Source organism: Gymnogyps californianus, chromosome 1, assembly GCF_018139145.2.
Source record: "Gymnogyps californianus isolate 813 chromosome 1, ASM1813914v2, whole genome shotgun sequence".
Classification (NCBI taxonomy): Eukaryota; Metazoa; Chordata; class Aves; order Accipitriformes; family Cathartidae; genus Gymnogyps; species Gymnogyps californianus.
In genome coordinates, this window is record NC_059471.1 from 14,661,535 (window position 1) to 14,805,713 (window position 144,179).

The following is a 144,179-nucleotide window of genomic DNA, read 5'->3' on the forward strand; positions in this document are numbered from 1 at the left end:
CGGATTTACCCTCTTGCAGGTTGTGTCCATTGCCCCTTATTCTCCTCGTGTGATTGAGAGGCATAATCTTAAGTCTGAAACGTTTTCCACAGCATTTGCTGTAGCCTTTGAGTGGTTTCACTGCAGTCGTGGTTTCACTTGACAGTCTGCTTTATAGGAAACGTTGTATGGGAATGCCCAAGGCACCATAAGAATCAAATTAGAAAGTTTGGTGTAGGTATGTGTGTGTATGTATAATATATACATAAATATAGTATACACATACGTATATATGAGTATGTATGTAACGTGTAAATTCGTATGTACATACGTGTATATGTATAAAACAAAGTGTGTTTTCCCAGCACTGCTCAGTGAGATGAGATGGGAGGATTCGGGAGGGCTGTGCACAGTCAGTCCATCACCTGCTTGTTAAGCAAAACCAGGGAACGACTGCCCCAGCGTGGTGGATTGTGCTCTTGCATGTGCCTTTAAAATTGCAGGTCTTGCGTTCACTGGACTTTTTCTCGCTTTCATCCTTACAGCTTTGCCACATTGATACAGATTCGAACAGAGTTTTGGTTCACTTTGTACTTCAGTTTGCCTGAACCTCAAATAATAGGTTTGCTTTTTAATTAGGCAGCTCCAACAGTGCCATACTTTGCTTTTTGTTTAAGAAGTCATACACAAAAAAATATACTGCAAATGAACATAAACAGTTCAACACAGATTGTTTAGAACATTTGTTGGAAGCGATGTCTCTGCTTGTGATTTCCTATGGTTTGGTCAGTCAGCCACCTTGTGCCTGAGAGACCTCACAGAGCCACTAGTTCTAGTCACACTGCATTTTCCCATTTTTTTTTACTCTTGGGTAGAAAAGTGGTGTCATAGGCCCATATCACCCATAGCATGTGCACTGATGTGCTCTGTGCATCATTGCTGCCCTTAGATGGCTGCAATTCTTGCACCTGCATAACTGATAAGGCCTTACAGTACCTGATTTATAGGATTTTAGGCCAATTTATCTGTCCTGAGTGAGCCATATGGAGTCAAATGACAGCATTGTGGGCATTACAGCAGTGACCTCAGGCCAGGCGAACATCATATTCCTATGTCAGGTCTGTACATGTTAGCTAGGAATACTCTTGAACCTACTTTGAAGGTACATGTGGGCTCAGCCTCCGTGCCTGGCTTTTTCTTAACACCTTCGTCCAAATAAACTAAGTAAGAGGCAGGTTTTAGCTTGCATTAAGGCTTGTGTTCACGCTTGGCAGGCAGGTTACATGCACACTCCCAGGAAAATCAAGCTCATGATTGTAGGAATAGAGGGGTATTGTCCCCTTCAAACCAGACCATCAGGGGCTGATGTGTTTTATTTACACTGATGCCCAGCCAGGACATCCATTGCATTCACCTGCTGCTACAGCCTGAGGGTGCAGGTAAAATATGAACCAGGCTATAAGGTTTGAATTTTATAGAGGTGCAACCTGCTGAAGGGGATTTACCTATATTACAGTTGTTTAAAGCCATTTGTAGTGCTAAGGATAACTTCTCCTAGCAGAAACTGGGCTTTTAAGGGCCTGTTTGTAATACTCAAATCCTTTTACACTGTAAACAAGAACAAATAAGAATGAGGACAGTGGTTCTGATTTCCAGAATTGAGTTTGCTCAGACAAGTGGTTTTTTTTGTTTTTTCCTCCCTTTTTTATAGCAAGATTTCTGGAAAGTTGATGCACTTAATGCAGTTAGCCATGACCTTGACAAATGTATTGCACAAAGATAAGCAGGTTATATTATAATCGTTACTGAATCAATACATCTATTTCCTAACTATACTTGTTAATTCAAACCTCTGGCCATGGTATAATGAGTTTATGTTGGCAGGGCCAAGGCACTGCTGTGGAAAATTACTGTTTTCAAGCTCTTTGTTACCTAGGAAAAGAGTAGATGAAGGAACATGGAAATACAGTTGGGAAATAAAATTGTTAAAATATTTGCTTTATTGGAAAGAGAATGATACTTCATGTATTTACATACCCAGTTAAAACATTTACAGGGATGGACTTAGCAGAAGATAGGGTTTAGTGGGACTCATGTAGACAGTGTTAGCGCAACAAGAGGGAATGTAATTCTCGTAAACTGGAGAAAATGTGACATGCTTCTAGGCTATGTCAAATCCTGTCTTTGATCCAGACAGTAATGATATTTATTTTGGATAGCACTACAGAAAAAAGTGTTGTTACGACTCAGCTAAGTTGATGATGAGTTGTCAACGGTTTCTTTGCCTGTTGTCCACATGTGGACGCCCACTACCATATGGTTTTTGGCAAAGAAGGAATTATACGTCTACACCTCCTGAGATGTCTGGTGGACTATACACCTCAGAAGTTGTTAGAAGCTATCTTTCAGTCACTACTACTTCAGTTACATTGGAACTATCCTTAGGTATTGCTTTGCACTTTTTGGGACTAGAAATTTACAATTGTTACTGAACTTTGTCATTAGAGATTCTAGAACGGTTCTTGCTGGGCTCTGGGAGCCTACCCACAGCCCTGCAGGGACTTCATTGTAACTCATCCCCCACTGTAACAGTTCCCTCTAGCTCCCTCTTACCCACCAAGTCACCTGAACTGAGAAACACCTGAGATGACTGCATTTGAAGACTAGTTTCTCCATGTTGTTTTCACCTTTGCTATTAGACTGAATTTACTTTGGACAAACAACTACAGGTTTGTATCGCACAGAGCAGCATGCATATAGGTAATTTTCAGTCCCATTATAAAGTTAATGTAAATTGTCTGGGTACACAGGAAGGCAAATTCACTCTTTGTATAATGCCACTGAAGTCACTGGGATGGATTAATTTGACTTAGTGTCTGCAAAGTCTGGAGTAGCAGCTCTGCTACAATGTGCCCTGTGAATCCAAACATAATTTACCTGCCAGAAAGTCCAGGCTGTCTTTGCTACAGCCTGTTAAATAAGATGGATATCTACCACCATCTGTTTTCTTTTGGCATGCATCCTCTGGTCTCCAGGTACACAGAGGGCTTTACCTACAGTCCTGGTTTCGGCTGGGACAGAGTTAATTTTCTTCTTAGTAGCTGGTACAGTGCTGTGTTTTGGATTTAGTGTGAGAATACTGTTGATAACACACTGATGTTTTAGTTGTTGCTAGGTAGTGTTTATACTAAGTCAAGGATTTTTCAGCTTCTCATGCCCAGCCAGCAAGAAGGCTGGAGGGGCACAAGAAGTTGGGAGGGGACACAGCCAGGACAGCTGACCCAACCTGGCCAAAGGGATATTTCATAGCATATGATGTCACGCCCAGTATATAAACTGGGGGGAGTTGGCTGTGAGGGGTGGATCGCTGCTCGGGAACTAACTGGGCATCGGTTGGTGAGTGGTGAGCAATTGCATTGGGCATCACTTGTTTTGTATATTCTAATTCTTTTAGTATTATTATTGCCATTTTATTTTTTTTTCCTTCCTTTCTGTCCTATTAAACTGTCTTTATCTCAGCCCACGAGTTTATTTTTTCTTTTTTTCGATTCTCTCCCCCATTCCACTGGGTGGGGGGAGTGAGCGAGTGGCTGTGTGGTGCTTAGCGGCTGGGGTTAAACCACGACACCTACCATTGCACGAACTGATGCATGCATTTATTGTACATGGAAGAAGCTTAGGATGACAAACTGTTGGCTAGCAGCTGCTGACTATGTTACGACAACACTGAAAAATTTATAGACATTGAAAATGATGGCTTGAAATACATTTATTTCAATCAGAGTTGAATTCCTGCCTAAACCAAGTATGTAAACCAATAAACCTAAAAATAAATGGGTGACCTTAACAATTTACTTTTCAAAGGAAGTGTTAGAATAACTGAAGGGGTAAGTTTAACAGAAACAGTTTACTGGAGAGGCATGTATATGTCAACTTTGCAGTGACCAGGACTGCTTCCAAATTTTTCAAGTCTTTTGTTTGATAAAGTAAGGGAAGAGCAGGAATTATTAGTTCCAGAGCTACTGCAGTACACTGACTGCAGTCCTGCAGCTTGAGTGCTGTTCTCTGTATAAAATAAACCAAAAGAAATACATGTGTTTGAAGGAATTTCAAGCAAGCCTGACAACAGGAGCACCTGTTAAAAACAATTCTCATTCTTTTAAATTTTCTGTAACTGTATTCTCTCCTATCGAGCTCCTGAGGAAACTCATGAGGACCACGACATGCCATCATCCTGTGAGACACTGTTGGGGCAGGGAGGTGGGGATACCTCACTGGGATCATCAACACACATCCTATCCCCAACACAATCTCCTTCATATTAAGTCTTGGATGGCGACTAGAAAATTTACCTGCATGAAATAAAAACATCTCAGTGCTTGCTTAATGCAACAATTGAATAATTTGAGGCTGAGTATTCAGCTACTAGATCAATTGGAACTGCTGGATTTTGTAGTGTAAAGCCAAGTGTAATGGGGATTGATTTATAACAGACACAAATAAATCACCTAAAATCTGAGTCTCACTGAAGTACATTGAAGCTGTGAAACCATCTGCACAGAAGAGCACTCAGCATATTTTTATGTGCAACTGCCAGCAGTTCTTGCTAGCTCACTACTTCCATGCAGACCTTACTGGTGACCCAATAAGGGATTCCCATTTTCTCAAGATCCTGAATTACAAATAGATTGGGCGAAGGCTCCGCCTCCACTCTAAGCCAAGATTTACCTCTGAAGCACCATTCAGGCAATAAAAGTCTGTGCTGAGTGAAGGCCCTGAACCAGAAGGTGCTGGTGACCTGCGCTTGTTTTCACACAGACATTCACAACTGGGATTTTGTGACAGTGGATGGGACTTACCTGAGCAGTGGAAAGAAAGGTATTTTGAAAGCATGTTTTGCTGGCGTATTTTAGACATCTAAAATTGTGCCCTAGAATTTTCTATGTGTTTTCAGAGATTAGAAGAGGAGCCTAGATGGCTTGCTGAGTTATCTGTGTTGTGGATATCTAAACCAGAACAGAGAAAATCACCAGACCTGTGGAACATTCATCAGTGGTTACAGGCAAACTTCAGACAGTAAAAGAACTGTAGGCTTTTTGGGAGTGATTTTCTCTTTATTTCCTTCCACCAAGAAATCTTTCTTGGTCCAGCCAGGGCTTGGCTTTAACACTCTTGATGGTACTACAGTCAATGGCCTCCTGTAGGGTCAGAGAGAAGTCTCTGCTGAAGGGATGTGGCTGTATCAGGCAGTTTACTTTCCTCAAATAAAGTGCAAAGCAAAGCGTAAGGTCCGCTTCAGGGGGAAGAAACTCATAGCATTCTTCGATGATGCGGACAAATTCGAGCACAAGGTCATTTCTAGGAGAAACATTTTCTTTAGAAAAACAGAACCACCATCTCAGGAGAGATCATACGTGCTGTAGCACAGCCACCCAAAGTAGTCTTGAATCTTTTACTACCAACATGACTTGATAGCAACCTGATATTGCACCTTATTTTCTGTTCGCCAGAAGGACTTGCTCATGATGTATGTTTTTTTAAACAATTTCCTGTGCCAGTCATTTTTCTCCATTGAAAAGTGAGTATGTTATGAGCCAGCTGCAGAGCCTCAGTTTACCATGAGGAGATGGGGACTGAGTAATCGGGCTACAGACAGGACAGGCTCAGCGAGTGTCTTACCTGGAATTTTTAGAACTGCAGTTCTCAAGAACAATCCCATAGCAATGCCTTTTGCTGTGAAGACATTAAACTCATGAAATCCTGTATTTTTTCCTCTATTGAAGTGGATTACATCATTGGAGTTCTGGTATAATCAAAATCTTTTCTGGAAGCAAGGAAATACTCCCTTTGAGAAAGAATTTAAGTTTTCTCTTTTATAAATTCCTCAGACTACTTATTCGAGCATGTTTACATCAGTTAGTATCATTCTCCCCTGGCATAAATGAAGAAGCTGAGGAACAGAGAGTTGAACTGGCTTGACAAAGGTCGTGGGAAAATAAATTTATTCGTAGAAATCCATTCATTAGCTGAGAGTGAGTAGGTTTTGCCTACAATCAAAAGGGTTTTGGACTGGTTGTCATTTTATTTATGCCCTTTTTGACAGACTGTGCAAACCTACCAGAATATACTCCTTGTTGTTTATAAAGCACAATGAAATCTCAAAATGATATAAAAGCGTTCATACATAAAAGTGCATTAAAATATTGCCATTAATATTGATAATGATTTATCTGCTGAGCTGTACTTTGCATACTATACAACCTGATCTTTTTCAATTACTTTGATTGGAGGTCCGTCAATTAAAGGAGCAAAGAGTAAACGTCAAAGAGCTGAATCACAGAATATTGAAAAGGTTAAAACAAAACCAGATGCTACTAAAATACAGTTGCTTGGACACAGAAAGCACTGAAGGATTGTACCTTGTGATCCCTACTGCACTGTCACATTAAGGATGGTGAGAAGAACAGAAAGAGGAACAGGACACTTGGGTTTTGCAACAATGGAAACAAGAGAACAAATGAAATATTTTGAGCTACTCAAGGTCATATACACCAGGGAAGAGCAGTGTATCGTATGGGATACCCTGGCCTTCTAAGTACATGAAGTTTAAGGTACACTCCTCAGCCTCACCTAACTTCGCTTTTGATATGAGCTCCTGAAGTACAAGTATTTTTCCAAACACAAACTTTTTAATTTATGAGTTCTATTTTCCACAGGCCAAATTAAAATTTAAGTAGGAACATAAGTGCTTAGAAATATTATTCACACCAGGCATTTTCTAACAAATTAAAAAAGCGTTAAATATTTACATGAAAAATGAGCAATTTTCAACATAAGGACGATTTCTACTGTTCTGAAAATGAGTACAGTTGCACATTATGTGGTCTATAATGTATTAATTATAATGTTCAGCTACAAATTTCAAGCTTGAGGGAAATCCCTAAGAGGCAAATGCAAGATTTCATTGGACTAAATTGCATTTTGGGACACTGCAGTCATGAGAACATGTTCTTAGTAAATTACATGATACAGCTGCTATAGCTGAAGTACTGCCAAGATCAAACGGTGTATTGTAAACTTTAAAGACATAATATTGAAAATATGTGCTCACCACAATGTACTAAAACATGGGATATGAAGTTCTCTTTATCATAAAACTCCTGGTTTCTCAACAAGAATTTAGTTGCTATGTGCACAGTAAGTTACAGTTTTTCTCACATCTGGGGTAGATGCAGCTAATGGGTATTTTCCTTTATGCATACTCACAGTTACGCTAATGAAGAAGGAAAAAATGTAATATTGCCGCAGAGTAAAGAAGAACCATACTCATCCGTCATTCCTGGAGGATGGGCTGGATTCTTCTGGAGGCAGGTTAGATCCTGCCCCTCTCAACGACTGGCCTCATTGGTTCAAGCACTTCCAAGTAGATGAGCATCTGTGACGGTTCATGGCTCTGCAGTGTACTGCAGTGCCCACTTCTGCCAAGCTGGGACTTCTCGCACTTCATTATAAACATTGCTAACAGCTACACTGGCTTCTTTAGAGTAATTGGAGAGAAATGGTCACTCCTACTGTATGACTCACCTGGGATACTTGGCTACCTTAAGATGAAACAAAATCATGCCTTTGACCGTTTCTATCCACTGAATATAAAGAAAGCCTAGATGAGCTCAGATGCAGAAGTCTTCAGGGCTGGCATCTAAAATCAGATGAACCTATAGATCCCACTTCTAAAACCAGTAGGATTCATTGGATTGGCCTGGCAGTGCTCTAAAATAGGGTGAAATACAGCAGATTGTAACCTGGAATATCTGAATCTATATGTGAAACCCTGTAGCTCTTACTCAGGACCTGTTACTGCAAATCTTGAGTACCTTAAGCTTGCATTGCAATATTGCTCTCTAATATCTGCAGTCCTCCATGATGTATAAGGCTTTTTCCCAATAGTTAGGCATGATTTGGTTTCATCCAGAATAGTGGGAGAAACCCCTGGGCAAAGCTTTGTTGATTTGGGGATTTTCTTACTGCATTTTCTTCTGTTTAGAATTTCTTAAGCCCTCCTATATCTCTTAGTGAAATATGTTTGCATGAACAGAAAGGAGAATGTCTAAGAGACGACAGATTCTACCCACCTTGTCTCATAATTCAAGGTTAAGAAATATTCAGGGAAAAAAAATTATAAAGGCAATACTTCATAGTAAGTCTGGTTTAGAAGTGGAAGCTGCTGAGCTCAAAAAATTAACAAGATTTAAAGAAACAACTAAGTAGGTAGCAAGACTATCTTGTTATCCTAATAACTCACAAAAAAATCTGGAAACACTTCCTCATCAAAGTTATGTCCATCTTGTCTTATTAGAAACCAGAAGAACTATGTAGGATGCAAATTATCTTTTACCTACTACAGATGTTCTGAAACATCTAGCATCAGTCACAGTCACAGCAGACAAAATACTTGACCTTGAGTCTAATCAAGTATGAAAAGACCTTTGTTCCTTCTGTGAAACTTTTTTTGTACTAGTGTTGCGAGCAAATTGAAGTATTTTACCATATTTGTCTTGCTGCTGTCTTCCAAGCAAGAGCAGCCAAAAGTTCCCAGTGAAGGACCAACGTGTTCATGCAATGCATCACAAAGGTATTTTGAGTCTGGTACATTTAATTTTTTTATCAGAATAATATATTTGGTATTGTGCTCATTTTAAATACTACATTGCTTGTCACACTACATTTGGCAATAGACCTCTTCAAATATATTTAACAAATTGTTCCATGAGTAATAACTACATATAAAATATCTTCATTGAATTAAAAAAATCTATATGTATTTTCTTCATGAAATACAATATATACATTACGATCTTATAGTTTTAAGGTAAGTCAAAATTTGGGCTTAAACAAATTCACATTGTCCATTTTACCTCTGTAATAAAAATCTTCACTTTAAAAGTGCCTGGATCTTAAACTGTGTTTATGTATTTCCTTATACATTGGGTTTATGGAGATCGAAGGTTTTACCATCATCTAGCACTAGACCGCAGATCCAAATTGTACATTACAATGACCAAAAATAAAGACCTTTGATTCCTGAAAGCAAACTTTGACTGTCCTTGTTACCTCAAGTTCTGACCAACAGATTTTCCGAAAGGCTTGTCAAAGGTGGAAGATCTGCTTTGAGCAGTATGGCCTCTAACGTGGTCATTCAATGGAGCTGTAGTAAGTGCTCACTGCTTCAGAAAACCAGGCCCAAAATACTCAAGCAAGAATTCAAAATCAGTGGCCAGTCCTGGCCAAGGGAGATAGGCAGGAACCATCCGGGAGCCGAAAGGCTGTGAAGTTAGTGTCACGCTGCCTTCCAGCCCGAGATCACCCCAACTGCCTTCGTTTTCCACACAATGGCTGACACAGAAACCAGAGCGTTTCTGCTGAAGACCAGCCAGTCAGGTCATCTCAGAGTCCACAGTACCCCCTGTTGATTACCGCAGGAAATACTGCAGGTTATGAGGTAATGCTTTTTCATGATCAAAGGCGAGTTATGAAATTGGCTATTCTGTAGCTCATAGTTTTTCAGGCCAGCACACTGTGGTTTTTAATACAAACTGCTGTACCTTTGAAAATCTCACTTTCCGTCTCCTCCCTCAGAGGAAGAAGCCTTAAAAGTTTCTAAACCCTGAGTTCGTTACACCTGAGGCCCACAGGACACGGATTGTCCCACACGCTCCATTTGTGGCTAAACTAATGGGCCAAGCAGAATGCTGAGCAGTTCCCCCAAACCATGACAAACATCCTTGGGGCAGGCCGACCTCCACAGCAGCTTCCATTGCTCTCCAGGCAAGACACAGCCCCTCGCCTTCACCTGTCTTCACTTGATTTCAAAACCCGTTCTAATACACTTTTTTTTTCCCTGAAAATACACAGTGAAAATACACCAACAATTTTTTTAAAAAGGACTATCAGTAAATTCAGCTAGAAACTAATCTAAACCCATTAAAAAATAACTTCCAGCCTAAAAGGGAGAGGTGAAACATTCTGATACATTCCACAATAAATAAGTTTCACAAAGCTAATTTAAAAGCAATTACTGACAAGCCATTTTCAGCCTTGTTTCCTACACATACAAGGCTTTTACAGGTGCATTATACATCTTGATGTTCCTGTTACAATTTTTCACAGCCCTTTCACTAGTTTCAACCAAGCTTAGAGAGGAGCAGAGATCCCCAATGTAATATATGCTTCTAACAGTCCCAGAATTGGTGAGTGTCAGTAGAGAGAAACCCAAATTACTGTATTAACTGAGGGAAAAATTAGATATTTGGCCTGTATCTATCTGGAGAGACAGAAACCAGCTGACTGTCCTGCATGGACGTATTAGCTGGCCAGTCACACAACTATCAGCCAGACACAGCATGGCCTACCTCTTCTCCAGTTTAACAGGAGACATAGAAGAAATATTGCAGTGGGCAGGGTGGAAGCGTTGGAGGCTTTTCCTGATGACATGGAGTGAAGATTCTTCATTGAAGGAGTCCTAGGGAACACAGCACAAGAGCTGAGCTTTCTCCAGTGGAAAAAAGGACAAGGGATGCAAATCCACAGAAGATGAGATTTCATGAATTTTTGGAACAACATGGTTTTGTTTGCTAAGGATATATCTGAACAAAATTCAATGATTTAAACAAGTTTAACTGTGGGGAAACATGGTCCGCAATGCATGATGTTCCCAGAATTCAGAGAGAGGGTTTGCACCTAACATTTTAGTATCTTCCACCTTAAATAAACGTTACTAGCTTTACATTCAAACCCCTACCCCACAGTTCGCGAGTTTTAGTTCAAGACATAAAAGCTGGAGAACTGGGGAATTCTGGAACAGATTAGAACTTCAAGGATTAATTGTTTTGGATTAAACAAGTTTTCTTCAGGCCTCAGCAACAGCTTTTCAATAAGCTTGGTGAAAAATATTTCTTTCTTAATGCACTAACTCCCATTGGAACCTAGGTATCTTTCAGGATAGTCCAGTGGTGACAGGGATAAGTAGGGAAAAGTATAACACAGTGCTCTGAGTATTCTGATATCTACCTCTTCAAGGAAACGTCCACATAAATTACTTTAATATCCTACACATTTTTAAGAAAGGCAGTTAGCTTTTTTTTTTCCTAGTTGGGAATGCTTGAAAAATTAAATAGCTTTTGATATAAATATGTAAAAGCCTGGAATTTTCCTCTTTTGCCTCACTAAAATATATGTAAGAATGTCTACAAAAGGAAATTTGCAAAAATAACCAGTTTATGTAGGAAAAGTTTAGATTTATGCTTTTAATCTTTCATGACTGGGCTTATCAAGATTCCACTGGAATTCTAAAAGAGGTAAATTGAATATTAAAATGATCTCAAACTAACTCTTCTTCAGCAGGTAAAGAATAAATAAGTATCTTTACTCAGGTGGTATCTCCTCCCTACTGTAGACCCAGAGGATTTGCCACTGTGATTTTTCAATAAAGAATTGGAATGATTTAATTTCTGAATCTGTTGTAGAAATGTGAGCTAGACTTGAGAAAAACAGAAATATGGCTTTAAGTGAATTGTTAATGTTCTGTTGCATTTCTTAAACATTTAGGTTATCTCCTGCTTTCTTCTTCCTTAGAGTCAATTGACAGTTTTTCCCCAAGTTTCCGTATAAGTTCTGCCAGATCTTCAGAATTTTGAGATTTTTCCTCAAGGAGTTCATACCGGAGACTTGAGATGTCCTGTTTAATTTCCTTCAGTTCACCTGTAACAGATGTGAGAAGATCAGACTATCAAGAAACAAAGGAAAAAAACCAGCATTTCCAAGTATCTCACAGTTATCATGGGTTTTCTCTGGATTTCTTTGTAGAAACAGAAAAAGCAGATGTTCTGCTGCCCATTGGTGAATGGTGGCTTAGGGGTAGGAATATGAAGATGCAGTTTGGGAATCAAACAAATCTGAAGGCAAAAGTGTGAGAGATCACATCAGTTCACAAAACTCAAATGATCCGTTACACGGAAGCTGCTCTTCGGCTGCAAGACAGATCATAGAATCATAGAATCATTTAGGCTGGAAAAGACCTTCAAGTCCAACCGTTAACCTAACACTGCCAAGTCCACCACTAAACCAGGTCCCTAAGCACCACATCTACATGTCTTTTAAATACCTCCAGGGATGTTGACTCCACCACTTCCCTGGGCAGCCTGTTCCAATGCTTGACAACCCTTTCAGTGAAGAAATTTTTCCTCATATGCAATCTAAACCTCCCACGGCGCAACTTGAGGCCATTTCCTCTTGTCCCATCACTTGTTACTAGGGAGAAGAGACTGACACCCACCTCACTACAACCTCCTTTCAGGTAGCTGTAGAGAGTGAGAAGGTCTCCCCTGAGCCTCCTTTTCTCCAGGCTAAATAACCCCAGTTCCCTCAGCAGCTCCTCATAACACTTGCTCTCTAGACCCTTCACCAGCTTCGTTGCCCTTCTTTGGACATGCTCCAGCGCCTCAATGTCTTTCTTGTAGTGAGGGGCCCAACACTGAACACAGTATTCGAGGTGTGGCCTCACCAGTGCTGAGTACAGGGGCACAATCACTTCCCTAGTCCTGCTGGCCACACTATTTCTGATAGAAGCCAGCATGCTATTGGCCTTCTTGGCCACCTGGGCACACTGCTGGCTCATATTCAGCCGGCTGTCGACCAACACCCCCAGGTCTTTTTCTGCAGATCATAGAGATCGGGGGTGCCTGAGTCCTCCTGGCCAGCAACAAGGCCTCTCACTGTCCAAAACAGAGCAGTCCTCTCCTTTTCCTGCTGCATGAAGTGTCTTTCCAGCATCAGAGTGGTGCAAACATAGAAGAACATTTCTGTGAAGTTCATTCACTAGCTGTTTCCAGCTAATAAATCACACCAAAAAAAGGCGGAAGCATGCATATCCCCATATATGAATCCCCAGTAAGAACACATATCCACACAAGGGAGAATTCATACGGGAATGCCCCAAACCAGCTGCTGTATTAAATGCAGCCTCACCAAGGGAAATGCATGGGCATTACTAGAAGTAGCAACACTTGTCACAAGAAGTCATCAGATCAGTGATAGTTTCTGATGGGAGAGCAGAGACAGAAAGCCACATATTTTCGTTAACTTCAATTTCATGTTAATTTTACATCTTGCACTTGTAAACATTTCAAGTGGATTAAGTATTTTGGAAACATTATTTTCAAGTGGCATATGTAACCACTTTCATTAGGTTTTTTTGATTCTCTGATTAGACATAAACATACAATTCATCAACATACCTTCATTGACTTCATCACTTTCCTTATCTATCTGAGCTTTCAGTACATATCTTTTAATGAGACGCTTCATTATTTTCTGCAGAGAAGAAAGAGTTTTCTTAGTTGGACTTTCTAGCATTGCTATGACATTTCAAAATATGAGCTCTGCTACCTTCTGTTGCGTTCAGACATTTCAGTGTAGGACTTGCCAGGTTAACGGAATATACTGTAAAAATCTGCTTTCATCTACAGTAGATATTTAAATTTTATGATTCTGCATATACATGTACATGAAAGTTAGAAAACTAAACACATCTCATGAATGTTATCATTCACAAAGCTTAACCTACTACTGGAGTCTATGAGAATGATTAATACAGTTGCAGCTTTGATCTCAATGTAGGTGAAACCATCTAGCCTTTATTGCTACCAGAAGATGATAATGACCCTGATAAGCAGTGCTAATTGCTAAACCCTTTTGCCATCAGTTTATTTTAATCTATTTTTATATTATATTTGATAAGTTGTCTTTTCCCAATGACAGAATGGGAACCACAATTCTAAGGGTCATTTAAGCATCTCAGCTAGGACTCATCTAATCAAACACAGATATTTTCTAATGTAAATATACGTATCTGTGGCAGTCACCTTTAATTCCCTCTATGGATAGAAAAAGCAAACCTGGGAGCACAGTTCATCTCAGACAACTATAACTGATCAAATAAATCACAACATTAGAATTACTACCCTTTCTGCTAATAATAAGGGGAACCTAGGCCAGCAAATTTACATGTAAATTTTACCTTTCCAGGAAAAATGAATTCTGCCCCCGATTCTCCCATTAGTTCAAATCACTTGAATACGAAGGTATCTAATTACCTTTAAGGATCTATCTTTCTATCTTTGGGTTTAATACTTTCATATGGTGTAACCCATGACAACGCAATACTTTTTGTTTTTCACTGCAAGATATAAAATATACATCGGTTTATGTGTCTGCTTTTGTCTCCACAGTAATAGACCTGACCAGAGGTGGTTGTCAGGTGAATCACCCCAGATTAGTGGTTTCAGACCATCACTACAGTCATGCTTGCAAGGTCAGCAGCTGTACTGTTTATTCTAATAATCTGAGAATGTTTCAAATACAAAGCCACACATCCTCATGTTTATGGGATATATTTGTAATGTTAGTGTCTATCACTGCATCATAATGAAATTGGCTGTGAAAAAGTCAGGGAGTTTTTGGAATAGACCTGTGCAAACACTGCATAATGTAAGAGTGGAGCAGAGCTAGCCTGCCCAAGGGGAAAAACTTTTTTCTGTCTTATGGTTAAAAAAGGTATACTTGTTTTCTATACCCTTGTGCATTCAGATGGTCTTGTTCTATTGCCCAGGCAGCTCTTGCTTCTTCATTTCCACCTGCTTTGTAGTATTACAGGAAGGAAAGGAGCAGCCTCTGGACCAGAATACCTGAGCTTCATACAGAATACCTGAGCTTTATGTGGACTGTGCTGGGTCTCTTTATACTTAACTGCACAAAGGCTCATTGCAGTTGTTTAGGAGGCAAAGAATAAACAGACTGTATTGATAGCATAAAGGCTGAAAGATATTTGCAGTGTTTGAGGTATTAGTACATAGAGGTGTGGCACAATAAGCTGAGCTGCTTCAGCAGATGGAACGGGAAGATTTTGCGGGTTTTTTTGGTTTTCTTAATTCGCACTGTGCAGTTGAGGACTCAACCTGTCTCTAAAATTAAAACCACTTTTCAAGTGCTTTAAAATATTGTACCATAAGCATTTAAGAAACAAAGAGGAGAGAAAAATACCCTCAGATTGTACTGCAAATACCTAAATCATTGCATTTATTTCTGATATATACATGGTCTGTGGATTTATTCTTGATTCATTTTGTTTAACATAAATTCAAAACTGTCCTCATGTTGTCCGTCTGCCAGTTCTACTACTTGATTTTGGTTAAAAATAATCTGGTTTTTACCTGGTATTGCCTTGGAGGATTGTTTAAACTGTTTAAGTGGATTTCATCTGAGCTTCTTATACTTGATTGCTTCCTTTGACCAAGCTGAAATGGAAACATTATTTATAGTACGAAATAAATAGAAGAACAATATGGTTAAATTACCTCATGCATATATCGTATGACAGCACATTAACTGTTAAGCTCAATTTGGGGAGTATAAATTACTGTGGTAAAGTCCTTGTACCTGTGCAGAATTTCATCAAAAGAGTTGAAACAAACTCTTTCAAACTGTGATGTAGGAAAGTGAGAACTGGGAGGTTTTCTCCCTTTACTCTGCCTCTCACCTGCTCCTAACATGTCCAAGGGACCAGAGCAGAGCAGCCACCTCCCTGTGGGCTTTCCCTTGCTCCTCAGGTGCATAGGAGGGGGATCCACGTCAGCAGGAAGGCAGCACTGGTGCGGCACAGCTTTGTAGGCAACGGATGAGGGATAGTCAGGACAAGGTGTGGGAGAAGCCAAGGAAGAAGGAGAGGTGGCAGCATTACCCCTTTCCTTTCTTTCATAGCACTTGCCTGTAAGTAATGTGACCTCCGCTACCACAAAATACAGGAGGAGTTTGCTTCTCTCCTCACTTGCACTAATGGCTGAATCTAATCAGTTATGCAGTTCATGCCAGGTACCACAAAATTACCAGCTGACATTTTTGAGTAGCATCTGCTTTACTACACGTGCTGAAAGAAAAGGGCATCACTCCCCCATGAAACACCGAGGATGCAATTTGCAGGCTTCTTTACTGATTTACGTCTTTGAGAAGGACTAAAGCATCACAAAATGGTGAATTGAGACTCAAACTGAATGACTAGGCTGCAGTAAGAGTGAATAGCAACTGTCAAAACAAAATGAATGATATTACTTTAGATTGATAATGGGGCCAGTTCAATGAGTAGTAGTGCAAGAAATAAAAAAACCCTGAAATATAAATCATGATTGATCTGAATGAGAAATATCTGGGACTGTCACTAAAAAGTCAGCTCTCTCTAATTATACATGGTCCAATAGAATTTTTACTGTTTTAAAGCATGGGGCTATCATTGCAGTGTCTCAGATCCTGTGGGATCGTGTTGTACTTCCAGTGAGGTTCTCCATGGTTATCTCTGTGTCTTGATGCATCAAGCACCTACAGATAAGCAAACTAGGGCACTTTGAAGCACAATAAGTAATATGTGGGGTACACTGGGATATAGTTTGGTGGGGAGGAAAGCAGGGGAGGGTTAGATGCTTATGCATCTGTACAGGCATATCACACATCAAGGAAGCCCAGAACACAATGCCTGACGTTAATGAAGGCTAAAGTCTTCATGTAGCCATTCCTCCTGCAACTGAAATCATTATAACCTCTTGAGGTATAATGGGAACTTCCCATGGTTGAACTTTGATAATAAATGGAAGTAGCAATATGGAATATGTGATAAATATTCTCCAGATGTCAATTAGAAAATGATAAAAACATCTCAGCAGAGGGCTTTACTGGGGCTTTGTTCTAATATACATGTACTAACACAAAGGCTAAAATAAAAAAACCTGGCAATTGTATCGGTATAAAAAGGCTGAATGAGGCATCAGATTCAGTTGTTCAACCAGCAATGAGGACATCAATTAAAATTCCCAATTCTCCCAGCTGCTGCAGAGCTTGCTCCTTAAAAGTCTTCTAGTTTTCTGGAATTCCAAATAACTTTATATTCACTTTAACAGTAAAGCAAATAAGTCTTCATGAATCTGCAAACAGGGAATAATTTAAATATTTTTATATTTTGTTTAGCCTTTCATAGAATCATAGAATGGTTTGTGTTGGAAGGGACCTTTAAAGATCATACAGTCCAAACCCCCCTGCTATGGGCAGGGACATCTTTCACTAGATTAGGTTTGTACTTTGATATTTTTTCCTGAAGAAAAGACTACACTTATTGTAAACTATATTAATTTGCAATTCATATAAATTTTACACTGAATTTGGAATTTCTTTTTGTTCTTTAGAAAGATTCACAATATCTATATACACTTACTTTTAAAAACATTATGTATCTATTCAGACTATGCTTATTTGACTAAGCAAAAATAATGATAGAAGATATATAGTAATATATAAATAGATATACAAATAATTAAAATAAATAAATAAATAAATAAATATTTATCGCTAACATTAACCCGAATTTGGATGGAAACTGAATTGAAGATGTATAAAAAGGGCAAGTTATTGTTGCTTTTTCTTGCTTGAATAAAGCTACCTTAAATGTTTTGAATATATATTAGAAAAGTTTATCTAAACTTTTTAACTTAAACTATGTATCTGATTTATAATAAAAAATAGTGGCTAGTGAGTTTACATGACTGTGTAATCACTATGTCTTTCAGGATTTTAGAACTCATAATACTCTCTTGGGCCTCACCTTTACCACTAGATTAAAAGAGAAAAACAATCTTCCTACTTTTTCAGCTCCTGGTTTCCTAATGCACAATTTTTGGAAATAATGTAGTAGAATAAAAGGAAGAGTATGCTTCCTCTGCAGTGGCAGAGGAAAGTCGCCCTGGCCAAAGCTGCTCTAGGGAGTGAGCCTGGGCTCCAGCTGTGTGGCTGGTGTCCCAGCCCTTCCGGATCTCTGACTTTTTCTGCAGCTGTGATATCATTCATGAGCCTGTTACCAGTTTACATATAATCTACCAATGCATTTAAATTTATTATGTATTTCTTAATATTTATTATGAATTTTATTATGTATTTTAAATGTAATCTGTCATGCCAGTTACCAGTTTCAAATTTATGTTACATTGGTTCACTTCAAACGTTAATCCAATGCTTAACTAAAACTTGATTTTCACTTGAAATAGCAAAATCGGTAATATGTGGTGAAATGAGTTACATGAGACACTGCAAACTTGTAAAACCAGACACACTGTAACATCTTTATCTTAACTTTGACCCTTCAGCACTCTGCATTTTTTGAACAGAATAATGTACTTTTAATTACCTACCAACTGCACCTTGAAAGTTGGCAGGTAAATCAGAAGTGTATAACTTCATTAAATCTGCTTATGGGCAACAGTAACAGGACAGAATATCTATTGTACTTTGCTGAATGACCACTTGGTGGCAGAGATTGCCAAGATTTCATTATAACTTCTTTTTTACACTAAATTTTTAAACTCTCTTTAAGCTTCACGCCTATGGCTTTTTCCTCTTCCAAAAATTACTACTAGAGTAAACTCAGCCCGTCACATTAATGACTGAACTAGAATTCATATTTTTAAGTTAATATCTATTGAACATCCGCACATGAGTAACTGGAGGGGGAAAAAATGTAATTTAAATAAAACAATGACATAAACCCTAACAAAAATAACTCTCCCCCAGGAGTGTTGTGTGAAAGAAGAAATGCAGCATACACGGATCATTGTTCTTAGAAAACACCTTCTTTAAACTTGCTTCTCATTTCGTTGTTCTCTAGTACTACTTAAAATTGAATGCAATCAAAATAGTAATGTAATTACGGTAGCTGTTTCGTGTAGCACTTTATTAACGTCTTAAATCCCAGTTTTAAGAAGCAGCAGACAACTTCGAATGCCAGTAAATTGTAGGCGCTTGGACCAGAAGGGAGGGTTCCCAGAAAATCACTCAGTTTGCGCTCCCATAAGCAGAGGTCACTTGTGAAAATTTCAGAAACACTGTTTTATACTAGGAAAGTAAAAGTAAACATATTTTTTATTGTTTGAGTGAGTGTTTAAAGCTATTTCAATAACTAGTTGTTCCTTATTTCTATTCTGAAGGGCCATGTTTTAAGAAAACGGCTTAAATACATCTGTCACTATTGGTTTTTAGCTCAGGAAGATGAACAAGTTCTGTGACTCTTAAACCATAAACTTTCTCATTCACAAGGCAATTTTTCAACTTAGAATAAAACTCAAAGTAAGTTTCTCTAAAACCCTCCTTTTTCTTCATTTCTTTCTCCCCTTTTTTGGTTTGAGTTTCTTGTTCACTTGATATTTAAAACACCAATTCTAGCCTGAAACAGAAGAAATCTGTGAGTTTTAATCACCAGCCTGAAAGAAAACATCTTCACAGCCTTTAGTATTATATGTAGATATGTCTCAAGAAATTAGTTTCTGGTGTGCTACACTTTGAACACAGCTATGTTAATCACTTGCCGTTTAGCACTGACCGCATCTGGCTTCGTTTTCTGCCAACGGTAATCAGGGCAGAGCTGGCTCTAGGGGCAGAATTTCCCCCCTTCCCATCCTAATTCTTGTCTTTACACTCACCCTGGTGCTGCTGCCGCTTTTACACTGAGAAGATGCAGGCTCTGCAGGAGAAAGACCCACAGGCTGGGTGTGAATCAGTAAACTCAAGCGTGTGTTAACATTTCTGGGTACTGCAATGCAATGTCTTCTATCAGTAAACTTTCAGTGTCCTCCCAAGTAGGACTTGCACCAGAGCAACTGTCTCTCTCCCTAGGCACAGTTTGGCAACTGGAATGGTCTGGGGACAATCGCTTGCAGCAACCCTGCTTCGGGAGGAAAACTATTTGAATATGGGCAAGCCATTCCTGCACTGGCCTCAGTGCCCAGATAAGCTCCCTGTCACATTTAATTTACTACGACAGACACAGCCACCAAGTCTTGGGTCTGGTCTTGCCAAATCTTTTATCTTTGCATAGCTCATTGCGTTTATAGTAGCTCCTTGCACAAGTAGCTCAGCAGTCACAGAAGCACCAACCTGCTCAGCACAGGATAAGTCCAAAGTCAAAACTGAAAAAGCCTGAGAAGGCCTCTGAGAAGATGCCATAAAACAGCCTCAACAACAATGAATCATCAACAGTGGGTCAAAATGCGACACAAAAACATTTTAGTTACGTTTTAGAAGTGCGAAGGATGGCAGCATCTGATAGATTCAGATAAAGTCAGCTCCACAGTATGTGGTGGTCCAAAAGGTAAGTAAAAATGTAATCATATAGCAGTATCAGTCACTCTGCTGGAAAAGCTGAGGAATGAATAGATGCGACTCAGCTGCTTTATGTTTTTCAACGTAAAAGCTTTTTTTTTTTAATTTGATTTGCAGTTTTATAGCTTCTTTGGCTGGGGAGTAAGCACATTTCATTTAGTATTAGTTATACTACAATTTGCAGTGAGTGGAAAGCATTAATATTTGAAGACTAAAAATTAATTCAGGGTTAGGAAAGAATCTGATAAACGATGGGTGCATCCTTACAGCTCTCTTTCAGAGGGACTGCTGTAAAAGCAGACACTACTATTACTGTTTTATCTAGAATTGGTAACTATTACACTTTGCACCTTTCTAGCCATCTGAATTGCTAGGTTTGAATATAATTTTGGAAAGGAATGATAAAAATCCAGCTTCTTTCCTTAGGGTGTAAGAATGGGATTTTTAAGAGTACCTGTTTTATGGGAACATAAATTTCATTTTAGAAAGTCATTAAAAATAAGCTTCTAACTTATTTATGTGCTTTTCAAAGTCACAAATTAAGTGAATTAGAAAAAAAAAATCCTTTGATTTGTTGTTTCTCACCATCACGCAATTTGAAGCTTATATGCATCTCCTTAAAGTCATGATTTTTCAGTGATGACTTTACCACTCACAGAAGCTGTGAAATCGATTTGCATCAAGCAGCTTGATGAAAAGTTTTGCAAATGTTGGAGTCATTAAAAACTTGAGCAAATGCACAATCACCTCTGTCGGGTCTTAAATACATTAGGATTAAATTTCCCAAATAAAATGAAGTGAGAGCTGTGAAATGCTAGAAAAATTACCGGTAGCACACACGACACATCTGAAGTTAATAACAATCTTGACTTTGGTGACAGTGTTTGTAATATCTGTGTTTGTTTTTATAGACTATTATGAACTTAACCAGAGGCAGAGGCTTGTCAGAGGCACAGTATTTTTCCCTGTAGCTCCACTTTTTCCTTCTAGGATTGCAACCAGTTTCTTTTCTCTTTTACTCTTCCAACTGATAACTGTGATGGAAAAAGTGCTTGTCACATTTGTGACACGAGAGCTGACAGATGCATGTAAATTCTTTACTGGCCCCCGGTCTAATGACTCTTGACTCTTGACTACAGACTCAAGAACTCCTAACCTTGAACAGGCCTCTGCTCAGACTATTGCCTATTTTAACAAAGATCCTTCCACATTGAAATTTCCATAAATCACACCTTTGTTTCTGCCACCATGACAAACCTGTAATTTCTTTTTTTGTGTGAATGCTACCATATGCTCACCTTTCTACTCACAACATCTGATCAGTTGTCTTGCAAAGCTCTTCTTCCCTAACATGTTAAAATAGTGCTAGTCTTTACACTTCCAGTGCCACCTAACACCATGTGCTATGCCCCATGTTCTCCAGAAGCAATTAATTTGATTTATACCAAGACACTGCAGGAAAAACAGACTGAATACAAACTCTTTACATAAGCCCATGAGATACAGCAATGAATCAACTCAAGTGCTTTTTAGTGCACTTGTGTAAATAAAACAGATAACAGAATGCTTTACAATAAAAGCAGGCTGCATTCTCAGTGGAAGCAGAGACAGGCTACAAAGGGGGAATTTAGAAACTCTGCCCAGGCATGTGAGGGTGGTGTTAGGAAAGACAAAGCTCACCTTAAGCTGACATTTGCAAGGGCAGTAAGAAGAGCTTCTACTGCTACAACAGCAGTATAAGGCTGAACAAGGAAAATGTGGGCCTGTTGCTCAGTAGGGCAGGGGATTTAGTGACAGCGGGCTCAGGTAAGGCTGAGGACTTGATGCCTTCTTTGCCTCAGGCTTCACCGACAGTCTCTCAGGCCTTTGTGCTTAGTGAAGGGATTCAAGGAGGAGAACGACCGGCTGTGGAGGAGGGTCAAGTCAGGGGTTACTTGAGAGAACTTGACCCAGGCAAGTCCATTGGACCCAATAGGCTGCATCCACAGGTGCTGAGAAAGCAGATGAAGTCCCTGCAAATATGCTATCTTCTTTGAAAGATCATGGAGATTGGGAGAGGTCCCCAAAGGCTGGAGAAAGACAAATGTCAAACTCATCTTCAAAAAAGGTCAAAATGATGATCTGGGCAACCACAGGCCACTCAACCTCCCTTCAGTAACTGGCAGAATAATGGATTGAGTCCTCTTGGTGCACATTTCTGGGCACATGGAAGAGCAGATGGTGATTGGGAAAAGTAAGTGTTGATTTATGAAAAGTAAAACCTGTCTGACCATCTGGATGGCCTTCTGAGATAAAATGACTGGATTTGCAGATGAGGGGAGAGCTGGAGATGTCATCTACCTTGACTTTAGCAAGGGTTTTAACACTGTATCCTAGAATATTTTTGTACCCGCATTCAGATGTTACTGTCTGGATGGGTGGACAACCAGATGGTCAAAATCCTGGCTGGATGGTTGTTCTTAGAAGGTAGTATAGGTGTCTTGTCCTGAGACTTGCTCTTTTAAACATCTTTATCAAAGACCAGGTGTCAGAGGAGGTGTTGGAGAACACTCCTGTCAAGTCTGCAGACCAAGCCAAATTTGAGGGGGACAGCTGATAGACTTGAGGGCAGGGATGCCATCCAGGAGGACAGGGCTGACAGGAACCCTGTGAATTTCAATAAGGACAAATGGGAAGGAATAACTCTTTCAACACCACAGACTGGGGACTGGCTGGCTGGGGAGTAGCTCTGCAGAAAACGACCTGGGGGACTTAGGGGACAGTGAGAAAGATATTAAAAAACTGCAGCAAGTTCAGCAGAGGGTCACCAAGATGTTTGGGGCTGGAGCACTTGTCCTGTGAAGAGACACTGGGGAATCTGGGTTTGTTCAGCCTGAAGCAGAGATGGCTTCAGGCATACCTAACAGCAGCCCCCACTACGTACGGGGAGGTCATTGAGGAGATGGAGCTGGGCTCTTCACAGTGCTGCAGGACAGGAGGATGAGAGACAATGGACAAAATCAAACGAGAGGTAGAAGAACCAACTTTTTCCCCATGAGGGACAGTCAGGTGGTGGCACATGCTGCCCAGAGAGGTTGTGCTGCCTCCATCCTTGGAGGTTTTCAAGACCTGACTGGATGAAGCCCTGAGCAACCTGGCCTGACCTCTAGAGTTGACCCTGCTGTGAGCAGGCGGCTGGACCAGAGACCTCCTCAAGTCCCTCCTGGCCTGAATTATTCTCTGATTCTGTGACAAGAAGCAGGAAGAACTGTTGGACTTAACTGACTACAGATGTAGACAAATATTTACATTAAAAAACAAAGTAAGAATTTCAGCCTGTACGTAGTGACTGACTTCAGTATGGACTAAGTATGTCAGGAAATTAATGAGAAAAACAGGTCAACAACAACAAAAATGAAGTTAAAATTGTTTTTATCTTTTTAAAATTAGGAGTTGGTATACACATTATACAATTACCTTGTTCATCTCTGCATCTTCCTGAAAGCTCTTCTTTTGGCACAGAAATGGTTTAGAAATACATTTTTTGATTCTGAGTAGGAGATACAGCAAAGATTTCGGGCTTGGCACTAAGTTGAAGGGTACTGGAAGAGTTCTCCCTTCTTCAAAGTAAGAAAACCAAAGTTTAGCTCTTGCAAATTTCCATTCTACATCAGCATCATCCTGTAAAACAAAAACACGACTGTTAATACACTGTTAATACCACCTTGACTATTGAAGATGCTCTAGCTAAACTTTATGTGTGTTTTGAATGTAACTGGCTGAAGTTAATCTCAAACAGATCAAGAACTTGTTTATGATCTGTGAAAACCAGATTTCAATGAATGGAACTGTTCTTATTAATTCATTTAAAATAATGCAATTACAGAAGAACAAAGTGGATTTGATTCAAACATTGGTTACTCCAGAGTGAGTGCTAATAGTCTGCAATACAGGATCACAAAGACAGACCTCTTTGTTTGGTGCTCTTTGTAAACACACTGATAAGAACGAAAGCTCTGACTTAAAAACACACAACACAATGCTCAAGTTAAAGCTTCATGGCAACACTCAAATTCATCTGCTAGGGCTTGACTGAGTAGCCACTTGCTTGGAACAGTCATGCTCAGTAAATAAATTGGAAAAATCCTATGTTAACATAACAAAAATGTAAATCTCTCAATAAGACTACCAGCTCTGATTTCTTATCTTATTGGCCTCTTCTGTAGCAATTAGTCTATTACCTTTTTTGTGAAGAAGACATAGTATCAGAATTTTAAATTAAAATTTTACTCTATTACTTTAAACATGAAGTTAAAAATGATTAGGTGATCCTTACCTAATTCCTTCCATGTGCTGGAATATATGATTAAATCAGGTATGCTATCATCACCACGGTTTATGTTTAACATTTACAATAGCCAAAACACTCACTTTATTCCTCCCTGTAAAGTTCAAGAGGGTTTTCTGCAGAAAGGACTGACGTCACGTTCAAGGACATGACTCAATATTGCTGTAGCTGTTTTCAGAAGCTGTTTGTATCCAGTCACCATATTTTTGGATAATAGCCTAGTTTTTATTGCTCTGAACCTGATAGTTTGTGCTGTGGCCTCCTGAGTCAGAAGAATCTGAAGCTCCCTAGAGAATGTGTGTTGCTCTTGCTCAAGCTGGACAATGCTATGGCCCCAAACCAGAGCCCAGAACCTGGGACCAGAGCCGTGTCAAACCTGAGTCTGCTGCTTTGTTGCAAGGGCATCACCTCGGAAAGGCTGATGGCCTAGCTCCTGGAGATCTGCTTCCTTTTTTTCTAAACAATGATAATGATTTAGCCCTTTGTTTTCCATGGCACGCAAAAGTTCATGCTGATTTTCAGTAGCCCTGCTGGTTACTTCGTCAAGTTTTGTTCACTGCAGAGGACTAGAGCAACAGTTGTTTAAATAAAAGAAGAAAACAGCATGTTATAGACTTGCTTGCAAGGTCAAGGTATAGGAACGAGAACATCCTCGCAGCAAGAGGGACACTACTCAAATAATAACTACAAATGAGGCAAATTAAAGATTCACAAAGTCACACAATGCAGCCCATCCTCTTCAGGAACAAAACACAGTTCAACAGCAGTTTCTTAGTCCAGTCTAGTTCTTACTATTGCAAGCACGTGCAGCTGGGTAATTTCCAGGTATTTTATAATAAAAATGTACAGTGGAACTAATATTTTCTCCTAATATATTCCAAAAGCTTATGTGTTATTTTTCTTAAATAAGATGTCAACAAGAAAATTTTCCAGGAGATTTAGACAATTAGCTATACCAGTAAATGTGGTGATATTTCATCATAAATGGAATCTTTACCTCAATTTCCTGGAATGAGCTGTTGATCATTGCGATAAGCATGTTCAGTAAGACAATGACCATGGTAACATTATAGACTCCATAAAGCACATAACCAATGTTTTCAATAAATTTGTGTTTATAATTGATGACAACTGATTTAACTTCTGAGAGTCCAAATATAGCCCAGAACAATGTCTTGAAACTTTCTTCAACACTAAAAGGAGAAATTGAACACATGCATATGTTACTGAAGAAAAGCTGTATATTCTTATTGTATAACTTGCTAGTTACCATTTTTACACAGTGTAAAAATTTTTCCATTATCGTAATGCAGAACTCCACCATAGTGATATTATGCAGAACAAGCAGACTATCTAATTTTATAGGTACAGGCTGTTTCATAATATAAGACTCCTAATATTTAGGACTGACAATAAAACCATCTGATTCAGTTTAGGAATTATGTATACAACCTCAAAAGAGTATTACAATGATTCACTTGTTAACTACTTTAATCTACATGCTACACGCTTGCTGGTAATGTGAATGTAAATAACAAAAATAATTAACCTGTAAATACTTTATTTTAATTGCACCATTAGTTCACTTAGTATGCATTATTTCACCATTAATATGGCTAACATTCTGAAACTGTGAAGAAGACAGGATGTCTGACTGCAAATCAGCATTTTTCAAAAAATGAGTCTCACAGACCATAATCCTCCAGTTGAGTTTTCACTGTTCCACAAATCCAGGGTAAAGGTAATAAGCCATGGTGTGGGGATATCGAATTTTTTTTTCAGGTTAGTTCATTTAAATACATGTACTTCCTCTTAATTAGGTTATATATATATACACATAAACATAAGTCCAAACCTCTGAGGTATCTTTTCCTATCTACCTCCACCTGTTTGAAGGCATATTTTCTCCTGCTTTGATGAAGAGATCTCAGTTCCACGTGTCCAAAAATGCAGTAGCAGCATTGCAAAGCACATTTTGGATTTTATTGTGTTATTGTGTAAGAAAAAAAAGTTAAAAGAAACCAGTAATTTTTAGTTGTTAATTTACTTCTCTGCTTATAATATTTTATCAGTATTCCATCTGTGAGTTGTAGGTTTAGGTACTTTATCTATTGTGTGAACTAATAATACTAAAAAAGTAGCAACAAATTTTCCCCTCTTGGCCAAGTTTGCTTCCTGGCTATTTCATAACACCTATAGCTTGAATATCATGACAGCCAGAAATTAAGTGGGCAAGGGCTGCAGAGCATGGAAAAGAATGAGTTTCCACTCACGTGATTTATCTTAAAATCACAGCTAGAAATGAGAGGCATGACAAATGTATTCCAAATAACTCCTGAAAGACAGAGTAAATCCAGAATTTCTGTTCTTATGGTGGGAGAAGAAAAAAAGAACAGCCAAGGAAATAGTCAAAAAAAAAAGGGAATATATTTTCTCCTCTCAGGATGGAATAGCTTATTGCCATTGGAAACTATGGAGCTTAAAAGAAGGATTAGATTTTTTTTTTTTTACTAATAAGAATATACAGTTGTCTGAATTAAATTACAAATATTTTATAACGTGTATCACACTGTGGTGATTAGCCTGCTTCAATTACAGATGACAGTGGCACTTGATGGAGGAACCAGCCTCGCTCCCACGTGCTGCAGGGAGCTGCTATGCTGCGCTCTGAAGTGCTAGTGCTGACCCGACCACCCTCACCGGCAGGATGCTGTCCTACAGGCCCAGGGTCTGACCCAGACTATGTCCTGAAATCCCTGAACAACCCCAGGAACAAGCCCTGTGCACGGAGTGCTATTACAGATTGCACTGCCAGGCCATCTGACATACGGACAGTGCTGTGTAAGGGGTCTGAGGTACTTCTGGTTTTTTATAAGCCTCCCCAGCCTAATGCAGCCCAGGAGGCTGTTGGTCTGCTTTGCCACATGGGCACATTGCTGGCTCATGGTCAACTTGGTGTCCATCAGGACCCCCAGGTCCTTTTCTGCCAAGCTGCTTTCCAGCTGGTCAGCCCCAGCCTGTCCTGGTGCCTGGACTTCTTCCTCCCCAGAGGCAGGACGTGGCATTTCCCTGTGTTGGACTTCACAAGGTTCCTGTCAGCCCGTTTCTCCAACCTGTTGAAGTCCTTCTGAGTGGCATCACAACCAGCTGGCCTATCAGTCACTCTTGTTCACCTATACAGGCCTTTGCTTGATTTCCTGCCCATGCAGATGGACCAATCTTGAGCACTGAAAAGGCAATTCTTGAAAATCAATCAGCTTCCCTGGACTGCCCTTCTCTTCAGGGCCTTATCCCATGAGATTCTTCCCTGAACAGCCAAAAGTCTGCTCTCCTGAAGTCCAGGGTTGTGGTCCTGCTATTTGCCTTGTTCTCTCTTCTCAGGAACCTGAACTGCACCATCTCATGGTCAGCCAAGGCTGCTCCTAACCTTCACATACCCAACCAGTTTTTCCTTGTTTGTAAAAGTCAGGTGTCACAAAGCTCCTCTCCGCATCAGCTCCTTGATCACCTGTGTCAGGAAGTTATTGTCAATGCCCTCCAGAAACCTCCTGGATTGCTTGTGCCCTGCTGTATTGTCCCTTCAGCAGATATCAGGGTGGTTAAAGATCCCCATGAGGATCAGTGCCTGCAAGTGTGAGGCATATTCCAGTCGTCTGAAGAAGGCCTCATCTACTTTGTCTTCCTGATCAGGCATTCCAGAGCAGACATCCACTACAACATCACCCATGTTGGTCTGCCCTCTAATCCTGACCTACAAGCTCTCGCTGGCTCATCATCTATCCCTAAGCAGAGGTACAGGCATTCCGGCTGCTCTCTCACGTAAAGGGCAACTACACCTCACCTTCCCAGCCTGTCTTTCCTGATTTATCACTGTATTGCTGGCATCGAGAGCTCATCCTCTGATTTCAAACATATCCTTTAAGCACCGGAACAAGATAGAAAATTACCACCTAATACAAGACAAAGACATTTTTAAGAGATGCAAACCTTGTAAAACAATTAGTAAACTTAATACATACAATGCAAGCAACCGACTTGCCACAAAAATAGCTCACAATCATTACAGTTTAATCAGTTGTACTTACGTTGTGAATGCTTCATTTTGTTTTGCCCCCAGATAGTAGGAATAGAGATTAAACATGCCTATCATGAAAGCCACAAACACCATGATAAATATCACCATGAACTTGAAGATGTCTTTCACAGTTCTGCCAAGTGATATCTGCAGTGGTCCAAAGCTTTCATTAGCTGGTAAGATGTAGGCTATTCTGGAGAAACTTAATACTACTGCAATTGCATACAGGCCTTCAGATATGATCTGAGGATCGGACGGATCCCAGTTTATTCTCGCTAGAAACAGAAGATGAGAATTTCTGTCAGTATTTCAAGATATCTGTACAGATCTATAGGAGGTCTTTTTGGAACAGCAGCTGGAGGTTAGGGAAGAAACCCTGGGCAACTCAAACAGCACTAGTCACTTATGTTTAGCCAATTGAATTGAGCCAGGTAGTGCTAAAACCATTTCACAGCTCCACTGACTATATTGATTAGATCTCCATTGATTATGAAGGTGGGCTCTAAGATCACTGAGGTAGCTTTTTGGGAGTTGAATCCCAGCCTATTAGAGAATTTAAGTAAAAATCATCTTACAGTGTCAGGTGATGAAAATTGAATAAATTAGATTAGAAATGTGATTTGTTTGAGCTACTCAAAATGAACTGTTTCGATGTGGGGATCTGGAATCATTAAATGCCATCCACAACTCCAAAACTGTGGGAACAATAATGTTTCTCTACTTTTTCTATTTACTCCATCTTTTTACTCATAGTGAAATGGTAATGGGCCTTCCCTGGCATACACCAAACACCCATTTCCGTCACCTCTTCTATCATCATTTCTATCAATCTCTTCTGTTGAAGCTAATCCACTTGTGTGAATTACTTGAACATCCTTTCGATCAATGAGTGAATGTGACATTGCTGTTTGATAGGGAACACATTCAACTGCAGAGGACAACATTCAGGTTCAAACCTGTACTTAAAGAAATATTTACAGAAAAGTGACAGAAGAAGAAATCCAAAGCAATACCCTTCAGAATACTTCCTTGATGGAGATTAAGGCATTCTCTGATAACGTGGGAGGCTTAAATTCAATTCACTATTGTGCTTCAGGCAAAGAGAAGAGGTTAGCCTGGGATGGGTTTCCTACATCCCAGGAGAATGTTGTTATCTGTGTTTACTCTACTGTCAAGCCAGAAAATGAAACAAATAATTTATACTGCAATAAGGCAATCGCTGGCATTTGGAAAAATACTAATTTGAGCTGTTAACTAACACATAATCATTTGATAAAAAGTCAGTTATTTGTACAGCTTTATAATCCATCCATACCCAGCGATGCTGAGCATTATTCAAAATGTCCTGACATACATCAGAAAATTATATTCTTCAAGGAACTTACTGCCATGCCAGTATTCATGTATCATGACAAAGTAATGAATGACTCTGGTTTTAGGCATAACAAGGCTCAGTTAGCACCTATTCATTGCCTTGTTAGCTGCTGTGTGTTTCTTGCAGGTATGTGCATATTCTTTTGTTTATTGAGTTCCTCACTGTAAAGCTTACTAAACACTACATTCAAATGAGAAAATGTCTGTATGGCAAAAGACTGCACATTTTCACATAAGCAGACATACCTATGTTAGCTGTACCTCAGATTTCATGGATAGCTAAAATCAAAGATGGCAGATGTTTCAGCATGGGCTAGTAGCCAGATGTCTTTTAGGTTTCCAGATGAGCTGTACTATCACAGAAAGTTTGAGGTGGGAAGGGACCTCTGGAGGTCATCTGGTCCAACACCCCTGCTCAAGCAGGGCCACCTAGAGCTGGCTGCCCAGGATCATGTCCAGATGGCATCTGAATATCTCCAAGGATGGAGACTCCATCCCCTTCCTGGGCAACCTGTGCCAGTGCTTGGTCACCCTCACAGCAAAATATTGTTTCCTGATGTTCAGAGGGAACCTTCTGTGTTTCAGTTTGGGCCCACTGCCTCTGGTCCTGTCACTGGGCACCAATGAAAAGAGCCTGGTTCTGTTCTATTTGCACCCCCTCTTCAGGTATTTCTATACATTGATGAAATCCCTTCTGAGCCTTCTCCAGGCTGAACAATCCCAGCTCTCTCAGCCTTTCCTTATAGAAGAGATGCTCCAGTCCCTTCATCATCTTTGTGGCCCTTCATAAGCCCTTCTCTCCAGTATGTCAACGTCTCTCTTGTACTGGGGAGCCCAGCACTGGACACAGCACTCCAGGTGCGGCCTCACCAGTGCTGAGTAGAGGGGAAGGATCACTTCCCTCGACCTGCTGGCAATGCTTTCCCTAATGCCACCCAGGATACCATTGGCCTTCTTTGCCGCAAGGTCCCATTGCTGGCTCATTTCAACCTGGTGTCCACCAAGTTATGTTTGCTAGCCTATGATAAAACCTGTGGCATTAAATATTCACTTAATATTATCCATGTTAGCACTACCATACATAGATTTTCTCCAAGCAGACTTTAGTATACATGCATGCACTAAAAATGGCTCAACTTTGCTTAAGTGCATTACAAAGTCACAACTCATGACTGATGTCAACGGAAACTGCCTTGCTAGATGATACAGTATTATATAACATAAATGAGTTACAAGACTTGTGCTTGTCATACCCAGAAACTGTGAACATAAACAACAGTCCCTGTTTGCAAATTCTTTAAGTGGGTGTTACTGAAAACTAAATTAATATTTAACTAGCTGCTTTTATAACTTATGTGAAATTTGTAACTTTCCAGTAAAATTTATAAGACTACAATTTAATGGATTTCAGAATATATACATTAATTGCTCTGCTTTTTCTACAGCCTGGATAATGAAGAAATGCAAACTTATCAGAAATAGTATTTGAGGCATGGAACAGAGATAGAAGCGGATGTAATTCAGTATCTAGAGAAAAATATCTAATAAAGGGAAGAGAGATGTGGTGGTGTTGAGAGTGAACACAAGTAAACAGAGCTTAATTTTTTCGCATTTGGGCAAAATAGCTTCTAGTCACTTATCATATATGCCAAGCAAGTTTATTAACATTTTTATCTCTTACTGGTAATGAGAGTGGATTGAGAAATATTAAAATAATACAACAGAGTCTCTGAGCAAAGAATATATAGAAGATATATTGCTTATGTTGGCAAAGCAGGTTTAAGAAGTTCTGGCATCTCATTGCTTAGTTCTGCCCCTGCATTACAGTACATCATGTTTGCAGTTGCGCCAACACAAGTGTTTGCAGGATAGCACTGTGTAACTGAACAGGTGAAATGACCTGGATTAAAATAATCTTGAAAAGGGGTGGGGTGACAGTGGGGTTATTTTGATCTTAGATCATTACAGTGCCTGATGTCTAGAACAGTCCCCAAAGAGTTGTATGAGCATAGCCAAGGGAACTGTGACCAAATAGTAGGGATGAGAAAGAGAAGAAGGGGTAGGGATTTCTTAAGCAGTACATGGTGGAACTGAAGTATTGGAGACTTATTAACAGAAAATCAATTCATCTTGGCCCAAGAAGTAAACCTTAATCATGTGCAATCAACTCACCCAAGGTGTAGTATTTTATGTTGGGCTCCAATGTTGGACTTGTCAGATCTTTCATATTTGCATCAACGAAGTTCTGGGCTCTGGATGCATGCCAAAATGCCATAAACCTTGCTATGAATGATGCTGCAAAAATTGCTAACATACCAAAATCAAGCATATTCCATAACTCAAAAAGGTATTCCTTTGGACCTTGAGACCAAATTTCTTTACATTCAGACCATATCATGCCTGTATAAGACAGAACAGAGAAAACAGTGTATTCTTTTATCTTCATGTTTGATTTATTTGATATTTTATTATGTGTAGGATATGCTTTTGGTTGCAGTCAAACTCAAAACAATTTTGGACAGTGGGAGTTCAAACACAAACTAAAATCCTTGAACCTGCCAATTCATATACATTCCAGTACTTCTTTCTCATGTGAGTAATAATAACAGTCTTTCATTCTCCCTTTTCCTGTGCAACTACGAAAGCTTTCAAAGAGAAGAATGGGATGTGAGTATTACCATCGGTTACAGACACAGGAAGAGATGGAAAGAGCAGAAATGCTCTGGCGTGATCATATAGCAGTGGTAGAACTAATAGCAGAACTCACATTTTCTTATTTGCAGAGTACCCTGGCTACAGTCTCTTTTACTGAAATTGCAAATATATGTGACAAATGAGCATGAAAGTCAGAATCAGACCTAATGCTTCTTCAGTAGGGCAAAGGTATCTGTTTGATTCCTAATTATTCTCTCTTAATAATAAAATATAGGAGTACAGTATTAGTTTATGGCATCCTTTTTATTGAGCAAATCCTGTTCCTTCTCAAGATAAAATTTATTTAACCATGAACTACATTTCCAGGATTCTAAAGAGAGTTAATAAAAAACTGAATTGGAATAATGTCACTATTTTTTGCACTTATTGAATTGTCTGAAGGAACTTTTCATCATTTTCAGATAAGGACAATTATAATGTTAATTACAGTAATTAAATTCAATGCTACATCTGTATGCACTGAATCAATTTTTCATAAGCTGTCTTATGCATGCCACTGAAATAAATAAAAATGGATTAAATTAGCAAACTAGAACCTCAAACTGGGAAATTATTATTTACTCCTTTATTATCAGATAAAAACATTGATATTTATAGAATATTTGGAAATCTAAGTGCCATATTATTCCTATAATACACAATTATATTTATAAACAGTTTTATGCTGAAATAAATACAGATTGTCAATGTCTTTTAAAGCTATAAGAATCAGTTGGTGTACAAATGGCTCCAATTTCAATCACAGAGAGCTCATAAAAGCAAAATATTCTAAGTGCATAAGCTCTTGAATGGAAACAGGTTTTACTCAGCTTGAATTTAACTCTCCCATATTACTGACTTAACTAACAACCAGAACCCAGATCCTTAAAATATTTGGGCATCTAACCTCCATTGGAATAAATGGTATTACATTTGTAAATAAGAATCAGACAGCTAAAATATTTTTGAGGGTCTGTGCTCAAGTTCTGATGCTGAATAGTACTGAATCACCAAACTGAATAGGTCAGCTCAGAGTACTATTCATAGTATTCATTTCATCCCTACGTTGGGATGGAAAAATCTACCGCTGAATGTTCAGGGGTCTATATTCTTCTTCTCTTTTGTCAATAATACATTCAGCTATACACTATTAATTCTGCAGGCATATTTGCAAAATAAGAATCTTAGCAGAAAGAGGCAACTGGACACAAAAAAACTTGGCCCATGATGTGGAAATCTTTCCCCTTGGGAGCTGACACAGCCTGACTCAAAAAAAAAAGCAGAAAACTGGTAGACACTTTCCTTTGATATTCATAAAAATTAATTCATTCATATTCAGATGATGTAGATTTCACCTAAGTCCATAACCTGAATGTTTGTGACTAACTAGGCACCTGTGATTCCTGCTGACATCCAATAAGAAACATGAGGCCAATGTGGGAATGCAGCCAGTTGAATAAACTCCCTTTGTTGCAGTTTTTACACATAACATTAATAGCAAAGGATTAAATTGGGTCTGGCTTCACTGAAATCATAGTTAGGCAAATTTAAGCAAAAATTAATCTTTACCTATTACCCAAGAAATAATGAGCATCTCCATCCATGAGAAACAGGATGTTTTCATCCTAAATAGCTGTTTTACATTGCCTGTTGTTTCATTGGGTCGAAGTTTGGTGCCATCAAATCTGTCAGCTGCATTCATGACAAGCAGACCAAGAAAAATGGTGAAAGAGGCTGCATGGGCTACAAACTTCATAAATGGTCCACGCATTATCCTCCCCAGCTGCAACAGAGGTTATGAAACACAAGGATATTGCATTGCCTTCTTCCAAAATAAAAATGTATAAAAAGAACAGTAACACAGAGAAATATATATTTCATTAACACACAGGAACAAATATTTGGAAAAAGTTGTATACTAGGATGCCATGCTGACAGTCACCTTTAAAAGTTTCTACTTATTTGCTATAATCTATTAGTTTCACCACATATGTATTTTTAACGCAGTGTTTGGAAATAATTCTGTAATTATTTTGGGGCATCTATGTCTATTATAGGTAATCAAGAGAAAATTTATTATAGTTGTTGAATTTCTTACATGCTAGTCATCTTTATGAGGCAACAAAGAAAATGAGGTTTTGACACTTACTAAAAGCATTAAATTATCACTAGGAGTGAATTATGACTAAAGAATTCTATTTCCTGACTGACGTGATACTCAATTTAGCACAGTTATTGTGCAGTTTTCCCAACTTACTTTCTTTTTAAAAAACAGTCATGAGGCCTCAAAAGGTTATGTCTGTAGTTCTGTAGTGTCTTAATTTCCTTCCTGACTCCTTTAATGGAAATGTCCTCAACTTTGTCATGACTAAGAACAACTTTAAAATGGTTTAGTGCAACACTTAGAAAACCTAGAAGTTCCATACAAACTCACAGAAGGCTGAACTTTTATCAATTATTTACTTTGAGAGTGCCCGTATTAAAAGTCTTAGCTTGTTCACTTAGTTGGCAGCTGCAGAAAAATACTTTTTTATTTTAGATGAAGACAGTATCTGTATCTGACAAAAATTTCTTGGAAAGAATTGAAAGCAAGTGTCACAATCTCAGCTGAAACATATAACAAACTGTAGTCTGGAAAAAGGAGGGGAAAGTAGAAAGATAAGTTATTGGTATTCATATTTTTGCTACACTTGTTTCAATATCAAAGTCAGAATTTTGCTGTCCTTATAGTCAGCTTTTACAGAAACACAGAATAAGAGGATGCAGCCAAAGATGCAATGGTAAGGTCTCAAATATAGATAACATTAAGAAAACTAGACAAATGTAAAGAGAAGATACTGTTAAAGGAACACTGTCAAGGTTAACAGGCACAAAATTTGATCTTCTTTCTCCTTTATATTATTTTGCAAAGCCATGCCATTCATTATGTTTCTCACTCAACAAAATTAATTTATCTTTTATTAAATAAAATATTCCGTCAACCTCATGAGATGAACTTCAACAACCAATTATTCTGCGTGAACTACAAAGAGAACAGGTAATCGTCATGGGGAAAGATTTTATTTCAAGCTAGGAAAGAACAGTCATAAACAACACACAATAAAGCAGAGCTGGAAAATGATAAAGTACCTTGACAGTGTCTTTTTAAATGCATTATTCTTGTGTTCACAAACGAAGATGGGTTAGGAGACAGATACCAGAAAGAGACATAACCAGAAAAGAAGAAAAAATACTGAAGGAGGTAATGTTAATATATCCCTTGATCAAAAAATATAAAATTTAAAAGACTGAACTCCTACTGCCTCCCCTCCCACCCCTTCAAAAGAAACAGAAAAGTACTTTTTACATATATATAGTACAATCTCCCTGGAAGCAGGACTGACTACGGTTGAACTGATTACACCAATGCTGGAAGTTATTATGACATTCCCATATAACAGTGATCTAATAAAATCTTGAAATGACACTTTTAAAATTCCAAATCTCTTTATGGAGAAGATATAGGTCAGAAAATATGAATCACGGAAAGAAAGAACAACATGTAAAGACAAGTCCATAATCTTGCAAGTTTGGACTTTTCTATAAGCTAGAGTCCCTCCTTAATACACTTTCAGTGTGCATTTTGACATAATAAATTCCCTAACATTGCACAGACCAAGGACATGATCTTCTAAATGCTCTGAATCTCTTTCTGTAATTTAAGTGGTTTTGGTTTGGGGTTTTGGTTTGGGTTTTTTTCTGGCTTTGATCCTCTGTGCTATGGTCTTTGGTTTGCTGTAGAGTTTTGGAGAGTGTTTTATAGGTTGGTTTTGGTTAGTACAAGATATATAATAGTTACACTGTGGATACTTCGACATGTATTTGTCTGTATATAGGGTCACCTGAAACCGCTGGGGACTGGAGTTAGTGATTCACATTATTCCCCCTTTGTGACCCTGCCGAAACAATCAGTATTGTAACATTATGGAGTATGGCATTGATAAAGAAACGATAAAATAGGACTCCAGGTAGCACATCTATCACAAAGGAGAAAAGGCCTGATAACAAAAGAGATAATGCATATACTTTTTTAGGAAGAACAATTTCCTAGCTCCTCATATACTGGACATAATGTTCAATTTCTTTTCCTCTACCTCCAAAAGAAGAATGTGTATAACCCTCAGAACATGCTTCTAGAAAGCATGTAAGGACTTACCAAGTTAATTCTTTAGAAATGTCAACCCCAGGTGGCTGGGAACAGCGAAAGAAGACCCAATTTCAAATTCAGATCCCTCATCTTGGCCAGGGGCTGACTGAATTACATATTCAGGGGCTGACAGCAATTCATAAAGCTAAAAATCTAAATTCTATTATTAATTAGAGCAGAACAGCACAGACATTAGAGATTCTTAGAGATAAGTGAAAACAGTTTTTAGTCTTCCAAAATGTCATGTAATAAAATAGTATTCTAGAAGTTTTGGGTTAATTATGTCAGTAGTTACACTGAATTACCAATTAGAAATGCAGAGCAAACAGTTCACAAAACTTTGAAGTGCCTCCATGTGGATTGCTGGCTGAAACTCAAATAAGAGGCAATCTTAATTCCTTTTGGCATCTGACACTAGTGAATTCCTGCCAAATCAACAGGACTTTGTCCAGATATTTCTATGAAATTTCTTCCAGATCTGAAACTCGCAATTCAGTATCTGTGGTCCAAGCTCAAATTAACTTTTTCCTAAAGAGGCAACTGGTCAGCTATACAGGTAACTGACTGAGATGTTGCAAATGTCATAAAGACATTTTTGCCTTTCTCAGAGCCATGGCATGAGAAGATAAAGAAATGTGTCAGAATAACTCCACTGCAAGCTGTTACTTTCACCACAAATACTGTGAGTATTTTCTCTCTCTTCTGTCACTGTGCCCTATAGTGCCAAACCTGGAAAAAGAATGGGTACTTTCCCTCAGTAGGAGAAGAGATTTATAAAATTCCATCAATTCATACACAGAATGGACTCTGTTGATACAGATCATGTTCTGTATTGGAGCCATCCTACCCTGAAATTAAACAGTGAACATTTTTGTTTTCAAAAAACAGAAGAATCAAATTTTGAAGTATGAGTGAAGCACAAGGTAAGAAATGGCAATGGTAAAAAAGGTGGATTAGATTTTACATTTGCAGAATGTAATGAAACAAAAAGCATTCAACATATAAATCACACAATGAGATGATTAAATAGCGACAGAGGAAGTGAAACCTTGAAAGATGTTGTCCCTTGAACCTTGACTTTAAAAAGCTACTCTGAAATAGCTTCTTCAGAATGTACAATGGTTCAAAATTACTTTAAGATCCAATAAATCATTGAAAAAGGAAAATGACAAATAGATAAGTCACTGCTATAGTTGAAAATCAATTACTGAAGTATGCTGAATCTCAAGGCGTGTTTTAAGACAAAAGTATTCATAAAAATCCTAGTCACTATACAGAAAAGTGAAAATGATATAACTGATTTTTACTGTCCAGACTGAAAGAAATGAAAAACATGGCAAAAGAAAAAGGGCCCACCTTTCTCCTCTCAGAGAACAATAAATAAAACCCACAAAGACCTCTGTGCTCTCTTTCAACCTTCCTCTTCCCCTGGAATCACTGTATGTGCGCAGGATTCGACCTGCTAAAACCATTGATGTTATACTGTAACCTGTTGAATAATCCTTATAGGATCCCATTTGTTCCCTCTAACGTACTCTCAAGGGAAATTTTCCATCAGTGTCCATTTAAAAGGGATAGTGACCAACTAAAACAGAGATTCAACACAAAGTTCAGAGAGGTCAAAGACTGTAACCCATCTTGAGTGGAAAGGCTTTCCATACTATATATCATCCAAAACAGATACAGTGGTAGCATCCAAATCCAGACAGTGCAGTATAAATGGATGCAGAGGAGGCTGCATGACTGCTTTAAAAATCTCATGAAATATAATGAGTATTAGCACTGTCTTGACAAGCCAACACAGTTCACTTTGACTTCTAGAAAACTGATGAGGACTGTTTTAATTTCTGGCATTCATGTTTCAGTGACTTTTATCTATTAATTTTTAATCATGAAAAAATAAAATTGCCTTTGAGGTAGGTGGAATCAACCCACAGTTTGAAGTTAGTCTAGCTCTGAATCAATGGGAAATGAGGATCCTCTGCATCTGCCTACTAAGGCAACAACTAAATGAAGAATAGTTTTACTCATTGTTTCTAACGTACAATTTCTACAAGGCAACTCTTACTCAACTATTGTAATTTAATTTAATAGACGTTGCATTTAACACAATACATTTACCTGTCTTAATTACAATTGTCAGAACATGCAATCTTGCAGCCATTCCATTCTAACTCAGCTTTAAAATAACACATTTCTGAAGTATTACTTAAGCATGTCAGTAATTTATACTCATGCTTCATCTTTGCCAGACAGGAATCTACATACGGATGATACAGGAGTTAATAAAAGGTCATTACAAGATTTCACAGACTGACCTTACTGCAAGGAGCAATCCAGTAAGCCATCGAAAGGAATGGCAGTCCTACCGCAACAGCAAGAACAACCAGAAACTTCACTGCCATGGTCTGCTGCCGTAAACCTGACAAATTCTCATACCAGATTGAGAGAAGTTGTTGCTGGCAGTTTGGATGTGCTACAAACTGTAACAAAGAAAAGGAGCACAAAAATAATATTGCTATCAGAATATCTTTCATTAAAATAACAGCTATATGAAGCGCATTAAGAATGTTGGAATAGCAACAACTCAGCTTATATTCAAAGGAGCATTAACAAGGGTATAAGAAAAAGTTTTTTGATGAGCATAATCTCCCAGCATGCAGGCATGTTGCTATCAGCAACAATAAATCCTTTAATTTAAAACACTGTTATTTTATTGATACTGTGTTCCATCACAAACTATTAATTTCCATCTAAGGGTAGTTAAACATAAACTTTATCTGGGCAAACTCTACTTGTTTCTGACATTTATAATTTTCATGTTACTTCTTCAGAAATTCCACAGTTTTAAGTATTTCTGGTCTGCAAAGGATGCTATATAGTCTTTAGTTATGAAAGAAAGAATATGCCATATTTTCACATGCTAACGTGGAAAATACCATTTTTTTCAGCTGGCATAAGAAAACAGTTGTCACTTTTGCAGGAAATCAGCTAAGGACTATTTATAACTTGGTTCTGGAATCTTTTGGACAAACTGCAAAACTAAGAAGTTTGGCCTATAACCCTCTTTTCTGTCAAAACCTCTGGAGAGTATAAGAAGCATCTTACAAAGGCAGATAATAATAAACAGTGGATTCTTGTGCACCGTAAATTTTTAAGTCTAGACTTGGAAATACAACTAAAAATTTAACTGAATCTAGTAATTTTTTTCTAGAATAGTTCTCTATATTTAAAGGATGACTGGTTGAAGGTGCAAGAAATGTCTTTTTCAGGCAAGAGAAAGTGTTGAAAGAAAGTTCACATTCAAGGAAGGATTAAGACTCAAATACTACAAAGGACAAGATCAATGTGATATGTTCTCTTCAAAAGTTGTTTCAGCTCTTCTTAGTGACCATAGCTTGCCAATTGGTTTGCAGGTTTGTGTTCATATGCTGGTAGGTGCTCTTCAGTCAAAATGGTTTTCTTCTTCTCTTCCCTTCATGAACACATAAATACTTCTCACATATAAAAGTTTTAGGTGTCTCCCAGAGATGTGAACTCAATTTTTGTAAAAAATCTGCAACTCTTCCCTGATAAATTAGATATGTATATTCAGTCCATACTGGATTTTTAAGAGTCCTGATTCCCTATCTATTTTTTTTTGTTGTTAAAATAAGATATTGTTTATTTTCACAGTGGTGACCTGATCCATTTCATTATGTAGGAAAAGTTTTATCAAAGGTCTTGCTGCTCTATCAGGAGATAGCTCTACTTTAGGGTAACCTGCTTTTGAAGTATATTCCTGAGCTGTATCTTCTTGATCTTCGGTTGTACAAACTTCATCACACAAATCATTTCTCCCCGGTTCACACACGTCACCTAGAACTTTACAACCTGTATTATCCAAGAGAAGTTTTCTGGCTAATTCAAGGGTCTTGGTGCAGCTACTAACTCAGCTGGTTTCACTGAGCGCTTTTCAGATGCCGACCAGAGTATTAAACTGACAGTAGAAATGAAAGTAAGCCAAAGAAGGGACGACAACTCCTGTATTTGACGCTGCCTGGAGCCTGCTGTTCTTCAGAAGTGAGAACCACAGTACTATTACTCCTAGATTGTGTCGCTGATCCTCTATACAGACAAATGTACATTTTCTGTGAGACATGCAATTTCACTAAGTTTTCTCAACTTTCTGAGTAAGACACAACAGCTTGACAAAAATGTGTATCAGTATTTGTTATCATGCAGTGCACACGACTGCTGTGCTATCCTCTGGTTTTAATTAAGTCTTATATTTTTCCAGGCTGCAGAAGTAGTGCAAATTTCTTCCATCTTTTTTTTTAAAAATAGATTAAAACTAAAAACAAATAAATATCTGCAAATTTTGCATATAGCTACACATTTTTTTAGCACCATTTGCTCTCATACTCACTGTGACCAGTCTTCACCCTGAATATCTGCTTCTTGTTTATATTACAAGCTATTTGGGGCAAGGATTCTTTTGTGTGTAAAATACGCTGTGCAGAAGGGCCCAAATGTTCATTTAAGTGTCACAGGCTACCAAAACATAAACATTTAATAATAGCACAATTTAATAACACTATCATGACATGTCTGTTTGATCAACATAATTGCTTACTTTTTTAACTTCATACTTAATGGCGAGTTTTAAGCGGCTAAGGCTAGGGCGACCATGTTCTCCATTATTATGGCTCATCTCTACATCACCATTCAAAATAGCTTCCACTTCTTCCGTGTTTCTGCACAAATCAAGGAGTCCAACTACAAAATCCTTGCATTGCATAGACAATTTCTTGTAATCATTCTAGAAAAGAAAAGAAGAAAGAAGATAACTTGCTGTTGAGACCTAACACGACAGAAACAGTTCTACATCCCAGCTACACATCTGTGAGCATCAGTAGTTTGTTTGCATCTTGTTACTTTTTTTTTCTGGTAGATTAACAGCACTTTGTTATCAGGCATCTACTCCCCCTGCATGTTCAAAGAGTAGTATTTGTCTCACCTTGGTTACCTTGGACATCTACATTATCAATTTTTATACCAGAGTTACTTCTCTAGACTTGCTTTAGAGCCAATTGAAAGTAAAAAAGCACTTTCAGAAATATTGCATGACATATTTTAATGACTATTTCAAGTTGAGATGAATAGCACAAGGGAAATTTTTCTATTCCCTGACTGTCACAGAAGTCTAAATAACTAGCTCAGATGTAGAAAGTTACACTGTAGAGATCTCAATTGGAGAAGATGAGTAGCCTACAGAGAACACATCTAAACAACTTCCCAGCCTTCTTCAGAATTACATAAATATATTGAATTTTCTTAGGCCTTGAATTATTCTTGTAAATCTTATCCTTCTCAGTTTCCAGCATCTCTTTTAGCTTGCAAACACAAGATTTGATTGCTGTTTTGCAGCAACAGTGTCAGCAGTGCTACTGATAGCACGGTGATACCACATCTCTAACTTCAACTCAATGCTCTCTAGCTCAAATACCTCACAAAAGACTTCACCATGTGAGCCAAAATGTTGCCCTACAACTGCAGGTTCAGTTGCTTATCGGTTTAAGTACCAAATATTCTCAGTCACTGTTTTCCAAAAGGCGTAAGTCAAAACAGAAAAAGACATTTTGATCATTGCAATCCACAGTTCGTTAACCACTCCTTACTTGCAGCTGTGTTTGGGTTATAAAAGATGAATACAGCTAGACAGATAGGGAGTTAGATGGATATAGATATAGATGTATACCTAAAGCTAAAAAATGTGTACAGATATATTACCCCTGGCCTAGATCTTACAAGAGATTTACTCATACATGTGTCATCAACTTCTGACATTTTTGTGATCTCTGCTAATTTTTATGTCTTAAAAAGATTAAATTACTGTAGAATTTTTCCCAAACAAAAGAATGAAAAAACCTCCAACCACTCCACACCATACAGGACGGCTCATGTAGTCTCTGTTTCATGTTCAAAGTAACTTTCTATGAATGCCTTCACTACAGTGACACATTTTCCCCTCTTCTGGGCTGTTCTTCATAGCATTCTCCCTTCTCCCACTCTTAGTCTCTGTTTAGTCCCTTCTTTTTAATTACTTCCTTCATACTAACTGCCATCTAATGCACACCCTGGAAGAGAAACCGTTATTGTGAGTATACAGAATATCGTAGTTTATTTGCTGAGGGTGTACTTCATGCATGTTTGTGCTTTATTACCCACAACACCACAATACCAGTTTATTACTTGGATATATTAAAGGATTGCATCCAAGTTCTACATTTCACTTTACTTAGATGGATGCAAACATTCATAGACAAATAGTTATAGACACTATTGTAAGTCTACATAAAACTGCCAGTGATTTATTTTTTTAATAATGTAATATAAGCAAGATAGCTCAGATCTGTCATAAAAGAGAAAGGAACTTTAATGTCATTTCTCTACAAAGACAACAGAAGCTAAATACTAAAACTAACCATTTCATGACACGCTGTATATTTTATTATTGTATTATTTATTTTCCCTCTCTTCAGAAGAATAACAAGAGAGATTAACCAAAAATCTTCACTTTTTAGCACTACAGAAAGACATTTTTTGAGAGTAATATATCACCTTCTGTTTGGCTTTCATTTTTGTAGCAGCAGCTAAGATAAGATTCAGTATTCAATCATTTTAATACATAAATGTCCTCTTCAAAATGAAAGGAAAAGTAGCCATTTGAGATTCACAGACAAAGGAAAAACATAGAGTCAACCTATGCACTCTTGTACAAGTAGGTACCATGAACTGTTCCAAACTGATATCTGACCCCTGAACATCAAATGAAAAAATGAATATTTTTCAATAGATTTAGGAACAAAATAATTTGGCCTTCATAAATAACTATTACAAAATATTGTAATATATTTGTAATATATTGGTATGTGCATATTTTCTGGTACGAGATACATATATACATGCACACTCACACACTCTTCATCAGTATTTTCCAGCTCTGGTGACTGAGACATGACATGGATTTTCGAAACAGTATGGGAGGAGACCATTACTCCATGGTGGAGTCCAATGCCTTTGGGTAGTCTCAAAACAAAAATCATATACAATAATTTATTCTAATGAAGAATATGATTTTTTTCTGAGTGTAGTCCTATTTACCAGGGCACTGAATGGGCACTTTTAAAAATAGCCAGATACCCCCATTCACACTTTGCAGAATTATCCCTTCTGAATTTAGGTTTGTACACGGTATCACAGTATATATTAGCACCCAGTTAATTCATCCATAAACTCCATCAGTTTCTTTTCTCATTTGCAAACGCAATAAAACAGCTTCCCCTCCTGTGAAATACTGCCACAGCTGTGATCAGTGATGGTAGCTCAGCTGAAATGTCCTCAGCGGTCAGGTTACAGCAACCGAGCTTTGGGGAATTGAGCGGTGCCCAGCATCACCACCTCCACCCCAGCCGCAGCACAGGACAGTTGTCACACAGCACAGTCAGCTGAAGGCAACGCACATCCCTGCTCCAGTTCACAGTCTGCTGTCTTGAGACGTATTCCCTTATGAAGAATTTATCCTTTCAGGGAAGGTTATGGAGGACAGATGGGATGATAATGTCTTAAACTGCTACGCGAAGATTTGTCAGGATCTGAGCACAGGGCAGGTAGCTCTAGCCAGGCAACTTTGTTTCTAAGAAATCAAGTGTGTTAACTTGCAGAGACTACTCCACAGGCCGCCTTTTGCCCCTTGTCTCCTTGGTCCACTTAAATGTGTAGTGACAGCAAAAAAGATTAATATACTCTTCTCGCCGTCTCAGTGTCTCTCTGTCGCACATGCACAGAAAGTTCCCCCTCCCCCAGAGTCTCACATGTCTTTTACCATTAATGGGAGCCAAGGGAACGTGGTAATTTGTTTGGCTTAACTTATTTTTGAAGATGGCCAAAGGCACACGGATAATTCCACGAGTTCTCCTTTACTGCAAATTGTAAACTTCATGAATTAAAAAAGCAGTTCTGGGACACTTGAGAAGGTAGTTAGCATTAAATTACAATTGGAGGCTCTAAAAAGAATCAGCCCTTAATTGCATGTGCTTTATTTTACATGCGTGAAAACATTGGTTCAGGGCTCCTCAGCAGTTTAGGAAAAAAACAATTTTGCCACACCAAGGACAAGGGGGCAGCACTGGCCGCTCCCACCCTGCAAAAGGAAGGTGATGATTTGGGGTGAGCGCTGTGGGGGATGAGGAACCAGAGGAACAAGACGCTGGTGGCAGAGGAATGACAGGAGGGGTGGGGGTGACAGTGGCTGCTGCCGAGAGGGGTCACCTGCCCTTTGTGGTAGGAGCAGCTGCAGACTGTCTTGGTGTCCCGGGTAAGGAAGCAAGCAGGCCACGGTCACTCTGAAAACCTCAGCTGACCATGATTTGCCTTACCTCTGACCACGTAAGCAGGAGAACGTGCCCAGGAGAGCAGGAGAGCATCACCACAGCCTTTTCTCCCTGAAGAAAGAGACCTTCTCCATGCAGCCTCCTGTGACCAGTCACAGGCTTCTGCTGTCCCCCAGACTGTGCCCGGGATGAAAACGCTCTCAGGACACAGGCTGACACTGAATCCCACAGATGAGATGGAGCAGTGCTCCAGACCACATCCTGGCCCTGCTTAGTGAACTGTAGAGGCCAATGCCAGAAACACGCATACTGCTATACAAGGATTTAGGATTTCAAAGTGCCTTGTGAATGTAAGTGGGACCTAAATGTTGGATTTAGGCATCATAGTAGGTAGATAAACACATTATTCCCCTTACAAAGGTGGCCCTTACTCCTTCAGTGCCTCAGTTCTTCTTCTCTAAAATGTGATGTTACCTTTTGTTTAAGGTATCTACGTTTAATTTAAACATACATTTTCCACTCCATCCCATTAAACAATAAAACAGTCTGTTGCCATTATAGCTGCAGTGGTTTTTGTACTAAATGCAAATCTTATCCATTTTGAACAGCACTGGGCCACAGCTGTCCTTCTCAAAACTCCAGGCCACATTTCTGCAGGACAACATTTGTCAGATATCATCTACATCCTTATGGACATACTAGAGATATTAGCTCTAGGGTGGGCAAACAATTTAGATGACAGAAAATACAAGCACAATCCCCCAAACCAAAAATATTCTATATATCAAACCTTGTAAAGCTGCACACTTAGCCATGTCATAAAAAGCTAAATTAAATGGTGTTCAGTAAATCCTGAAGACCTCAGAATTACTCAGGAAGCCTGAATTAGCTGTTTGCTTGGTACAGAAATATTCCTACATTGTGCCTGACACATCTGTCCAGTTAGTCTTCCTTCAGAAGCCATCTTCTACTTTTTTCTGGTTTTACTCCCAATAAAGAATGATCCTCCAAAACACTTGTAAAAACAATACCTGTAACCAAATGCAACAGGCATGTAATACTAGATGACACCGCTACAGAGGTTTGAAGCAAAGAAAGGAGTTTATTCCAGAGAATAGTGGTTTCCGCTGATTATGGCACTTCCTGTTTTGGGTGAATCACAGTTTCGTGGTCAGTGTTATCTCTAACATCAACTGATGGTGTAAGACAGGAGAGAGAAGTAATTTATAAGATAGTCATGAAACAACCAGCATCATAGTTTGAGCATTAACCCTTTCCATTGCCTCTGAGGATGACCTGGGAATTATCTGTGCCACTGGTTGCTGTAGGCACCCGCTAGGAAGCTCCCCTGCAACAATACTCCATCAACACTACAAAACAGCTGACTTTTAAAACAGTGTGTTACCAGAAAGTTCAATTTTCATTTAGGTAAGGTCTGAAATACTTTAAATGGTTCAGGGAAACCCTAGGTGGAGCTGAAGATTTGCTATGTCCAGCTAATCTATGCACTAAAAATATACTTGTTTTGATTACACTAACACGTGTAACACGTTTTTACAAAAACCACATTTTTATGCAGGGAGTACACTATCCGGATAATTGTAGCAAACTCCTGAAATAAAGTAAGGGTAACAATTTTTAGATAAATTGCTGCAAGTAGGGATATGAGCTTGCAGGAGCACAAACAAGTCCAGACTCAGTAAAAACAACAGTGTCTATTTCCTGCAACTTGTACACACAACCTTTGTACCGCCTGCACTGAACCTAAGCCAGGTATTTCTCAGTCAAGCCCCCAGCCTGCCTAGATATGGTAAATGTTACCACTTATCAATAGTGTAAATGTTAACGTTCGTCAATGCACGTATAAATGTACTCCATGGCCTTCAATATTTATCCAGAACCACCACATGATCTTAGTACCTACAAAAACATCCCCAAAGGACCTTATGTTGCCAGCCACCTGCTCCTGGTGAAACCTTAAATTAAGGGAGAGTTAAATTTCCATGTTGCCTTGAGCTCCTGCTCCTCATTGTTCCTATTCACCTTCACTCTACTCTAAAGAGCATGTACATCCTCAGCAGAGTTTGGCTGATTAACACCCAGCAACATGGAGCTTCTCTGTCTCTTGTCGACTCCTGTTTCTGCTGAGGGACAGTACCTCAAAATCTCTGTTGCAATTCTTTATACAACACTACACTAGAAGTGGAGCTCTAATTTTAGAGAAGGCAACTGAGACAAAAGAGGAACTAAAAAACCAAAAGTCACTCAGGGATGAGCCAGGTCACGCTGAGAAAGGACCTCCTCATGGCACTTCAGGGCAGGCTGCAGAAGCTTGCTCTCTGAACCAGCCCACCTTTTCTCACCCATGTGCTCCATTCCCTGCCCTGGTGGCACCAGGGGTAAATACTGCACTCCCAGTTCATCTCACCAGTTGTGTACTGCAGCATACATTTGAAGGACAATTCTTGCTGACTGTTCCAGATGATGATTTTATTCATCTTTATAATAATCTTAGCTTGTGTCGCTCCAACTGTGGTAAATGGAGCTATACAGTCCCTACAAATAAGACATGCTATTTATCTCAACATAGTTGTGAACTTAACAGGCTGCATTTATGGTGTATGAAAAATGTTTTTCTGTTCTGTTCTAAATTTACCCCCCTTTAAGTTAATCAAGTCCTTTTGTTCACATCTTCAGCAGCTGCTAAAGAGAAAAAAACAAGAGTATGTGGTTTAAATACTCTTCTCTGAACTGTACGTGAAAGCAGTGGATGAAATCTCAGTCCACTGAGGTCCTAAGGATTTCTGCCAAGGACTTCATGGGGCAGACGTTCATCCTCTGCATTAAGCTGAAATGCTCCTCCCAGCATTTCGTCTTACTGATATAAAATAAAAATTCTCCTCTGCTCCCATTCCAGCTGTTTAGCTGCTGTTTTTAAGATCCGCTTGCACATTCCTCCTCCTTCTTTTCCCTCTCCAAGAAATATTTCAGCTTCTTACAACACATTGGTGCCACAAAGATACACCTATGAGCATGAGTCAGGAGTAATTAATTCAGAACTGCAGCATCTCAGCTCAGGTTGGCTGAGCAGAGATGGGTTCACGGCCTTGCAAACTGTGCCACTGCTATGAAGATTAACATTAAATATTGATCATGGCAACTTCAAACTCTTCCTAACACAATGTTGGAAATGATTCTATTACTGCTTTGGAGGGGGTTTGATCTCCTGCTAGTGAAGTCTACGTATCTTGCTCCGTCACAGTAGTATCATATACTAGCATCTGCTTTCAATAGGGTCCCATAAGGTAAACCCAGTCCAAGGGATTTTAGCTAACCTAAGTCATAATTAACACTGCCAATGTTTGCACAAGGCCTGATTTTGCATTTACTGAGAGCAAAAAGCTTATGTTCTTACTGTCTTAACACAAATAAACTGTGGTAAATATTTTTGTAGGTTGTGCACCATTGTATCTATATAACAAAAAAAACCCCAAGGAACAGTCATGCTTCAAGGATCTAAGGGGCCTTGAATCTCTGGGTCTCAACTATTACTTTTTTTTTCAAAATCATGCATTTGTGAAACATTAAAAAATCTATATAACACTGAAACAGTCTTTAACTTCACAGAGTTCACATATAACTAAGTACAAATAAGTAAAAAAGAGGAAGAGGTGAGTAGAAATACCAGAGAAAAGCAGCACATTAAAAAAGGAAAAGGAGGACATTATTTAGAGTCGTTTTTGTGAGTAAATGTAAAACTACAAGAAAATAATGAGAATGCATGAAGGTTTAATAGAATCGTGCAATTTGTCTTGCATAAGTGACCAAACTGTACCACTTTAGTCTCCTCTTTCCTCTGTCCTAAGCCAGCTTCACCCATGGGTTTGAAGGGCCTCCTTTACTATCCTGCCTGACAGAAAGTAGAAAATGAGTTCACTGGCACATTCTACATAAGCAGCATGAATTACAATCAGCACAGAGCAGTAAAACATTCCCAAAGATTTAAATCTTCCATTCATTAAACAATTACATATTTTCCCACATATTTATGAAGATGATGCTGATCTCTTACTGTTCAAGGAATGGGAGAAAGACCTTTGATTGAACTTTGTAATTCTGTGTCTGTCAGAATCATTATCCCTCTACTCACCTTAAACTCTTTTTCAATGTTGGCAAGCACGGCCAGCTCATTGCTGAGCTCTAAGGCAGTCATTACAGGGTCTTCACTGGACAAAGACAGATAAGCAGGGCTGGCCAGACCTTTGTAGGCATTGATTCTGGATCTAGAATGGCTGAAAGAGTCATGCTTTTGTTTCTGATTGCATTCACTGCACTTGCAGAAATAGTCATGTGGCCTATCGATCCGAGCTCCTTTTCTCAGCAGAGTGTGGACGATCTCATACTCATGGCAGTGAGCAGCCAGAATGATCGGTGTAACGTCATGGGAAAACCGTGTGCCATCTTCATCGTATGCATAGAAGTCATCATGCTGGAGCTCCGACTGGCTAGGACTCAATGCAAGCCTCTTGCCTTCGGCAAACGCGGGATGGTTTAGGATGGCTTCCACTATCCGAACGTAACCTTTGCTAATAGCCAAAAGCAAGGCATCCCCAACCCGAGACAGGTTCTCCTTCTTCAGCAGAAGTTCTGTTATCTCCAGGTGCTCATTAGCAACTGCCAGCTGCAAGGCGTTCTGGCCCATATAGTCCACACAGTTCACATTGAGTGAGGGACATTCTTCCAGCATTTTGCGAATCACTGGAATATTTCCATATTCTGCTGCATCCAAAAAGCGCTCCTCCTCAAGAGAAAGACTTGTTGAGTGGTCATTAAACATATATGCTGGCCCTCGACTGGCCTGCCTCCTCCCTTTCTCCCGGAGAATGGTCTGTCGTCGTAGCGCTAGTCTATTCTCGTTGCCTCGGCTGTGTGGAAATAGAGAAATTATTAGTTCTGGTTTATGCAAGAGCATATCCATTTTAAATAATAATTAATAAAAATATTTTAATCATTTATCTGCTGCATATTTTTAATGCAGCAGGGAGACCAGAAACCCTGACTTTGATGCACTTTGTAACCACTGTCACTACACAGCTCTGGAATCAGTAGATGGCTACATTTTATTTCAACAAGAAGAAAAAGCCCTAGTCAATCATCATTTAAGACTACACTTTTTTCCCTATTTTGTCTTCCACAGCTTTTGCATAATTTTTAGTGAAGTTGAATTGTGCTTCGTGTTACATAGGTAGAATAACAGTTTTAAAGGTAAGGTTCTTTCTCCAGTTTACACAGAAATCCCTCTCTGTTTTTCCAGCACTCTTCTATCCAAACTTCTCATCGTCATTTGGTATCCCACACATCCCTCTGATATGTACGGTGCTCTGATATGAAAAAAGTGCTTCCTATTTTAATCTAGAAAAGAAGAAAGCATTATAACATTTTTACATGCTAAGATTTCACTTCCTGGTTACAAGAATATTTCCAACAGAAAACATTCAGCTAAGTTTGAGAATTGCTTCAAGAGCGAAACTACCTTTTCTCTGGATGAATGTACTACTTTCTGACACCTTTGCTAGATCTAGCAGGTATTTTGAAGGACTTCACTAGAACAGCTGGGTATCAAAAAAAAGAACATCAGATCTCAAGTTCATTGCTTAAATATATATTTTAAATACAAAGATGACCTGGAGAATAGTGATGACATGCAATGACTGCCTCAGTCCAGAGACAGCTGGTATCAACAGCACAAGGCAGTGAGAATAGCCCACATCTGCTCAGCTGGTAGGAAGAGCCCCAGTGACACCACATGAGCCTAGGTGCCCTCAGGTGGCCCCTCTGAAAGCCACCATCCCCTCAGGATGCCATTCACCCAAAGCTCTTTACTTGGTCTATGTTGGCGCTAAGTCACAGCTCAGAGTGAAGACAAGTCACAGTGTGAAAGGAGTCAGCAGTCGCGGGATGAGGGACGAGGGATTGCACAGGACAGCAGGGCACACAAACATGGAAACTCTCAATTCCCTTCTGCCACAGAAAAGCAGGCAGGCTGACTTCACTTGCTCTTATTATTCTTAGCCCCATCACTACTTCAGCAACTATCTAACTTACATTTTGGATCTGGTTTCTCCTCTTCGCCCTGCTGATGTTTTTCTGACATCTATAATTGAATGCTCAGTCATAAATTGAATCTGTACAAGATAAAAGCATATCGACTACATTGTATGACATCTGTTACTCCCCATCTTCACCATCCTTTTCATTATTACAGTTCATAACCTTGATATCCTATTTATTCCTCCACTCAGTGGCTTGCCAACAAATCCTGCCAATTCTTGCTTCATGATAGCTCTGAAATGTTGTCCATTCTTCTACTTTTACTACTGAAACCCTCAGCCATTCCTCATCTCTTATATTAATTATTAATTACTTAATTAAGAATTATTTAATTATTAAAACATAAAGTGAACCATACAGAAACTAAGTTTGTTGAGGAATGCTACAAAATATGCTACATTCCCTTTAACAAGAAGAAAATCTAATTCATGATTCTATTATTTCAGTCAACTAAGATCCCAATCCTCAATAGAAATTCAATTGCAAATAATTTTCTCTCCTAGAATTACTCTGCTAAACTACATAATATTCACTACAACTTCATCTTTTTTCTTTTTGAATGGTAGCTTAATGATTCTTTACATACATATGCTCAAATACACTTCACTATTTTCAGTATTTCCCACAAAATAATAACCACGAGCAATATTTTATTCATTAAATACTTACTAATGAATATGAATTTAAGTATTTAAATGACAGTAAAAAATCAGTCCTTTGTGACTCAAAACATCTTCACGAAAAGTGACATTACAAGATATTATTTCTTCTAGATTGTTTATATTTAACTTTAGTATAAACTTCCTTTTTGCCTCTTGCCTTCTCAGTTCCAGAGATACAGTCCTCTGCAGCACTGGAAATGGTTCACATTGCCAAAGTCTTACATCTAAAAGGACATTTTTTTTGCAAGATAATCACAGGTATGGAATGTGGAATATATCAAAACTGACAACTGTAACATTGTTCAATATGCAGACAGTACTAACACTGTGCTACAATGGGAAGTTTACAGCCTTAGTTCGGACTATATCTATCATTTCATGATATGGAATAAAGTTAGATTCCATCCTCTTCTACTCCTCAAGTTCTCTACAAAGGCTGTCTCAGTTACTGTCAGTTCAAAGCATATGAGAGAGCACGGATATATGCTAATGTCTCATAGGTGAATATGCTATATGGCTGGTTGAAATTTTTCCATGCGTATTTCCAGATACGTTAAAATTTAAAAGAAGTTTATATTTGTTGAAAAGACAGCCTTTGGAGAGGTTTCATAGAAAACATGAAAACTGAAAGAATGAAAACGTTACTGGCATTGGTGACAATATTGGTGCCAAAAACTGAAATTCACTAAACAGAAGCCAGTTTTTTGATATATCTACAAGTGTTTTACTGGAGATGTGTGTGCTAAATTGGAACATGGGTGAAATGGTAGAAAGAAGAGATCAGCAGAGAAAGCAGATGCCAGACTCCCCAGCTTTGAAAGTTATACTTTAAAGGGCTGTAATGTGGTTCTGAAAAGTTTCTTCAAAGATGGAATATGAGAGTGTATTGGTAAGGTGAAACTCAACTGAGACACAGAAAAGAGAAGGAAGTTAAAGACAAGATGGGGGGAGGGAAATGAGAAAGAAAATAATGTAAGGGGAAATTTTAAAACCTGCTGGGTTTTAAGATTTATTCACTGAATAATTCTTAAGAGATGACCATAGCAAGACCATAGGGAGACAAGTTCCCTAACTTCCACAACAGAGTTAGTTCTCAAAAAATAAAGGACTTCAATACCCCAATTAAGTTAATCCTACAGTCAAGGGTTTTAATTGCACTATATGTTTCTTGAGTTTTATAGCTTCCTGGAAAAAAGAGGCTCAGTGTAATAATCCTAAAATTTTGAGAAAAAATGTTTAGTTGATTCTGATCAACTGATCAGAACTGATTTTCATTCACCATTGCCTTTGCATACCCAAATTGTGCAATGCTTGGGGAAAAAAAACATTTTTATAGTGAAATGAACTAGAGCTAAAGTAAAAACAAACAATACATAGTGTAGTTAGGCGTCTTTGGATTGGGTCTGGCTGAGATGGAGTTAATTTTCCCCATAGCAGCCCTCATAGTGCTGTGTTCTGTATTGGCAGCTAGAAAGGTGTTGATAACACACCAGTGTTTTGGCTACTGCTGAGCAGTGCTCCCACAGCATCAAGGCTGCCTCTCCAGCATTGCCCCCCTCACCAGTAGGCTGGGGGTGGGCAAGATCTTGGGAGGGGACACAGCCAGGACAGCTGACCCAAACTGACCAAAGGGATATTCCATACCATATGACATCTGCTCAGCAATAAAAGCTAGGAGAAGGAGGAGGAAGGGGGGGCATTCATTATTTATGTTTGTCTTCCGGAGCAACCGCTACACGTACTGAAGCCCTGCTTCCCGGGAGTGGCTGGACATCGCCTGCTCATGGGAAGCAGAGAATAAAATCTTTTGTTTTTCTTTGCTTTCGCATGAGACCTTTGCTTTTGCTTTATTAAACTGTCCTTATCTCGACCCATGAGCCTTTCGTTATATTTTATCTCCCCTGTCCAGTTGAGGAGGGGGAGTGATAGAGCGGCTTTGGTGGGCACCTGGCATCCAGCCAGGGTCAACCCACCACAGTCTTGTACATGTATGCGTCTACCAAATGCAAATTTTATTTATTATTTATATATTAAATTATTGTTTACTATTAATAATGTAATTTAATATTTTACTGAATTTTTATTTATTTATTTATATTTAATGTGTTAATTAAACATGGTTTGGTTTTAGAGCTTAACTGACAAAAATTAAAGTTTCTCTAATGTAAAAGCAAATTTATAAAAAATGGATACAAAAACTTTGTACTGCTTTTAAGAATGTCTACAAATGCGATGTCACGAGAGTTCACTGAATTGTGAATTGCTACTCTTTCTTAGGAGATATTTAGAAAAACAAGTATATCTGGGTTGGACAGTTGTCAGTAAGATACATAAATGTTTTTTTAATTATTCTTTTCTTCTCCTGCACTTTTAATGAATGATCACATTGCTTCTTGATGCATACTGCTTTGTACTTTTTCTGTTCCATAGTTGTGTGTACAAATGCAAGAACCTCGTAAAATCATCATAGGAGGCAGCCCTAAACAAGTAGGAAGAATAAAGCATGATTTGGTCAAAAACAGCATGTGCAGATGAAATATAGATAAGAAAGGTGACATTTAAAGTGATTACTTTAAAAAGGAATATTTTTGAGGTGATTGTTTCAGTTTAGAAAAATATAGCAAGCTTACAAGATTCAACACACATATACAGGAAAACTAGAATAAATATAAAACAAAGAGCATGTAGCTTTTTTTCTGAGCTAGACTTCCACAGTTCATAGGATTTGTATTTATTACTAATAAAAAAGTTTGCTTTCAAAATGAATTTACACATAGAACTAAATATTGCTCTGCTGGTATTTAAATATTTTGTGTTGTTTGAAAGAAGAGGAAATGTTTCTCTACTAACAATCTGGAAAAACTATTTATTACAAAATATAAAATAATTAAACTAATTATTATATGTAACAGTTACATGTAGATGTAACTGTGCTTGCATCATTTAGATTGCTTTGATATTATATAGTCAACCTCTTACTTGACTTATATTTGACCTGTGTTTCATTTTCCTACTTCTTTCACAGTAGAACCTATAAAGCTGTTTGGATTCCACAGGGCTAAGCAAGTTTGGGTAGCAAAAGGTAAAAACATCCACCTCTATCAGAGAAGCTACTGTGCAATTTAGCTCTTGACTTGAATAAACTGTTAGAAGCAGATTTTTTCGGAGTATCAGTTGCCCAGTTTCTCTTTTTTTTTTTTATGTCAAATGTAAGCACTATTACAATAACAAAATGCAAGTTTTATTATTCAAGCGAATGGTACTTCTTTTCAGTGTTTGCTATGGAGTCAGAACTCCAACTGAAATGCAATAGCAGGACATGTTCTATAGCAGGTTAATCACGTCACATAAGTTCGAGTTCCCAGTTCAATTCATGAAATTAAAGTAAAAAATTCTATTATAACCTAATCAGTTCTGAAGCTATGCAGTATTAAGCCCCTTCCACAGTTCTTTACTCTGCTCAATAAAAGCCATTATAGGTGCTAACATTTTCTCAGTGCGAGTTTTGCATCTGACTCAACTGGCAGCAGAAGCAGGCAACGAGTAAAGTAACCGGTGCCTATCACGTACTGATCTTTAATCTACTTCTTACATTTAGCAAAGGAAAGGCTTTGAAAGATTTGAATTAACACAAACATATGTCAGCATATCAGCTGCTACAAATGTCCTTATCTGTACTTCTACTAACACTCATGATGGCTACTGCAATTTCCCTCTCCATGACCTCTTCAGACTTTAAGATGTGATGACCATCTTCCAACAAAAGTCACTGCAGTATCTCTCACCTTAGAAATCTCCAGAGCATCTATGCTCCCTCCACCTTATGTCACCCCAATTCATTCTAAAGACCCAAACCACCATGTTTTAAGAAGTATTTGCTTTGCTCCAACTGGTATCATGGGTCCATCTCCCTCAATCCTTACTCCATCAGTTTCTCTCCCATTCCTTCCATATGTGCTGCGACTGTGTACATGAAAGGTCCTCCTGCTTATATCTACTATCCAAAAAGCCACGCTGCATCTCCTACAGAGCATGAGAAGGGTTCACAAAGACTAAGTTCAGTTTAATGAGGTTAATCTCTCCAACTCCTACAGTCAGTAAAGGCAAACAGACACCATGAGACCAGGATTCAGAGCAGGAACTCCATCTGTTTGTAATTATGTACCACGTATAGGATGGTTAGCATCATTAACGTAACATTAGCTATGTTATGTTTATATTAGCCTAAGATAAATAGCCTAAATTCCCCACATCTGCTCAACTCATAATAACACATTTCTACTGCTTATCCTTATCCTTCCAATTCTCACTTTTGGCAGAAACATTGAGACAATACATAGGCATGCAAAGATGGAGTTAGGAAAGTTAAAGATCAGCTGCAGTTAAAAGTAGCAAAGGATGTGAAGACCAGCAAAAAATGTCTTCTGAAAGTACACTGGAAGCAAAAGGAAGACTAAGGAAATTCATGTGGACCCACTGTTCAACAGACTGGTGTACCCAGTGACCAAGGGCACAGGTGAGACTAAGGTACTCAATGCTTTCTTTGCCTCAGTTTTCACCAGCAAGGTCTGTCCCCAGACCTCAAAGGTCCCCAGCAGAGTGAAGCATTACCTACATTCAAGGAAGACTGACCTGGGTTACAATTAAGCCAACTGGACACACAATCCTGAAACCTTGCATCCAAGGGTACAGAGGGAGCTGGTAGATGTTATTGCAAGGCTGCTCTCTATCACCTTTTAAAGTGCATAGCGACTGGGGGAACTTTTACTCATAGGAAACAGGTTTTCCAACTTTCTTAGCTCCCCATTGGCTTCTCAGTTTTGAATAAACTAATAACTGAATTGCAGTAGCATAATTAGCGGAAATGCAGAAACCATCCTACTGAGCAGCATGCTGAGAAATTCCGTATCTATCTTGAACTGCTTCTTTGTTCATGATCTGTGCAGCAATCATTTACTGCTAAACTTAATTTAAGTAATTTATAATTATTTGAACAGACAATAAATCCAGCCCATAAAAAGAATCATAATGATTTTTTAAAACTCCTTGAAAAAAATAAAGATACATTCAGTGTAGACTCAGATCTTATTTAAACTAAGTTTAATGACAGTATCATTGATTTAAAATACATATCTTTATGCACCCTGCAAAACTAATCCAGTATAAAATTATTTTGCTAGCATTTGATCCTTATACAAGGAAACAAACCCTTCAACAGGATCACGGCCGTTATTTTTTCCTGAGATGTCAGCAACTTCAGTTGACCAGCCAAAAACTGCAGTTCATTAAACACTTTCATTTTTCAAATAAAAGAAACCGATTATATTTATATTCCAGCAATACATTCAGTATGATTTATCAAAACAAAGAGCAATCATTGCTAGTGGAGAATACTTAGAATTAGCTTGTTTGTCCAGTAGCATTTCCTCTTTCCTTGCCTGTATTTAGAAGAAAATCATTGCTTAAATGCGAGATTAAGTACATACATTCCCTAGACAGTAGCTCATCTTCTGGAGTAGAACTTATTACAGAATGAAATAGAAGATTTTTGCATTGTTTGCTGGACTGTAGCACATGTCTGATGCAGAGCTCTAGAATCTCAGTGTAATCCATCTTCCCTGCATCAATATATTTTATATGCATGAAATAAATTTACTGTTTCGCCCATTTGCAATTACAGTTAATTAAAGTTAAGAGTCTGTAATTTAAACTGGTTCTTGCAGCACAAAACTCTAAATATGTTTAATTGTAACAGAGAAAGCAAATTGTTCTACTTTATTATTTCTGCTTAATTAGATACACACAGTAAATATTAATTCAGGAGTTTGTTAAGAAGAGTATAAGATACTTGATTGCCTCCAAGAGCAGGGAATGATCCAGAACAGTATGTTCAGTCCTGTTATGTTCTGATGTTCTTACATTTATTTCACCATTACTAAGGTCTTTTCAGTCCATTTTTTATCAACAAGATGCCCATGTTAGCACCTATTGTCACAGATTCTGGCCACATAAGTCTTAAAGCCACTTGAAACCTCAGCCTTCCCAGACTACTGAATAACTGTTGGTTGCAACAGATTATTAATGCACTTTGGAGGAAATGCAGTCTAAATGACCGTACTTAGTACTACTTATTACTTAAGAGCCAGCATGGCCAAGCCTGGAATACTGTCATCATTTTGGACACCATGTTACAGGAAGGAGTTCTACAAAATAAGAAACTAAATGCAAGAGAGCAGCAGGGGTCACACAGTCTCTACTGTATTTTCCACTTCAAGCATAATAAGGTTGATTTTGTGAACTATATAGGGTGGTATTCCACTCATCTCACTTCTACCATAGGAACAGTAAGATTCTAGTATAAACTAGTCATCTTTATCTACTCTGTAGATAAAGGAGAGACAATTCTCCTGTCTACCTTTAATATTTATTTTAGGATAGCATAAATTTTCATGTGGAGCCCCTACATTTTTCCATTGTTTAAAAAAGAATCCTAGCTGATTAGGTGAGATTAAGGCCTCCTTTAATGTATATAACTTAGTAGGAACATAGACCACAGAAGGATGATGGAGTCAAGTCCCTTACAAGTACAGATACCATCTCAAACAATTCCCATTAAAATATCAGACTCTGTCTTAAAGGAAATTGCTGTTTTGCTGGAATTTTATTTTCTCTCGCTAATCCCACTGAAAGACTAATCCAAAATTTGATTGTTCTAGCAGTTAGAAATATTAATCTAATTTGCAGCCTAAATTTAATAATGACCAATTTACATCTATTTGTTTTTGTTTAGGAACCAGAATTGTATTTCAAATTAAGTAGCACTTTCCCCTGACAATGGTTACCTGCAACACACAAACACATAGCAATCATATCCCCTCTCAACCTTCATTTTGCTGAGCTAAATCAAGCTCATCTCACTTCCTGCTATGTCCATGCAGTTAAATCCACCACAGAACAAAAACCCGCTCAAGTACACCTTCCTAAACTATACAGTAATCCCATGTGTCAGCGTTTGCAGTAAAATGATTAGCAACCATTTTGTGTTAAAATGTACATCTTTGGCTATCTCTCTGGTGCATTTACATCCAAGAAATCGTTTAGGCATTACGGAGTTCTCTGTGAGCCAGAGATAAGTCTTCTGCCTTTGCTGACCTTCCTTAATCAGGTGTCAGACAGTGAGCCTCTGATTTATGAACTGAAAGAACTGTGCTAAAAGATCCGATTTTGACCCTCAACTCCCTTTGAGGACACAGACTTTCGTTATGAAGAGTTGTGGAGCTGGGAAAGTTTGGGAGTGGGAAACAATTGTGAGCATCCACAGCATTATAATCCAAAGTAAAAAGCTTTTTAGGAGAGTCTGCAATAGCTGCTAGAGGCTGAATGAGCTTGCATAGTGACAAGCACTCCTCCTCTTTTTCCTTTACTCATGTACAAGGGTTTATTATACTCTAAATTTACTGTGTAAGAGTACTCTGTTAATTCATTTAAACTTGAGGTTTGGCTTACCTTCAAAAATTTATTACCTCTGGAAGAAGACTATACAACTTCTTAGGAAATTAGAACATACAAACTCACTGAATCCAATTATGCTTCTGTCTTCAGGACCATGCTTTAGTAAGAGACACCACATTGAAGTCCCTTACTTGTGTATATTAATGCAAAACCAGACATAATGCCTCTAGGTTTCATGAAGAGAAAATAAATGTGTACTCACGTATACTGCCAGCAATGCAAATCTACAGGCTGGAAGCATGGCAAGGGAAAAAGGGGGCTGAGACTGCTGGTAGCATCCTAAAGAAAAATATTAAAGTCATAGAGATAAATACTCTCAGAGCAAAGTAAATGGAGAACGTAGAGTTATGTCGCCACACTGGCTTAATCACAAGCTCCTCAATCTCCTGAAGTTCAAGAATTTTTGGCCAATTACTAAGCGTGACAATAGTATCCACTGCTTGTTGAAACTCAAGTAACTAGCTGAAACAATGTTGAAACCATTAGTAATCACCTCTGAATCACCTTTGTTGGTAAGCTTCCAGAAAACTCGAAAGGCCACGGACCTTTTTTTAAAAAAAAAGAAAAAAGCCAATGTAAACGAAATCGATCATTTTCAAATTTAATTCTCATATGCTGTTGGTAAACTGTCAATAATTAGCAATTAGCTAAGAGATCAGATAAGAAGTATTACCAAATACGACCATCAATACCAAACACCCAAGAATAAATTATCTTGAAACAATCCAATTTCCTTCTATGACAGAACAAGAAGCCATGTGAACCAGGCGGAACCCATATATATATTATAGGTCTTTAGTAAGGCTTTTGCTGCTGTCACACATGGTATTCTAACAAGAAAACTAGAGAAAGAGGCTGAATGAAATTATGAAGAGGGAGTACAGTTGGTTGGAAAACTGTAGTTATCAATCCAAGGTTATAAAGACAATTTGCTCAGAAAATCTGACTTAGATCTGGTATTATTTAATATATTCATTAAATGTGATGGATGATGGAACAGAAACTCCATGTTTTACATTTCCATAGGAACTTAGTCTGAGAGGAATTGAAAATGGGAGGAAAGCAAGGCTAGCATTTTGATTGGGCCTGACAAGAAGTGACCTGAAATAAATGCTATGCAATTTGAAAACAAGAAGTAAAAGGTTTTGCACCTAAGTAAGAATAAGCAAGCACATATTAAAAGATGGGAATGGCCTCGGTTAGTTTGGAAGGGGTAGGTATGAAATAATATTGGTGTTACACAAACTTGTGGTGACACAGGCCCTGCCCTTTGAGAACAATACTGCAACTCGTCTAGAGAATGACTACAGAGCTGATCAAAGGTCTGGAGGACATGAAATAGTCCATAGAAAGAAGGTTTTGTTTAATCTAGACAAGACTGAAGGAAGATAGATAGTGTTCAAAGCAATGGTGTAAAAGGAAGGGCACAATTTATCTGTATTGAGGTCTAGGATTGGTAGGCAACCTGTAGCTCCGAAGTTCCTAAAACTTGATGGTGAGAAAATATTTCAGAGGAATGAGGATTATTTCGATGTTCTATTTTTCTACTCTTCTTTATCATATACCTATATAAAAAATATAACAATATATGTAGTATATAACATAATAATATATATTATATAATTTGCAAGACATATTTTATAAATTGTATGTTGACATATATAAAATACATAGTAACATGTATAAAATTAAATAATATATACTTAGTCCAATCAGAGATAGGATGTGAGCTTAGACAGACACATGGTCTGAACCTCTATGCGATGCCATGCTACAGGACAGAAAGTGATAGGCTGTAGAACGGAAGATCAGATTAAAATTCTAAATGTAAAGAGAGTGAACGTCTGGAAACAAATATCTGAAAAAAACTTGGGTTTTCCATCACCAGAGATCTTGAAGAACAGCTGAGAGAAACAAGTGGTAGGAATGGCTAGGGGACAGCTGACTTTGCTTGTTGGAGAGGAATTGGCTAAGATGTCCATGTCTCTCCTAGCCCTATTGTGTACAATTTGATGCTGCAAATTATTAACAGGGACACATCTGTCTCATGAGAGAAGACAAACCCCTCAGACCATGTTATTCAGTACTTATGCTTCTTCTGCAGTTCTCCATTATCAGTCGGTCACTAAAGCCGACGACAGTCCCACATCCTGTACAACTACAAAGCACATGCATGCAGATCTCTCAAGATATGTCTCTCTCAGGAAACGAGTAACAAACTACAGACCATGACAACTCCCTGGCTTGAACCTGATTGTCGAAGTTAGAGCCCGTACAAACTGAAGGTATGCAAAGCGTTGAGTGTTGATAAAGGCCCGTTTCACAGGCCTGGACACCGAGTCAGGGTGCTGGTTATTACTGTCTCCAGGTCTGAGCTCAGCACAGTGCAGACAGGGGAGCTTGTGGGGCCACGACCCATACAGCGTCAGAGAGATGTTTATCTTTTACAGGTAGCAAGATGGCTTCTTTTGCTGGTGTTTTCTAACTGGAATGATTTTTGATCATTCCTTGATCTATTTAATGATAATGGGAAAGGCCTCTTAATAACATCCACTTTGGTATAAGGATCCACAGTTCCTCCATGACCATTAGAAGCTGGTGCAAAATTATAACTGGGCTAGACCTGAAGCGCTCTGTAAATAACAAGCCAAAACCAGCTGTGGACATTTACAATAAAATTTCCAAGTAAGCAATGACAGTGACTGCATTAGAAGCGAGAAAAGCCCATAATGAACATCCCTTAAGTATTTCATTTTGCAGCACTTGAAAGGTGCAAGTAAGAGTATTTTGACTCGTGGGTTTTTTTATCAGAAGATGCACATCTAACACCAAGTATGAAATATGTCATCTTTAAGACTGTTATTTGAAATTATGGTTGAAACTGATGTGTCTTCTGGGACTGGCCTGGAGACACTTCTGAGACCTGGACTGTCATAGCTTTTTGTTTACATACTGCTGAGAAGTGCCTTCTCTGAGCTGATTGATTATGTTGTGCAAATGCTCTTGTACAGAAGCAGTTAAAAACAATTTAATTTTAGAGAGTATTTCCTCGTCCACAGCTTGGTGAAAAGTTCACATCTGCTGATCTGAACCTGGAAGGGCAGCGGTCTGACAAACATTTTCTTCAGGAAATAGCAAAAGATTTTGCTCTCTCCCCTGGGAAGTAGTTCAGTGGCTATCTAATGGTTGATGGAGAGAAAGCACACAACATAGGGCAAACAACCATTGCCCAGGCTCCTCGTTTCGTTTGTCATTCCCTCTAATTTTTACCCTGCTCTTTCACTTCATCAATAAAACCAGTGGCTTATTATTGATGAAGCAGCTGCCCACCACTGAAATGGGAATGACAAGTAAACAGAAGAGTTTAGGGAAATTATTAGGAAAACAGTGTCTGGAGAAAAATGGTCCAAGGAGGAAAGGCAACCTGGAAAACCGTAACTGAGTCTGCTTAAAGGAGATTTATCAGAAACAACAAATAAAAGGTTAGAGCACTCTGATTGCTTGAAGCTTTTAAACAGGAAAATGGGATTTAAAATCTTTCCTAAGAATTAAAAAGGAGAGAAGAGAGTGCTTTACCAGCCCAGAACCTTTTATACACCATACTTGCAAGGCAAAGCAAACAGAGCAGATTAAACAGCATAGGATGGTAAGGCAGGAGAGATGACACTAAGAAATGCATTGAGACTGCTTAGTATGGAGTGTCAAAAGATAGCTTTTTATTTTTATCATCCTTTTCTTTGGGCATTAGTGTAATTTTAAGCTTTAGAAGACTACTATGGAACTGGGTTTTGTAGGTCTGAAAACCCTGTTTTACCTGAGCACATGCGTAATTTCATGCTGGCTGCTGAAAACTTTTGACAATAAGCCTTAAATGTAATCTTTGAAGTGTAATTTTAGGGTCATTACTGAAAAACTGAATTGCTGTTTTCCAGTACTTGATCTTGCTTAGAATGGTGGTGTAGTGGGTTGACCCTGGCTGGATGCCAGGTGCCCACCAAAGCTGCTCTATCACTCCCCCTCCTCAACTGGACAGGGGAGAGAAAATATAATGAAAGGCTCGTGGGTTGAGATAAGGACAGGGAGATCACTCAGCAATTACTGTCATGGGCAAAACAGACTCGACTTGGGGAAAAATTAATTTAATTTATTACTAGTCAAATTAGAGTAGGATAATGAGAAAAAAACCCAAATCTTAAAAACACCTTCCCCCCACCCTTCCCTTCTTCCCAGGCTCAACTTTACTCCCGAACTTTCTACCTCCCCGCCCCCCACCCACCGAGCGGCGCAGGGGGACAGGGAATGGGGGTTTGGGTCAGTTCATCACACGTTGTTTCTGCCGCTCCTTCCTCCTCAGGGGGAGGACTCCTCACACTCTTCCTCTGCTCCAGCGTGGGGTCCCTCCCATGGGAGACAGTCCTCCACGAACTTCTCCAATGTCAGTCCTTCCCATGGGCTACAGTTCTTCACGAACTGCTCCAGCATGGGTCCCATCCGTGGGGTGCAGTCCTTCAGGAACAGACTGCTCCAGCGTGGGTCCCCCACAGGGTCACAAGTCCTGCCAGCAAACCTGCTCCAGCGTGGGCTCCTCTCTCCACGGGGCCACAGGTCCTGCCAGGAGCCCACTCCAGTGCAGGCTTCCCACAGGGTCACAGCTCCCTTCGGGCCTCCACCTGCTCCAGCGTGGGGTCCTCCACGGGCTGCAGGTGGATATCTGCTCCACTGTGGACCTCCATGGGCTGCAGGGGGACAGCCTGCCTCACCATGGTCTTCCCCACGGGCTGCAGGGGAATCTCTGCTCCGGCACCTGGAGCACCTCCTCCCCCTCCTTCTTCACTGACCTTGGTGTCTGCAGAGCTGTCTCTCTCACATCTTCTCACTCCTCTCTCTGGCTGCAACTGCAACTCCCCTGTAACTTCTTCTCCCTTTCTTAAATATGTTATCCCAGAGGCGCTACCACTGTTGCTGATGGGCTCGGCCTTGGCCAGCGGCGGGTCCGTCTTGGAACCCGCTGGCATTAACTTTATCAGACATAGAGGAAGCTTCTGGCATCTTCTCACAGAAGCCACCCCTGTAGCCCCCCCGCTACCAAAACCTTGCCACGCAAACCCAATACAGGTGTCTAGCTATGTCTGCAAAACTGTTTCCTTTATATCTAATACATACCTGCTCAAACATTTTTCCTCAACTGTAAAAAAATGCTGAATGCGTTCACCCTTTAAAACACACTTTAAGTGTAATTGCCTAGTTTCACAGATTATTTGATCAATGTGCTACTCTGAGGTTGTTTAAAGCCAGAAGCGGTTTTTTTCCAGACTGTTTCTTGCAGAAGGTGGCAAAGAATACCGGTATGTGCCCACCAGAGGGAACTCCTTACTAAGCTTGGCACTTGATAACACTGGTATTCCCCTCTATACCCAGCTTCTCAATAAAAAAATTATAGCTCCACGTTCCTTACATGTTTTCCAGGAAGTACCTTTTGGTGCCTACTGCATAATTTTGTTACATCCTCTACCCCTGTGGAGACAGACCGTCCAAAGTTTACTGGTTTCAGCAACAGTAAAACAAAGATCAAAAAGTCCTAATAATTCAAATTGAAGCTAGCATTTTAGCTCCAAGACTGGAAAAAAGAGAAAAGTTAGAAGCAAATGAAATACAAAGTATGACTTTAGTGTAAATTTAACAGCTAGCTACTTTGCTAATTTGTGTTTCTTATATGGAATACCTAAAGTACATCACAGCCTTCATTGCCATGTGTTCATAGAGATATCGCACTTCCAGCATATTCCAAGGGATATGCTAAACTCTGTATCTATTCCTACAGTCTTATGCATAGCCATTTTGAGATGATGTGAATCATTCTGCAATTCTGGAGGCATCTATATGCCTTTGGAGTTGGGGCTTAAACAATTTGTATAGGTCTATCTGAGCTTGCATGTTTTGCAAAATTGAATGTCCTGTGCCCTGTTCACTCCTCAGTTACCAGGCAGTGTCTAACTTTGTCACTGCAGTTGACGGTTCTTTTTGACGTTCCTTCTGTTAGCGCTGGAAACTATTTCCCCTTTCGGAAATTCAGTCAAGTGCTTGCTGTCCAGTTCAAGCCACGTCTTTTACAGCGCTATTAATACTGTACAGTATATGTGCTATGCAAGCACTCTGCTGTGCTCACAATCTCTGGTGAGCTTTTATTACTCACCTCATTATGAGACGACTATCAGTAGTTGCTGCTATCACGAAGACTACTATAGATAACAATTGCTAGGTGACTGACTGCCTCAAGCAAGCTTCTCTTTTCCATTAATTATCACTGGGGTTTCTGTGTTAATAAGCTACTGCAGTTAGCAATCTAAAAATTCAAGGTCTGACTTTATCCAAGATGGCAATTTAGGATCCATTTGTTTACCTAGGTATGAGCCCACTGAAAAGGTCTATCTAGTTCTTATTAGATCCACCACTGAAATTTCCATAACTCTCCTAATGTCACTTCTTTCTGTTACTATGCTTTCATTATTACTATCATAAGACTATTCTCGATGAATTGTAGAGTAAATCACTAAAGCTAACAGGTCATGTTTTTTAAAATGAAGCTAAAACATTGTCCAGTTAGAACGATCACAATCAATATAATGGCTGTAACACAAACAAAGCTGGCTGTCTATGACAAACATGTCTCTATAAACAGAACATTATTACATTAGTAATGAAGTAGCAGACATCAACAAGATAGCCCTTGTTATTTTCTCAGAGTTCCTCAGGAACAAAGTGACAAGAAGTTCAAATAAAAGCAAAACCCACTTCTCATATAGATCTCTGGAATGTTATGCAACCGTGTAGTATGTGCTTTAGTGCTGTGTCCCACTGGTTATAAATAAAAGTACTTAAAATAGAGCAAGGATACTTGTACCAATGCTAAAACTGGATACAAACAAAGCAAACTTCTATTATATACAAGCAACTTGATCTTGGTACTCCCCTGTTGGAAACTCTAAGATTCTTAAAGAGAAACTGTCTTTCAAACTATAAATTACAGACAAGGTTCAGTGTTTCATCTCTCCAAATCAAATCTGGTGATGTTGATCCCATAGAGACGGAGGGACAAATACAATTTTTTTTAGCTTCAAAAGGATTAAAATTGGTTTCTATTCAACTAAACAGGTTAATTCCTATACTGTCATAATTTATATGGTGAAGCAGTTTTGCTAACTGCTTAGTAAATTAGGTCAGGATGTTGTTTCATGTGCGTTCTTGCAGAAACACTCCCAATCCTCTGCTCTGCTTTGGCTGCTCATTGCTACTCTCGCACCATGCCATTTGTTATTCTGACATAAGTACTGGGGCACCTCCAGGTTGACCCCAATCAAGGAGCTTATCTAAATGAAAATTAATATTTTGGGGGGGAGAGGGGGAGGGCAGCGGAGCGTACTTTAAGCCCAGCTCCCCAACCTATTTTATCATACAGATGCAAACACTTGTGCTGGCCCACGGTAGGAGGTAGTGTGGGGACAGGAATCAGTGGCAGGGAGCAAGGAGAGAGGGAGACTAGATTCTTGTGGTGACAGTGGTTGTTAAAGTCACCCCAAAGTGTACAGAAATCTATAGACTAACGCTACTTAACAAACATCTACAGTAATACCGGTCTGTGCCACAAAGACTACTGTCTACCAAGTTGCTTAGTACAACTTCGTTGTTTCCTTGTGCTCTCCCTCTGTCCATTGCACCACCCTGTTTTGCTTCACTTTATATTTATACTGTGAGCTCTATTAGTTGGAACAATAGGCTATGATGCAAAAAATAGGGGCCTTTTCAATCAACATTTTGTATTCACTCATCAACCGAATAGATAAATGGTTAATCTATGATGATGATCAAGTGAATAGATAGATAATCTAGAACACAGGTGAAAAGCAGAAGAAATGTAATTTCACGTGGATTTTCTCTATCGACCTCTGTGTTGTGGCTGCCCATGTCACAACCGCATAAACAGAACCTGGGCATATTATTCATATTTAAATCAGTAATAGTGGTCCTTCAGCTGGTCTGCATTAAACCCTGAAAGCAACTACATCTCTAGTTTTAGTGAATACTAAACAGAAAACAGGCTGAAACCTATGGGTCCAAAAAGGCCAGGTTATTTTCTCAGCATTTAATGCTTTACTATCTGCTCACTGTCTACAGTTCACAAATGGGATGCTTGGAGTCGGTCCCCTTATCTGATTCCCTGCCTCCAGGACTGCTCATGCACGGCTCTCTTGCTCAAATCTGTGAGTCATCATAAGGCAACTACTGAACTTCTACTACTGAGAATCCAAGAGAACGGTCGGGAGCCTAGAAAGAGCAAAGCCCCATTTACACAAATACATACGCACACACCTTCCCTCTAGAGAGCATATGCCGATGAACTGACAGAATAACATATTTAAAACTATCTGGCAACGCAAGATTGCGCTTCTATAGCGTGTATTTTCCTTCTGTCATGTTTGCTTTGATTTTGACCACACATAGCCATGTTTTTAAATAGCACTTGGAAGGAGAGCCGATGACTTATACTGCCTGTTCTCCCTTTTTTTTCCAAGAACAAGTACAAGCAGAGCCTGTAACTCTTGCCTACAAAGGAAATTGAAGAAAACAGAGCAGTAAGTAAATTAGCAGATAATTGGTCCAAAACAAGCAAAAGGAGGTGCTCCTTTATACTGTGCAGTTAGTATGTGGAACCTGCCACACAATGATATGGGTGCTAAAAGTTAACAATAAGTTCAAGGGGCAACTAGACAAATTCAGCAAACAGAAATCCACTGCTGGTATTCAATACCAAGTTTCTGAAGTCTCTGAGCAGTAAACTGCAGGAAGCTAGGAAAGTATGGCTTCTTGCCTTCACTAGTCTCAGAGTCTTTTTTAGACATTGCTTTTGGCCCCTGTTGGAGGTAGGATACTGTGAGGTCTGTAATTTACCCCTTTGATATATATTTTTATATATAAAATCATGTACATACCTAACTGTATACAGGTGCTTGACTCAAAAGGTTTTCCTGAACCACAAGTAGAACTTTTGACACTATCCCGCACGACATCCTTGTCTCTAAATTGGAGAGACATGGATTTGATGGATGGATCGCTCAGTGGATAAGGAATTGGCTGGATGGTTGCACTCAAAGAGTTGTTGTCAACAGCTCGATGTCCAAGTGGAGACCAGTGATGAATGGCGTTCCTCAGGGGTCAGTATTGGAACTGGTGCTGTTTAACATCTTTGTCAGCTACATGGACAGTGGGATTGAGTGCACCCTCAGCAAGTTTGCAGATGAAACCAAGCTGAGTGATGTGCTTGATACTCTAGAAGGAAGGGATGCCATCCAGAGGGACCTTGACAGGCTTGAGAGGTGGGCCCATGCAAACCTCATGAAGTTCAACAAGGCCAAGTGCAAGGTCCTGCACATGGGTCAGGGCAATCCCAAGCACAAATACAGGCTGGGCAATCAGTGGATTGAGAGCAGCCCTGCAGAAAAGGACTTGGGGGTGTTGGTTGATGAGAAGCTCAGCATGACCCAGCAACGTGCGTTTGCAGCTCAGAAAGCCAACCACATCCTGGGCTGCATCAAAAGAAGCGTGACCAGCAGGTCCAGGGAGGTGATTCTCCCCCGCTACTCCGCTCTCGTGAGACCTCATCTGGAGTACTGTGTTCAGCTCTGGGGCCCCCAACATAAGAAGGACATGGACCTGTCGGAGTGAGTCCAGAGGAGGGCCACGAAGATCATCAGAGGGCTGGAGCACCTCTCCTATGAAGACAGGCTGAGAGAGTTGGGGTTGTTCAGCCTGGAGAGGAGAAGGCTCTGGGGAGACCTTACAGCAGCCTTCCAGTACCTAAAGGGGGCCTACAAGAAAGCTGGGGAGGGACTTTTTACAAGGGCATGTAGTGATAGGACAAGGGGTGACGGTTTTAAACTGAAAGAGGGTAGATTTAGATTAGATGTAAGGATGTTCTTGACTGTGAGTGTGGTGAGGCACTGGAACAGATTGCCCAGAGAGGTTGTGGATGCCCCATCCCTGGAAGTGTTCAAGGCCAGGTCGGATGGGGCTTTGAGCAACCTGGTGTAGTGGAAGGTGTCCCTGCCCATGGCTATGGGGTTGGAACTAGATGATCTTTCAGGTCCCTTCCAACCCAAACCATTCTATGATTCTATGAACTGAGGAGAGGTACTACTTTGTCTTTTGAATCCTTTACACTGAGCAGAAAGATTCAGTAAAGGATGTGTATGTGTTTGCATAGCCCACAGCCGATTCCAACAGCTTCTGTTATAATCTGTTCTGATCCCCATGGCAGTAAAGAGCACTGTATTGGCTTTGTGTGGCAAGGTTTTGGTAGCGGGGGGGCTACAGGGGTGGCTTCTGTGAGAAGCTTCTAGAAGCTTCCCCTATGTCTGATAGCGCCAATGCCAGCCGGCTCCAAGTCGGACCCGCCGCTGGCCAAGGCCGAACCCATCAGCGACGGTGGTAGTGCCTCTGTGATAACATATTTAAGAAGGGGAAAAAGAAAACCGCGCTACTGCAGCCAGAGAGAGGAGTGAGAAGATGTGAGAGAAACAACTCTGCAGACACCAAGGTCAGTGAAGAAGGAGGGGGAGGAGGTGCTCCAGGCGCTGGAGCAGAGATTCCCCTGCAGCCCGTGGGGAAGACCATGGTGAGGCAGGCTGTCCCCCTGCAGCCCATGGAGGTCCATGGTGGAGCAGATATCCACCTGCAGCCCCTGGGGGACCCCACACCGGAGCAGGTGGATGCCCGAAGGAGGCTGTGACCCCGTAGAGAGCCTGCGCTGGAGCAGGGTCCTGGCAGGACCTGTGGCCCCGTGGAGAGGAGCCCACGCTGGAGCAGGTTTGCTGGCAGGACTTGTGACCCCATGGGGGACCCACGCTGGAGCAGTCTGTTCCTGAAGGACTGCACCCTGTGGAAGGGACCCACGCTGGAGCAGTTCATGAAGAACTGCAGCCCATGGGAGGGACTCACGTTGGAGAAGTTCATGGAGGACTGTCTCCCGTGGGAGGGACCCCATGCTGGAGCAGGGGAAAAGTATGAGGAGGAAGGAGCAGCAGAGACAACGTGTGATGAACTGACCACAACCGCCACTCCCCATCCCACTGAACCACTTGGGGAGGAAGGAGGTAGAGAAATTGGGAGTGAAGCTGAGCCTGAGAAGAAGGGAGGGGTGGGGGGAAGGTGTTTTAAGATTTGGTTTTATTTCTCATTATCCTACTCTGATTTGATTGGTAATAAATTAAATTTATTTTCCCCGAGTTGAGTCTGTTTTGCCCGTGATGGCAATTGCTGAGTGATCCCCCTGTCCTTATCTCAACCCACAAGCCTTTCGTTGTATTTCCTCTCCCCTGTCCAGCTGAGGATGGGAGTGCTAGAGTGGCTTTGGTGGGCACCTGGCATCCAGCCAGGGTCAACCTGCCGCAAGCACATCGCAGTGGCACGCTCTTGAGGGTTTTGAGGCTGTTCAGCTTACCCTGAGAGGTGAACAGTTTTCCTTTCGGTGCCTCATAAACAAGAAAAGCACAGGAACCTCTTCAAAGGACTGTTTCTTTTCTCATTCTCTGACCAGGACTTAGAATAGCTTCGAATTTATGCCAATAATTTTAGTATTTGTAAGTATCACATAGATGTGTGCATGCTGTAACAATGTAGCCTAATAAAAATTCATTTCTGTGTGAGCATTTTGTTACATAAACTTAAGTATGGATAAAGGTTATTAAATTAGGCAACAGGAAAGCACCTCTACATACTAGAGACAAAATAACATTTGCATTGCTCCTCTGAGTAAAGCCACAATCTATCACAGAGACAGAGAATCTGATTTAGTATAGTGGTAATTTACAGTTAATGGATTCATGTTTATAAAATCACTTCACGCCTAAGAGAAAAATACACTAAAAAGATTAGTGCAAATAAGTGTAAGGATTAGAAACCGGCCTGAATTACAATTTTTCTTTAGAATTTGAAGAACTCAAGTGTTCAGACAGCGGATCTTGATTTAGGTTCTTTTCTAATAAATACCAGTGTCTGAAATTAAGCAACAGCTTTAAGACACTAACATCTGAATACAATGTATCAGAAAGACAGGGAGAGCAACCATTAATTGATTAGCTCTGTAGCAGTCCATTCTTCATCAGCAAATTCCAGAGTTGAAACGTCAAAGTTCAATGGCATGAGCTCTTGATGCTGCAGCAACAGGCTATAAACTCTGCAGCAACACTGATTTACTGTACCATCATCTATCATCCCCTACATCCAACCCTTCTTGCCTTTGCAAAACCTTACACAACTATGGCTCACAGCTAGAGAAGAACACTGATGTAAGTCTCATGATTCTGATGATGAACTTCTGCCTACAAGAGTAATTAACTGTAAAAAATACAGCTGAGGAAAATTTTCCCCTGTGTTCTCCAACCCTAGTTTGAAATTCAAGTCCTTTAAAGTATCTGACAGCACAGCTCAGAACCTTTTTCTAAAAGTAGTTACCCTCTTCTGAATAGTACATACAATAATGTATGAAACATACTTTGCATAGCATATCTTGACCTTTAGAGAAAAAAAACACAGGATGCAACTACATGGGGTTTCAGTGAGGTACATTTAATCCCATTTAATAGCTCTTTACTACTTGTAAGGCTTAACGCTGCTGGGACCAGGCGACCTTGAAATAAAGGCAGGAAACCTCAGATATCTAATTTGGAATAAGTGGATAGTTCATACTTCGTGGAGCTACAGTTTCAGGCTGTCTGCGGTCAGGGAACTGACACCATCAGTAGTCACTAGCTTATATCCGCAAAGCAAAGAGTAAGGGCTGAAGAGGTAGGACTCTCGAGTACAGTTATGCATTTATGAGCTCCAGCAAAATCCCAGCTGTGGAACCGCAGGGGCCGTGACTCCAGATGACCATAGCTGAACACTGTAGGTAGGTGCGGCATGTGAAAGACTGCCTAAATCTGTGAAATGATTGGTAAACCTAACTTAGCAGCCTTTAGTAACAGCATCTCATGGAGCATTCTGTTTTGCTTGCTAGAATAGGCAGATCTGTGGGAGACTGCACGGAGGGACATGAAAAAGTCCTGGTTGCATATTCTTGACAAAAAAGAAAGGAAAGGAGAAAGAAAACTCGAGCAACACTGGGGAAGAATATATTTAAGTTATGCCTCGCATATGAAGAGATGTCCTATTATGGTCCTGAGACGTTAGCCTTCCGATGTTTAAAGATTAATTTCACTTCAGCTTGTAAAGCTGCCACATTCGGGAAGACATTTTAAAAGCAGAGAAACTTCACACTCTTGCTAGTATTACTCCTCTTCAGTTTATTTTAATTGTACCTTTCTACCTTTTACCACAGTCCTTGTTCATTCTGCTGCGGTTTTTTTCATAAAATGAACTCTGCTTACTGACATATGTGATAATTAACCTCATTTGTGAAATGCTTCTCCCCAAGCACTTTCTTAACTCCTTCACATATTTTTAAATCAACACTCATTAGAGACAATATTGTCACCTACTTTATCCATATTCAAAACCTGCCAGCAGATATTAATATATTGCCTGGAAATAATAATATACAATAAAATTAAAATACTGGAACAAGAACTGAAAAACAATGCGCCATTGTTCGCAATCCTTTGGATTCTCTGTTTTCATGTGTAAAATAAAAGCTATTTAGAGCAGCGATGGGCTGCACTTTACATGGTCTGAGCCTAGAAGATAGCTGTTAACAACAATCAACGAAACCAGAACATGCAGAAAAGGCACCCTACTTTGAAATTCCCCAGGGACTACACACAGGGGAAAAGTTGCACAAACTTTGCATGGAGATACACCAGATTCCAGCAGACAGATAACTATCTACCCAGGTAATCAGGGCTCAAAATCTCTTGCCTTGTAGTTGTAAGAAATAAATGTAGAGGTTTTACCCCTAAAATCCAACAATCCCTACCAGATTATATTTTAAGCAAAAGAAGCCCATCTACCATTTCCATTTCTGATTCTTTGGAATAGAGAGGGTATGTTTACTTTCCCAGAGCACATGGTACGATTTTTTGAGGATGTAGGACAGCATTTGTCTCTCCTCTCTCTGCTATTACCACTCTTCAACTGTCTTTCACCTCTGAGACAGGGAGAAGCCCAGCAGTATAATAAAATGCTCCTTCTGACAGGAATAGGCTGCTGGATTACACCATTCTTAGCTCCTTTCCATTATGAAAAGATCCATCTATGGCTGTTCCTTGGTTCCTGGGAATTAGCCAATATCCTATTTCATCTTTCACTCAACACCATTTTACCACAGCTCATAATCTCGACCGAGGAATCTTGTCAAGTGATTTTAGAAAACATAAATATGCTATCTCCAAGGAATACCACTTATCTGATGCAATATTTTTATGGTACTTAAAAAGGACTTCAGAAAATTAACAAGGCATGCTCTCTTGTTTTCAAACTCTCCTGGCTATTGATAGATAAATCATCTATTTTCAGGGATTCTCCGATTCCTCAAACCATAGAAACTTCACAGTGTTCATATAACAAACAATTTATCAAATTAAAATATTATATATAGTTTTATATAGTTGCTTTTCCACGAACCATTCTTTCCCTTTGAACAATCCACCAACAGAATGAAAGATGGCCACTGAAGTACAAGAACTAGAAATAACACAGGAGGAACACAAGCTATATGTCTAGATGGACCTGCCATACAGAGCTTGGATTCACTTTTCATTTCCAAGAATGCCAAATTTCCATTCACACATTTTATAGCAAGCAGTGCTAAACCTGTACAAAGAGCAGGTCATCTTCTAGCGCTACTGACAATTTTTTAAGTAACAACATGGGTATTATATTGAGCCCAGACAATCATTACTTTCTCTGCAGAGTAAAAAGGGGAAAAAATGAACTACAATCATTATTCTTCGTTAGATTTACTAACCACCTCAAGTAATTAGTTCTGAAGACTGTTTAATTAAGCTTATAAAAAATACATCCACTTCCTATTCCTTTTAAAGCATTCAGTTTTCTTGCCTTTTTTTTTTTTTTTTGACTGAGCTTTCACAGATTACTGGTGGTGCAGAAGAATCAGAACACGACAGGTCCCTAGTTGGATCTTCCTGATGCAAATACCTGATTTTACCTACCATCATCATGAACACACTTCATGAACATGCAACTGTAATTGATACAGAGATTAAGTAGCTATATGGAGACTGAAAAGAATCAGTTCAACATCACCTCTGCAAGTAAAAGGCACTCTAAAGTACTTCAGGCTGTGCAAGCTTAAACTGTATTTAAGAACAACTAAACCATTGCTGTCTATCTCCAGCTCTGTTCTGCTTTGTAGGAGATCTCTCACTGTATTACTTTAAAAATCTGTCTCACAATACAAACTATAAATCTACCTAAAATCCATGTGAGTCTTGATCTTCCAGGAATAAATAAAAAAGTGAACTTATGCTTTGGCCAGTTTTGGTGAAAAAAAAATCCACAACTTAAAAAAAAAAAAAATAACAGACTGGGATGAAGTAAGGTAATTATGTCCACACAAGCTGTCATCAAACAGTGTTTCAAATATTTAGAAACTTTCTGTTAAGGAGAAGAGCACCACAGCTCTAGGCCACTCCACTCAGAAGACTTCGCTGGAGCAGAAGCCAGTGGAGCGGCCACTCCACCTCCTTGCTGAGCGCTGAGCTTTAACTTTCATCGCTTCATTGGTACATTGGTTTCTGTACGCAGAAAAATCAGTGGATGCAAGATAGTCTGATATGTAAATAATAAAGTGGAATATCAACTAGGAGAGAATGAGAAAAAAAACCCTGTCATTTTACTGTAGGAGTTTGTGCAGTGCTTCAATTCCATGCTGATAAAGAATATTAAGCAAATGTATTGGACAATTTTAGAAGGTATCTAATCAACCTATTCAACTGCTTATTCAACATTAGTTAAGCTGTTCAATAGTCCAGGCTCACCCTGAACTGCTTTTTCTAGCAGTAAGCAGAGAGGGAATCATCCCAAAGTCTAAACTTTAGTTTATTATACCAAAAATCAAAATCTCCTCACGTACCACCTGCACACTGCCCAAAGAAAACCTTTCTGTAGAGACGCCTGATATCTCCACGAACAAGACAAGCAACAGAAAATGATCTCTACTCAGAAAACCAAAGTGAAAGCATTCCAGTACTTAATACTAAAGGGAAAAAAAGTATCAAACGATCTCATTTGTGGAAGCAGAAAAAGTAATTCAGATCACCTAGAGCTTTGCTGAATTTAGCTGAAAGAAGCTGGTGTTTGGTATAACTGTTACCCTCTCCTTACCTTGCCACAAATCTCATTGCAGCTTGAGTCTAGAGTGATATCTTTGGAAACACAGCCAGAAACACATTTCCTTATCCACATTTCATGCATATTGTATAAAGTTTCCCACTTCCTTCTTTTTATGTGACCTAAATAAAGCAAAGAATTTTGGTCTTGTAAGCAAAGAATGAGCTTTTTCTTTTTTCTAAAAATACTTTACATTTTACCTATAAATAAGTAATAGTGACATGAAGCATCTGGGCCAAGTTCACTGTACTAAAACTAGTTCAGCTATCCAAAAAAGTGAAAAGACTAATTTAAAGCTACCTTTAGTTGCAGAATGGATGAATTTCTTACTGAAGTACGTTTTGTGTCCCCTTAAAGCTCTGCAATGCCTGGCACTAACTGAAGTTAAAAATAAGGTGGATGAACTCAGCTCTTTCTTTTTGAGGTCTGCATTCTTTTGGATATTGTGTTTTCTGTTTCTCAAAACATAAGACAATAACGGAAAAGACTACTGGGGGAAAAGGACAGGCATTATGAGAGCCTGAGAAGAATCATGCAGAAGAGAATAGACTTCTATTATCCGTTATGAGAAAATTTACACAAACAGTTAAAGAATTAAGAGCAAATTAAAAATAACTTCAAGACTGAATGAAAGGAAAAAATGAAATAAAGCAGAACCAGCGGAAACAACAGACACAAAGAGATGACCATTCAATGTTCCCTATAAAAACTCATTCAATTTTACCTTTCTCCTGATTAATGTATTTTGTATGGAGAACAGCACAGTGCCCCAGAATTACACACAAATACAAAATGTAGGGACCTTGTTCTCAGGTCTTCATATACAAGTTGTACTATTTCTTCCTGTTCTCTGTTCATCTGTTTCTACATTGGTCTCTAACTATGAGTCTTACAAACCTTCTGACAATCAGGCCAGAGATTTTAATTGAATTTGTTGTATTTCTTTTTAGTTTATTCCATGCTATAGACAGGTCAGTAATAGCAAAAGTATGCTTATATGCTGTGTCAGCCTCATCTTTTCCAAGAAAATCAATGTGTTTTCATTGCTATAGCACGGAGAAAATAAGTTTAATACGTTACATTCCCTTTGTCTGTGTCATCAACCGTAACGGTCTGTTTATCATGGTGTAACTCTTCAGTGTTCTTTGCATAACTGTTCATGTATACTGTACCTCTGTTGAAATTGTTGCTTACTGTAATTGCTAGAGCAATCATGACAGCTTTACAATAGCAATAACGAACTTGTTGAAAGAATGCTAAACTTATTGCAAATTGATTAGAGAAGAAAAACAATCCCAAGACAGAGACCACATATTTCGTTTCACTTCTGCTGCCTCTGACGTACAATTTTTCAAGTTTTTGACTCATTTCAATTAATAAAAAAAGAGAAGCAAACATTAAAATAAGGCAGGGAAAGGAAAAATATTTTTAAAGGAGTTAAAATCAGAAACAAATAATCAAAATAAATAATATCAAATATCAAACAATATCATTGAAACAACATCAACAATATCAGTCTTCACTGGAGATTTTTTCTTAGAGAAAAAAAACCTGAATGAAGTCTAAGAGAGTCTTCTGACTAGGACTTGCTGGACTGGCCCATAAAAAATTGGTTGAATGACCTAAAAGGGTTGTGTTATCATTCCACAGCTGTATCAGGAAGCACTGCTGACAAGAAGGAAAATAATGTAAGAAATTTGACTCATAAACATACTTCTCATGCTGGCACCTGGATTATTTAAGGCACTTAAAAAATGACAAGATGGCAGTCAGTTGATCCAAAGGGGAAAAATGTTCTTTAAATAGGGAAGAGCATGAGAAAATTCAAGGAAAAGTTAACAACCAGGACCTCAGGTCAGGAAATTACTCAAGAATACAAACTCAGTTTCCTGAAGCAGTATATGATCTTGGATGCTTCTCTGCAAAACTAAAATCCATGGGTGTCAGAGATGGCCTGAATTTGGATCATACACACTCCAGGAGAGTGCACTGTCGGGCCCTTTCTGGCTGCATGTCCCCCTTCTCCTTTTCCAACATTAGATCAATATTTTTCCACAAAGAAAGGAAAAAAGAAAGAAATAAAAACATGCTAGTCTGCTCTGTTCAAACTCTATGTTCCTTGTTTTACTTGAAGAACTCTTGTGCCCTACAAAACATTTCATTGGATTTCAGTGCCAGTGAAAGTACCCTGTCCAAACTCATCACATCTGCATATTCAGAGAGTAGGGAATTCTCACACTATACCACCAAACAGCTACAGAGATACAAAGAAAAATAAAACTATCTTTTGTATTATCCATTCCCAGAAGTACAGAGACTAGCGAGGTGGTCTAAATGTGCTTCTCCAGAACAGTGAAAGATCTACAGATCTGTCGATACACATCTTTGAAATGCCACTCCCCAATAGCCATGCTGCACAAGCTTGTACGTAGGAATCCTTGTGGATAAATGGACTGCAAGAAAGGAATGAATATACAGCTCCTGGTTGAAGCTTCAGTTCCTCGCTGGCATAACAGGATTACACCGGTTCTACTCACAATTGTACTGCTACCATTCAGGGTCTCTGTGTGCAGCACAAAAAAGTCAATGAAATAGCAGGTGGTGAAGCATTTCGGTTATTATTTTCACATGAAATCATGTGCAACATCAAGGACTGTCGTGGTTTAACCCCAGCCAGCAGAGAAGCACCACGCAGCCGTTCCCTCACTTCCCACCCGCTCCCAGTGGGATAGTGAGCAGAATCGGGGAAAAAAGGTAAAACTTGTGGGTTGAGATAAGAACAGTTTAATAACTAAAGTAAAATATAATACTAACAATAGTAATAATGAAATATAATAGAAATAATAATAATTGTAATGAAAAAGAATATAACAAAAAAAAGAAGAGGGGAAAAAAGAAAAAAAAGGAAAAAAAAAAAAAGTGATGCACAATGCAATTGCTCACCACCCGCTGACCAACGCCCAAGCAGTGATCCACCCCTCCCAGCCAACTCCTCCCAGTTTATATACTGGGCATGACGTTCCATGGTATGGAATATCCCTTTGGCTAGTTCGGGTCAGCTGCGCCGGCTCTGCTCCCTCCCAGCTTCTTGCACACCTGCTTGCTGGCAGAGCATGGGAAACTAAGAAAATCCTTAACTTAGGATAAGCGCTACTTAGCAACAACTAAAACATCAGCGTGTTATCAACAGTATTCTCACACTAAATCCAAAACCCAGCACTGTACCAGCTACTAAGAAGAGAGTTAACTCTGTCCCAGCCAAAACCAGGACAATGATGTATAAGGAAACAGTCTGAACATGTTGTTTTCTTAGATTGCCAAAATTCATGTTACCTTGTACCCAGGAAAGGCTTCTTACATCTATTATCACTGCCACAAAAATACTGAAAACATGCAAGCTGACCTCCCAGCTGAGTTAGTCTTTCGGGGGTGGTGGGGGGGGAAGAAAGTAAATTGCAAGAAAGAAACTTGCAGATGTCACTACCCGGAACTTGGAACTGACCTGGACATCCATAATCTATTTGGCTTTATATCTGTTAGCTGATTCTGTTTCTCTCAAAAAAGTAACAATTTAAGTTGATTCTGCTTCCCTCAAAACAGCAGCAACTCAAATCCAAAACCTGCAGACAACAAAGGAAAAAATTCCCATTGATGTTAACACATTTGGGATAGGACCAAAGGAACTTAACGGATGAAGCAGCTTATTTTCTAGGGGAGCATCTTTTTTTGTCCTGAAGTTCATTAGTGAGGAAATGAAAGGTTTTGGTGACTGCAGGCATGGAGCAGAACCTGAATATTAACTTGGGATTCTCTGCAGGCCCACCAGCACAAAGTTTAAAAAAGTCTTAAGTGCTTTGCTCAGCATCAAAAGGACACATTTTAATCCTGATCTTCAAGGTCACAAGCTAGTTGCCAAATTGCCGTTTTTGTGCCTTAAAAGGAAAAATAAGTCTCGTGTTAGCATCTCATACTTGGTGTTAGCAGCCCTGTAATGTAACAATCAATTTCTGTCTGCTTTCGCTTCTGGAAACAATATCATTGTGTCACCAGATCCCCGAGCAACAGTATGCTTTTCTTCAGGCTTTGCAAAAGCAAAACTATTAAGAGACTGAATAATAAATATCATAAAATATATTTGGAGTAAAATGCAACCTCTTACATCTATCTGGCAGTAGGCACTGCTATGTCTAGGGTGGTTTTTTGTTGAACACTGTCAGAAGCTAAATAATGTTCCCAAATCGCCTGTTTTGCTAGGATTAAAGAAGTTTGTCCTAAATGCCGTCCTTGGTGAAGAACTAATAAATGTCCTGTGTTTTGTGAAACATCACTTTTTGTGTTCTACTTCCTGAGCTTCTGAAATTGCTTTTGCAATGGGCAGCCACAGCTCTTTGCATGAGGTACCCATATCTGGTTATGACTGCGTACACTGAAACCCCTTCTGACACTATGCGAGAATAAAAACTCACATCCATTTCATGTGCACTGAATTCAATGACGTGACAAAAGTTATTTGAAAATACTATGCATAAGTAAATAAATTTCACTCATTTTATGAGAAAGGTTTTGCCCTTATGATTATTTACTGATGTAGCATCTAAAGCCTCCTAATTCTTATTTTGCTGGCTGCTCCACAGACACCCAGGAAGCCTCAGAAGAACTTAGAGGAATCTTGATCTATACCTTTATGAGCACCATCCATCATGATAACATTTTGTCAAAAATGAGAAACTGGCAATCAAAACCAGCCATCAACTATCACAGCTGTCACTGGGTTCTCTATATATGCTCTGTCACCTCGATCCATCTTATGGCAAGGCTACGAGCAAGCATGTACGAAAATACAGGCCTCATATGATCGTTAGCTACCTCGCGTCTCTGTAAGTTTCAATTTTGAGAGGTTTCACAGAACATTCTCTCATGATAATGCTTTATCATCTCAACTTCCAAAGTTAGCAGCTCAATTTGTGGCTCAGCTTATAAAGGGACAAAATTCAAACTGCCTGCCCTCTGTACGACCACTCCTGCTGGGACGACCTGCCTCACCAAGACCTCCTGCTGCGGCCACTTACCCAGGCCCTGTGATGCCCCACGGTGAGTCAGAGCAGGGGAGACATAATCCTCTTTACGGACCTGAAATTTCCTTTAATTACATACTTCTATTTTTATTGTCTTGCAGGTGTCCTTAGTATTGTGTAACTTCAGAGTAAAAACTGGTTGTGCAGGGGCATTCATGTGTGAGCACCTGCCAACACAACACAGGGCAACCCCACAAGTATCTCTCTGCTTAAACTTCTCTAAATATCTTGTCAAGCTGTTCATTAGAGGGCATTATAGGCTGCTTGCTAAAACTACCATATACACACATTTTAGGCCATAGCAAATTTCTGTTCACCAATGGATTCCATTTCATTCCTTTAACACCTATATTTGAACCTTTTCACTTTTAGATAGGGGAAATGAGCAAGGAAGGGATGCGTATGCATTGGGTGTTAACAGGGTGTGCAGGAATCAGGATGTGAAAACTGATGTCTAAGGAACAAGTACTGTAATTGTTCCTTACGTTCAATGCTGAAGTCCAGACACTGGGCAGTAACTTGGGAGAAATATCTAAATATGTCATCAAATTCAAGTCACAGATTTAGCAGAGCTTGGTATGCTTAAATCCATAACTTTATCAGTTTTATTTCTAAATTAATGCTTTGGTTTTTAATTACAATTCAAAGAACGACAAGTTCCTTACCACCTCTTCTTTTGATTTTAATTGTTAAATGTTCTTAATAGAATTTAGCAAACTAATCTTTAATCACTTTCCTTTGAATGGTTGTAGAATTTTTGAAGGACTGTTTGGAAGCCAGCAACTCTGCCTAGAAGGACCAAATTAGCCTTTGGGCCTCATACTGTTACACAGAAGATTTCAACACACCTGAGCAGAATGCCCCAGGCATTTCCAAATACTCCCTGAAAGGACTCAGGACTATGACTCATTCATGTTTCTACTACTAATGAGATCTGGAGGGAGCTCTTTTGTCAAGCGTGCTCTCCTGTTGTGCATAGTCTACATTACTATACTAGATCTTTCTGACTTAAGCTGCACAAGAAATCCACTAGTAAGAAACATATTGTATGTCAGTATGGTGCAGTTTTCTTCAAAAAATTTAAACATTAGTCACTCAGCACAGTAGAAAATAATCTGATGGCTTTTAATGAAGTATACTCATGTTGACACCAGAATTGACTTGGAAAATGAGATAATGTCTAATCATATCCATTATGTGTGACACAATCAGATGGGATTGATTTGACTAAATATAGATGTACACAATGCAGACATCTGCAACTGAGCTAGGCACCCCAAAGATCCAACACTGTTGATGGACAGAAATAAGCCCTTCCACAGCATGATTCATCACCCCAACATCTAAATTGAATTGCACATTAGAAGTGCCTATTTATCCCCACTGATTATAAAATGAGCTAAGCGTGCCTAGTTGAGATGTAGATACCTACATATACTTCACTAAAGTTATCTGAGAAGATTAAGACTTGTTCGTGTTCTGACTCAGGTCTACACTAATTGGTTCAAGAAAGGTATCAATCACCTCTGTTCACAAACCTTATCTTGCCAACACCCTTAAATCATTTTGACTATAACAGCATTGCCTCTCGAACCTGAAGCATACTACACATTTTTCAAACTGTGCCCCTCTATCTATAAAGCAGAATACAGAGAATTATGCTTGAAGTCGTACCAGAAATCAGATTTAAAGCATGGATACCAGAGGTTTACATAAGAACCAATGCCCTCTTAAAAACATAGTTTTCTGATATTCAATCTAAGCTCTTGCAAAAGGTCAAATAATGCTGTGAAAATTTCCCAGGCAGTTGCATTTGTACCATGTCAGCATAAGCTAGATAAAGCCAAACATCTCTTTGGATCTGATCCAAGTGTCACTGACTTGTGTGGGAACTGGTCTGGACCTTTAATAGTCAAAAAGGGTCTGAAAAGTCCTGTGATGAGATGAAGTAATACTATCTGTTTGGAAGAGATGAATCACTATTAAAATAAGCAGCCATCTTACTTTAGTTACCACACTGTATTAGAACATCAATGTTAAAAAAAATACAAAACACCTAAACAAAAACTAAACACCCCCTCCTCCCCCCGCAAAAAAAAAAAAAAAAACCAAAAACAAACAAACAAACAAAAAAAAAATCCAGAAAAACCCAACCAAAAAAACCCCGAAAACCCAACAGGGATAAAACTCTTATTCCATCAAAGACAATAGAAGTTTTGCTGCTCACTTTAATGAGGCTGGGGTTTCACTGTATGACTTGGCAATGATCAAAATTACAACTCTTAAAAGACAAATGTATTCTACTTTACTGCACTATGTAAAACATAAGTCAATCTGTGCAAATTTAGAAAAATTTTGCATATCACATTTTTGGTAGAGGTGTGCACTTGACTTTAACCCTATAATTAAGATATAAATGTTCACAGATGGGATCCCAGATAGAGAGGATGAAGCTCATTCATTTGGTCGGCAGCCAGCTGAATATGAGCCAGCAGTGTGCCCAGGTGGCCAAGAAGGCCAACAGCATCCTGGCTTCTATCAGAAATAGTGTGGCCAGCAGCACTAGGGAAGTGATTGTCCTCCTGTACTCAGCACTGGTGAGGCCGCACCTCGAATACTGTGTTCAGTGTTGGGCCCCTCACTACAAGAAAGGCATTGAGGTGCTGGATCGTGTCCAAAGAAGAGCAACAAAGCTGGTGAAGGGTCTGGAGCACAAGTCTTATGAGGAGCTGCTGAGGGAACTGGGGTTGTTTAGCCTGGAGAAAAGGAGGCTCAGGGGAGACCTTATCACTCTCTACAGCTACCTGAAAGGAGGCTGTAGCAAGGTGGGTGTCAGTCTCTTCTCCCAAGTAACAAGTGATAGGAAGAGAGGAAATGGTCTCAAGTTGCAGCAGGGGAGGTTTAGATTGGGCATTAGCAAAAATTTCTTCACTGAAAGGATTGTCAAGCATTGGAACAGGCTGCCCAGGGAAGTGGTGGAGTCACCATCCCTGGAGGTATTTAAAAGACGTGTAGACATGGTGCTTAGGGACATGGTTTAGTGGTGGACTTGGCAGTGTTAGGTTTGCGGTTGGACTTGATCTTAAAGGTCTTTTCCAATCTAAATGATTCTATGATTCTATTTCTCTCACTTTCAGCTTGCCATACTGTTTTGTTCATTCACAGTTCTTGATCTCATATGCCAGGTGCAGTGAGCTGTTGGGATCACAGGGAAGGCTAATGAGCTGCCTCTGGCACACTGGGTCCCGATGAGAATGACAGGCTTCAAGTGTCTGCAATACAAGTAACTTCCCAAGAAGATATAGACTCCTCCCTTTTAATGCAGGAAACAAGAGCTGAAATAATTGTTTTATGCTCAGAATGGGACACATTATGTAAGGCTATAGAGAAACAGAATGGCAGGTGCTTTCTGCTGTGCGCTCCATCGTCCTGGTCCTGGTCCTGTCCCTGTCCAGACTGAGTACCTGTCTGGAGCATGCTATGGTTGCCTTCCAGCCAGCAGACTCATTTTCTTTCTTTGGAAGCCTCAAGACATGGGAGGGAAATGTGAAGAAAATTATAAGTTCTTGGGTCTTGTTCTGACATGGAGTTAAGAGTACCGGTGGGATGCACATCTGGGAACTGGGAAAAGCTCTAAGACTGCATCTGCGCTAAAAAGTGAAGTGTGCTGGGGCCACTGAAGTGAACTGGCGCTGAACAGCCCACGACCCTTTATTAAACTCTGTTAGTTACCAAAACAAGGTGGCATCATTCAGACTACCTAATGGAAATTTTCTATGGCCTGGGTTAACTCCTGAGCGGTGCGTGGGAATATTTGGGAGTGCTAGTTGGCTTAGCCCACAAACATACCATGCTAACAATTTAGCCGTACAGATGACTGAGTTCTGCTGCCCAGGAACATTCCCTGGCACTTATTCATTTATTAGTACAGACATAGCCTAAGGACTCTAGCCATTGAGCAGAGACTCTTTGTGTGAGATGCTGCCCAGACACATAAGAAAACACAGTCCCTTTGTGATCAACAGGTTTACGAGGGAGACAAAAATATAAATTTCATTTCAATTCCTAGTACCTACTGATTCCGTTTGCAGGTGTTTTGTGAAATTCCTGAGTACTCACAAAAAGTTGAAAAAAGGCACATTGGGTCCTGAAAGAAAAATGTGGAGAGAGCAGATGCCCAAGAATAACCCTAATAAAGCTCCTGTGTTTCCAAAACAAATAATAAACCTTGCATATCCCAGGAAACACTGCCAGCTGACTGACAAGATTTCCCTCCCCTCCCCCATATATTTCCAAGGACAAGCGATGAAACAAAACAAAGAGGAGGAAAGAACGCTGTGCAGTTATTGATGGATTTGAGAGGAGAGGGAGACAAAAAAGCATGAGGTCTCACAGCCATTACAAATGTATAATGTTCCTAAAACCAAATAAGTCCTTTCTACCAGAAGCAGCAGCTTTTTTCCCAGTCTTTCTTAAGTCCTTTTTAATCAATTCAGATTTACACCTATTAGAAAAAATTTAGCCATCTGTTTTTTCTGGACATGCTGTTTGCAATGTAAAAATGTAAATATTATTTTACAATTAAAAGGTAGTTGTAACCTAATAAAAAGAAGGGAGGGATCTGCACTAATGCATACGTGAAACTTGCAGATTCTGTAAACAGGAGGGAGTTTGAAGAATGGAAAATTAAAACAATTGAAAGAAACTGAAACCTCAACCAACAATGGTATCTCTAAACACTACAATTGTTAAATGATATGTTAAGCTATTTTCTAGAAAATGAATCAAAGTGAGGAAAAGTCACCCAAAAAGGACAGCACAGCGATTTCAGCCTAACTAATGGCCACGTCTGGATCCTTTGGGTCTTTTGAATCCTCCGATCTAGGCAATTTGCAGTCTTTTACCTGTTCATGAAGGTAAGCACTGAGCTGAGTGGAAAAATAGAGCAGTAAGAAGAAACAAAGGCTTTGAAAATGTTCTTAAATGAGAAATCAAAACAAAACTGCAAGGAAAGGAGTGTTTTGGTGGGGGCAAAAGATTGTAATCAATATGTTATTGATAAGTGACAGTTCAGTGCCTTAATTATAGTTAAGGTAATGGTAGAAGAAGAATAGATCATACACCTGTAATCACTGGAGATTCTCCTTTTTCCTCATGTAGAAGAAACAGCCACGTTGAAGTTCCTGGGTACATACATTAATGGACATCAGAAATGGCACTCTGGCATCTGTATAATCTTTGCCTGCAAGCGAGCACTTGTTCTGCTGATTTTCTAAGCTGGCCTGATGTGAACCTCCACCAATTGCAAAGCTGAGTAACCACAGCTAACCCGAAAGTTCAGTCTGAGCCATCTGCCTTCCAGCTGAGCTCGTAACCCAAATGCTGCACCATACCAACGGCATTTATGAGTTAAGAGCAAGTTCAGGCCAAGCTGGCATCCACATGTGAAGGACTGTGTATACATATGCATGCAGAGGTTCTCTGTGGGAACAGTAAGCCATCTATACCATGCATATGAAAGACCTGATTTTGTAGACAGCCAAAAGCATTAAGTGCATATATGCTGATAGTACCTGCAGAATTAAAATGAGAATGCCAAGTAATTTCTTATGAATACTGAGCAAGAGGCTACTAATAATTTTGAAGTTAGATTCTTGAAGTTCCATGAAGTATGACATTTTTAGCTAGGCAAGGATCTTTCCCACATTTTTGATAGCACAGAGTGAATTTGAATTGGTTATACAGAAGTATAAATCCTTGTACCCTGTCACCCCAGAATCTCAGTGGTGCTATGTAATCCTCAGGGAATGGTTTTGGGGAACGTTCAAGAAAACTGCCTTCACTTTTCAGGTGTGAATTTACTGGAGGAGGATTGCCTCATTCTCACATTTTATTGCAGTGCTGCTTGTTCTTAGATTACCATGAAACATTGGATATACTCATTCAAATCCAGGCTCATGCAATAGAAGTTATTTATATGAAAAGATGAATCTTGAACAACTTTCTGATTGAAGTTCTTTTTACTTATCTGCTGAAAACAGAGTCCTAAGACAGTCAGCCACAAATGCCTATGAAAATTGTAAACTAAAAAAACCTACTTTTGAATCTGCGGTTTGAAATTAAAGAACATTTTTAAAATGGAATAAAAGTATTTCATAAAGTATTTGAAAATCTCTTCTATAGGGTTTGAAAGAGGGTATTAGGTGGCTTCTCATGTTGGAGGTAATCCAGTAGTGATAGAACGTGAGGGGCTTTTCAAGACTCACCATTATTCATCTAGCAAGTTTTTCTGTCCTTCAGGATCAATTAAACTTTAGACTGACAAGCCTTGTTCCTGTTACTATTTGCAGACTTTAGCTATGACCTGTCTCGACATCCTCTTTCAGAATATTTTCTGGTTTACCTGTTTTTAACAAGGGGAATGTCCATACCACACACAACAGTAAGAAGATAATTTGTGTTTAATAAGCAAAAATTCCCACAAGAAACTTTTGGACAGCACAAATAAACATTTATGAACCTCACATGCATCTTGACCTGTGGGTGATACTTCTTTCAGTCATGATCTGGCTGCTATCTAAATCTTCAGGAAATCTCATTCCATGATCCTTTGCACAGAAGCAATTTTCATTTTCTGCAAACCAGTATTTCTACATAGTTAATACAGCCAACCTCCCATTAGCAGCGTATCAGCACTCTGGGATTACGAAGATAATGAAGAAGCTGTGACAATATGCACAGTGGGAGTGTGCTGCAGAGACATACAGCTTGCACTGCACAAAGCCAGCCTAGAGCTACCACGCTGGCAAGAAACTGAAGTTGTTGAGTCTATAGGACTCCTGCAACGTTCCAGCACTCTGGGATACACGAGAAATGACTGACTCCAGCACTGGAGCAAACATGGGCCAGTACATACACACCACGCAGGATCCAGCTACTACGTCTCTCTGGCAATGCTGACTGGTGCCGAGATGGTCATTCTGCAGGAGCCAGCTGTCCTGGCTCATGAGCTCCAGTTCAGAACGAGCCACGGCAAAGTAGGTGTTGTGGTTTAACCCCAGTCAGCAACTCAGCACCACGCAGCCGTTTCCCCCTCCCCCTCCCAGTGGGGTGGGGAGGAGGAAAGGAAAGGAAAAAAAAAGTAAAATTCGTGGGTTGAGATAAGAACAGTTTAATAACTAAAGTAAAATATAATACTAACAATAGTAATAATGAAATATAATAATAATGGTAATGAAAAGGAATGCAACAAAAAAAAAAGGGGGGGGGGGGGGGGGGGGGGGGGGGGGGGGGGGGGGAGGAAAAAAACCAGTGATGCACAATGCAATTGCTCACCACCCGCTGACCGATGCCCAGTTAGTTCCCGAACTGCGATCCACGCCTCCCGGCCAACTCTCCCCTGTTTATATACTGGGCATGACGTTCCATGGTATGGAATACCCCTTTGGCTAGTTCGGGTCAGCTGCCCCGGCTCTGCTCCCTCCCAGCTTCTTGCACACCTGCTTGCTGGCAGAGCACGGGAAGCTGAAAAGTCCTTGGCTTAAGATAAGCGCTACTTAGCAACAACTAAAACATCAGCGTGTTATCAACATTATTCTCACACCAAATCCAAAACACAGCACTGTACCAGCTACTAGGAAGAAAATTAACTCTGTCCCAGCCGAAACCGGGACAGTAGGATACCTCCATCCAGAATGAGGTGCCCATTACTGCAGAACTACATCAATACACAGATTTAAACTTCAGCACTACAAATGCAAAAACTTCATAAGTAGTCTCAAACTTACAGAGAAGGTACCATATAGAGGGGTGCTGTTTAAGAAGTACTGTATAGAGGAGTTCATGGAAGTAAAACATCCACTGGAAATACTGCATACAGTAAAAAAAAAAAAATTTTTAAAAATCATAAATTCTACCTATAACACTGTGAATAACTTTTCAATGAAATACTATCATACAATAAATTCATAAGCGTTGCTCAGGCCAATTTCTCTTTTTTGTCACCGTGACATATTTTGATTTTATTAGAAGGATTCAAGAACACATTTACACTTCTATTGTACAACTATAAATACATTCTTTTTCAGTGTATTGTCAGAGATTATTTTTTTCAATGGTTACATTGTGGCTATAATATGCAGCTAAATTAAACTGTCACGGGAGATTTATTTATTAAGACTAAGTCAAAACTCAGCATTGAGTAAATTCCAGAGAGTTATGGCTCCCTCCCAACCTGCATATTTGGTTTCTTTCCTATAAAACCAAATGGAGACAGGAGGGGCATGGGGAAGATGGAGGTGGGGAAAGGACACTGCGATCCTGGAAGCTTCCAAGCCATGTTTTAGATGCAGGGCTTTGGAAGTGTGCACGGACCAGTTTAGACAGAGTAAAAGAGAATCAGCTACTCCTTCAGGCTTTCCTTCTAGAATCAGCATGGAGCAAACTTAAGTCCAATGGAAAACTTCTGGAGCAAGGAAAACCAGTATAGCAACAGAGGCATGGGGGGATCAGACAGACCACTTGTCTCTTACCAGCAATGAACTCTCTATTTACAGCTTTCCCAGATCAGGACTGGCTGAGTACTTGGGGGAACACACACACACACACACTTAAATTTCTCTATCATTTGTTCTGTATCTTTCCCCTTTTTACAGTTAAAGAAAGTCTGCTTTTGCAGAACAAAGAAATGTGTTATTTTCATTGGCACTAACTGGTACAGCGTATTTCACGATTTTAGTCAACTGCTTGCATGGCAGGCCTGTGAGACTAATCCTCAGCTAACTCTACGCTAGTAAAAATGAATGTTTCAGGTCACTAATGCCAGTTGGCATCTAGTAGCTCACAACTACGACCACTGTGCTCAGTTCCAGTAAACTCTCTCACTGTTGAAAACAGAGTGGCTGCATGAAAACCAACAACTGGGAACAGTTCCAGCAACACTTTTAATTCCCAAACTGTGAAGGGAATTGTTTGGGAGACTGTACATGGCCTAGGCAAAAAGCACGCCAGGGAACTTTCCAACTTGTTACTCACAAACAAAGAATTGGTTAAAGATACAGAAGTCAACGACAGCCTTGTCTGCAGGGACTGTGAGGTGCAGTTCAAAACCCCGAAAGAAGGCAGCAAGACAAACAGCAGAATTAGAGCCCTGGACCGCAGGAGAGCAAACATGAGCTTGTTCAGACACCTGCTTGGCAGCATCCTGTAGGAGGGCAAACAAGTCAAGGAGAACTCGTTGATCTTCAGGACACCCTCCTCAAAAGTATGAAAACAGTCCTTTGTGATGTACCAAAAGTCAAACAAGCACAGTAGAAGGCCAGCATGGATGAACAACAAAGTCCTGACTGACCACAGGTACAAAAAGGAAGCATAGGGATAGTGGAAGAAGGAGCTAGCTATCCGAGTGCAATACAAAGATATTGCCCAACCACACAGGGATGGAGTTAGGTAAACCAAAGTTCAGGTAAAGTTAAAATTAGCAAAGGATAAAAAGCAACTAGAAAGGCTTTTACAGATACAATGGTGAAAAAGGAAGGCTAAAGAGAACGTGGGTCCATTACTCAACAGGCAGCCAACCCAGTGGCATGAATAAGTCTGAGGTACTTGGTGTTTTCTTTGCCTCGGTCTTTACCGGCAAGGTTTGTCATCAACCCCTCAGATCCCTCAGCCAACTATCAGAGTCCGGGGGAGTGAAGCATTATCTACATTACGAGAAGATTAAGTTGGGTCAATTGAATATACATAAGTCCAATGGATCACATCAGACACATCCTTCGCCAATACCATTGCAAGGTTGCCCTCTACTGTTTTTGAAAGGTTTTGGCAACTGGTAAAGGTTCCTGATTCTTGACTAGAAAAAGGCAAATGTCACATCCACTTTCAAAGCAGGGCTTCCCCAGAGGTAGGATATGCAGAGCTGTAGGCTAGTCAGCCCAATCTCAGTTCCTCAGGAAAGCTATGCAGCAAATTCTCCTGGAAGATACTTCCAGTACACGAAGGATAACAAGGTGACTGGGAATAGCCAGCATCTATTTACTAAAGGGCAAATCATACCTGACCAATTTGATTGCCTTCTGTGACAATATGATGGGCTCACCACACTGAGGTAGAGCAATGGCTGCCACCTACCTTGGTTTTAGCAAGGACTTCAACATGATCCCACAATGGGATAGACAAATTGGCAGGATATGGTTTGGAGAGGGACATGATAATGTGAGCAGAAAATTGCCAGGATGTTTGGGCTCAAAGGGTAGTGATAAGCACTACAAAGTCCAGCTGCAGCTGGTTACCACTGCATCCCTTCAGGAATGATACTAGTGCCAATAGTGTTTAATGTATGACATGGATGATGAGACAGAGCACACCTTTAGCAAGATGGCGGGAGTGTTTGATACACTGGAGAGTAGGGCTGCTATTCAGAGGGTAGACTAGAGAAATGGGCCAAATGGAACATCATAAACTTCAACAAAGGCAATTGTAAAGTCTTATGTCTGGGATGGATTAACCCAATGCAACAAGCTGGAGGACAACTGGATAGAAAGCAGCTTTCCAGGAAGGATCTGAAGGTCCTCAAGGTAAAGAGGACTCAGCAATGTGCCCTTGTGGCAAAGGCAACCAACCATATACAATGCTGTATCACCAGGCATGCTACCAGCAGGCCAAGGGAAGTAATTCTTCCCCTTTATTGGGCACTGGTGAGACTCTGTTGGGCAGATCTGGAGTGCTGTGTCCAGTTCTGGACTCACTAGGACAAAAAAAAAGACATGGACATACTGGGGCGAGTCCAGCGAGTGCTCAAGGGTGCTGGAGCACAAGAAATGAAAGCAGAGATTGAGGAAACTGTGCTTAGTCAGCTTGAAGAAGAGAAAGCTGAGGTGGAGAACTTACTGCTTTCTATAAAGACCTACTGGAAGGATATAAAGATAACTAAGCCAGACTCATCTCAGAAGTGCACAGTGAAAGGACAAGATGCAATAGGCAGAAGTTGCAACACAGGAAATTCACATTTGGTATAAAGAAAGAATTCTTCCCTGTGGAACAGCGTGGCCAGAGAATTGGTGGAATTTCCACTGCTGGAGACCGAAACTGTTCAAACTCAGCTGAACAATGCCATGAGCAACATGATCTAGTTGGACCTTCTCTGAGCAGGGGTTTGGTCTAAATGACCTACACAGGTCCCTTTCTGCCCACACTGTTCTATGATTTGGTGATTCTATGAACAATTTAATAGTATAGACGACTGCATTCCAGTACCCAGCAATGTTTCCAGAAGCTGTTTCATTTACCGTTATAAAGGTAGCCTCCCTTTCCACCTAGAAAATGAATAAATAAGTATATTTTGGAAGCACAGAAACATAAGAAACAGGAACTGTTTCTGAGAGGCAACTTCTTTTGCAAATGATTGAACAGGGACCCAATCATCCCCGGCAAATGTGTGGTAATAAATTATTAGAATTCAAGAAAAGAGCTCTTGAGAAAAGATTGAAGGAGCTGGATTGTTTATTCTCAATCTGGGAAGACTTCCATTATACAAAAAAGTTTTCAGATAGGTAATGCTTCAAAGAGGAAAGGAATAACTATTCCCTTGGACTAGGCAAGGAGTTACACCAAGAAAAACTGTAAAAGTTAAACATATGGAAACCAGAACTCAACACTCTATTGCCTTCCACTAAACCAATTTCTTCAATTACAACAATCTTTTCCAACTTAACAAATAATTTCCTATATGACATTATATCAAATGCTTTATTGAGTTCTAGTAAATTAACTCTATTGTCCTTCCTATTCATATACAACCAGTCTTGTACTAGCCTGAAGTGCATTTTATTTCATTTTGTCTAATTATTCTTTCCTTCAAATTTCTTTCTAAAACTGTGTACTGTTCTTAAAACAGGGTAAGTATATCTACCATTCACCAGTCATGAAATATCACCCCTATTTGATAGATCTATTAGAAACTGAAATGGCAAAAGAAAGATTGCCTTTAGAAACTGAAAGTTTCTGTTAGCCTTGGAAAACATAATTGTAATATTTTCCCTATTCTTTTTATAACATGTTTTGAATCAACTCTACCAACATGAAATTTCATTTTAAGAGACAGTTTTATAATTCTTCTTCTGAGCTTCTATCTGACTGAAATATAGCTTATTTTTTATTGATCGTATTTCATAAATCCATTTCAATCACCTATCCAGTTTTTTGTTTACAAAACAGTTGAAGAGCAACAGGAAATTAATTTTATGGATTTCAGATCAAATTGCCTGAGTCAGGAAAATGAGAACCCTGTCAATAAATGGAAAGGGAAATGGTTATAATACAAAAAGGAAGTATAATGGCAAAACAAAAATAGTGGACTACAGCAGGATATATTTCAAGAAACAGTAAATAAGATCTCGGAAAAACCTCTAAAAGGAAAAGGAGTTAATGAGAATTAGGAGACGACTAAAAATAAAGCCATTATTATGGGGACAAATATACATTTTTCTATCGTGAAAGATAAAAAGGTTAATAGATGATCTTGACCAAACCATGGGCCTTTCTGGATACATGAGGGGAAAGTACTGGAAACAGAAGTGACAGCTTGCTAAGAAAGAATACAAACACAGAAAAAGACTATAGAAGCAGAATGCATGGGGAAAAAAATGAAATTCAAACAGCTTGAAGGTGCCTGAAGAGTAATCAGAGATTATTCCAAAAACACTTTAACAGGAAGCAAGGAACCAAGACAAGTCTAGGTCCACTGCTCCACCACAAGGGAGAGCTACAGTGGATGAATCTAAGAATCCCAAAGCAGTTAATGTACTGCTGGCATCAGTCTTCACTGACCTTTAATTTAAAGAAGATAATAAAGGGATAAAGGGATCCTATCACAATTAATAGTATTTAAAAAAAGAGAAAAGACTAAATTAGTCAGCAAAGATTCACAATCAAAATGCAAAGATATAGACAAAAAAAGGCTATGAAGGGTTTATTTTGGAACAGACATTGCTCAATATGTCTCATTTTAATGGACACAATGGAGTAAAAAATGGCTGACCTGAGCCTCTCATAGGTCTTGTTCTATTTGTTGAACATACTTAAGCCGTTCAATATTGTTTCAAGATGAAAGAGCTTCTAATTTTAATGGGCTCCCTAGTTGGGTGTTCCACATGACCCTTGGACATTTCAATACCCATATGAAAATGCGTTATAGAGCCTTTCTATTGTGAAGCAGGAATAAAGCCACGGAAGTTCAGATATTCCATTTAATTTGCCTGAAAGATTAATTTAAATACAACTAATGTATACATTTGAGTGTTACACCACCGAGACACGCTGTGCTCTGCATTTCTGTACAGTTATCTAAATAACATATACATAGTAAGTACAACATGGAAAGGGGCACATGAGCTAGATCACACACCCACAGTGTAACTGACAGAAGCAGAAACCCCTGGGATACAGCTCGCCTATTTTGCACTATTTTAGACATCTTAGAGTTTTACATTCAGGTTGATGTAAACTGTGCACTAAAAATGACTGTTTGTCTCTATTGATTATGAAGGCACCTTAGGGTAACTCCAGTGGTCTAATTATATCAATGATCAAGTATATCATGAACAACACACTGCAAGCTGTTTTTTTTAAGGAAAGTGATGACAAAAGTGATGTCCAGTGATGATGAAAGTTCAAATCAGAGAACTGCTCTTTGAAACCACCCATGACTGGTTTTGTAACAATTTAGCTCTTCTAATTATTACTGTATTACCATTTAAACTACCATATGACTCTGCTATTTTCAGTCTGAATATGTGTCGCTCTTCTAAGAATTTTTTGGGGACTCCTCAATGTAGCACTTCAGCATCTTTGAGTAGTTCACCAAATGATATAATTAACATTGCCAGATACACTTCACTCTCTTTCATCTTTGTTTATAGTCAAATTATTTGACAACTGTTGCAGATCTGTCAAGTTTCACGCACTGAGTACGACATTCACGCTTTGACTCCACTCTCAGGCTTCTCCCAGGCACTGGCCGATGAGGCCACTGACCTCAGAAGTTGGTGGGGTCTCTGCCTCTTCCAAACCCAAAGTCCCTGAAATGTCAATTGTATTTCTAAATGAGCTTCTTGGAAAGCATCAGAAATACTGCACCTGACATCTTAACTGGGGAACAAACAAACCTTTTACCCAAGTATTACATCGGGCATACGTTGGGTTTGGGTCTTCCCAACATAAGTAAAAGGATCAGAATCAGCCTGGTGAATAAGAAGTAGGACCTATTTTAATTGAAAGTTGCCCCAGTTTCTGTGCAATGTGCAGTCAATATTGTAAACTTTAAACAAATGCCAAATGCGGAAAGATAATTTCACACAGCATATAATTAATTATTCCATTTCTAATTACTGTGTCAAGTGAGATGATGCCTTCAGGCCCTAAACAAGTATTTTGGTCATACTGAAATGTACATTTTAGAATAAAAAAGGCATAGATAATATCTGCCTCGTTAAACTCATCCTAGGATAAGGATGTCAAGAGTATCCATTTGCGCTGAGTTGAAAAACTTCACCTATTGTAGAAAAACAAATAATGACCTCTATCTGGTTCAGAAACCCCCCAAATCAAAACTAAATCAACTCACAGTATAGAAATCCTTAATGAAAGCTCACAGCTTGTAAGTGTACTGTGTATCTTGAGATGTAACTTCAAAATAGAGAATGTTTCAGTGTTGTTCACACTTGAAGGTCACCATTAACTTTCCTTGAAGTTATTACACTTGTAACTGATAGCTGAGTACTGAATTGCTGACAGACTAAGAATTTTCACATTCAGGATAAGTTTTGACAGAATGCACGTAAAAAAATACTGCCATGATCATACACAGGCAACTTTATCAAACCTTGAAGCTCACTTTAGCAAATTCATTTGTAAGTCTCAAAATCAGAAATCTCATAAATCCAATGTCAGATACAAATAATCAAAAGCATTTATTTTCACAGTAGTTATAATTGCCTATACAATAAGTTCCTCGTTCTAAAACTGATGTTACAAAATGAACACCCATAATCAGAAAGATTGATCTTAATGATTTTTAAAAAAAATTTACTATTTGGAGGGCTTTGCATGTATGAAAAAATGGCTTTTTAAAGTTCATAATAATTTGGTCTTCAAATAAAATGTTTCTCAATGTTGTCCATCCATATAAAACCTCTTCAAACACTGCTCCCTTCCCCCAATTTCATAAATACAGGTGATCTCCAGATGGTGTAAGCTGTTATAAAACCACTGATCTCTTCCCAGTTACGTTGACATGCATAAACGTCCCATTATCACCATAATATTTATCTGTGTCTCACTTAATTGCATTTATGACATTGCCTGTACCACTATCCTAAGGAATTGTTGTTGTAAATTGATAGGAACTCTAAAGATAACCATAAAGATGTCTGAACTGTCATTAAAGAAAGTGGATTACAGTGAAGTTATCTTTTTGTAGTTTTGAAAATTACAAATCATCCAGTCATACTTAAGTGCTAAAAATGCAAAGTGTTCAGGTTCTCAAATCAAAACACAACACCCCTCACAACACACACACACACACACAAAAGGCAGTTTAATCAGTAAGAATGCAAGTCATCCAGGTAATTGGGAATTCACACAGACTTTCAGCCTACACAACGAGAAGACAACCGGTAAATATCTGGAGAAGTGCAAAAAGCATATCACATGTATTATAACTAGAAAAGAAAGTCTTGCCTAAGTACAGCAATACCTAGTCAAATCCCGTTCACTTGCAGTAAATAAACTGAAAAGATGCTAGATGCCTAAATTAAGCTGAAACTTACTTCTCTATAACATAAAATACAAATGTCAGGGCTACTTCAGGAAAGCTATAAAAATACAGCACTGGTGTTCCCATCTTCACTGTCTGTCGCCTGTAAGAATAGCTAAAATTCTGGCAGTAGATACTTCAACAACTTGACTACAGCCAAGATACACTCCATGTTTTTAAACACTTCCTCAGACATATTTAGGTTCAGTTTTTAGTGCTTAAGCACTCTCATCTGCTCTTCTAAATTAAATGAGTGGCCGATTTTTTTCCTGTAGTCAGCAGACCTAATTTTCAAATTCTTGTTCTTCAACTAGGCATGAAACATCACGATTCTGTCCATTGACTCTACTGTCAGTTAACACCACTACTCAGTGCTGACATGTTTAAATCGTCCCAGGTAGCAAAAAGAAAGCATCAGTGTTAAATTAATTCTCATTCTAATACCTTACAGTCGATAGAACCTCTTAGTAGATAAAGTCCTACTGCACATATATGCCAAATCGTCTTTCAATCTCTATTTATGCAAATTAACTCATGTTTTTATCTCCTTTTAAATTTGCAAAACTGACAAGTGCTTTAAAGCCTTATAACATGCTTTATAAAATCCACATACAGAAACAGATTAGTTCAATATATGTATAATACCTCTTTGCCTACCCATCCTTTTAACATATCATATGAATACTGTTCACTAATGTTAAATACCGGAACTTAGATTTTTATGTCTTACAAAATTTCTAACTCATATTATTATCAAGTCAATTAAATGACTCATTAATATTCAAATAAATACTACAGAAAACTTGATTTATTGCTTCCCAATGTAATAAACCGTAAAAGAAAAATAAATATCAGCATAATTTAAATAATTTAAAAGCACAGAATGCCAGAATCATGTTCAGGAACGTGATGTAAAATACACATTAGAAAAATTAAAACAGTTATTCTAATATATTTAAAACTACTTTTTTTTAAGCTCTGTACAATGAAAATACAACACGTGTGAAACTAGAAAAAAAATTTTTTGTAGGAGCATAAGAGTAATAAAATATCAGAATGGGTTCTTTCCATTTCCTCTTCTGTAGCTAAAGTCTAAGTTCATAAAAGAAGCTCTGTGGTTTTCACTTAAGAATACACTTTAGTTCCATTAAAACCATTAAGACTTAATCACAAGCTCAAGTGCTTTCTGAATTGGAGGAGTCTTAAATGTGTGTTCAACCCTATGGGTAGGCTTAGATAATTTACATTTTCATTGTACTTCCACTGCTCCCTACACCTTTTGTGTACAGATGAATTCAAAAGCAAAAGAAGGTTCCAGAGCTGCTATTTAAGCACATATAATCACATTTGTCAAAACAAACTAATAGTTGTCAAATGTCTTGTAGTCCTCTCATTTTTAAACTACTAACAACAATCCTTTCATGCTTTCCTGGTCAGAAATTAATCACTATTCTGTTTGAAGGGAGTACTACAGAGCACTATCTTTTCCTAGACATAACCACCTGGGGAGTTGTACAGATAACATCTCGTGTTTGGCAACCGCAACAAAGTATGAAAATGTTAGCCAGTATACGCTGAAACAGAGGAAGTAAGACTAATTTCAGGCTTGCAAACAAGACACATCTGTGACAACGCTTGCTCGGACTCAAGCTTTTCCCTTCCCAACTTTATGTCTGGTCAACATAAAAACCTAAGAGTCTTCTCTTCTTTCCAGACAACAGATTTAAGCTCAAGCAGTAAATATTTGTGTCTTTAGGTCCATAGGGCCTTGTTTGAAAATGCCATACTCTGACTCAACTGCTTTGCTTATGTTTGCAATCACTTGCCAAATACTAGAGCACAGCACTTAGCCATATTATTGCAACGACAAGGGGGTGCTCAGGCACTGAGAAGATTTCTGCTTCAGACCTTCTGTAGGCTTGTATTTAAAAAAGTGTGATGCTAGGACACACCGACTCCCCCTAAACGCATGCTCAAACCGTCCAATGCTTTAAATGATGTCAAATGGCATTTAAAAGATACGAATTGGCATGCAGTGGCTAACATTATATTTCAAAAACTAACCCAGACAAAACAGTTCTGTATGTACAAGGTGCAAAATAACCCTTGCTCTGCATCCCACAAGGCTGGCTACCTCGGCCACCCCTTGTACGTACCTGTGGGACAGAGACATGATCCTATCTTCTCCCTGTCCCTCTCTGCGTCTTTTGGCAGCCCTGCTGGAGGGTATCCTGGCAGCAGTGCCATACATTTCCTTAGCTCAGAAGCTACAATGCCCCTCAGGGGTGCTGTGTGATGGGGAGGGAGAAGAAACTCCTGACTGCCTTCACACAATTCATACCCATGTAAGGTCCAGCCACCATGTACTCACAGAACTCTTCAGCAGATGAGGAGGAATGTGACGCTATGTTGACAGGATAACACAAGCCTGTGCTGGTGTTGCCAAGAGCTCTGCTGAGCTCTCACTGCCTTGATCATTTAATGACAAGGGGTAACTTCCTTTAATTCCATTTAATACAATCTATTTTCAAAAAGGGGAAAAAAGAGAACGCATATAAGTGTATGCATATATTATATATATGTTTATAAAAGGAGGGAAAACAAACATGTGTCACACAGTACAGTTCAATGAGCTCATCCCAGCTGTTAAATGTATCTAAATCCAATTGTAATACAGCAATCCAGGAATTGCATGGGGAGATTCAAGCACAGGGTGAAACACTGGCACAGAACTCAGACCAAACTCACAAGGTCACCTTTTCTTCATTTTCCCTGTTCTCCTAGTGATATGAATTACTTCTGGCATGAGTCAGACACAATTTTCACCATTACCTTTAGCACAGTTTATTATACAGAGTTGTAGTTCCAGGCAACAGGGTACGGTATCAGCAAAAAGGTCAGAGAAACACAAAAATCATCTCCAACAGAAGAGCTGGAGAGGCTTAGAAGAAGGATGATAAAAATAATGTAAAATGCCTTAACAAGACAGCATTTCAGCTAGCTTCTTCCTCTGCCACTTGGTCAGAGAAATGCTGCCAAAGGCAAGAAGTCTAAATATGATACTTTCACTTAATTTTTGTAAACCTTTATTAATTTTAGCTATTCACATTTTTTTATTGCTTGTCCTAAACTGAGACTACTGGGCATCTTCTAAGAAAAACGTGCGCAAAAATTAAGATCCTCAGTAGAATAATTCTTATCTTCTATAGCACAGAGTTGACAATAAAAACCCATCAAGTTGCAAGTATGAATTCTAGACAGGAAACAATGTGGCAACTAAAATCACTCCAATATTTCCACATGCAATGCAAGTAAAGATAGAAGAGAGTGGAAGAAAATAAAAAAAATGGTTAATTGAATGAGGGAAAATACACCTGCATAGTTTATCCATAAAACCTATAGTGTACAACACAAACCAGCGAGCCTGGAACAGGGATATGGCAGATCAGCATGCCCTCCAGTCAGCACTGAACTAACACTCCAACATAGGAATAAATAGTGCTTTAATCATATTTGTCAGCTTCTGGATTGCAACCAAAAACTGAGTAATTCTTTTACCCTCAGGAAATCTATTCTGTCTCTATTTATTTCTTGAAAATCTGACTATTAACATCAAATGTAGCTGAAATCAATCTAATCCACTCATCACTACCATTGACGATAACTGCATCTGATTTTCTCAGAGAACTGCAGATATGAAATATAACAATCCTAAGATGTCATCAGATAGCATCAATTTCTAAGTATAGTCCCTAAATTCAGAGTTCTTCATGCTGAAATACTATTCTGATCCTATCCTTTTTTAAAAATATAGTATCTTTCCAGATATCCTCCTTTGTATATCTCTCACTGATCCTGAACTGTCATGGGTGAGGGCTCTGAACTGAAGAAAATTGCCAATAAAATAAGGATGGGAGAAAAATATGGACTTTAACATCACAGATCCTCCATGCTGAATACAAATGTATCATGTGATTGAAGGAGAACTAGACTAATACAGTAAGTTATGAGCGGATGCAATTGTGGATAAAAGGGATTGATACGAAATGAAAGCCATGTAAACAACTGATTAGGAGAATGACAACTGACAACTTCAGGACTACTCAGAGTACGGTAAAAAGGAGTAAAGGTCTTTTAAATGTCTGAAAAGGAAATAGTAATAGGAGAACCTGTTGGAATTAGCCGAGTGACTAGGGTTTGGTCACAGAGAACTCCCTTCTGCAGAAGCAGCATGTACGCGTTCTGCTCAGCACCTGAGGAAGAATGGACAGTAAGTTGTTCATGCTTCACAAAGAAAGCAGAAGAGGATATAACTATACTGAAGACAGCAATTCATCTAGGGATAATTTTGTTTCCCATAAAACAGATATGCAATAATATATCAAATACAATTCCAAAAAGGTAACGGGTATGTTTATTCTAGCAGTCACATTTGACTGATTAAGGACCTTAACATGTTTATCCATTTGTTCATTCATTATACTCTGTAACACAATGAAATGTGTCCATCAGCTAATATGAATGTTGGTCTAACCAAGTATTTCTACAAAATGAAAACTTCCCAGAAAAGCTTCACTTGTAACTCAACAAATGATGAAATGCTGACACTAACTAGCAACTCTATTTTTTAACAAGTTCAGAGAAAAAAATAAATCTAAACCCTATTTTCCTTCTTAGAAAAAAAAAAGGTTTCCACAATAATTCTAGTTCCAGTACAGGAGACATTTTTTTTTTTCCTCCTCTGCTTGTGGGAAAATAATGAAATGTGCCTATCTGTACTCTTCCTGCATCTATGTTAGGAAGAAATCATTTTCACTATGTAAGTGTGATGTATTGCTAATTAAATGGAACAAGCAAGGCAATATGATAAAATTTACCTTAAAAGTGCTTAAAAAACAAAGCGGTATTCAACAAAAAGAACAGCTGAGTGGTGTTACCCAGAAGCAAATTAAAAACAGTTAAAAAGCATGCAACTGAATTCCATGAAAACAAGGAGGGAGCAGAGTTATTTCTGTAGATGTTACCCACTATCTGCTGCAAAGTAGGCTGAAGAAATATGCACTCTGCACAAAAAGAAAAAGAAAAAAAAAGAAAATCCCACTAAACATCAGTACAATATAACTTCAGGATAACAAAGAGTCACTGCAGAAGTGCTTAGCATTTCAATGTGTTCTTACAAAAAAGGGAAAACAATGTAAAGAAAGTAATTACTTTGGTTTATTTCTAATAACTGTAATTACTGTTATTAAAAAGTAATTACTTTATAAGAATAAAGAAACAATGATGATGTTTATTGTTACCTGCTATGCACAAATAAATTACTTGGTATCCCGACCTCAGGGACACTTCTAGTGAAAACAGAATTGGTGGCAAGTCACACACGCAATTGCAGCAGGAAAAGATCACGTGCCTTTCTCAGACCTGAGATGTAACAACGATTCCAATACACGGCACAATGTAAAAGAGAGATCTGATTTGACAGATCAAAGACATAAAATGAGACTTTTAATAGTTACTGTTACTTCATAATAAAAATTCATAATATTTTCCTGTGACACTTGTAAAATTTAAAGAACCTTCTGCCCCACACCACCACTCAAAAGAGAGTAAAAAGCCCTGGCATCCACTGAATATCGTGTTGCCTTTGATCCCACAGAACAGAAGAAAACCCTGAGCTAGTATATTTGACAATATCATTACTTGTTGTAGCTGTCCAGTTAGGTAATAATAATAGAATAACATAGGGAGGCTTTTACAACCACTTGACAAAGACTGTTATTATATCTAAATGGAAATCAAGAGGTTCGCTTTCACAGTGGAAAAATAAAGTTTCAAAATACACTGAGAAAACCTCGAGACCTTTATCTTCAAGAAGAAACCCGAGGAACAGACAGAAGAACGGTTCCAACTTGCTGACATTTTTCTGGGAGGTAGCAACTGTGGATTGAGATTTCTGTTCTGCCCGAGTTGAAACAGGTCTTGGAACTTGGTCTTTGACACCCCACAAATGTACCTTACCGCTAAATAATTCTCTATGGTGAAATAAAGAAATGAGAAATCTTCCTAAGGGGTATTTATTCAATAAACTTGGTGAATCAAAGCAGAATAACAATGTAAGACATTTTCTAGTGTGAAATCACATGTACACTAGCAGAGTTAAGATCCATACCACATCAGTTCTTTGGGATGGAAGGAAACTCTTCTGCTGGAGAAATAAACTAAACCAGGAGAAATGAGAATCGAAGTAGCCTTTTCATTTATCCAGTGGCCAATATAGGTTCTGAAATATATAGGCAAATATAGGTCCCTCTCCCCCACTCTGAGACGTCCAGTTCCAGGGCATGAGAACGTACAGCAGCTTCAGCTGGCTTTGCTGTTTTCTGGAATTGACCTTGAATTTTTAGGAAGATGTTGACTGATGACCGGAGACAGGAGGCAAAAAAGTCATTCTTATTTTGTCCATCCCTAACCTTCTACATTCCTTTGAAACATTCCTTCCAGTTACATAATTTTTAGCACTTTTTTGTAAGGTATTTAGCAGTCCGAATTTGGTATTTACTGCCTCTTACATTCTCAAAACTGATACTTTCAGGTATACATAGCAACAATAGATGCTTTCTTGTTCTCTTCCACCTTGTGTCTCAGCCTTGAGCTCAGGGGTTACTAAGCAGAGCAAGAGGTAAGGTGATCCTACTCTTCAGCCAAGACTAAAGAGATTCCCAGATTGTGCCAAATGGGATCATGCTAACTTATTCAGAACTTCAATGCGATCTCTAATTTTCAGTGTCTCGTAGGATAGTAAGTGATGAAATAACAGCTTGCTACATTGATGCTAATGGTTCAGAAGTTTAAAATCCCACATCTCACAACTGAAGGTCTCAAATCATTCTTAAGGGCAAAGTCTGGTCGGTTATACTGCTGAACTGCATCATCTCATTATTGCAAACACTGCAGCGCGTATCACTGAACACATTCTACTCATAACCCGTTGCCTATGTTCAGGACAAACACTGTAAGTATAGCAAAGTGTGAACATGCCCAAGGAGCATCACAGAAAAATATGCTTACCTAGTACAAACAGGTGGGATGTTATGCTGATAAAGTTGCAACAATCCTGACTGTTTGCTATCATCACATAGTAGGGCAGTGCAACCCCAGCAGATACAGAGGCAGGATCCCAACTCAGCCATCCCCAGGCCCCTTACAAGCCAAGGAGCAGCAGCCTGCTGCTGAATCCAGCTGTGAGCTTGCAAAGAAGGATGCACTTGAATTTTCAGGCGGTATTCAGTGCTCCAAATCTTCTTCCGTATTTCTTAAAATAAAAAGCAGCCAGATGTACTGTGCCACTGTCCAGGGGCTGTCTGGCTGGTAATTCATATTTGGGACAACATTCCTCCTCTCCCAATATAACATTGATACATTTACCACTGTCCCAATATAATACTGATATATTTTAAAAAACCTATTCCAGATAAAGTAATAAATACTCAGAAATTACCTCTCACTCAGAAGAGACATTTTGCCGCTGCATCTCTCATGCAATTCTGATTCTCCAAAACTGTCCTCATGTCTCTAAATGTGACTTTTATCTTTGGTGTCTTTCAGCCGTGAGGAGAAAATGGCATGCTACCCTATGAGTAATAGTGGGCAGGATCCTTCCTTAAACCCCAGGGACAGTTGCTAGCCACTTGAAACGAAAACATGTATACACATAAATAATTTGCAAAAGGAGGAAAATAATTTCAGGTGAACATTTAGGTCATCAAGATATTGAAAATGAAGACTCATTCGTTCTTGAACAGAAAATGTTCCTGTTTTCTGTGTAAACTTCACGCAAATTTTATGCAATTAATGTTTTACAATTTTAAATAATTGCAGAGCAAAATCTTGCTTACAACTGAGGTACATTCTCAACATCAGTCTGTACTAGCCTGCATGCAGACTGTAGAAGCATTAAATTAATTAAAGGTTATGTCGGCGAGCCATGCATGTAACTCAAGAGGAGAGAACACGATCTGACATTACAGAATGTTAGTAAACAGACTTAATTGTAAGAAATTCTATTTTGAGACAAAGTTACATCACCACTAACAATACTACTTTATCCATGCCAACCAACTGAAAAATCAGGAAACAGGAACTGAAATTCTGCAAAATCTTTTGTGACGCTTATGGAATCTATTGATACAATTTATTTTAAAAATAATCAGATTTAATACTTTTGCAAATTGTAAGTGAAGCTTTTAGTGAAAATGAAGGATTATGGTCTAATTGTTTGGCTCATTTTAATTTAAGATTTGAAACAAAATTCCTTTTGTTAAAAGATAAAGCTGTTAGGGTCTATATATCATGTTCTTCTTCCTGCCTCTGTTTGCTAATGCAGTGCAGACGATTAACATGCAAAATGTCCCTCCTAATTCTCTCAAAATTTTCTCTCAAAAAAATTAAGTCGATCTAAATTTTGTGTAGTTCAGTAGCCAAAGGCCAGAAAACCCATCCATATATATACATATCAGAATTTAGCCTTAGTCAAAGAATTACTGTATCGCATATTTCTCATTTCTATAGTCTGCTCCTGAAATACATCATCTTTTCTTCCATATTTAAATTATCAATTATTGATATACACTACAACACAAACAGTGAAACACAGGACAAAATATACATTCAGGGATTGAGGATAACATTGTCCACAGGCTTATGAACACAAATCCCACTGAAGTCAGCAGCAGCGCATCTGCGTGTTGTGGAATATAGATTTGCTATTCATCAACAATCCTTCCACAATATTTTAGTCACCAGCGTGATTCACCCAGTTCTGAAACAGATCCGACGAACTAGCCCCTGAAGGGGCCTGTCTCTTTCACGTACTACAGAAAGAGCCCAAACCACGAGGTCAGGCTGGATGCTTCATTTCAGACAAACCTCTCAGCCTCTCCTACATTTGTTGCCATTCCTGCCACGCCAGCAGCAGTCTTCAACTATGGGAAAAGCCTGAAGACCACCACAGAGATGAAAGCAGGTACCAGCAGGATTTCCACCTTCCGACCTCAAATCCCATGTCTAAATCAAAATCAAAAGAAGATGGCAAAGTTCCTGACATTTTTACTAAAGGATACAGGATTTGACAACAAACCATGGATGGATGTGGAGTTTCTGTCAATCCTACTATGCTTGATCCACAATATGCTATACCTAGGACCTGATCTAGAAGTTCAACACTTATGAAACCAGCAACTCATGAACGCAAGAACATGAAGCAATCAGAAGTTGTTCACGCATCACCAACACTAGGAGTTCTCCCAAGTGCCTGCACCCTTCTGTATGCACGCACGCATGCTGTCTTTGGGGTGACACCTGGACATGCACCAGCCCTCCCACCCCCTACTCAAGTTTCAATGAAAAGGAAATCCAGATAGGAACTGCACCATATCCACCCCCAGTGACTCCCCCTATTTCCCCTCCTCCTCACTATGTACCTCCATGCCTTTTCTGGCCCTCTGGAGACACCAAGACCTGCACGCTGGGACTAAGTCAGTCTTGTCACAGCCAGAGGTCAGAAAAGGCACACAGATACCCAGCAGTCCTGCTACCCCTGTACCAGCACCTTCCTCACTGATTCATGGAGACATGTCACAAATCCTGCATGAACTGAAGCTGGTTAATCCACAAAGGATAATCTTTCCCTTTAAGATGTTATCAATGCTCTCACTGATAACTAGGGAAATTTCTGCTGGTTTTCAGATTTGATGTAAAAATCAATAACGTAGAAACCTCAGGTCACTAAACATTCTCAGACAGCTTTGTAAGACTGGAGGCATTAGCCTTGCTGTCTCCGTAAATTCCTGCCTAGATTCTTTTTTTAAGTTTCCCTTCCTGTTATGTATTAAACACTGTTGCTGATTTTAGGCTGGAAGTGGCTGTGGGGTAAGAAATCCCAGTGTATATTTTATATATCAAGTTGTTAGGTAAGATCATTATTATTTTATCATACAAAGCAGTGCTGAAATTTCACTATCATCACATCAGTTGCTGTTTACCTACCAATGTGCTCACATCAGATGTTGCTCAATGATTAAGTAGCTTTCAGACTTAATCCTCAAAAATTCTTTTCTGAAGAAAAGTGGAGAACATTAACTTCTACTGCTTCATACCATAGGCAGTGGTTAATTCTGCAGACCTTCTGGAGATACTGCTATTGCTGACTTTTTTGTTAGCAGTGCTCTCCAAAATGTTTTAAATAGAATAGACCGTACCTTCAGAAACTTATGTTCCTCTCCCGCTCTAATTTTTGCTTGTTTTATTTGTTGCTTAGATGTCAGTTCAAGATACCGCTATTCTTCCCCCACAGTATCTGCCATGTTGCTGTAACTCCTTAGCCTTTCCTGGCCAGCAAAAGGCTGTTACAGACTCTCACCCTTACCGACCTCCATGGGACTCAGAACAGTAACACGGACTGCAGCCCCAACTTTCCAGTGATGTTGATGTTGTGTGGTTTTAATTTTTAAGATCCTGAAGTGAGAATGCTAATGTGACGCCATAAAAAATATCTAGTATCCTTGGAAAATTCCATCCCATCCCCACTACCTGAAAACGAAGTTGTATGAACTAACTTCTGTTAACACTACCACACTTCGATCCAGTTTTTGTTAACGGTTGTTGCATTTTTCAGTTCAGATTTCTACACCTACAGAGAAAGATAAAAACAAAACAGTACATTGTAAGGGGAGAAGTACGATTCTAAGACTCACTTGAGAAAGCTATGACAGCAGCAGTCTTCAAAAACTGTCTTGAGAAATTAATAGGAAACTTGTTCTTAAAGGGAGAGAAAAAGAAGAGCTACAGAGAGGAAGAGTCCAGCAGCCTGCTCTTCGCATCTTATTTGCCAGATAATTTAGTGAGAGCAGGACTTAAATGTTTGGATGGAAATTTTAGAAGTTCTACTGCAAATGTCCTCGAGTATCCCACTGCATCAGAGTCAATTTAAGTTCACCTCCCTGGTACAGTGGAGCACGTTGATCCTATACAGAGCCGGAATGCCCTGAACAACCATCCTAGTCCATGTGCTGCTACAGGACAGAGGAAAGCAAAAGCCAGGCAGTGGATGTGGTGCAGGCAGATCCATGAGCATACAGATTCGTCCTTCGCTTCAGAGCTAAGAGAAGCTCGAGAGTTCTCAGAGCACAGGATTTCCCTTTGAATAAGCGCCACTAGTATTATATACCTTTATATTAACTTCTAAAAAGACTCGCCTCCCACATGTGCCCAAAATAAAGCTCTATAACCTTTAAATTACCATTTCAAAATCTTTCTGTACTTAATATATTTGGACCATAGTAGCTTTACTGGAATTAACTATAAATCAATAAATCCAGCAAGGAAAAAAAAAAAAGAAATACATCTTCAACTCATGTATAATCCAACAAACATAGCAAGTGCAGATAATAAACTAGAAATTTCTAGTACATGTGATATTTCATTAATATATTTTTAAAAACACTTGAAAATTGAAAGTAATTTTAAATTAGCTTAAGGAAATAATGCATTAAACCAAAAGATTAGCAGAGTGGAACTAAACTAATATAAAAAATGAATTATTACATTGCAAAACAGAAGGGAAAATTAGTTTATATTCTTCAATCATGAAAAACAGTTGGTTAGGAACAAATCTCAGAGGCTCACTGTGTTTTCTGAAAGGATTATCAAAAAAAAAAATCAATACAATGGTTCTGATCCCACATAAATCACTAAACATGGTTCAAAACTCACAGAATGTGACAGTAAACGTTGGCAGATACTGCAAATGCTTAGAAAACAACCCCTACAATCCACTATTTTAACTAGTATCTGGCTCTTTCATGGCACTAAGCTCCCTGTGTGGTGGGGCTTGTGAGCCAACACACATCCCTCTTGAGCTCAGTTGTTTCGTGCGGGACAGATGCAGGAGCCCACTGCTAAGTGATCAGACATATCAGACGCTGTCCCCGTCACAAGCCCCCACTCCTAAATGTGCTTCTGCTACATGTGACTCGGCATGTGCATGGGCACGTGGGGAAGGGCGGGCATTTTCCCACACCATGATTAGCAGAGAAATGGTACTTGTGATGTTCATGGCACAAGTCTCAATGGCACAGACCTTCCAAGCTTTGCGGTGCCAGTTTCCAAAGCATCCTCCCACAAGCTGCACCTGAGTTAAAAGTATTTCCTGGATTCACGCTGGTGGTACCGCTGTTACGTTATCCTGCGATATGCCAGATGCTGCAGAGGTGTTTAATTGACGCAATCCGTGATTTAAAACACTGCTGTTGTAAGAACCGCTCTCTCTGCTGCCAAGCACCCAGCAGCTGGAAGGCTGACAGCTGGACTGTGTGCAACGCGTCTGTTTGCAATGCACTTCAAGAGCCTTACAAAAAGCACCAAGTATTGGATTATTACCACTCGGCAGGCCTAAGACGTGCACACAGAGTAGGACTAGCAGTTTAGCAGTCTGACCTGGCTACCTGTTCTAAAAAAGGGGAGAAAAATCATGTCTAGAACAGCTGAAACATGTACACTGCAGGCAAAAATCTTACAGAAGAAAACATAAATCCCTCCTCAAAGATGAGGGAATCTTCCCTTCTGAAAGGCTTCTAAGCAATCAGTCCTCATTCCTAAATTCAGTCAATGTGCACGAGAGGAGAAACCCAGACTGGGCCAGGACAAAAATCAGCACAACCAAGTGTCTATTTGAACTAACACCAGTGCTGACAGAAGAAGATGGGAGGCAACAGACCAGCACTGTAGTCCACCCTGTCAGTCTGCTGGGCACATACCTATTTGCTAGTTAAGCTGATCAGGATGCATAAAAATAATGTTTCAAGAGGAACCAGGACAGCTGTGGCTGCCAAGTCTTTTTAACTCCTCCCTGGTCTCAGGCTAGTTACTGTCCAGCTCAGAGTTAGACACTGCCTGCTTGCATGTGGTGGGTCCCTACATGTCATGGTGAAATCAAGGTCCTCTCTTTTCAAAGTAAGAATTCAACTGGCTCCACACTAGTTTGCCCTTATTAGCAGCAATTAACCAGCATCTGATTACAAATATACAAGGTGTCGCGTGGAGCTCAGGGATCAGAACCTGCTATGTGCACAACTATTGGCATAGCACAACTGAGCAAAGCATAAGTCTGTTGGAACAGCTATTTGTGCACATGGTCAGAAGGGGCTGCTGCTGCTGCTGGTCATTTACAACTGAGTCAATTTGTATTACGAACCTGCTAAGCACCTGGGCTATGCAGCAAAACTCCCACTACTTTCAATAGACCAAGACCTAACTCAATATGAGATGCCATTTGTAGAGAGGCACTGTTTCATTCAAGATTTGGTAACAAAGCAGCAAAGTTTCACGGAAATTCTCCCGTCTACATATTCTGTAAAATTGCTAGTGCTGCATCATAGAGACCTTGTGATCTGTACTCTGTTTTCTGGGGTATGTTTAAATCCAATTTGCATCAACCGTGATCTTTTGGTTCATGAGCCTTCTTTCTACCAGCATGGGAAGGCCTCACAGACACTAAATAATTTTAAAAACCCCTCAGTTCTTTAATCTCTTCACTAAGCTAAATACTGACATCAAAACCGCTATTTAATCAGTTTCTAAGGGCAAAAAAGAACTCCAGTCACGTTCTTCTGAGCTGGCAGTGGGCACGGTTGGTTTTGTTTTTAATTAATGATATATAAGGGAGAATATTAACAGCGGTATGACTAAGGGCACTACTGAAGGAATGTTTAGGTGAAGAGGCGGGCGTCACATCTACTTCTTGGTGATTCACAATTCCTATTATTATTACTATTTGTCATTTTTATTTCATCACTACTATTCCACATTAAAAGAAAGTGGTCCATCCCCAGCAAAGCTTTCACCCAGCAAATCCACATCCACAACACTGCCATTTTGTTCAAATTAGTAACTTTTTTTAAACAAAAGGAAATTACATTCAACTCTTGCAGAAAACAAGCTATCCACACTTCCCACATAGCTTTGAGAACATACTTAAAATGACAATTCTTGATATGCAGTTCCTCTTCTACTCCACTTACTTGGGGTTCTTGTACCCAATCTCACATTTCATTCCCAGTGCCAAAGCTTGCCTTTTTTTTTTTTTTTTTTTTTAATATTGACAAACATTTACTTAGATATATTAGGTTGGGGGGGACAACAGAGCTGTGCTGTCAATTGTACTAATGGTAAGAAAAAGTGTAGTTGTATAGAAATGGATATAGAAAATAAACCCAGACTTTAATTAGTCATCTTCACATTATATTCCATAACTTCTATTTTGCTAAAAATAGTATACTTGATTATGTATTTAAGTTGTCACTGCTAAACAAATAATAACCATTCTACTGCAAGATAAAAATGTTAATCCATTCCAGAGAAAATTGCATGTAACTTAATTATCACAGCTTTTTGTCCACATTTAACTATCAAAACTTACATTTAAATACTGCTTATCACTGCAAATCCTTTAAGCCTCTTGTTGAGTAGGCTCTGTGTGTGAGTCTCTACACTCACAAGTATGTGCGCAAACATGTATGTACAATTCATTTTATGCACTTTAAGATTGAAGCCCTTTGCTAAGTCATTGCCTTGCACTGCATCATAGTTTGAGGTATGAAATCAAGTTATAAAGAATTTGATGAATATAGTTTAACTACCAAAATTTTCCTTTGCTCATGTTTGCAGAGCTGGAAAGTCTAAACACAGCATGATGAGGTAGACCCACCATGCCAAGTCACCTTTATTGGAGGATACTGATAGTTGGCAGGAATTCTTCAAGTAGCCAGTTATATAACCTTCAGCTTCTGTGGTGGCAAATGCTGCTGGGAGGGTGTTTGACAAAGAACACACTTGTTATTAACATTTACAGTGAAAAGTATGCCATATATATCCCACACAATTCTTAATCACTACTCCACCTTCCTCATGCAAATTTAACAAATTACTTATATGTACATGGAAAGCTTCCAGTTTTATAAAATTAGGTCCCACAGGGAGGTGACTTTCCTTCGTTTGATAACTCCGTAAGAGCGATCCACAAATACACTCTTTTCTTAAGAACAGGTATAAATGAACCTACAGAAATACTGCAATGGGTCAAGCAAAATCGATTATGAACTATTATCATAGGAAACCATTCAGGTAATGTAGCTGACCAAAGAAAATTCACTGTTAAATTAGTGAGCATACGCAGTGAATACAAAAGTGCCTAACAACTAAACCCACCCAATCCTGCAGGTCTTCACCAAAAACAAACATATGTGGTTCAATTCACCTTTGAGAGGTAATTTTCAGGCTGTGTACCAGTTTCTGCATAAGCTCACTTTTTTTTTTTTTTCAAACAGCTTCAAAGCATAAAATGATCTGGTAGAAAACTTCATCTACAGAATACTGAGGCTGCTCTAGGGACGCGCCGGAACAGAGCATGCTGAAGACCACCAAACCAGCACCTATCCCTGGCCAGTATCGTGCACTTTATGGACTGAGCTGCATGGGTAAGCTAGAGCAGTACTCACTAGCAACAGACCTCAGCTCTCCAAGGTGAAATAAACGTTATCGGTCTGCTATGCCGGTCTTTTAAAAGAAACCTTTATTGAATGTCTTACCCAAAAAAACCACAGTTATGGTTTCTTTTTTCCTCATTTCTGATGAGGTAGGAAACATCAGACCACGTGACTGATTTTTTTTTTACTAATTAACCTGTCAGGCTGAAATATCAAAATAAATATATTTCCTTATGATTTAAAACAAAATATTTATTTGTTATTCTTCATTTAGATAAAAAAAAAAGGTATTTATTTCAGTTCTGCCTTTTTTTTCCCTAAAGATACACTTAATATTGAAAGTGAAGCATTCTCTTCTAGATACTTGTAGGAAATGCAAAGGGAACTAAAAGCTGGATTTTCTGGGGCTTGATAATAATGGTGATGTTCTTTTACCCAAGCCTTCAGGCATTATATTCTGGGTGACTGAATTTGAGAGATCCAAACATGATTTTTTTTTCCTGTGCCCAGTAGGAAGTAGATCCATTCATCCTAATTCATAGGAAAGTGTTCCATCCACTAGGCTATAAAAGGAAATGACCCCTCTCCATACTGACTCTTCTACCTTTTTGCTATCAACAAAACTATTGCAACATATTTTCAGAGGACACAGCATCTCAGCAAAGAGAGCAGCAATCTGAAACACAGCTGCCACATTGCACAGTACTCCCTGAAGAGATTATGTCTAATGAAGAGTCTGGAAGATAATTTTACAGGTCATTTCAAGCAAGATAGTTGAGGCTGGAGATAAAAATGATGTTATACCAATAGCAGAAACTGTTATACTGCAGTCAGGAAAGAAATTATTAAACATATTATTTAACAAAGAAAGGGTTTTAAAGTATGTATTGGGTTTGATAGTCCCGAGAAACACTTGATCTGAAAACCACAAAAGCTGAGGAATAATCTACACCTAAAGTCAATTATGCACATCAGAACTCTTTTTTCCCCTGTTTTCATCTGATAATTTGTGTGCCTCATTTACTTTACAACTGACATTTTAATGCATAATTATCCTTCCTCATGTGTATAAGAAAACATACTTATTTTTCACAATGTAAAATATTTGTAAGTATAAATAAGCAATATAACCAGATGTCTGACTGAATTAGTGTATTCTCACTAGCTTAGTATGCTGACAATCTGTTCTTCAATAACATTTTTTCAGCAGGGAAGTTTACATACAAGTACTATCACTTTCAAATCCCACTGCACATCAGCACTCAGATTTGGGGTTAGACCTTAAAATGCACTTTCCATGCTGTTTTAAACTACAAAATCAGGCTCTCTGCCAATGAAATACTTGCACAAGAGGAAAAAAAACGCATCCACATTTTTGTATTTCAGGAGGCAATCTTCTGACATGTGTGTTGCAATGTATTTTTTCATACATTATGGGCAAGAGTTGATGACTAGATGGAAGAGGACTACTAGAAAGAAAGTGTTTACTGTCATATCATTTCTAATATACAATTATTAAATTCTTAAAATGTAGCCTCATCTTTTGGAAACCATTTAATTGCAAATTCTGCAGATAGCCTAAAGTGTGTTTTTCCTACCAAAGGTTCTGAATTCAAAAGAAAAGCAAGATTTTTCAGCAGAAAATCCCATTAGAATTTCATTTTGCACCATACTGCAAATAAAGGTAAGAGTCTTCTATCCATTTACTGCCAAAAGACGTGTGACCCTACTTGGCACAGCCGATGAGCCCAAGGCACCGTGCTGAAGTCTTCTTTGCAACAAAGGTAGCAGCTATCTCGGACACAATAAAGCTGTTCTTCAGAAAGAGTGGTACAGAATTCATACTCATTCAATATGATGCACATTGTTAAGCACGAGTACTGAAACTCAAAGTCTCGAATATGTGAGTAAGTCTGTCAGGTCTCTTGCTACTCACAGAGTCAGTTAACATTGACAGGTCAGTATTTCAAATGTTTTTCCAATTTACAGGTAATTTGATATTTAAGCACACTATATTGTCTCAGCCTAAACATAACAGAATAACCCCATCAGCGCTGCTGAACTCATTGACACAACATCAAGCCAGCTGGGTTCATCACTGACAATTATTCTGATTTTTGATGTGACCATGCTATTTTACAATTAATGAATCATCTGAAAAATCATCGGGGGGCGGGGGGGGGGAAGGCAAACTCAGTGTCTTTTATTAAACAGACGATTATTTGTTGTTATAAAGGGACTGTATAGCAAGGCTCAGGAGTAACACCACTGAACTAAAGTAGTAGTTTGATGGATTAGGGCTTTAGCTACAAATACAAGAAATAGTTCTCGTAAAATGTTTTTTTATTATCCAGCCACTACATCACTTAAAGGCAGTCACAAAACAACACATGAAAAACATGTTCTACAAACAACACACGCAATAACGTCAGCATTAGCACTAAATCGCCACTTGAGGAAAACTATTCCTTGATATCAGACCACTTTTCAAGCGACAGTCACATGCCATATTATACCAGCGTGTTACCCTCTCAGTAATGTTTAAAAGGAGGTACACTTCAGCTTTTTTTGGACATCAGCTGTACTCTGCATTACCGTTCTGCATTAACCACCATCACACAAGACATTCTTGGGGCATTTTTCCATGTGCAAATGATGCCTATCATTTTCCACTTAGTCTGAAAAAAATACCCTTAGCAATTGGATATACCAAGAAATACTCTAAGTGAAATGTAAGTAGCTTTAGTTAAAACATTTTAATACATCAACAGATGTAATCTGGAGGGTTATTTTCTTGTGTTCACAGACATACCATGTGATCTCAAGGGACATGTAGCTCTATCTCAAAGGACAGACCCACAGACCCCATGATTTAGACTCATAATCGAACCGTCACCAAAGATTCATACAAGGACTTCAACGAAAAATATGGCACATGACAGCACAACCAGCTCCCTGAGCTGCCACATTTCTGGAGAAGTAGCTAAAGAATAAACACTGACAAACCATGCATGGACAGACTTGATAAGGCACGCACACTAAGTCCAAGCAGATTCACAGCACATGAAATACTGATTTTACATAATTTATCTGTCAGGATAATACATGCCCTTCACCAGCAGTATCCTCAGGATCTCCAGAGACCTTATGACTCTACAGATACAAGGTAAGATTCACATAATACTCTGTACCATAATAACATCAGGAAATACTGCTCATTTGAGTATTTTCAAATAAAGTAGAGAAAAGTATTCTTACTGCATGTAAATGACAAAGATTATAAACAGTATCTTCTAAACATGGGCCATCTGATTATGTTCTTGGCCATATGAAGGCCACTAGTAAAACTAATGACTTCTGGCTGAAAAGACAGATCTGTAAAATGTACCTAAAACACGATGTAGGTGGAATTTAGGCAGGAAAATTCAAAACCTGTGCTTAGTAATCACCATACCCTGGAGGAGCCTATACTCAACACATTCACCCCTACCAGCCAAGGAAGTCCTTGCAGCGGTTGCCTGTAGGCATTGTCTACAGGTGCCTGTGAAGTGGCTCCTTTCCACATCCAGAGAAGCCCCAAAGGACAGCTTCCCCATGACTAAAGTGCATGTAAAAGACAAGCACTGCCCACTAAAGCACCCTTTTTAGTAGTGATTATATAAATTTGAGAAGGGGCACATTCCTCAAATTTATACCCACCACGCATATCAGGTAGCTTCTGTCTATTCTCTTAAAGACTGGTGGAAACACCTTCCATCAGGGAGGGACTCCAGGGTCCTGGACCTACCTGTACCACAGAATCAGTCATCTAAGGCCTTGACATAACATAATTGGAGATAAATTCCTGCATTTAGTGCTACCCTAGTTCTACAAAGCAACTTGATTAGGATGTAGGCTTTCCTTATAGCCACTGTGAGAGGATGAGAGGCGATCTCCACACTTGTGTGCTGGACCAAGAGCTGCTAGCACAGGCTTATACTGCTGAAGTGAAAATATCAGCACCCCACAGACCTTGCAGAATTTGTTTTAAGAGATGCTTTGAATCACTTATGCAAGATACATCCTCTCATAGCTGCACAACCAGTCTGAATGAGTACACAGCAAAGGAACTTCACAATTACCATATTAGTTCAAAGCTGAAGTCCACTAGTCAGAACCAATCTCTGAACTAACCATCATGAGGTTTTTCTTCAGAAGGCGTCCATTAGACAGATGCATTCATATATTTTGAGATGGGGTTTAAGTCCAATGTACAATAATGTATGCTCTTATAGCTACATGACCATACTGAATTAGTGCTCTACAAAGACACTTCGGAATAGCAAAACAGCAGTGAATTCTGAAAACGCTGGTTGTTCCTAGCTGAGTTTATAAATAATCAAACACTGTGAGTCCTGCCAGTTTCATTGCTGTTACTCCTTTCCTATATCCAGGTAGCTGGCAAGTGGCTGGTAAGTCGCTCATAGATAAAACAGCAAAAGTTAGGAGAGGTTGATAACTGGAATTTACCAGTTAAGCAATAAAATACAATTTGTACAAAAGAAAGCACACATTTTCTGGTAATCACCTGAGATTTTAGGACTCATCCAGCATTGCTTAATACCCATTTTTCCCCTCTGTGGGATAGCTTCTCCTCAGAAGCATTAACAAGTGGTAATTACAGAAGTCATGCTGACAACACATAACCAGAGGAACACTGTGAACACTGAATGTCAATTGACCTGGATGTTAAAAATTGCAGTTCCCGGCACCTTTATAATTTCTGTTTCATTTAGGTTTTATTGCATATGTTCTTACACCCTACTTTAAATGATAAGTATCCGGCAAAACTTAGAGAATGAAATTACACGAGGCTACATGATTTTGACAAAATGCGAGGATTATGGTTTTATGAACACGCCTGTAATGTGCACTCTCTCTGTGGGAGCAATGGACCGTAGAAGTTAAAATTTCTGTAACTATATTAAACCCATTAGATATCGTTAGTTTTAAGTACAACCGACGCCTCTCGCACCACTCTCCGCAGCAAACTAAAGCTATCCTTCGCCTCCCTTACAGCGGGGCAGGTATCGCGGTCTGCGCCTAGGAAGGAGACCTCCGCCAGCTGGGCACGGGGGTGCCACCGCTGCTCCTCCGTCTTTCGCAACACAATTACCGCGCTCCTCTACCGGGGAAGACGAGGAAAGATGACCAAGTCCCCACCGCGGCTGCCCCCGAGCGGGTCCCGCCACGGGCTCTGCCCCAGCCGGAGCGCAGCGGGCGGGCACCTCCCGCGGCAGCCAGCCCAGCCCAGCCCCGCGCCGCCGGCACCCCGCCCGCCAGCACCTGTCCCGCCGCCGCCTCTCCCCCTCCAGCGGGAGTTAGCGCAGCGCCCGGCGCCCCGGCCCGCTCCGCGCCCGCACAGGGAGGAAGGGACCCCCGGGCCCGGCCGGCGGGACTCACACGGGGTAGAAGGCGTAGGGCGGCAGGGCGCTCTCCTCGCACGGCTCCGCGTCGAGCAGCAGGTAGTCCTGGCTGTCGTTCCGCCGGGCGCCGGCCGCCGGGGAGCTGCTCTTCCGCGGGGCGTAAGGCTGCGCCTGGCTCATGTTGTCCCGCGGCTGAGGCGCCGGGACGCGCGGCGGCTCCCTCAAGGCGCCGCGGAAGCAGCGCGCAGCCGGCCGGGGCGCGGCACTGCGGCTCCGTCTCCTCACAGCGCCGCGTCCCCCGGCGGAGGGAGGGCAGCGCGGGGGTCCGGCTCGCTCCGCGCCCCGCCGAGGGGTTACTATGTCAACCGGGGCCGCCGCCGCCGCCCGCCGCGCCGGAGGCGAGGCGCAGCTCGGCACGGGGGCTGTAAAGTTTGCGGCGCGTCGGCTGGCGCGGCTGTCCCCGGCCGGCGGGAAGGGGCGGGCGCTGGGAGGGCGGCGGGCTCCGCTCAGCCTCCCCTGAGGGGCTGCGGTGCCCCCTCCGCGCCGCCTTCGCGGTCCCGCCGGCTCCGAGCTGATCCTGCCCCGCCCTGGCTCCCGCCGCCGGGCCCGCAGCGCCCCGCCACAGCGGAGCCGGCGGTCAGCGGCCGCCCCGCTGACTCGCTCGCCGCGGTGGCACCGCTTGCAGCCTTCGGAGTAGAGGTGTGCGTACCTGTGCGCCAAAACGCCGCAAAAAAGAGGGGTTATATCCAAAGACGACCTCGGCAGGGGCAGTGCTCACCTTCAGCCGCTTTGTATAAAACACAGCCCACGGCGGTCTGAAAAAAACCACGCAAAACTCCCGTAGGAATCTGGCAGGACTGCAAGCATGCAGCTGGCGGTTAATTCCCGCTGTTGGGAAGCAGGAGCAGGTCCTCTTGCTTTATTTTAGCTTGGAAATACAACGTCTGCTGTGCTTGTGTCCTTTTACAAACACTGTTCACCTGTTTCACAGCAGAGCTTGTTTTTATCACCTCTGATAATTTCAGGTAAGAGCAGGGGCAAAATATCACTTTTCTTAGCAAAAAACCAATAGCTTTGCAGTAATAACACTTTAGCAAAACTCAGTCCCAATTGTATTTCTCAGTTCGGCTTCACTGATAGCACTTTGTTTGGTGATATTCTTATTTTACTTATGTAGATTGTAGTAGCTTAAAAATACTAAAATAATTACAAACTTTTCTAGGAAAAAATGTAAGGCACTGAAGAAATAACATATGACCTATAGGCAACTTTCACATTAAACATAACAGACTTACTATTTCATAAGGGAATATTTATAACTAAATGTTGTAAATGAACAGTTAAAAATGAGTGCATCCAAATAAAATCTCTCCCTCATCCCCGGCCACGTTCACATATTGAAACTATTGCCAGCGTTTGTATTTGAATAGCGCACAGCCCTTTATGCTTCAGGCATGCACACCTTCCCCTAATTTGGTGATACGCTGAGAAACTAACCGGGCAAACCCCAGCACAATCACTTGCAAAGCACGCAGGCAGGCTGACATTGCCCATGCTCTCCACCAGCCTTTGCCAGACCATGGCTTTAATGACTGCCTGAGCCACTGAGGCTCGTTTCACCTACTGAACTGCAAGAGGAGGAGGTATATAAAGAGATCCACAACTCATCGAAATTATGACAGTATTTACATCGTCTTTAGATGAGGTTCAGAAATACCTGCAGCCAAAGGTAATTCCACAGTTGCTCAAGGTTTCTGAAATTTCTTTTGTCCTCATAGTTACGGCTCTTAAAATTAGATTCTAGTGGGTTTTAGAAATCTTCCTTTCTTTGCAAAACACTTTTTTCTGTTAAAGAATATTTTATTTTAAATAGGAGGTTTAATAGCAAAGTTGCCATGTGTATTTTATAGTTCTCATGCTAATTCTTATTTCATATTAATATAAAACCAGATATTATAAAGTTATGTGCAGGCTTTGCATTTGAGAAATATGCTGTTGATAATACCTCACATTTTTATTGTAAGAAAATTGTTCGCCAGTAACAGAGTACTTTGTGCTGGGAGGAATTTCAATGTGTTCCACTGCTCTTGTGCATAACCATTTCATTTCACTTGTCCTACCTTGTTATGAAGATACAGTGCTTCTCCACTTAGTCTTTTTCGTATATTCCCAAAATATTTGCAGATATTTTTTATTTCTCCATTTTATTTCAACTGCTCTGTTTGATACTAGACTGGTGTCTCAAATCCTCTTTTCTAGGTCCTTCCCCCCCCCCCCCCCCCCATGTTCTTTCTTGCTCACCCTCTGGTATATTTACTTCTTTTTAAAAACTAATACCATCCTACTTTGCAGATGGGTTATCAGATCTTTTGTTTTCAGAGCCTGCTCAGCCACTTACTCTGTTTTCTTCTGCTGCTTCCTTCAATCTTCTGCTTACTGTTTGAATACCCCTAGGATTATTTCCCATGTTCCCCATGATACTTGTGCATCTCCCTCAGCTTCCAGGTAACGTTTCTCATTTTCTCAGGTGCTTCCCTTCCTAGATCCCAAGCCTTCCTTGGTCTTCATTCTTATTTCAGCCTCGTAAGCTCTGTGTATCACTCCAGGCACTCTTACCTTCTCACCTATCTCAAATCTTCCACAAATTCTGAAGCCACACTCCTAAGTTGCAGTGATGACTCCCATGGTTTCTTTCAGATCATATGGCAACAGTGGCACTAATGAAAAGTGAAGAAAACAATATGGTGTTCTTATTTGTGCATGCTGGAGAACCGATATACCATGAGAATATCAATCAACTTCAACAGGGAAGCCTACATCAGTATTTTTAGTCACTGCTTACTGAAAGTTAACCACAAACAGCTGCTTCTGAGTATTTGATAGCTGAAAAACATGGTAGCATTGTGAACTCTTCCAGTTCTTGGTCACCTCAGTACAAGCATTTTTGTTATTTCAGATTAACAGCATGTGATGGTCATGGTCATTACTTCTGTGATACAGGTTGGTTGTTTTGGTCCTTCGTGTTTCATAGCACTGCTATCAAAATGAACGATAAAAAGAAATCTTTACAGAGAGACAACTGAATAGGCACTGGACAATACATTTTCTCTAGAACAGAGAAAGTACCTATTATCTTGGGAACAGTGAAAAAAACTTGTACTTATATTGTCTTTTTGTATTTAGTCCAGTGATAAATAAAATATTTATGCTTTTCCATCCCTACATGCTTCATCAAGTTTGAATTACCTCTAGGAAACCACCTCAGTATGGTGCAGTTTTGTTTCACTTCATCAAGGACTGGTAGAACTTGCTAAGTTAAACAGCTGTGTGATTTTTCAGAAACATTGGGCAGATCAAGTCACAGGAACAAAAAATGTTCATTATCCTTGAAAGAGAAAAAAATGCTGAGCTGAAATTCTGAATCTTTACAACTAGATTTATAAAAAAAAAAAAAGTCTCTTTCAATGTAGTATAGCAACTGTCTAGTCTCCATTGACCGGTTACAGAGTGAAAACATGCAGCACTATGGGAGTGGGCCATACTCCTACCAGATGTTAGATAAGCACACATCTTCTGAAGTCAGTGGATGTTCGAAGAGTCACAAGATGATGGAACCTCTGGCTAAAGGTGGCGTGTCTTGTTGCACTTACAGTCCTTTGGATGTATTTGTGTCTGAATGGTTCAGGATACAGGAGTGAATTTGCATCTAATTCCTTCTTTAAGTAATAGTGTAGGGATGATGATCCATTCTGTAACTATCTGAAAGCTAGTGAGGTTACAGAGAATTACTTTGGAGGGCAAGATGCTGGGATGAAGAAGCAAGGAGTGGTCCTTTCCTTCTGTGAGAGACAAGAAAAGAGACTCCTATCAGAGAGCATGACTTTATTCATTACACTTCTTGCAGGTCTTCCCAACACAAAAATGTGATTTTTATTATTCTGGCTTTGCTAATGACTTGGTATTTCTGTTGCAAAGATAAACAACATATGCTATTTTTTAATGAATTAGCCATTATTGGTATTTATGCAGTGTTTCATGACATATAAATTGCAAATCAAATTACAATGAAATTGCTGTACGTGTTCTAGAAAAAGTTATCATATCTTCACTGCAGTCTTTCCCATCCAGATATATATTTTAAATCAGAGTGAATACAGAACTAGACAAAAGAGCTATTTTTTTCTTATTCTTTATCTCACTTGTACACATATTAACCTTTCATTCTTTTGAAATAAAAAATCTATAACCCTGACTTATGATACAAAAATCGCAATATTTCCCTGCTTAATATTTCCCTTATGTGCACCTTTTTTATTACATAATCTGAAAATACATCTGTCTTCTCAGATGAAAAGAACTGATGTATTTAGTGTGAAATGGAAGCGTTAGTTTAGAGCTGGCTTAATTGGTTTTATTACAGACAGCAAGTTAAAAACTATTCCTTTGTCATTCACTCAATCAAGTATAGTGACTGAGATATTTCCCTCAGAAAGATGAAAAACAGAAACTGAAAGCTCCTATTCCCTATACAGGGGAAAGGATGAGAGACAAAGTGAACTCCGTCACATTGCTTAATGCACTGCTAGAAGTCACTTGGGTACCATGGCAATGAAAGCTGCAAAAGAAGCCATGCAGAATAGCACAGTACCATGATTCAGCCTCACTGAATAACTTACATAAAGGTTATCTCTATACAGTGAAATATAGGTGCAATTGTATTGCTCACTTGCAGAGTAATCTAAACCTATTTAGGAACAAAAGGAAGTGGCAACATCAAACTGTACTTGTAGCCTGGAACCTATCAAGGATTCATAGAGTGATGTTTAGTTGCTCATATTTAACCAAAGTCTTGTTATGTGAGCTGGTTAGATTGCACTGGCAAAGGTACACCAGCACACGCCACAGTCATAGTTTCCTGGCTCTGTTCTGCACTGGGAATACTGTCAAAGATACGCTTGTATAAACCAGGAAAGGGGCAAGTCAGTGTAACTGAGCCATGGCTAAGCAGTGTCACTGCTGTGGGTGTGAGCATCGCTTGGAAAGAAAAGAAGTATGCTATACAGCGAAGGAACACTGGTTTCTTGGAGGTGTGAAAGATGTGTAACCTGCCTGCTGGAATTCCTTCCTACTGCATAGTACAGGACTTGCTTTTATAAAGCCAGCAAAGCGAACCATTGCTACTTGGTAGTTTTGTTAGTTCTCTCCACAAAAAATGAAATAACCGTTGTCAACTACTATTTCTAATCACAACTAGTCTCTGCCTTTGTCTAAATGTGAACGAGGACAGAGTCATGTTGTGCCAAAACCAGGACAGCCACCAGGAAACCTTCTCTGTATCTAAAAATCTTTCCTAGTATAGTCTCTTCTGGCCATGATCCAGCCTACTGCTTCACATTCGGCTCTCATACCTGTGCTCCTTTTCTTCCCACAGAATGCTGCAAATGCAAATTTTTATCACTGTCAGAAATTACAGCTGGGCCTTTTTTCTGCAAAGGAGAGCTCGATGAGGAGGTGGGCTCAGATGGCTAGTGGGTTTTGGCACCCACATGAGAGCACTAGGACTGCATCACAGAAACAGTAGAAACATTTTCAAAAGCTGTCCAAAATGTCTTGGCTAAGAAGACTCTGGGGTGTTCAGGGGAAGGAAATACTGAAGGACTTCTGCACTGTAAGAGAGAGGGGAGAGAATTAGGGTCTGCGATGAGAAGGAATGAATTTAAGGATGTGTTCCTACCTGGACATTTGTACTCAGGACTCCGGTTTGGGGGGAGACAGAGATTTCTAGGAGCACCATTATTGCTGGACTGCCAGGGATGCTCCTACCACCACCACTTACACATGTGTACACACACACGATTTACAGGATCCCACTCAGCCATTATCCTATTTTTTGCTGTCAGAAATGTACAATTCTTCTCTACGCACTTCACACAAGGTCTGTCATGCTACATTTGCCTTGGTTGACATGGTATAATTAATTATTGTCAATTCGTTTTAAAAATCTGAAGCGCACTAACACCCACCTGTACTGTATCTACACTGTGAAAGTCAGTGCAACTGAAATATTGTCATTAAATCCATTGCAGTTTCATTACACATAATTTTATGGCTTTTGGATAAATACTATGTTTCCAACCCAGTAGTCTGAGGCATGCTGCTCAAAGATAAAGAACACTACTAGTCATCAAGTCCCTATTCCCATTACAGATAATAAGATACTCCTTCTGTATTATAAGTGAGTAGGAGGGTATTTGAAGTCAAAACTAGATAGAATTAAGTGGAAAATATCTTGCTAGTTTCCAAGGAAGTGGAAAGTATTAACTTTCCAAAAAGAGTGTATATGTAAAGGGATGTTGGACCAGAGATCGTGTATGCTGTGAAAAGCAAGAGTAATCTGACAGGAATCAATAGAATTACAGCATTATTAAATCAGTATAAGTGAGATCAAAATTAGATATTTTCCTTTGTCTACCTTCTGTCATTACATAAAGAAATAAAATATTTTCAATAACCCTATGTCCTTTTAATGACTAACATAAGAGCTTTTCTATGTGGGTTCCATGTCCACTCAAGATACTATATTAACTTCTGTGTCTTGCCCAAGTGGTTCAAAGCATCTCCACTTGTTGCCTGATTTTATCAAAGAAGTAAAGAAAGTGATACGTTGAAGCCTTTCACGTAAATACTTAACCGAATCAGTACGTAGTACTCATCTTGGAGATTTGATATTTAGACCTACCCATGTATAAAGGATAAACAAGTATAATAAATAGTGACAAATAAATTAGAGCTTTAGCAAAAAGAGGTTCTTAAAAATTCAAGTAACTATTGCTGACATTTAACCTTTACTGGCAAAGAAGTGTGTTTGTACAAACAAGTTGTTTGGCTTGGCATGATCACATGCTGCCATGAAAATGACGTGGTTCATAACACTTGCAACATTTGCTATTTCCTTTTCATTTTAATGTAAGTGATCTTTGTAAGTGGAAGTTAGACAGGAGACCAGTAGAAGAGATTTGTTATATTTAAAAGCAGGCTAACTGTAGTGAGTACCTCCTGAACATGTCTCACTGCTATGTCAACTTTATCATTTAGAGATTCTGACATGATGGATATTAGTGTTGCAATGCTGCCTTCAAGATGGAGTTTATAATCATTGATATCCCGCTGATTTCATCCTGCTGTATTAAAAATAATAACTCAGGACACTTTATCTGTCAAAGATATCTTTTCTAAGTTATCAACAGATGTTGTCTTATTTATGTTTTCTCTGAATTACATATGTGCATCATGTTCCTTTATAGTAAATCAGTTTCTACCGTAAGTTTCTTGTTAGCAATGCTCTCAGAAATAAAATAATCCAGTCTGGAACTATATACCATTTTGCATTTCTGTTCCTTTTACTACAAGTAGATGCTGCACCATCTTATTCAGTGACTTCGGTAGTAGAGTAGAGGGCTTTAATGCTTCTTGGCATTAATTTTTTGAGGGGATTCCACCTTCTAAAACATAAGATGCTGATTTTTTTTTTTCTTGTAATTCTAAGGTCTGAGAGCATCAGTGTTACAGAGAAAACATGACACGGTGTTGCCTGGCATCAAGCTGCGAATGTCTTTGAACTCAGACATGTCCTTTTATTTGTTTGTTGATGCTATCCATCTGCCAACTATCAGAGAGACTTTCCCTGCTGGTTCCTGCAAGCAGGCCTGTATTTTATATATTGGCAGTGTAGTTCTGTCACCCTGTCTTCTCTGTGTTCTTACTGCAGATGATTGGCCTGATCTGTTTTGTTTGGAAATCAGGGAAAAGTGAGTTAGGAAAAGAATGTTGTGTTGCATGAAGGGATGTGCCACCTAAAACAGCTCCACCCGAGGACCACGGGCTTTCCTCCGTTGTGTGGTGCACCGTCAGCCTTCCTATCTGAGTGACTCTCTGGTTCCTCTGCATTCATGGCTTCCATTATTTGGCATTCACATATTTCTAGATTAGTAAGGGTTTGTTTGAATAACTGTTTTGAGAGAAAATTCATGTCTGTAATCACACATCAGCGATTACATGTGGCTGAGCTTGTTCAAGAAAAGACAATTACTGTCCTTTATTTGCTGTTATTATTTTCCTTTTGTTTTGGAAAGTTCCACTATGCATTCATAAAGAAATTATATCATAAAACTTGGATAATTATTTGCTTATTGTAACTTTAGGAAAAAAACACAAAAACAGATTTCTAGGATGAAGTTGGTTTACATACATTAATTGTTGAATTCTATGAACTAAATTGTAAAATATATTGTATGTATAATATAGCCATATATATATATCTTGAGGAAGAAAACAGGGCTGATATAGAAAATGTAAGACAACTCAGTCTGCTACATAGTGGGTTCATCACAAACAATTTGACAAGCTCTACCCAACATTCTGGATAAGATCAAGTCTTGTATAAATATTTTCTGCTTATATACGTCCTCCATCCAACAGTTTGAGCTGTGGTGGCATCTGCCAGGACATGCTTTGACAATCAGTTCTACCCATCGTTACTTCAGACCTCAATAAGCAGTCACTCTGTGTCTTGCCACCAGACGGGACAGTCAGGTGTTTAATTACATTTTATCTGTAGTTTATGAAACTTAAATTGCATGTGGCATCAGTGTGTGAACTAGCAACTGTGATATGGAGCACAGAAGATTTTCATGTCATTCCTTCCCTTCAGGTTTATGTTGTAACATTTCTGTTCATGATCTCTTTTGGGAAAGTAGTTGGTTGCTGTAGTTATTAGCCAAAGAAGGCATGGTCTTATTCACCTCGTTTATTCTTAAAGTGCTAGGCTTGCTTTCTAAAACCCAGATAAATACAAACTCTGGAATATGAGATGTTAAAATGTATTAGATGCTACTGGTCTCTACACAAGTGTTGGACAGTTACAATATTGGTTTGAGGAAAAAATGGCATGACTTCAGGATAGAAAGCGTGCAGCGTTTCTGTAGATTTTGTTTGCTTGAAGTCATCACAGCTGTTTGGAATATTTCTCTGCTCCTGGGATGACAGATCTAGCAATCAGTGCACCTCTGGGAGGGAAACTTATATCCCTTATTCCATGAGCACCAGCCTCGCTGTTTTGGCCATCCCTGAGACAGCGTAAGTGCTAATGAATGGGCACTGTAGGGCTGCCAGATGGCGAAAGCTCAGTCTTTATAATCAGGGAACACTGCTATCCTGACAGCTGAGTTTTTAGTTAAATGCATTAATACCAATTTTCACTAAGCGAAAGGATATTAACTCTGTCTCCAGAAATGCTTCTGAGACACAACTCACTGGACCTTTAGGAAAAAAAAAAAAGGGAGATATGATTTTATGTTTACCTTATGTCTGTTTAATGTTTGCGCTGTCTTTAGGCATTTATTACTGTCAGATGCAGAACACTAGGTTTGACAGGTTACTTGGTGTTGTCAAACATGATCATTCTTGAAACATTAAATTATTATCCCCTTCAGAGCTTACATCACTGACATACTTATGCAAGATGCTTATTCCTTGTGTCTGGCTATGCCACCACAGTGTCACAAAATACTTTATACTATGTTGATTACACTATTTTAGTAATTCACAGGTGTCACAGGCCTCTGGTTTGACTACACACAATGCATAACATTTGCCTACTACTTTTACATCATGGCGCTTCAGGAATTATGGTCACTACTTATACAGCTTTTGAAATTTCTTTGATCCAGGCCAAACCACTTTTAGTTAAGAAAATTACAATGACTCATACTCCTTTGTTAGTTGCAATGAAGCTACTTCCACTGTTGAAGTGTGTTATATATCCTACGCTGGTATTATTAGCTTAACTGATGGGTAGATGTAAGCTTGCTACTTCTAGTTTTGATATAACTGTGATGTTATAAGCAATGGTAAAGTCTGATGGTTTGAGAATTTCCTTCCATAATATGTCCAAGAATTAAGGGCAGAGCCCATAAAACAGGCCGTGCTTTAACATAGACTTTTCATTTCTACTTTAGGATACAAGACACGTCTTCTCGACTGGATCGCTACTGTTTGGTAGTCAGGAAGTTTGCTTTGAGAAATTTGCTATTATTTGTTCTGTGAAGATTCTGGTAGTATGGAAGGATTTAGATAACACCATAACATAGAACTAAGAAATTTAAAGCACATACAAAATTGTTGCAGTCCATGGAAAGCTACAAGAAATATATTCATTAAACACAACATCATGTAAGTAAAATCAATTTCAATCTAGAAAAGTTAAAATATGAAACAGATGATGGCACATTTGCAGTTTCTCTAAAGAAAACTTTCCTTCTGATGGACTTTACAAAATGCATCACAGTGTTCATCTGCCTAATCCTTTACCAAACTATCTGCAGTATCAATGAAGTGATACTGGCTGGCTATAGAAGAGGGAAGGTATGTTTGGAGGCAGAGGTACATCATCCTTGGGCTTTTAAGAATATCATATGGGTGGGAAGTAATTTTCAGTTAGCTTTAGATGTTTACAACATAGACATATAGCTATTTAGGCTTCTTCTATAGGTAATTGTCTATCCATTTAGGTCAAGACTAATTGCACGTTTCAGGCAGAAATTTACCCCACCGATCTTCAGGGAAGCCTAGATAATTACCCCAGAAGTAGATGTTTTAACACTGCAAATGTGTAAAAGTTAAGCAAAATAAATTCTGCTCCACAGTTCAGCATTCACCTATTACCTTTTAGGGCCCCACACAATAGTCATCACATAAAACTTAGACCATGTTGTAGTAATAGATGCATGCGCATCCCATGAAGTCATGATACACAAAACTGGGAAATGTGTTCAGCAGGAATATTTGTTTCCAGACTCCCCTTCTGCAAATGGCAATGATGAGATATTATCTGTATTTCATACCATGGTCACTTAACCCTCAAAAGAAAAAAAAAAAAAAAGGCAATTCTAGGATTTAGTAGAGATTCTTTTTAATGTAAAATTAGGCCACTAAAGGAGTGGGATGAGGTTAGGGCAGAGGGACAGACACAGAAGCTCTAAAGAATACTATTTTCCCCTTCTGATTAAAAATATTCATTAAGAATTGGAGAAAATCTACATCTTTAGAGGGGTTTTTTTACCATTTTCTTATGACAACTGATATCCGTTAAGAAATCTTTCCAAAATACTGATCTCTTACATTTGGTAGCAATAATTAATAAAATGGCAGTATTAAAATCTAGTTGGATACTTTTTGTTCAGGCTTTGCAAAACATCCACATGGTTGGTGTATTTGTAAATAATGCTAGCAAAGAAATAAAACGTGAAAAGGAATGCATTGAATTGTTATGCTCATTTCCTTTTCAATAAATATGCAGGGATCTTCTTTTATCCCCTGAGACCAGATGTACCACATGTAATGAGATTCTGCAAAGTGTCAATATGCACGAACACCACAAAAGGAATCTGGGGTATTCAGTTCATTCCTAACAAGTAGGATTAATGAGGAATGGATAAATATGTATGTAAAAAACAAGACTGGATTGAAAGTTAAGTCTTATGGACATGATCAGAGTACTGATGTTCAATACATTGAAGAAATTCTCCCAGAGAAATTTTCTATGGGGAAAAGAAAGTTTAAAAAAATAATTTTGAATAAACCAGGCCTACTGAGAGATGAGCTAAAGTTATTCACTCAGTATTTCCAGGTAAAGTTTAACAGAATTTTGATTGTTCAGTCAGCAGGTCTATGTGTTTTCTTCACCGAGCTGAAGTTGCAAGACAAGTTGCAGTTGCAAAACATCTTGTCCTAGACTTCACAGTTCTCAGCTTCTCACCAGTCTGCTGGTTCCTCAGTGCTTAAGAAAACAGACAGCAAAAAATACATTAAATATATGCAAACTACAGCAGTGATCTACTGCGCACAGCTATACACACATCAGTTGTGTGGAACAGTTTGTTCTGCACAGTTCACCTCGATTCTGAGATGTTTTTTTACTGAATTAGATTTTACTGAGATCCAATGGGAGTACATTTGCAATAAAAACTCTGTAACTGTCCTGCACAGACTCTGTTAGATTCCATGCCATCTACATGGAGCCACAGTCATATGATATATTTTTAATCTTGTCTGGGTCCTCCAAACTACACCATGGATTAATCTCCTCTTTTGGATTAAAAAAATCCTTCTCATTGATATAAATAGATGAATGACTCTATTTTTAACTCTACACGGTGTCTTTGAAAATATGACTAACAGAATTTTCTGCTGGTCTCCACAGGATCATTTTGGTAGGTCTCTCTTAGCTGACAAAAAAGTGTGTAACAAGGACAAACCAAAAACTTACCTGAAAAAAATAGCACCCACAAAACCATCCACATCATTGTGTCAAGTTTTACTTCATAATATCAATTAATAACAACAATAAACTCATACAAAAAGGGATACATTTATCTGTCAAAGCAATTTGTGTCCCTAGCAAACAATTCTACAAAAAAGTCAGAAAGAAAGGATATTGAAGAATTAAAAAATACATAACTGCTGAATCTTATTGAATGATTCTGCATGTTAATTATGAGCTAACCTGCATGTTAATTATGTCCTGACTAAAGCTGATGAAACTTTTCACACAAAACTCTTCTCTGTCAATGTTCAGCAGATCCAGTGTCTCCAAAATGCTCAGTTATTACTTGACAGGGTTTTTTTGTCTTGGAAAGGAATTAAATCCCCAACTGAAAAACAGCCATTCTTGATCATTTCAAAATGTATCCCCTTGCTTTTTTTTTTTTTTGTGATTACTTTATTTCACTTTTAGTAATTACATTTGAAAATTTGAAATCAGAATGAAGTACTTTAAACACTTTCAGAGTGAAATACTTCAAGAAGCCAAATAAAGTTGATTTTTACCCCATCAATTAAGCACTGTAACATTTTTATCTTTTCAGACAATGACAGTTAGTTGGAACTGTTTGAATTACTGATAAAGAAACAAATTAATGGTGTCACCCTCCATAGGTGGTCCACCAGAAAACTAATTATTGATATGAAATTCTGATCCCAGTGGAATCCATGGAAATCGTGCCATCAAGGGACTACAACAGAACCAAGAGTTTATCCTGAGTATTAGCAGGATCGGGACAAAAGCTTTAAGCAAATCTGAGCTGTCTGGATGAGCTAGATCAGCATCTTTGTGTTATTAATAGTTCATAATAATACCAAAAACTCTCCCACAACTACAAACCAGCCTAGTGGAATTCCATTTTATTGTTTTGGCCTTGCTTACTGCGAATTGTCAAAAATTACTTTGAAAATTATCACTATATGAATTAAGTTATTTGTGCTTGCAATATTATATTCTGTAATACCATGAAAGTTTGGTGGATGCTTTTAGAATCGTCAGTTATAAATCCAGCCAACAAATTCCAGAGGACCTAATGGGTTGTTATATCATGACATTTTACACCTAGTAATACCTGAAATCCTGCAGGTTTTTTTAGGTCTATGTAGGCAATGGCTGTGGTTTAACCCCAGCCAGCAGCAAAGCACCACGCAGTCACCACCTGCTGACAGATGCATGAGCAGTGATCCGCCCCTCCTGGCCAACTCCCCCCAGTTTATATACTGGGCATGACGTTCCATGGTATGGAATACCCCTTTGGCTAGTTCAGGTCAGCTGCCCCGGCTCTGCTCCCTCCCAGCTTCTTGCACACCTGCTTGCTGGCAGAGCATGGGAAACTGAAAAGTCCTTGGCTTAAGATAAGCGACACTTAGCAACAACTAAAACATCAGCGTGTTATCAACATTATTCTCACACTAAATCCAAAACACAGCACTGTACCAGCTACTAAGAAGAAAATTAACTCTATCCCAGCCAAAACCAGGACAGCAACCTTGTTCACTGTGGTGGCACTATGTACATGCTTAGAGCTAACTACATGATCTTTGTACGACTGAAGGTCTTTGGAATTGCTCTCCAAATCCCATATTTAATAATGGGTTGTATCCATTTTCTGTGCTAAGGTACATACAGTGGATAAATGTTTATAAGTCATTTCAGCTATGATACTTCCTGAGAGTCTATGTTGTTCCATTGGAAAGGAACATATGAGCTATAAGGCTGGGAATAGGAAATCTCTGCAAAAACGAATCCTCAGGTTCTGTCCCCTTCAGTTTTTTTCTGAAAGACTGAGATTTCTAAGAAGTGCTAAGGTTGCCGAGACCACAATAGCATTCTAGAGAGGATTTTTCAGGCAACAGTTTGCTTCAGGAGTTTGTTTTCACTGGAGACAATAAATTTTTGTGGCTTAACTGATTTATTTAATAAATTCTTGGATAAAACTACCATGGTACTGCTTTCTGAATCACAAGACTGCTGTTATTTGTCTCTGAGTAAAGCGTTGCATGTTGAAAATTGCTATTTAGAAACGTGAGTCTTAAAGAATCTGCTCGTCTTCTTCACTCATCTCTTGGGATCATGTTACTTGCATGAGGGTTCTCACTGAAAAAAGCTTCTAGTCCTCTGGGTTGCAAAGATTGACTTGAAAATGAGAATCCGCTTCATATTCCTCTTGGGATTAATGTTAAAAATAATTTTCAGGTTTTAATGTTAAAATTAATTTTGACTTCAAGAGGGGCAGGAATTGGTTCCAGTTATAAGGGGAAAATAAATGCAGTAGACCTCCAGTTTGGAGACAGCGGTTTTGGGATGTTCCCTCTGTGTGTGTCCTCCGTTCTTACCCACTGACGCAGCAATGAGAGGGCCTTTCTAAGCCCTTTCAACAGTACTCCAGAAGAAGCTCTTTCTTCACATAGGTTAAAATTAGCACTAAATTCCACTCAGTTATGAAGTATTTTGTTCAAAGTGAGAATACTTCTTCAAAACCATATCTTGCAGCTGAGAGGAGCTGCGATGCTCTTTTGACAGGTTTCGGGATGTAAATCAGAAGAGCTGGATCTCCAGTTGTGGAAATGAGAAGTCTTAAACTTGGTCTTTGACAATGAGTCATAATAGATTTAGAAAATCTATACAGTTTATCAGTAGTAAATACAATTATACAGTTATGTTTAAAATTGTACATTAAGCAACGTACAATGCCATCCTGCTGAGAACAGGTAGCAGCTGCTCAAGGACAGAAGAAAGTATACATTTCCAAGCACAGAGATATTGCTACATTGCATAGGATGCAAGTGGGAAATACAAGAACAATACACAATGTAATATTGTGTTTGGGATGCCTTATGTCTCTGACAACTGGGTAGTCCACAATTCGTATGTTCCAACTTCTGCTGCTAGCAATACTAGTAAATACTTTTTCCTACACTCTTGACTTTCATCCTGATTACAACAGAACTGTAATAATATAGTCCAGAACTACTTTCTAGGGGAGCTGAGGGGGCAGCAGCCTCTGTAATTAACACTGGCCGGTGTCACCAATGCGCTCGTGCCGCAGCTGCGAGGCTGCACAGCCTCCCCCAGGGCCATGTCTTCTCTTGAGTAGCTGAGAGCAAAATTCACCTGTTCTAGAAAATGGATACAACCCATACAAACCGTAAGCAGAACGTGGATCAAAAGTCTGAAACAAGTTCATCCCCAAGCCAAGGAGTGAACAGAGCTGTTACAACTACAGGATATGTTCCCATAGTTGTGATTGTTTTGTGAATCCACTTTAACTTGCTTGCTGTCTTGTAACAGTTACCTGAAAAACCCTCATAGGACAGGTGTAGCAGCTTCAGTCCTGACCCTTTGCCTGGACACTCGCAATAAGTGCTGAACTTGCATTTCAAGCTGACACGCCTTATTTGTGTTTCTGGGACGTTCCTGTGTCCGGAGTCCCCGCTCACAACCCATCTGCTCTGGGCTCCAGTGGCAAGGACAGGTACCTGATGGCTTTGTAGTAGCTTAAAAGTATCCCTAGGGACAGGTACTAGCTAAATCTCTTCACATCAAAGATTTCTAACACAGCTATTGATTCTTTTGAATACCATAAGACCTGGTAAAAACCATGTAAACAATTTATATCATTTGTTGCCTCTGTGTTCCCATCACTGAAAATTATTCTTTGGCATCTGATTGGATGTCCAGATCTCTTCCCTATACTTGGCGTTTTTTTCTCCAAACGTATGTTTTCATTTACGTGAAACATACGTGAAACAGTCAAACACAAGTCCCTGTTCTAAACAAGGGTTTTGAATATAATTTTCAAACAGGAGATGTAAAACTGTTTTCATTCACTTTTTTCATGAGAAACTTAAAAATTTCATCCTGAAGCAAACAAGAAAATGTTGGAAAACTTGAAAATCCTCAGAAGGCAGGAAAACTGCTTCTTATCCATCTTTAATATGGTAAAGGATAAGAGCACTGGCTCATAAAATCAAACTGGAATTTGCAAGCTATACAAATTCTACAAATTGGTGTAATGGATTTTGATAATGCTGAATCATAATCATAATATGCCCATGTTATTGCAGCAAAAAGGACTATAAATATTAAAAAAACATGAATCAAATTTAGCTGTGTAAACTCCAGATGCCAAAATTATAACATCAAGAGGCAGGTGCAACAGGAAGTAGAGTTTGTATGGAAAAGATAGAGAAGAATTAACATTTTTGTTAACAATATATCATCACTGACGCTTGTGTAGCATGTTAAATGCTACGGTTCTGTTTGTTCCAACTGATTTCATTCTTGCACATTAGCAGAACTTACTTATCTGTTGATCTTTTTCTTTGTCATTTCCCAAAATGAAGGAAATTATTATTATTCTGTCATCCAGCCAGATTACAGCTATTAAGTATGACAATATCTGTTTGTATTAATATTGTATTGATATTTGGGTTAGAGAAGACAAGGAACTTGCAAGCTGGAGAACAAAGAGAACCAAAAGATGAGAGCATCTTGTCATCTGTATCTACAAAAGTATTTTCACAGCCATCTGCTCTGTGATGGGGGAAATGTGAAGGGGACTGAGTGCCCAGGTAACAGCACAGGCTTTGGAATAGGCTGTGAATGTAAGCTGGTGTCCCTTGGTATTTTGATGCTATCTGTGATGAAACTCATGATCTTGTTTTGACATCATCGTCAGTGTCTCTGTTAGCTGGGTTAAGCCTAGCTGAGATGCTATGATCCCATAACTCAGCTGCAGTACATATATACTTTAGCAAGGTGTTTCATGAAGTCGCCTTTCCCAGATTTGTTTTCTCTGTATGTTAAATTTGATCCTACTGCCACTATAGTCACAGTTCCTTTCTTTTTCTCCTGCTGCTCCTTACTTACATTTCTTATTTCAGTTTTAGATGTAATGTGTTGCTTCACTGAAACAATTGCCCCTTGTGAGAAAAATCAATATGATACTTGTGGGATTTGGATGACGCACATCAGGAATTCTCTTTTGTATCTTGTCTCCCTCCTGGATAAATATATCTTGAACAGATTTTCAGAAGTGGTGAACTGACTTAGACATTCAAGACACAATTTCAAAAATGATGTATGCATTGTTGAGCCCAAGTCAAACTGAAGGTGGGATAAATTTCTGTGCATAGACCAATGCATGAAAGCACCCTGATCTCCTAAGGAACATATACATATCAGCCATCTATTTGATGACAGAATAGTAAAGGACTACAGATACTAGCTTTAAATTAGTTCAGGTACCAATAAAGGTAGAGTCATAGGCTCATTTGCCTTGCTGCTTGGCTTCTGAAACTGCACCTTAGATGCTTTTGAAAATTTTACCTGAAGTGAAGTATTCTACATTTCACATTTGGAATTGAAACTTCCACCTGGAAAATCTCTTGTAGCAGTTCTTCCTGAAGCAAAGGGGTGAGTTGAACAGGCATAAGGCAGCTCTCCAAGCTATTTTGGTGGTAGTGTTGGTTTTCATATGATTCATTTGAACACCAACACCTTCCTGCCTTGTGACTGTAAATAATGCACTCATCTGGGGAATGACAAGTCGTGACAAGGCTAGTGACAGGTTGAATCCAAAGAGAAAAAGATCATCTCTACAACATTAAGATTCAGCTGCAAGTATTGTAATTGCCTCAGTACAAAGAGATCTCTGACTACCATATTTATCCTTCTGTTTTATGGGATGCACAGGATCTCATTTACCACCACAGCAGCAGAGGGATTACAAAGCCTTCATTCAGGAGACATGGAAAGGATTCCCGTTCTCATCTTCAGTCCCTCTGAAGCCATTTATATGAACTTCACAAAAGGAGTTCAGTAACAGATGAAACACGATCTACTGGGTTGAACGCTGGCTTGGGACCTCTTGGCACCTGACTTGGGAACTGTTCCTAATTCTGCCATTAACTGCTGTGTGATGTTAAATTGTTTTGTTTCTCCACGCCTTAAATTCTCCTTCTGTATGACACAGATAACACTCTGAAGCATGCCAAAAACAAATGCTGAAAAAGAACTAACTGCTTTTTTTTGTCTTATTCAAGCAAAGAAAGGAGGCAACAAAGTTTATCTGAATAAGAACCCTTAAGAATTTAAAATACTGCTAGCTATTTCATTGTATCATTTAGGCAGAAACCACTGGCAGTTCTGAGGCTGTGACAAAAGCCTAGAAATGCTAGTGGTATTTCGTAGCACCGTACCATTTCCCAAGCATATTGACTGGTTTTTACTAGGCTATTAGATGTTACTTCTGGTATACAGTAGAGACTGAACCCATTCAACAGTCCTAATTAAGTGAGTTCATGATATATGGTATTTAAATAAGGCAATCTAAGTTCCTGATTAATCATCCATTAACAGTAAGTCATCATTATGCAATCTGTTTCTGAAGATATCGAAACACACTATTAAGCAGTTACTAAGCACTCCTTCCTCAATGTTTTATGAGTCTGTTCCAGTGTTTTATGACACTGACTTAGTGCTGCATCACAGTTTACGTATACGCATTAAAGCTGTCATGTAAACCCCTTAATTCTTAATCACCATTAACATGGTAGAAGAACAGCCTGGCCAAACTTTCATTTCCCTGTGAATTTCTTAGATCTGAGAAGTTTTAAGAACTTTGTTTCTCCTCTCTTAATTATCAAACCCTAAACAACAGATATTGATTTTCATGTAAACCTTCTTCAGCTACCGCTAAATCCTCACAGAGCGCTCCAGTGTGGCCCTCACTCAACAAAATTTCCACTAAAAGTTTCCTATGAGAGTTTGGGCTGAGTGAAGGATAAGCAAAGATCTCAGGGCTTGTCCCAGAGGATTTAGTACCTCCTGTGTAATGCACAACAAGTTTTGTTGTACATGACTTTATATTGTAAACCTGAATAATTCAACCGTCTGTGTTAAATAATTAATTTGGGGGAATTAGCATTTCAGAGATGTCTTGTATAAAAAATTTTCAAGACTAGTGTGCCATTATGTTTAACATTCGTTACATACAATTGTTCACTTAATTTTATAACCATGTTCTTGTACTTTACAGTCCCATTCTCACACAATTCAAATAATAAAACTGCCCACAGTCCTACACTCCTTGTGTTGATATCTGATAAAATGCACTATCGCTGAACTTCCCCCTTCAGTTTCTACAGGGTCCAATATGTATTTTTTCTTTCATGACAGCACTTACAAGTTACTTCAGCTAAGGACTTCTTTAGTTACTACAAGAACACCAACTAATTAATGAATCTTTGAAGCAACTTTGGGAGACAGGAATGAGTTATGGATAAATGAAGACACAGAAGAATTTTGATTTGCTAAATTTCAATAGCAAATGAGGAGCAGAATGAAGAACAGCACTGTTTGCATCAAGACTCCTAGTTGTCTTTGCAACTCGCCCAAGTACATTTTCTCTGTTTCTATTATGAATACTAACTCTTTCCCTGTTCCTTCTATTTCATGACTTACCACTATTGTCCATGCAGTATTAAATTCTTTCCTATAAGATATGAGTCTTTGCCTGAAAAGCCTGTCAAAGGCAGCAGTCCCCAATTGTGTGTAAGCACATTCTTGCTGGGCTTCCTGAAACCCATCCTAGTGATCATGTCTTTCATGACAAATTCATAACAAAATATTAACAGACATGCCAGGTCTGATTCTCCTACAAAGAGCCCTTCCCACTACTTCAGCAATGTAAAACTGTTTGAAAGGGACCGCAAACATCATTTACGTCCTGCATTTGCATTGCCAAAGCCCAGTTTTAGTGGAGCAAATGAGAGTAAGGCTAACTAGGTATGGAATAAAAATACACTTTTAATTGGACTCTGACAAGAAAACTGCTTGAAAACCTGCAAGGGTAACACTTTGAGTGATCATGGTGGAAATGACAAACTTTCTAAGAGAATTCTATGCAGGTCTGGATTTCATTTCTTTAGCTAGCTTACACTTTGTGCCTGTTTAGCAACCCTTTGGCAGTACAATCAATGGCTTTTACACCTTTCAGTCTTTGTTGACGCTAGCTGGAGTTTCCCTAAGAGCCTATATTATTTCTGAGCTATTTTTTGTGTGAATCCACCTCCCTGCTCCCTCTGAAGTTTCCACAGTGGAAGGTTGAAACTGATTTGAGAGATGCTTCCTTTACCAGTGCAGTGATAAATGCCCATAGAAAGTTTGCAAACAGCACATACGGGTACTTGCTACCACATTTATAATTATGCTAATTAAAATAATAAGCAACACATTTCAGTCAATTTTCAAGCTATTTTCCCTATATCTGAGAGTCAAGGAATCTATGAAAAATGTACTTATCTATATAACAAAAATATATATTTTAATAACATAATAATAATTAGACAAATACACTGAAAAAAAGATTGAATTGCGCCTTCACAGCCATTTAGGCTGTGGAGCCAAGAAAGCTGTTACACACAAGCACTTTTGCTAGTGCAATGCAGTGTAGTCCATATGCATGTATTTAAATCCTTCTTTAGACAAGCAATCAATGCTTTAAAATATCTGGGTAAAACTAGTTGCTTAAAATTATCACCGTTAAATTGAGGAGACCTACTCTGGTTAGCAATTAAATTCTGTTTTCCGACTGAAAAAAAAATGTTCTTAAAACAAAACAAAATAATCAGGCCAAAGCCATTCAAAATTAACTCAATTACCAATCAACTCATCAGCATCTCTTCATCTTCTTAGTGTTGAGGAATAGCACAAATTTAGCTTTGGGGAATGAGACTCCAACCATATTAGAGCCATATTTGGCCTACTGAAGGCCTCAGAATTAATCCAGCTAAAATAGTAAAGTATTGAATCAGATTCTGAGGTTCATATTCTGCTTTATTCCATGTCCAGATGATTGTGCAGCAGACATCTGCTATATGAGTATGATCCAAAGAAAAGAGAAGGGGGAACAAGCCAACATTTTGCTTGTTGCTTCATTTTGACCTTTCCACAGACCTGTGGAGACATCCAAATCCACCACAAATCCAGGGCTCTCAGTGTTTTGAAGTCATCAATCTGCAGAGAGCCTGGAGACAATTCGTCATTCCTGCTTCCCTACCAGAATCACAGAAAAAAAACGGAGGAGTTGAGCTACTTCTTTGTAAATCTATTTTCCTGGTTCCTCTGAAAGTTTTCCAGGAAAACACTGGCATTCAAACTGCCAACAGGTTGGATGAGGGGCTAATAAAGAGATGCTTGGTCCCTGTGCATGCGGCGCCTGGTGGGATTCAAGAGCATCATCACAGACTCCAGAGGTGCAGGGAAAAGCCTTAGGGAATTAATCTAAACAGAACTATTTGTTTCATTTGTTTCTCTTCTGGGCTCCCACCTAGGAATAAATAGCAGAAAAGCATGAGATTTAGACCATTACTCTTTCAAAATTGTCTTGCAAATAGGCATCAGTGTATTCAGTAGTTAGCTTTTGAAAAACAGAAACACTGCTCATCTGATGCTGTATGTGTGATTTGCACAAACCAAGCATCTGATTTAGTGAAAAGCTAAATTTTCCGGTTGGGTTGTCTGAGATTGTAAGAAGAATGATTTATCAAATCTCATACTAATTCACAATAATACTGTGTAATTAGAATTTTAAAATCTTATCTTTTTAAAGACTGTTGCACATAGACACTTTCAGATTTATCTTTGTGATTTTGAAGTGTTGCTATCACCAACTGTCCACCCCATCTGAGTCTGATATATTAGCAAAAATCATAGAATCATGGAATGGTTTGGGTTGGAAGGAACCTTTAAAGGTCATCTAGTCCAATCCCCTGGCAATGAGTAGGGACATCTTCAACTAGATCAGGTTACTCAGAGCCCAGTCCAACCTGACCTCGAATGTTTCCAAGCATGGGGCAGCTACCACCTCTCTGGGCAACCTGTTCCTGTGTTTCACCACCCTCATCATAAAAAATTTCTTCCTTATAGCTAGTCTGAATCTACCCTCTTTTAGTTTAAAACCATTACCCCTTGTCCTATCACAATAGGCCCTACTAAAAACTCTGTCCCCATCTTTCTTATAAGCCTCCTTCAAGTACTGAAAGGCTGCAATAAGGTCTCCCTGGAGCCTTCTCTTCTCCAGGCTGAACAACCCCAACTCTTTCAGCCTTTCCTCATAGGAGAGGTGTTCCAGCCCTCTGACCATTTTTGTGGCCCTCCTCTGCACCCGCTCCAACAGGTCCATGTCTTTCTTGTACTGAGGACTCCAGAGCTGGATGCAGTACTCCAGGTGGGGTCTCACGAGAGCAGAGGGGCAGAATCACCTCCCTCGATCTGCTGGCCACGCTTCTTTTGATGCAGCCCAGGATACAATTGGCTTTTCTGAAGCCAAATTATGCTCAAATGCAGCACAATAAGAAGCAGTCAGCAGCATTGGATGGGGCTTTGAGAGGACCGAGATGGTTTTAAAAGTCCTAGGTCAGTCTCTTAATGATAATAGACTTTAGAAGTCTACCTGTTCAGGGTGCTGCTGAGCATGCCTAGGAGATTTGCTGTTCAGAACACATATGTCACTAAACTTTATGGCTGTCCTGTTTCAGATGCCTGTACAGAGGTAGACTTGAATAATGATTCAAATCTCAAATCTAGATATCTAAATTTCTCCTCAGTCCATCCCAAGCAGGATAGTAGGCAATTTCAATGTGGACCTGATTTTCACATCAACCAAAGAATTCTGATTCACAGCATCCATCTTTAAAATAAGTAAATTAATGTGCAACTGCTGAAAGAAGAATAAACTATCAGTTAACTTCAATGTTTTGGATACAAAATCATTTTTATTTGGAGGTGTAAAGGTGAAGGTACTACTTTTTTGTTGCAGTCATACAGGGGGGGTTAAAATACATCACAGTGTATGTTCTAGTTATTTTGTTTCAAAAATTCAGACCATAATCGAATAATACTAACACTGTGTACTGGGTCTGGCTGAGATGGAGTTAATTTTCTTCATAGCAGCCCGAATGGTGCTGTGTTTTGGATTTGTGATTAAAAGAGTGTTGGTAACACACCAGTGTTTTGGCTATTGCTGAGCAGTACTTGCACAGCATCAAGACTTTCTCTTTTTCCCCCTCTGCCCCAGCAGCGAGTAGGCTGGGGGTGGGCAAGAAGCTGGGAGGGGACACAGCTGGGACAGCTGACCCCAACTGACCAAAGGGATATTCCATGCTACGTAACATGCTCAGCAATAAAAACTGAGGGAGGGGGCTTTGTGAGAGGTAGCCATTGCTTGGAGACTGACTGGGCATCGGTCTGCTAGTGGGAGGTGGTGAGTGATTGCCTGTGCACCACTTGGTTTGTGTTTGTTTGTTTGCCTTTTTCCTCTTTCTGTCACTTATTAAACTGTCTTTATCTCGACCCATGAGTTTTCTTGCTTTTGCTCTTCCTATTCTCTCCCCTGTCTGGTTAAGGGTGGGGAGTGAGTGAGCAGCTGGGTGGGCCTTAGCTGCTGACCAGGGTGAACCCACCACACACCATCACATTATCAGAATCTCACACTGCTACAGACAAAAACAACTGATTCCTGAAGATAAAAGATAGGGGAAAAAAATTGAAACATAGCCATCGATCAAAATGTCAATCTAACTTATCTATGTAGTCTAAAGGTGTGAGTTTATACAAACAGGACCTGAAACATGCAAAGCCCAGTATTAAGATTAAATAATACCAAGACATATGAAGATTAATAATACATAGATCAGAATAACAAAGTCATAATAGGAACAAAGAATTGGTGCGTTTTATCAAGAAGCACTGTGTTGATCTACTGAAAGAAAAGCAAACATTGGTGACAATTAACTTTTAGCCAATAAGCCTAGAAAGCAGCAGGTTGTAAATGTCCCATATTACTGAGGTACAGAAAGTAGTGCTGTGAGGTCTGCACACATCTTTCTCCCCTGTCCTGCTTTTTTCTGAAGGATGCTGGAGTCTCTGCTAGAACAGATCAAGCTATGAGCACTTTGCAGAAAGCAATGTGCAGGAGGACTCAGATATAAACTAAACATCTGTCCAAATTTTTAATGCAATGGCTTGTTCAATAAAAGCTACAGCCAATACCCTTTCATGGGAGGTGACCACGTTAGTGTGAGCACCACATTTTTTATCCTGTTGTAGTCTTTCAAAATGGCAATAAGTGTCATGAAAAATAATTTCAAACTCTAGAGTGGAGGTCTGATCTCGTTACAGTTCCTCAAGTCAGTAATGCTTTTGCTCATTAAATGAGATGATTGTTTTCTTGAGAAAGACTCTCCTTTTCTATTCAAAGTATACAAAAACTTTGCCACCTCTTAAGTACTTCTAGCACGCTGCCTTTTTTTTAAGCAACCAGCGTGTTGAGGAAGTTCTCCTGTACAGAACCACAACGTCCTTTTTCTGTCATGTGGAAGACAATTTGAAGGCAGTGCACTAGGTGCCCTGTACACTTAGTAGCATTGAAAACAGGTCTTCAAGCACAAGATACTCATTTCAGAGATTTCTCAGTTCTGGGTGTGAAAAGGCTGAGAAGGAACCTCTGAGCTTTGTCCATGTGTTTATAAGAGTGTCTGTGCACACAAGCCCATGGACATGCACAGACTTAGCTAACCACTACCAATTCCTCAGTGCTTAATAGGACACTGTAAATTTGTTTATATTTTATTAAAGGAACTTTAAAAGTTCATTTTGCTAAGAAAGAACCTTTAAATAGTAAATCTTAAAACTTCATGAAAGTATTTCTGCTTTCTCCTTTGGGTGGCCTAAGAGCTGCAGTTAGGCACACAAGGATTAAGATTGCTCTGTTTCCATTGCTTTTTCGTAGCACCTTTCCTCTCCTATATTGATTCTGTTGTTGACACTAGACGACTTGCACAGAGCAGATAGTTGAGGCTGGATGAAGTGAATCACAAGCAAGACAGATAATAGCAATTGTTCCCTGGCTGAATATCAACTATCCAGTGTAAAAAGGGAATCTCACTTCCAGATAGACTTACTTGTCCTCTAATGGGATATAACTTAACGCTTCCTTGTCATCTCCCTCCGGTCTCTGGCAGAAAGGGTTGCACTGGTCAGAGCTGCAGATGGTCTTTACAGCGGCAGGAACAGAGGACTCCCTTACTTGGCTGATGCAGAAGCTCGGCCCCATTTTTTTAGCATACAGACTTGTGGACGGTGCACCAACACAATGCATCAACTCAAGCACTGAGTGATAAGAACACATTTGTTTCCATTGATTTTATGCAACAATTCAGCATTCTGATGACAATATTTTACAAAAAGTCTGATTTAACTAACTATTCTTTATCTTTGCTCATTTTCCCAACTTGATGAAGCATTCAGTGCCTTAGAATAATTTTCAGCAGATTTCTTGAAACTATTTCATGCTCTGTGCTTTTTTGCAGATCTGCTACTGGCCTGAAATGTTTACAGTTCTGTGATGTGGACAAGCATTTTTGGTGTTGTTAAAATATTTTATTGAAGAAAGAAAATTCAGAAATTTCATCATCATTTGTTACTATTTTTTATATTATTTTACACAAACGAACCGTCTTTCAAAATTACGTGAGACTTGCAGATCATTATATAGCTTTTGAGATGCAAAATATTCAATCCATACAAATCTGGTTTTGGCTTGTATATAGTTCAGCATTTTGGGGGAGAAAAGATTTCTGGTAAAGCTATAGTAAAATTTTTATGTGCAACATTGCAGATATTCCTATGAAAAGAATAATAAAACTTGAAAAAGCTTTGATTTTTTTTGAAGAAGATCATCATTACATGAAAAATTAATGTGAAAAAATCATCCGACTCCATGTGAGCTTTATTCTATATCCACTTTTAAGAAACGATTACAAGGAAATATTTCTAGGCATGTCAAGTATTTATGAGGTCCAGATTATCTACAGTCTATAACCAAGAATGGAGAAAGAGCAAAGTGCCATGATTTACCAATGATTAATCAAGAATGTCTCTGGCAGACCTATCCTTCCTCCTTCTGGTTGTAGTGGTGCCTTGAAAGAGTAGCAGGCTACACTTACATTTCAGTTAATCATGTGGTATTTTGGAAAATTCAAATGCAATATTTCCTTTCTATAAAACATTCCCAAAATGAGATG

The 144,179-nt window shown here is 39.2% G+C and overlaps 1 protein-coding gene across 1 annotated transcript; it reads right to left on the reverse strand.

Annotated features, from left to right (window-relative positions):
* Positions 1–8,673: 8,673 nt before the first annotated feature.
* TRPC6 (transient receptor potential cation channel subfamily C member 6) lies at positions 8,674–117,890 on the reverse strand. The gene is made up of 12 exons (XM_050894763.1): positions 117,748–117,890; positions 49,405–50,179; positions 41,495–41,680; positions 39,198–39,362; positions 34,263–34,476; positions 32,172–32,399; positions 28,636–28,900; positions 25,548–25,743; positions 23,680–23,883; positions 15,246–15,329; positions 13,272–13,347; positions 8,674–11,736 (listed from the first exon to the last, which is right to left on the reverse strand). The coding sequence occupies exons 1-12, from the start codon at positions 117,888–117,890 to the stop codon at positions 11,585–11,587; spliced, it is 2,688 nt and encodes an 895-aa protein (XP_050750720.1). The 3' UTR covers positions 8,674–11,584.
* Between the last annotated feature and the right edge of the window lie 26,289 nt (positions 117,891–144,179).

Excerpts from the sequence above, each read along its gene's own strand:
- TRPC6 (XM_050894763.1), bottom strand. The coding sequence starts at position 117,890 with ATGAGCCAGGCGCAGCCTTACGCCCCGCGGAAGAGCAGCTCCCCGGCG. Across the intron at positions 32,400-34,262 it reads CATTATTTCTTGGGTAATAG|GCATGATATGGTCTGAATGT; the intron begins GTAAAGATTAAT and ends TGTCTTATACAG. Across the intron at positions 28,901-32,171 it reads CATAAAATACTACACCTTGG|CGAGAATAAACTGGGATCCG; the intron begins GTGAGTTGATTG and ends TTCTGTTTCTAG.